Source organism: Rhopalosiphum padi, chromosome 2 (genome assembly GCF_020882245.1).
Source record: "Rhopalosiphum padi isolate XX-2018 chromosome 2, ASM2088224v1, whole genome shotgun sequence".
Taxonomy (NCBI): Eukaryota; Metazoa; Arthropoda; class Insecta; order Hemiptera; family Aphididae; genus Rhopalosiphum; species Rhopalosiphum padi.
Genome location: NC_083598.1, coordinates 47,007,901 through 47,146,894, shown reverse-complemented (window position 1 = coordinate 47,146,894; position 138,994 = coordinate 47,007,901). Strand labels below are relative to the sequence as shown.

Below are 138,994 nucleotides of genomic sequence, written 5' to 3'. Positions count from 1 at the left end.
TTTCAAAGTTTTTATTTATACTGGAACAATTGTTATTTGAAATAAACATTGGAATAACAAGTTACTAAGATCATTATTTAAAGCCTAGTTTATTTTTAAATGTCAAAAATATTTGTGTACAATTTGTTTTTTATTCCGTTAAAAACTCGAACAATATTTTTAAATCAAATCAGTTAAAATGTTAAAAAAAAATTATTTTATTTGCCTAATAAGCATTATTTATATTATAATATAATCATTAAACGTTATTAGGTGCATTATATTCTATGAAAAATAAACTTTAGATCTACGTAGAGCTATCGTGCAGAGCCGGTGCTAAAAAATATTGATGAGGGGGGGGGGGGGTATAAATATACGAATTTTCCGACTACATTTTAAAATCCAAAACGAGATCCGCATGTGCTGTCTCTGTTGACTGTCTTACAGACAAGTAACTTGAACTTGAAATTTTGCTTTCAGAACAATTCATTAATCAGAATAATCCATTTAATTATGTTATTTTAAAACTAAATTACATTTATATATTGCAGAATTTAAAGAGAAAATTATTATCTGGGCATATTGTAAAGTTTTATTGATAGTTTAATTTAGAAGAAAGTTAGAATTTTAAAATTATAATCTTTTTGTAGATTTTAAAATTAACATATAGCCCATATAGGTACCTAACTTGTTTCATACTTAAAATATCAATAAAACATACCGAAATGCCCTAGATCATAATTTTAACTTTAAATTGTACACTAATGATTAATTATATGTAGATTATTATCTGCCTATTGATCAATTTACTCTAATTTAAAAAAATAATAGAGTAAAATATATTCTAAACGCAAAATTTGATGTTACACCTTACACGTGTGTAAAACAAAGTCAACATGCCATTGTAACGACTGTAACGCTTTCTTAAGAAGATGTAATCGCAATATTTGTTTTCTCACTCAGACCCACCCGCAACATAGATAAATACTTTCAGCTAAAATTATTATGATTTGATTAGTCTTAGGGTTAAATCACTTATTACAAAAATTATAGAGGATAATATTTTTAAGGGAATGATATATCGGTTTTATACTTTTAACTTTTATATTTTATTGTTATTTGATATTGATTTTATATACCATGACTTTCAAAAAAAAAAATGTAAATTTTCAATAATGTTTAAATTGTTTGAGACAATATTTAGACAAATCGATATGTCATACCCTTAAAAATATTATTTTATATCATTTTCGTAAAGAGAGAAGATTAGGTAGTTACTAAAAAAAAAAAAAAAATGATTTTGTAGTTCTGCCCATTTGCGTTTTTCTTACCTATAGACAATGGACATATATATGTTGAGCATGGGCCAGAGAGAGGAAATAAACAACGCACTAGGTCACTATATTCATTACTAAGCAGTACACTGACATCCGATTGACAATTTATTTGATATTAACAAAGTAAAAAAATTAAATAAAAATTATGATACTAGGTATATTTTATATTTCTATAAATTTAATTATATTTATTTTCCTTTAATAGGTTTAGACAAATTCAAACTTTCTGTAGTTCGCGGTTGTACCTATGTGTAGATCACCAGCAGCATGGAAAAAATATAATATAATATACGTGGTACCATTGATTATAAATAGTTATAATAGTATTTATAATCAATGGCGATATCTATACACAAAATGAGTTGATGATGGTGTTATAAGTACCTATGTTGCTCAGACCAGCAGATAGTTATCTATAAAACAAGTATTAACTATCAAGTATCAAATCAAATATGTATTTATTATTTTTTATAAAAATACTTTTGATTATCTACCTATTTTGCTATATTTTAAGTTATTATGATCTATTATATTAAATATTATAATAAATAATATTTAAATATTCAAATATGTATAATCATAAAAAATAATAAAATCATAATTGCCGACTTGCCGTCTAAAATGAACTAGGTATCTTAAGTGGGGCCAGTGGTAGACGGTAGTGTAACACCCCCCCACGTCCCCCACTAAATCCGACCCCAGGTACAAGAAATCTAAAAAAAATTACAAATTAAAAATAAATCATATTAAATCTAATTTTCTTGAATTTTTGCAAACTTATCAATTATATGTTCATTTTTTACCTATTTGTTCTCTTTCTATGTATAAAGACGAACGATTAATAAATCGAAAATGACCTTTCACTTGTTGCTGATGAGATTAGGAGTGTATTTTATATTTTTATACTTATTTATTATAATTTTGTTATATTTAGTATTTACTATTGTGAAATTGACAATTGGAAAAAGTGTTATGGGCCGTGCGTTTTGTAAAATAAAAGTTTTAAAATTTTTTCATAGTAGGTAATTTATTGTTATCTACATATAGTTACTTTTTTTAGAAAAACATAAGACTAAATAGTAAATAGAAATGTTTCAATTATTTTATTTCAACGCTATATTTTTGATGAAAAAACATCTTCCAATTATTGCTTGTGCTAAAAAATATTTCTTCCAGTAAACATTTGTTCCAAAATAGTTTGGACAAAAGTTTATTGGAATAAATATCTTATGGAATTATAACTATTTTCCCGTTTGGAACCAATGATATTATGTATTCGTAAACTGTATTAGTATTTATAGTGTACCTACCTATCTAAACTGGCTATGTACTACAACTACCTATCTACTTATATATAATATATTAATATTACATTATTATTAATTATAATATATGTGTTAATTTATATATCTGGAACATGACAAAATACATTTTACCATGCTCTTAATTTTGAAACTTAAAAATCCCTTGTTCCATGACTTGGTGTGGAAGTAACACAAATAAATAGTCTACAGATTCGTATGCACTAAAAAGAATCAGTATTATATCCGCTATCGTTTATTGAAAATAAAAAATCATCAATATTCCTAGGCAAAAGGCATTAAAATTGGTGTTTATCACAATAAGGATGGAAAGAACAAGCATTGAGTGCTCATCCCTTAATAAATGTTATACAATTATGACGGTTTTCCATTCTTATTTTTTTTTTAATTTTTCGAGCTTTGCGCACTGACTTAAGTTTACCGTCCTCGTTTCATAACAGTCGACATATTGATAGTAATGATATTATATTATTTTGTCTATTAGTATCTTTATTATTTATGTCTACCTATAACTTAAATTATATACGATATAACCATATAAGTACCTAATATGATATAGGCATATATAGCATAAGTATCTATAAAAAAAATAATGGCTAATATGCTTAAATTCTAAGCATAGATGGGTCCAAGATCAACATTTAAGACAGTCCCAGTTCCCGATTATAACGTTATAAGTAGGTATAATTTGGTTAATCAACCGTTACACATTAATTAATGGGTAGTTCGTAGTTGGTAAGTTCTAAACCTGGCTTAAATATTATATTATATTATTTTCTGGTAATTGTTTCTAATACCTACTCTTTTGTGTTGACGACGAATGTTGAAAGTAAACACAAACGCCTAAATAGTTATTACATAAATATATTTTGTTTCGTTTGGTTTGGTTATATTTTGGTATAAGTAAATTAGTGAATAGTGGTTATAAGTTATAATATATAAACATTTTTCTAAAATTTAATTATAAAAAATAACTACATAAGTAATAATAATAATAATAATAATAATATTCAAGCCATTATATTTATTATTATAAAAATAATAGAATTAGGTATATTCTAGGGGCACGTTACTAAGCCCTAAGCCCTAAGGTAATAACTAATAGCCTAATAACTTAGACATAACTACATAAGTAGTGACTGGCGATGATCTTGGCATTATCAGCATTATCTACAATTTCAAATTTAGATTTCAGCGATATCAATTAATAATGTTTTAAAAACAAAGTACCTATTATAATATTCATAACAAAAACGATTAATCGATATATTTTTGATTCGAAATATGCAGTTACTAATAAATAAATAAATAATTATCCAAAAGTTTTAATTTGTGAGATCAATTATTCGTATTCCAGTATTTTAATTTTTATTATTTGTTTTGTTTGTCTTTCTTAACACTTGTCATTTGGGGTCAAGGATGTTGCCAAATTTGGTAAAAATTGTTGTTGTTGTCAATGTTTGGTTGATATGGAACGAATTTAAACCAATCAGATAAGGCCCTTGGTATTTGTCCTTGCTTGAAACCATGATAAGCGAGATTGTAAGAATACGTCATAAAATGAATAAAACTTTTAGTTGTTAGTTTTGTTTCTTAGAGTATCAATTTATTATTTGTTTCTTGTGAATTGTTATTATTTAATTTATTTATGGTCATAATTACTCAATGATCAGATATCAATTATATACTGTCAATTACTTTAGTAAGTAATATGCATTAATTGCTCATCTATTTAATTTTAAAAAAGAACATTTTATATGTCATGTTTCTTTACATTTAAAATTTAAACCAAAATTATTGTAATTAATATTGGTTTTTATTGCATTTAGAAATATAGCCCATAATTAATGAACTAATTTAAAATTGTAAATAATGGCTTATGTAAATGTTGCTGATTGGAAATCTGACCAAGTAGCTGATTGGCTTAAAGGTAAATTAAAACTTTACCTAATTACTTAAATAAATAATCAAAACAAATTTACAAATATTTTAAATATGTTACTTAATAGGTTTAGATAGTGTTATTATACCATATATCAAGTACTTCATTGATACAGATGTAAATGGACAAAAGTTATTAGATATGCAACCTAATGATTTGGATAAAATTGGTGTGCAAAAAATTGGACACCAAGAGTTAATACTAGAAGCAGTAGATCTTCTAAGGAATTTTGTAAGTTTTAGCAGATATACTAAAGCTAATTGCAACATTCAATCTAAATTGCTAATCATGTTATTTGTACTGTTTTTATAATCCCTACCCATTTTTATTGTCACTTATTTAAGTTGATACCACCAATTAATAACTTAAAATCTTTAAGAGAATCATTATAGTTTAACTTAAAATGATGATTTTGATCTATGATATTATAATAAAATAAAATTAGGTAAAGAAATTATATATGAATATATATATTTATTTTTATTATACTTCAATAACACAATTCTTTACAGGACAGGGGGACATCCAGAGTTTTATTTAAGGTGATGAGGGGTTAGTAATGATAATAATAAATATGTGTAAAATATTTGAGAAATAAAATAAGAGAACAAACAAAGTTATACGTATATAGGTGTTTCCAAAATTAAATTGTGTAATAAAAATATATGGGGCACTATTAAAATAAATTTGCTTATGATTGTGATTTGTATTGATCTGAAATTTTGATAGTTAACTACTAAGTAGAAGTAATGGTAGTAACTTGACTACATATTACAATTATATTTATTTTTAATTATATTAAAATGATCTATATTTTGTGGGGAAATGTTGATAAATTTTTCTAAGTCAGAAAATTGGTAATGGATATAATATAATATTTATGTATTATATTCATGGTAAACTAATATTAAAGTGACAATAACATAATAGACATAAATACGATATCATTAAAATTCAGAAAAGCATTCTTGTATAGAAACATATTGCAAACATTACATTGTAATACTACCTTTAGATTTCTTAGCCATTCCCGTCCTTCGTAAATATACCCTGATTCTTTAGTTTATCTTTTGTTTTAATGATTTCTAGCATTATGAACTGGATAAAGAAAATGTACAATTACTAGCATTAAGGTTGTCTTGCAGCGCTCATAGCTTATACAAAGACATAAAACAAAATTATTTAAATTCTACTCAAGTTCCAACTAAAATTCTTACAGATGTTGCTAACACAGTAGCTGCTCTAAAACCATTAGTTAATTGGTTAAACAGGTTTGATTTAATATATTATTAATTATTGTTATTGTTATTATTATTATTATTATTATTATTATTGTGATGAAAAAAGTTAACACATTATTTTAATTTTTAGACCTCCATTTTGTGGCCAACCACATTATATAAGTATGAAAAATAACTTACTTAAGTTGGCTCTTGAAATAGTAACTAGTGGTCAGCGTGATCGTTTTGCTGAGAATCCTGTTGAAAATATTTTTGAGATTGCCAAACAATTAGCTCAACATGCTGATCATGTTATTCAAGAAAGTCAAGATTCTCTAATTTTACAACCGGCTTCTTTGGATGTTGCTACACTTAAAAAAAGATCTGGAGAATCTCTGGTAATATATATAAAAACTTTATTATTATTAATTTTTAGGTTTTTTGCCAGTCTTTTTCTTTGTAAATAAAAATAATAAATTATAACTTAAAATAATAATAGCACTTATGTCAAAATAAGGTAACATTACTGCTTATTTAATTTTTCATTATTTTATTTGAGATCAATAATAGTACATATCAACCAGTAAATGGAAAAAAGAACTTAGTGAAATAGTGTAAAATAGTATATACATAGGTATATATCAAGAGAAAACAACATCCAAACTATATGATCATTTATTAATGAGATATTTTATTTTTAGTTTAGTTTACATGTATTAACAAAAATTTTATAAAGTAGTGGCCAAGTAGCTTTTTTTTAGTGTATTAAATGAAAATATTTAATAATTTTTTCCTAAAGTTTAAATAAAAACAAAAGACCTAAAGTTAAGAATATATGGAAATTTTAAAAGTAGTAAATCTGTTCCTTAGCCCTTTTTGTCTTCACTAGTTGATATTATCTTTCAAAATATCAAATATACCTTATGTATAAATTGAAGTTTTATGCTACTAATGTTTATTGTCCTTATTTATTTATTATTTCTTGTAAAACTTCTATATTACCTAATATCTAATAATAAAAACATTTTTATTCATTTTTTATCATATTGTGCTAAATATAATTAAAATAAAATATTTTCAGGGATTTTATATTGTACCATCATTTCACGGAGTTCATCAAGTTGGAGAAGTGAAATGTAATAGTGTGGCGCATCAATGTGGTAAAATTGAAGCTGGTGATGAAATAGTACAAGTAAATTATCAAACTGTGGTAAGAAATGATTAAAAATACAATAATATTAAAAATTTTGCTAATACCTCTTAAGGAAGACGTGAGCACCCCCATGTGTTGTCTTCGTCTTACATGCATACAACAGCAATTTTTCATTCAGTTGAACATAATATTATGTGTTGTTACATTTAATATTAGAGAGAACTTATCTATCATTTACATTTATTAAGCATTGATATTTTTCAATATTTTAATTTTCAAACAAGACATGAATATTCAAAATATTATAAATTGAAAATACTTATATCTAGCTAAAAAATTAAAATATTGAAAAATTCAAAACTACAACACTGATAATTTTCAAACCTTTAATTTTGATATGACATCTATTATATTGATTCTTAAAAAGCTAATAATACATAATGTTTTATACTGAATGCAAATTTGCTATAGTGTATGTATGTAAGACGTGACAACGTATGTGGGTGTAGCATCCTCTTAATAATGAATTATTATGATGTAGGTAAAAAAATAATATTAAAATCTTAATAGGTAATTTTTTTATTTAATTTAAAATTCAGCAATTCTTTTTTAATCATATTAATAATATTGATTTAATTCTATTTAAAATCAATTACTTGTTCTAATTGACTATTATATGATACAAGGTTATGTAATTTATGTATTATTAAGTATAAGATAATGATTTTTATCAGATTAAATTAAAAATAAATATTATTTACTATGTTTAAATAATACATAAATTATATTATCATGAGAGGGCATAACCTATCATTTATCAATATTTAAATACTAATTAATAACAAATTTAGTAGAAAAATAATATAAAAAAGATGTCAAAATCTTTTTATTTTAAATCTTTTTTTCTTATTATGTGATGCATTTGATAATAGATACAATTCCATCACATAATATGTTTGTTATACAATTTTTAACTCATTTTATGTTATTATTTATTGTAATATTTACTATATTACTACTTCTTATATAAACAATTTAAAATTAAATGTTTTAAGCATTTAACACTTCAATGTATACAACTGTTTCTAAATTTCAGGTTGGTTGGCAAGCTAGACAAGTAATGGCTCTGTTAGAAGAAGCTTCAACTGATATATTTTTGACTCTTAAAAAACGGCCACGTCATAGTAAAGTATTTGGACAAATTTATATGAAACCATATCGTCTACCCAGTAAAAAACTATTTAATTATCCACAAAGATACTTTGATCAACTTACTCCACCAAGGCCAAGTGACCTATTGACAATTCCTAATTTCAGTTTTCCTGTAAACAAGTAAGTTCATAATATTTATCAACTCAGTTAAATTTTAAAATAATCATCAGTACGAATTAAATCTTGAATTATAGTTTTTAAAATACCATTGTGTTCAACAAATTCTATAAATATATTAGAAAAATATTATTTTTATACTATATTTATTAAATTGTTAGTCATAATTATGAAATTTTCCAATGATATGGCTCATTTATTTACTATATTAATGGCTGTAAATATTTTTAATTATATTTATTATATGTATTTAGTGTATTTCCAACTGGACCCATTCAATATTTCTGTATAATACCATTTAATTGCAATACCATTATTTTGTACTGTTCTTATTCTAATTTATGTTTTCCTATAATTTTTAATATAAAACAATATTTGTGATGTCTAGAACAAATTTTCTTTTGTTAGTAAACTCTTTCTCGATTTTATTTCATATTTTTTATACATTGGTGTTATTTTAATATTATTTTAGCACTAATTAAATAAAATAATATAAAGTATTTAGGTAACATCAGTAATTAAATCAAAAGTTGAAAAAAATTGTTTTTATGAAAATTTAAATTTAACTCATACAATTAATGTTCTTATTTGTAATTAATTGAAAATTTTTAAATGTGTATATTTTAAAATATATTTCTTTTTGATAGATTTTGTTTAATAATTAAAATATTTTTAGACAAGATAAGAAGAAGGTACCAAAGATTCAAGAAAGTCAACTCTTAAGTGATCATTTGTTGAGTCCTCCACCAGTTATACATTTAGGTGGGCGTTCAATTTCTCCTGAAATTTTTTCACACAGTAATAGTAGTAGTGGTGATGAAAGTGAACTTGAAAGTGCCAACTGCTCCTCACCTACTTCTGTTAGACTATATCTTCCAAAGCCACATATCCCTGTTCAAAGAAGGGCAACAATAAGTGGGGCCAGTCCTATTGGAAAACATGCACCATTCAATTTTGATCAGGTATTTGTTGAAGAATATAATTTTTAGTATTAAAAAAAAACAAAACAAAAAATATTTATGTAATAGCTACAACAATAATAAAAAATACCTAATAAATAATCATATTTGACTATTATAAAATTTCAAACAATTTTAAAAATGACTTCCTCAACACGACTGATGTGCGTATTAAATGCACTTTATAGTTTGTTATTTTTTTGAACAGGTAACACTAGACGTGCCTAAATAAACCTATATGAAAGGTTAGTCAATTTGTCATGCCAGCTCAATTCATTCTAACATTCTTATTCTAATATTTATATAAAAATAACAATTTTATTTGTTAAGTTTTCAAAATACATTTTTAAATAGATACAAAAAAATATTATATATACTTATTAAGTTATTTATTTCTTACATTAATGTCAAAGTTTTTCTCCAAAGTTCAATGTGAGCTAATTATTCTGGTGAACATTCAAAAAGGCCTAATACATTAATCTAAAGTATTGGATTATTAATGTACATTTAAGAACGAGTAACAAGTGATATATGAATAAGTAAATACTTACAGGTAACAACAGCCTTCTACATCTTTCTATATTGGTTATTACTTGTATGTTTATTTTATAAAAAAATTTCTTATTGATCTATTATATTGAAAAATATGTTTAATTTTTTTTTTTTGTGTAAGTTGCATCAATATAACTAAGAATCAGTTTATTAAATTATTTATAATATTTAAAGTATTTTAAGTTTTGGCAGAGTGTGATGAAATGTATTTTAATAGTTTCTATAATATATATATTATATTCTTATGAAACTTTATCTAATATACAGTATCGGTTAAAGATATTTTAGTTGATCCAAAAGAAATACTAAGTCTATTAAGATATAAAAAATATTAAATATTACATTATAATTTATAATTATTAATTATTTTGTGTTTATAGAATATATATACAATTATGTAGAAAATCTTACATTTTTATTTGAAGCTTTAATTATTTATTATTTTCTTCTCATTAAACACTTGCTCTGCCAAAATAAAAAGTAATTTATATGAAGCCTTAATAATATAATACATTAATGTACTTAAATATAAAATATATTTAAATTTAAATCTTCAAGGATTTGTATGGTAAAATAATTAAGAAAACTATATTATTAATTTAATAAATTGAGCTTAGTTAATATTATTTTAAACACTTTGGGTTAACATTTGTTTTTCTATTTTATTATTTAATATTCTGTCTTTTAATTTTCTATAATTTATGTATTATTGTTATTAAATCTAAATTATAAACACTATTTGACTATTTGTAGGATAATATTCTTCTTAGTGTGAGTTGTGTCTGTGTGTGTATGTGTGTGAGAGAGTTCAGTAGAATGTTTTTAAGGGTCTTCCATAAACTATTAAATCAATTAAAACAATGTATTTACTTTGTGCATTTAAATTTTATTATAAATTTAAAAAAATTGGTTAATGTTAAATTGTTTATAGTTAATTTTTTAAAAAGTCATTACTAACTAATTTTTAAATTATCTCTTATACAATTAATAATTACCCTGCTAAATAATTTTGTATGCAGGTTTAATATTAAAGACATGGTTCAAGTGTTTGTGAACAATATCATATATTTATAAATGTTTATACAGATACTATGTTTGTAAGTTGTTATTTGTCAAAAATTATTTTTATTGTATGTTCAAGTCTTATAAATTTATACATATTTCACTTATATATTCTAATATTTTATTCACTAATATAGTATTGGTTAATTATATAAAAGTTATGTGTAACTAATATCTATGCAATCAATGGTTACAATTTTAAAGCTAGGAAGACCCTTAACAAAATACTTTCAACTTTTAATCAAATGGAAATACTATAAATATTATTGTTATGGTGTATACATACGATTGAGTGAATTTCATGATTCTATTTAATTTAGATCAAAACAAAAAGTAAATAATTTTAATCATTTTCTACTATTTTGATAAATGTAATTGATGTCCAGTGACTGATGGACTGATGAATATTATTTTGTGTTTCTAATTACAATTGATAGTTGTAAATAACTACAAAATTTATAATTATCTAAGCAGTTTAATTGTTAAATTGTATTTATTAAATTAAATTTAAATTTTAGATTTATATGGAATATATAGTTACTAATGAATAAATTGTATTAACAGTTCTCAATCGTATTCCACCTTTTTATTTGCATGGATTGAATTTTTCCCTATTTAAAATGATTTTTTTATACTAATATAAAAATACTTACTTTAAATATTAATATCTTTGAAATATTATTTTCAGTTTTGGAACGAATTGAAACAAGTTAACGAAGCACATAATAATAATAAAAATAATAGTGAAAAATCTAATAGTGAGATGCAACTTAGCAAACGTTCTAAACCAACAAAAGTTCATTGGACATCATTACCACCAAATGAAGAGAAAATTGAAAGTCAAAAGTTTGCTGATAAGAAACTCCTTGATACATCTATTAAAGATGATGGTTTAACTAGCTGTAATTTAATTTCTGTCAAAGAGCGAATTAATCAATTGAAAATTAATAACAGCCCAGAACATATTATTAACAAAAAACCTAAAATAATGCCAAAACCCTTTGTTTTGAAAGTTGCTAAACCAATTGATAATCCATTATTTACTAAAGTTCGTGGTAAACTAGACAAAAGTTATAGTACTCCATCTTATGACTTTTCTGCAGAATGTAATCTGCCTAACGATTTTGAATATTTTGATTCTGATTTGAGAATGTCAATTGAAGATGTAAAAAATTATGAGACTCATGAAGTCACTAATAACAGTGTTTTTAATGAAGAAAAATTCAAAAGACCTGATAAACCTATTTTAGTTTTCCCTAAACCACCCCCTCCTCGAAGTGATGAAAATGTTTCTTTAGCAACTATGACAGAATCGGTTGAAAATAGTTGTGTAAATAAATCAGTAAAACCGATTTTATATTTTCCAAAACCTCCACCGCCTAGAATTGAAGATGCAAATTTTTCAAAATTAAAAGATACTGATATAACTGATAATAAAGGATTTGAACTTGAAAATAGTAAAAGTATAGAACAATTTAGTAATAGAGTATCAGAATCTGGCAGTGGATTTTCATTTGATTCAAAACAAGAAGAACACTTAGAAAGTATGACAAACAGTTATTTAGAAAATCAAAATGAAAATTTCTTAGATTATGATAACATAACAACACATTTATCTCAAGATAGAATTCCAGAATCAATGGATTGTTCCAAATATTCCATAAATCATTGTAAAAATAAATCTTTCTTTAACAGTAAACATCAAGATCAATCAGATTTTGAAAAAAATTCATTTTCTGATTTATCTGATGCTTGCCCACCACTGTCATTAACTGATCTTAGCGGTAGTGATGATAATATATTTCGGGTAGATACCAAAGATAATATATCTTTACCATCTGAACGAACAGCCATCATACTTCATCAAGCTGTATTAAATACTCCAGCTACATTTCCCAGACAAAAAACTGAAATAAAAAAATCTCAGCCACCGGTACCACCTCCTAGACCATCCAAGCCTGCTGAACTGCCTAAAAGAACCAGCTATAGAGCTATGCTTGGTGCTAAAACTATTGGCAAAAAAGAAAATAAAGGACAAAAACAATTATTTCAACGAAATCCGTTAATAGCTAGTAATTTTAATTTTCTATACATTAAAATTATAGAAATAATTTATTACATTATTAATACATTGTTTGCTTTTCTTTTTTTAGAACGTCGAAATATAAGTGCTAAAGAATTAGGTACGTGTGAATATCAAGGATGGCTCTATCAAAGATCTAAAAAAATATCTCCTAGAATGCAATGGATTAAAGGATGGTTCATTATTAAAGGAACTACTTTTTATGGGTTTAATAATAAAGAAGTATAACAAATTTATTATTATACTATTTATTTAAATTAATTTTGATATACTTTTTAGTCATCTAAATCCCGACTTATGATCATATTATCTGGTTTTACGGTATCTGTTGCTGATGAAGTTAAGTCAAGAACTAATGCCTTTAAAGTATACCATATGGGAACCATGTTCTATTTTGCAGCTGAAACACCAGATGATTTATCCATGTGGTTGGATTGGTTTTCAACTGCTACCATCGCTGATGGACATAATTCAAGTAAATCCAATTAAATTCTTTTAAATGGTATTATTAATTTTAAACAATTAGCTAAAAGTATAGGTTCTTACTAAAAATGAAACATTTTATTTTTTAGTAATACACTAATGACACCTTTTATTTCCCATAAATCTATCTAAAACTTCGCAGGCTGATTAATGGATATGTGGATGCTCCCTCTATTTTTCTCTGATACACTTTAAAATTCTTTCTCACTCAAATAGGTTAGTCCTTCCTTTGTTGTTTCATTTAACAACATCAACTATGGTGGAAATAATTTATTTATTTTATCCATTTTATTATTTACTTACTTTAATGTTGTATTGTTCTATTGGGCTCCAAGGTTGTATAAATAAGTATAGTTATTTTTATATTGTTCTGTTTAAATTTAAAAATTTGATATAGTTAGTTATTAATATTGAAGTAGTAAAATTCTTAAAAAGAATTAGTCATATCAGTGTTTTCCACCAATTATTAAGACAAAAATTATTATTTAACAATGTTTTATAATACCTTCAGTTATATAATATTATTTATGATAATATTTTTAAACTTTTTTAAGACATTTTTTAATCTGTTTCATATGTGTTTGTTATATGTAATCAATTTCTAAAGTATTTTTAAATATAATTAGTATTTATCAATTAAATTTAATTAACAAATGTAAAATAATTATTACTTGATTACTGAAAAAAAAAATAAAAGACAAAAATAACAATTCTATATTCTGTTCAATTAAACTGTATTTGGCAGCTGACTTATGCAACAGGCGTATAGATGGGGGTGACAAACTGGTATTGCCTGACTGCTGCTTGAAAAAGACTCATTGTTACCAAGTATAGTTCTTAACTTGAATACAGTAAAGAAAAAACTAATTCTATTTCAATTTTTGCCACTATGTATAATTTTATAGCAAGAGTTACTAATTAATTACTGTACTATTTAAATACAGGCTCATTTTATTATATTTTAGGAGAAAATCGCTTTAATATTTCTAATACAATTTCCATAAAAATGTAATTTTTAGTAAATGTTTAGCAAAATATATGTTTTTTATGCTTTATTTTGTAAGTATATGTGGAACATATGGCTGAAATTGTAATTTAACATTGCTCATAATCCTAAAAAATAATAACATATTCAACATTTAATTGTCCATAATCTTTAGATATTGTGGCTGTTAGCGAGACTGATGGTGAAGAAGATGATAACTTAAATGAAAACCATGAATTGGTAGATACGTTTTCATCAAAACCAGGAACATCACATGATTCTTCTTTTACAAGTTCAGCTTTTAAGAATATTTCTACATTTCTTTCAAGTCACATGGGGTCACATTCGAATCATAATACAAGTTCTAATAAAAACAAAACGTAAGAATTACTATTACATATTTTATTATTTCTTTAATCTTAAATATTGCTTATATGTATTCAAATTAACAGTTTATTTTAACATATATTCCAGATTGTCATATTTAAGCTGTTTAAACTTAATTTTTATTAATAAGAAACTTCATTAACTATATTTATTACGCTTTCTATTATTTTAAACTAACATTTTAGTTTTTTAACTTTTCTGTAAAGCTGAAACATTGAGTTAAAAATATAGAAATATTTACTGCTAGCTGTAACTAAAAAATAAAATTTAAAACTCATCTAATATAAATATTTAATTTTAAGCATAGTATACTAAAATATTAATTATTAATATATGTTTCTTTAGGGATAAAAGCTTTCATTCATTAAAAAAACAACAAAAAAAGAATTTGACAAAAGAAGATCAAGCAAAAGGTAGCAGTTTAGACAGAAAGCATTGGAAATTTTTAGGAATGGGTATGATAGGGCGGGACTCAAATGAACCAGTTCCAACATCTCAATACCGTAGTTATCGAAGAGTACCTCCAACAGTTCCTAAGTGTGCAACAGATACATCTGTACTCCCTAGCTCTTATCACCAAAAGTAAATTTATTATTAAAAATAAAACAATATTTATCTTTTTCTTCAAAATAATATTATAATATGTTCTAATTATTTCTTTAGCTGATATAATACATATTATTTATCAATAGCCAATAAGTGAAATAATTTAAGGTATAATTACTAAACATGATAGTATATATTTTAACTCCATAAACAATAATTTTAATTTCTCAAGTATAAAAAAACATAAAAAGTTTAAAATAATTATAATGGTTTATCAAATTATTGGAATTCTATGATCAAAGAGAAAGTATTTTCTTTTGATTATTTTACAATTAATTATCATTTTCTAAATAATTTTATTTATTGCAAAATTGTTTTTATTATTTTAAACAAATAAAACAAACTGATGTATAATTGTTTTTTAGTATAGATACATTAAATAAAATATTTTATTTTAGCTCTGATATATATCCTATATCTCAAATTAACCATAATCGTCCAGCAGATATGGTTGATTATCGATTAGCTTCGATAACAAAACCTGATACTAACCAAAGGTACCATAGTTAAATTATTTAAAAAAAAAATTGTAACTTAATAAATCCAAATTTCAAAATTTTTAGAAGAGCAGATCCTACAAACAGTTCTGAAATAACATTAGAATCATTTATACAGTCCCGGCAAGATGAAAGGCGTATACAACACCTACATATGGGAATGCGTGTACCTCAGTACATAGCTCCACCACCACCACCACCACCAGGTTACAATAATAATATTATTATTATAAATATTAAACAAATTTTAATTAATCATTTGACAGGAACCAGAGATGATCAAAGTCAACAACTTTTGGATCAAGCCAGTTTCAGGTATGTCTCTTATAAATTGGATATACGTTTAGATAAAGATTATTTTTATATTCTCTTTTCCTTTATTATACAGTAATCATTATTAACTTATATTTCTAGCAATTAATAGAAAAATATAATTTATTAGTATTTACCTATAGATTATAGAACTGCATTTATACTTGCTTTTTAGAATTGCTGCTGAAAGTGAACCTCGATCAAGGCAACCAATCACTGCATTGACTAATGTTGAACACAATTACAATTTAAGTGTATTACCACCTTGTAAGTTATTTGTTTACCATGATAATATTTTGTTTATTTAAAATTTACCTTTAACCATTGTTAATATATTTGAATTTATGACAAAATAATATTATTACTAAATTATTTTAGATTCCGAGTGGAGCAATTAATGTATTGATTTTACTATGTGATTCTTTGTGTGTATGTGTGTGTGTGTGTGTGTGTGTGTGTGTATAGATAATAATTAATCAATTAAATGTTTCAATTTTCAATGTGTTAAGGATGATTTTGAATAGCAAATTGGATTTAAATGGACATTTTGGGAGATAAAAAGTGAAAAATTACCAGTACTTTTATATTAACTAGAAAAAAAAAACGCATATCCTATTTTTGACAAAATTAATTTTGTCATTTGATGTAACTTTAAAATAAATAACCGTAGATACTTAAAATTATTAAATAATTTTATTATCATTTTCTATTACAGTAAAAAAAATTGAGCTATTTGAAGACATGATAAATTTTCATTTTTTTTTTCAATAAAATATTATTCAATTATTCAATTATTTTAAATAGACAATTTAAGTTAAATTTGGATGAAATTACTTACTTATTTAATCAATAAATAACAATATTAATTATTATTTTGTTAAAATTTAAAAACAAAATTATTTTTTAAAAACTTTTAAGTATATTATGCATTTTGCTATATGCAATGTTATAAAAAATTATTTGAGGGTACTAATTTTTAAAATTGATTGTGCTAATCCACCCTAAGCGCCTCCTATTGTGCCTATAAGTTATTTAAATATTGATATTATATGGTAAAAATATACATTTGTATAATAATTATAAACTAATAATATAATATATGTAAAATGTACGTAAAGAATTATATCAATACTGTAATATTAAAATAAATTAAAAAAAATAAATGCTATGTATATCTAAAAAACAAAATTAAATATAGTTTGTGATATAAGCTTGTCAAATCGCCTTCGCTCAGAATTGTTTTTCATATAAAATTATAAATCATTAAATTCAAATTTAACACATCTATAATAGTGACCCATTAACACATAGGTTGCAGCAGAGTAGTACCCACTTGACTACCTTTTTTTTTTTTAATTTTTATATTTAATATTAAATTTTTACAACAACAAAAAACAATAATTAGTAATTATTTAATATAATAATACCTTCAAATTCACTTCTGAAATTTATACAACACAAGATAACTTATAAATAAACTTTTCTATCATTAAAACTATTCATTCAACAATTAAAAACATATTTATATATTATTAATTATTAATTAAGTATAAATAAGCTTTTAGTAAGGTAGCTATTAAATTATATAATAAACTAACTATTAAAATAATATTTAAGTTTTCAAATTAACTATTTTAAATAATATATTATAGACTATAGTATAGTGTAGTATACCTACTAGTATGCAATACCATTAAGATATATAATATTATTTTTATTACATAAGTAGATGGGTTCTGGGTAGTTAGGTTGGTAAATAATAAATAATGAATTTTATATTATTTACTACTATTATTATTTGTATTTATTTATTGATACTTATAGTGATTAACTTTAATAAACATTAAGTTGATATTATATTGGTAAAAAATAATTTAAATCATAATTAATGAACTAATTTATTACATTTTAAATATGATTGGTTTTAGACTAAATTAGAGTAAGTATTATGTAATTAAACTAGCTGTAATACATTTGCATATTCACACTATATTTTTTAAACATTTTGATATTAAAGTAGAAATAACAAAGTATAAAACATTTTGGTTTTTAACAATAATTTTAAATATTTAAATAATTGTAAGTAATTTTTGTATAAATAAAATTAGGTGTATTCAGTGACATGCCTAAGCGGGAGGGTGTGGTCAACACCCCCCCCCCCTCACTCAAAAAAAAATTTCTATTTGCCCCTGGGTGTATTTAATAAAATTATAATTTTTTTTTAAAGTTTTAATACAAGTGTGTCATTGTGGCAGATGTGTTACATCTTACATCTATATTGTAGTATTAAATTGCTAATTGTTGTATTAATAGCTGTGTAGATCTACTAAATATGTAACTATAGTTATTTTAATTCACCATTTGATCAACTCTTAAAGTCTGTAATTATTCCCTGTGCTGAGGGTAATTAGATCAAAAATGAAAAAAAGTAAATACCAACGTAATTAAATTTCTAATCTATAATTAATACCACTAAAACAATGGAGTGATTCTTTTATCCACAGGCTTACGTAAAAACGATATAAAATAAATTAAAGACCATTGTAAAACCAAAACTTTTTTTGTTTTCCTCATTATCTAGAATAAAAACATACACTTTAAATGTATATAATAATTATAATGTACTATAATAACACATATTTATTTTAATATTTAAATATATACCTATATTGTATATATTATAGTTATTAGTATAGAAGTTTTTAAAATAAGTTATCAATATTTAAGTATAGACGTATTAATAAATTAATAAATAATATTGTATTATATTTCCAGGGTTAACTGAGAGTTCAACTCAATCTAGTGATTTTAATGGAAATAGAAATTCTAAAACATTTCCACATCCTCGTGATAGTCCATTTATGCCTCAATTATCTGAATCACATGAACATCAATTATATTCCAATCGATATGTTAGTATTTTATTTAAATTTTATAATTTTTATTAAAAACAATAATATTTTAGTTTTTATTTAATTATAAATGAATAATAAACTTTATTAATTGATAATCAATGAATGCAGTGTCATTGTTACATATTTAAAATATCCACTTACAACTTACAAGTTATAACACCTTGATGAAATAAAAATTTAAAAAAAATTCAATGAACAATCATAATCTTGAAGTAGTAAATTAATTAGCTTAGCAAAAACTAAACACAAATTATTTAAAAAAATTCTAATTTTTAGACAACAAACAAATATCAGTTAAATAATATATATACTTATATTTATAAGTAATTCATTTTTATAATATATATATTTCTGAATCGGCTTAATACAGGGTAATTCTTTTATCATAAAACAATCATAATTCATGTTTTTGAAAACATTTTTTTCCATAGTTTCAAGTTGATAAAAAAATCACATTTTTATTAAAAAATTATATTTTTAAATATTTTTTATCCTTATAATTTTTTAAGTTTTTACTCTTATGAATGATAACAGTGTTAATTTTATATTCCAAAGCAGAATAATTTTCTGAGTATTTTGATACATAAAAATTGAATTTAGGGCGAGTAATTTATGAGTTATAAGTATTTAAAGTTTAGATGTGCAGAGTGAAGTGGTACGGAGTTACCCCGCAAAATGTTTGTCCACTACCCAGCTTGTCTAAACTTTAAATACATATTATAACTCATAAACTACTCGCCCTAAATTCGATTTTTATGTACCAAAATGCTGAGAAAATTTTTCGGCTTTGGAATATGATATTAAAACTCTAAGTTGTCATTCAAAAAAGTAAAAAACTTTAAAAAATATAATTTTTTAAAAAAACGTTTTTTTTTATAACTTGAAACTATGTAAAAAAAGTTTTCAAAAGCATGAAAACTTTTTGAAATAATGAGTGTTTTATGATATAAGAATCACCCTGTATAAAAATACACCTAATATATAACATTGTCACTGTACATATATTTAATTAAACTAAATAGTAATATCTTCTGTAAAAAATGTATAGCCTTTGGATCAAATCAGTGACACCGAATCATTAGAATATCCGCCTGTTTTTGAACCAGAAACTTATTCATTAACTGATGTTCATTCAAGAAGACGAGATCGTTCGAATAATAATATTGAAAATGAACCTGGAAACAGCAATAGTCACAGGTGATAAATGTATAGATTAATAAATACTATTATTTTGTATTTTATTCATTAGCTTAATTTATTAATTTGTGTCCTTAAATTTATACCTAGAAAAATTGTTTAAAGTCAAATGTGTATATCATACATAATATGTGTAACAGAATTTGTTTAATTTATGTAACGAAAATTACTCTTAATATAATATTTTTTCATACATCACACAAAAATCCTAACTAAATATAATAACTTGAAAAATGTGTGTTTTTATTAAAGTATTATATTAGTTTAACAATTGTTGTGATCTATTTATTTTTGTGAACTTTTATTTACTGTTGAAATATAATATTTTATAGTGGTTCTGACTGTTGATTTTCATTAAATATTTTATTGTTTATGATATGTTTTTATTCATTAGATAATATATATATATATTATAATTATTATATATTTTTTATATTAATGGTATACTTGAAAATTAAAATAGGACTAATAATATGAATAATCTTACTAACTTTATAATGTTAATTATTTAAATGTAATTGAATGTATTTATTTTTAGTCATAATCATAGGTGTGTGCAGACTTAAATTACTGGTCGAGAGGAAACATTTATGCCCTAATACTTAGAGAGTGCCCCTAAATTGTTTTTAATACTTTTCCTTATTGTACATTAGAAACTGTGAATATTTATAAATACATAGTACATAGAATCAAGTTTAATGTACATACAATAATAATGTGTTGTTTATGTTGGTATAAACATGTTTTTGAATTTATAAACTAAAATTTAAAATATTTTTAAATCATATGAAATAAATATAAATCATGTATAAAATAAGAATACATTACATAACATTTTAAAAAAAAAGTTTGGTTTAATATTAAAAATTAAATATGCATATTGTAATACATAATATGTGTACATATTATATTTATTATTGTCTTATTATATAATATTTATAATAAAGTAAAGATTATAAATTAATTCTCCTATTTTCCATCGCTTTGAATTCATCAACTCAAATTGTTTTTTACATACGTTAGTTTGTCATTTCTTATTAGCTTACTAGTTCATTACATTCAATTAATTAAAAATAATATAAAGTTGACTGGGTGAGAGTTATATTTGTGAATTTCAATAAGCTTTTCTCTCTCCTTATCTTAAGCATACTTAATATGATCTATGCTCCAGGGTCCTGGATTAAAAAACCCTTTTGTGCTACCATTAGTACATTTTTATAACTAAAAAGTAAAATCTATTTTGTGAATAGTTTTTTATAGGGTGTATTATGTTAATTTTATAGCACATTTTAAATAATGAACATTGTATTAAATGTATCAATTATTGCCTTAACCTTATTGTTATTTGAACAATTTGATTTATTATTTTTAAATTGGATATCACATTATCACAAGACAACTATTAAGTATTAAATAATGTGAAAATGTACTTTTCCTAATTTCTCAATCATAAAACTATTATTAATTTGATATTTTTTTCCGAAATTCGTATAAAGCGTACCTATTGTATTAGTTTAAAACTATTTAAATATATAATTATTAATTATACAATAGGTACCATAGAATACATTTATATATTCTACGACAATATACTATTAAATTTGACGATAACAATTTTCAAAGTTCAATATTAAATGATACAGTGACTGAAAAAAAAATCCAATATTTAACTTAAAAAATCGTAAATTTGAAGTTAATCACGGAAAGAACAAAGAAAATAGCCTATAGTACCATTAAATGTAGAAACTGGATAGTCACCCCAACTTAGAATCTTATCTTCGTAACTGCTCGCACTGTTTACCTTTTTTTTTTTTTATTAATTTGAAATGAAGGGCTGCTTGAATTACAACAAACATTCATTAGCGATTAATAATTATAATATTCCATTTTAATAATATCTATAATAACATATTAGCGGTTATACCTATGTTTGAAGGAGAAAAAAAACGAATTAAGCAACTTGTTTTCTTCAAAAATTATATTTTTCATATCAATTCTCAATAGTACAAACTACAAAGTGACAAAGTGTTATCGTACATTTAACCTTAATCGTAATTCATATGATATAGACGTAGTGTCTATAATATTATTAATATAATATATTAATATATTATTATAATTTTATATAATACACAAGGTGATTTATTCTATCGACTATCGACAATCGTAAATCAGTTCTATCAATATTGTAAATTTAACATAAATCTCGCTGGAAACATTCTTACCTGATTTTCGTTTATTTATTTATTTTTTTCAATTGATTAAGCTGTACACTATTTTATAATTCTCTGTACTAAACTATTTTAATTATTTTTGATTTTTATTAACTGTACTTTCGATAAATGTCTTCATATAATTATATTTTCTTGCTTTACTGCTTATATTTATTAACTACTGAAATTGGTAAATAGTTTTTGAATACCTATTGCATTTCCGCTGTAAGCAGTCTGTATGTACTTAAATCTTGACCGTTTTTTTTTTTTGGTTAGAATGTATCTATGAAAAAAAAATTATAGATATAATGCATTCAGTAGATTTTACGAGGAGAGTTTAGAGACCAACATGTCATATTCTCCGATAAGGCGATAAATATCGTACTTCATGAAAATAAATTTTAACAAAATGTCCCTCCAAATAAAGTACTCTATAGTCTATACTCTAACTCTATACTTCATACTTCTAAACTTCTATAGTATAATTGATAGTATGTAAATTCTGAAAAATTATTATTCAAGCGATAACCTTCGAAAAAATTTTAAGTGCATTGAATTATTAGAATAACTACCTATAACCTATGTTAAAGACAGAATCACTCGTATCAGTAGGTATCCTTATTGTAACAAAGGGTTCGGTTATTAGATTTTTCTTCATATTGTATACAGACCATTAGTCGTAATCTAGAAGGCTTAACCCCTAAGCTTCCTGAAAACCCCTCTCCAATATTTCTTAACATAATATATTATGTTACTACAATATTATTCACGACTTTACATGTTAATTGATATTTCTAGCTCCCTTCTCTCCTAGAATATGATACAGATAAAGTAATGTCTACATATATTATTATGTTAAGTATGGTTAAAAATTGTCATACATTTTTATTTTATTTTTATTTTTTTATTAGTTATATATTTTCAAAGATTCGTGCCATTTACATTTTATATTTTTTTTATGAAAATAAAATATGTTATATAATTTAAGAAATCGTAAGCTATAGTTTCTTTGCACCACAAACTTTGGTGCACTTAAAATAACTGCTTTAAATTCACAATTTTAGCACATTACCCATTATGAATAAGTCAATCTTTCGTATTATATTTATTTTTTTTTAATAAAAAATATAATTATGTTTATGTAATTATACTATTACATTTGATAATACCTATAATATTAGGTACCTAGCTTAAACGTTTATAAATAAATGAGAACTAATTGATCATCTTTATTTTCACTTTAGTTGTCTAAATTAAACTTCGCCGTTTAGGCTTCTCGTCACTCGTGTGGCATTATGTGTTATCACTTTTAAATAAGTACTTAATTTTTGTTTGTTTTATTGCAATTGTCGTAAAATAACATTTTGTGGCGATGTGATTTTAATGTTTTTATTGATTACCTAACTATAATTATTATTTTTGTTTTTTGGTTTTTGAAGAGGTTTTTCAAAATAAATAATAACCAAGAGGCTAGTGTATAAATAAACAAGTACCTATATCTACCTACTTTTAAATGGAAGTTGGAACCATTATAACTCATGTTAAGCAATGTGTCAATATATCTAAATGACACATAATAATAATATAATTCCTTGTAACTTACAATTAAGTTATACTAATACTCATACATTTAAATCAATTTTATTCACAAATAATGTATAATCAATAAACACACTATGTTTATAACTAAATATAGGTAATATTAATAAAGAAAAAACATTAGGTATCTACTGTTGTTCAGTTATTTAGTACATTTTAATTTATATTGGCATTTACTTTGCTTTATAATTATGATCGTAAATAATAAGTAAATAATAACAATAAAAATAATTACTAAACATAGTATACATAGGCGTGCGTAGACTTTACTTTCCGGTCGAGCCTGAAAGAATTAGTGCCCCAATACTTGAACAGTGCCCCTAATTTTTTTTTGACACATTAACATTAAACATACTAGGTATACATTCTAATTGTAATAATTTTAAATTTAAAACTGTTTAATATATATATATATATATCTATACAAATAGAATCAAATTGTATGTGCAATGTGTATACAACATCAATGTGCTAGACATAGGTACTTGTATATTTTTGAATTTAAAAATAAAATTACATATTAATTAATATATACCTAATGCATGTTTTTATATGTAACTATACATATAAACTTAGTAGGTAATATATAAATGTGTTATTATGTAATAATTGATAAATGCATTTCCTATTTCCTATAGGCTATAGGCCATTGTCTATACTATAGTTTATAGACTCTTAAGTACTTCTTTAGTCATACTAGGTATATATTTTGACATTTTGTGCACAGTCTTTTAGTCAGATAAATAAATCGATAAAAAATAAGTGGTAGTACACAAATATTTTTATTTTATTTCACTATTACGACAAATACAATTTTCATGATCTACACGAATATAGTGATAGAGTTAAATATAATATACACAAATTTGAAATTTTACTATGCCCCTAAAAAGATTCCGATCGAGCCGGGGCTCGTCCGGTGCGCACTCCTATGCTAGTATAGTATACTAATAATATGTCCATTGAAGCCTATAGATTATATTGATTTAGGATAAGTACCTTATGTAGTTATGTAATCGTTTCATAGCTCTTAATAGAGTATAAACAGCGTAATGAATATCTAGTCCTAGTGTACATAGTTTGTATGATACTGGAGACTAATGGAATAAAACCTGACCTATGTAATACAAAAAAATTTGTCTTAAAATATTTATAAATGCTTTAAAAAGGGTCAGTACCTAAAGACTATGAAAAAATAATTTTAAATATAATTTTTAACAATATATATGTATATATTAAAATTAAGTTGGTAGATATAACTAAACTTTTTTTATGAACAACATTATATTTTTAAAGTTTTTCTAAATAGGATTATTTAAATACGTTTCATAAAAAAATGTGTTATTTACATCTGACCACAACACCTCTCCTTTGTATATTGTATACACCACGGGTATTAGAAGGGGTATAAACATAGATAATATATACATATTTGCAGCGACGGTCCCAAGAATTTTTAATGGAGGGAATATATGTTATAAGTAAAGATCGGATTTAATTGCATTAAAAACACGTACAAATTTTATATTACTATTATATAATTATACCAAAAAATATATAATAAATTGCACTGTAAAAATGCCAAAGTCGTATAAAAAAAACTTGAAACTCTTAACTATAGTTAAATTAACTTAAAAAAAATAATAGATGAATGTATTACTTTTTTGAATTAAAATTGATAGTCAAATATATTTCCAAATTATGTTCATTTAATCTAAATTTTTTATCACTTAAAATATATTTGTACAAAAAAAAATTCGTTTTACTTTAGTTATTGGTACATGTTTAAAAAATGTAATAAATTAGGCGTTATATCTAAATAAACATCTGCTTTACCTTACATAACTTCATAGTAAGATTTAATAGTTTTATATCCTTTATTTTTTTTCAATTATATACTCGTATATAAATTTATCTTTAGTTTTTTTTCCATTTGGACCAGGAATATTTGTTAAAATATCTTCAATTCTTCTAAACATATTCATACTTTTAAGTAGCTCACTATTCGATTCTTCCAAGTTTGTAAGATTAATGGATAACTCAGATAAGTGTAATTTTATGAATGCTATAAATCACATTTGACTGCATTTTATACAAGTCGTTTCACCATTTCCACACTCTGACAACATCGTCTTTTAAACTTTTCATCACAATTAAATTTTTTTTTAAATTATTTGCATAAAAAAGTGCAGCATTTAATTATGCTCCTCACCTTTGGTTAGAGAGGTAAAGGTATATCCAGCATTTCTTCACTGTATTTATTTAGTTTCGATGGTACATATAGTTATTTATGTAACAATAAATTCAGTTAAGTTAAGTATTTTGTTCATTAAAACACATAGAATTTAAAAAAAATCCAAAAACGCGGAAATTGCAAAAAATTGCATTATGAAATTAAATAGGCAGAGGATGAGAGAACATAAAATATATATACCTCCATAGACTATATTATATTTAATCAGATTTAATTTATCTTAACTGCAAAAAAAGTTGCAATATCAATTAAATCCTGCAGTCTTTAATTATAAGTAATATTAGTAATAAGTAATAATACATTTAAATTAACTTATTGCAGTGATCTAAAGACACAAATAAGGGGCTTTATGGCTTATGGGTAACTGAAAGTCAGAAAAAAAGTCAATGGGGGTAATATATCATATTTATATATTATGTATAATGTATATATTATCTAAGAATAAAGGGTTGGCAGGTTTTTAAATCCTCAAACTGGGAGTTGGGACATGATCCTGAATGATGATTAACCTTCTTTAACGCTTATATGGAAAAATAGAAATAAGTATACTTATCCTTTTTATATTTAAATATTTATAAATTAATACGAAGATTTATTATTATTTATTGTGTTTTATATAGTTATTTAATATATTATTAAAATTTTTATATTTACAGTGTATTTATATTTCTTCTTGGCTTCTATTAATCGGGACAAACCATAGGCATGCATAGACCTGAATTTGAGGGGTGCCTACAATATTTTTGGGCTCTCTCTTAACAATACATGTACATATTAATCAGTGGTAAAAAATTAGGTACTAAAACTAAGTGGTATAAAATATATTCCCTTGGATTGTTGGATCTAATATTTATTTCTAAGATAATTGAATTTTTTATTTATTATTTGAACTTTTGTAGTCAATAACATCTATACCTGTTATAATCATAATAAGTTATTCCACGTAATTTAAAATAATTTACGTTTTATTATTTTTGTATATATATTTTAGCAAAAAATACATTATATTTTAGTAAAATCAGTTGAAATACAAGCCACCTATGCACTGGAACTTTTAGGACCCCAATTACAAAATTTCGGTGGGGTGCCCAGACACACCCGGCACCCCCTGTGCGCACGTCTATGAGACAAACTGAATGACCAGCCAGGACACGCAAACATGCCTTTATAGCAACGGTTCTCAAACTTTTTTTCGCGTACCACTTAAGTATATTATCAATCAGTCGCGCACCACTAATGATTAAAAATAGAACAATCCACATTTTACATATAGTTATATACATTTATTTTAAATTATAAGGTTGTAAAATACTGTAATATAAATTTTACTTATTTATTAATTCAGATTTATTAGTTTTTTAAACTAAGATTTCTGTGAGTAATGTATTTAGTAAACAATAATTGTAATTACTGTTATTAAGTATTGTAACTATTTCAATAACAAGTAAAAATATTTATTGTTTATTTTCCGTTCTACCACCATTCGTCCATTCGGCCTTCCGCGTACCACAGTTTGAGAACCGTTGCTTTATAACAAGCCAATCTATATAAACACCATAAATATTTGCTATTGCCAATTAAAAATTAATTTTAACGTTTTAAACTAAGTATAAATTAGTTACATTAATGTGAAAATAAATAATACTCATAACAATTATAAACAAAACAATTGCAAATAATGTAAATAATTGTCAAATGTATGGAAACAAGGTATACAATTGTTAAAACGTAAAGTTATTTTACGTTAACTTCCGACAAGGGTGGTATCCACAGACATTTGATTAAGGAGTGGGAGCAACAAAAATGCAATACTATACTCGTGTACAAGGTGATTCGTTTAATTGTTAAGACACATTATTTTATAAATTTTAATTATTTGAAAACAATTCTTATTATAATTAGATATCATTGCAAAAAAACAATTTTAACAAAAATAAAATTTTCCTTTGTAAATTTTTAAGGTTTTTAGTTTTTAGTTTTTTGAACGACAATTTATATTATTATTATTTCGTTATTATAGAGGGAAAAGCTCAATTTGAAAAAAAACAAAAAAATAAAAAATGTGAAGTATATATTATATTTCACATTCCGCAGCAAAATACTTTTCGAAGTACTTCGACACATTAAAATTGAATTTCGACAAGTATACAATACTTAGCTATAAGTATTTGAAGAATCTATGAGCTGAGTGAAGTGGGTTATAAACTATAACTAATTAGCTACTCGTTCTTAAATTCGATTTGTATGTAAGCTACTTACTACTAAAAATATTCTGCTTTGAAATGTGAAATATATGCTATTTTTAAAGTAATTGTTATATAATTCACATTTTGAATTTTCTTGTTTTATAAATGTATTGATGACATCATTGACATCAATATAAATTATGTAACTAAAATAGGTGGTCAAGCTACTCTATACTGTATGGTGGATAGTGTCGAGAGTGTTACTGTTTGGGTCGATTTAATTTTTACCAAAAACATTAGAATTGAAAATTACATTATGATGTATACATTATAAAACATTATTTTTATATACTATAAAATATAATTATATACACTTAAGAGTTCTTTATTCCTACAAATTATATTTTTGAGTTATTAAAATAATTAAAATTCCGTTATTCATAGTTAAAATATGAAATTTTGTCGAAATTTATGTATCTATATGTACCAATATACCTATAAGTATATTTTTAAAATTTTTGGTTTCAGAATGAACTACTTCTAAGGAACTTTGTATTAAATTTCCAAATTTAAATATTATAAATTATAAATTTCTAACCAAAAAATAATTTTTTGCGATTTTGATTAATTTTGTCAAAATTCTAACTTCAATACTTATATAAAAAAATTGTACCCATGCATTTTTAATTATTTTTGATTGTATAAACACTATAAACATTAGGTGAAAATTTAAACTTCAAATGCTTATAAAAAATTAATTTGACTTTTTTGTAGAAATTTATTTTTAATACAAAGTAGAAAAAATATAAAAAAAACCTTGTATTAAATTTTCAAATCTTAAAAATAAAAAAAAATAAATATATATGTGTATGATTTTCAAATTATAAAATAAATAGTATCTACGATTTTTTTTCAAGTTACCTACACCAAAAACACAATATAAATATTTATTATTATAATAATAATTAATAAAACAATAAAAAAAATAGTTGGATTTTAACATGCACCTATTTAAAAATATTCATATAAAAAATTAAAAAAAAAAAATTATATTTTTTGAAATTATTGTTTCTAACATAAACTAAATCGTAATTTACCTAACGAGAATATTGACATTTAAAATCAGCCTCTTGACTTAAATTAATGTTTTTACCATCTAAATTTTTTTTAAATTAAATTTAGAAATTGGCTTTTTTAGCCTAGAAATTTTTTATTTTCGTCATTAAAAAATAAAAAATGTATACTAAAAATGTAGCGCAAGTGCCTATGAATTTTATTTTAAAGATATTTTATAAAAATATGGATTAGAACAAAAGTGATTTCATTATTTCATTCGACAGATCTCCGTGGGACACTCTGTATAGGCGTCCCGAAGTTTATTTTCGGGACACCGGTACACTAAGTTAAAAACCAGTGACAGTCCCGGAAAACCGGGACGTATGGCAACCCTAAACGTAGGACATGAGTGGACATGACTACATGAGTATTGAGTGTTGTATAGAACGTACAAACACTCCGAACGTGGAAAGATATATAATTCAGAATAGGATAACTGATAAGATGTCAGATATTTTACAATGGGTTAAAAGAGAATCGAGCTTTAAATTAATTTGTAGGGGCTTTATTAAAAATTTATCTAGTGAATTGGTTAATCTTTATACCTTATAAACCATATCATTTTTCTTAATACTCTTTTAAGTTTTTCTTTATGCGATATCGTAACAGAGGTTCCATATAATTGATCCATATCCCACACTAAGGCGCAAAAAATAACTCCGAGACAGTTAATGTCGAAAGATTTGGTAAATCTAATTAAAAAAAACCAAGAGTTTTGATAACTTTAAGACACATTTTGTCGAATGGGTGGAAAATTGGAGATTGGATTAAAGTGTAACACCAAGGTCCCCGTTTATGATCATACACAGGTAGATTGTTTTTACTGATCAGATAATGAAATGCGATGAAACATAATAGTAAAATCAGTTAAGAAAATAGTCCGATACCGACGGTTTGGAGATACATGCCCCTACTTCTCCCCCCCCCCCCGCTGCATTATAAGATACCATTGCTGAATTGCTCACATATCACCCAAAGTATCTTCGTGGTAAATTAATATATTATTTTGATTTAAATTAGCTACATTTTTCAACAGAAAACTATAGATAAATTGTAATTGTTATTTTTTAATGAAAAAAGCGATTATATGTTTATATTTACCACATACATTTAGAGTGATACGATAATTTTGGGACATACCTTACAAGTTATAATATAATATTGTTGAATATCATAGTTATGCTCTAGACGTACTGACTACTGAGAAAGATGAAAGTTCAAAAGTTTTTGGAGAAAACAATCTGTTAGATAGCAGCACAGTTCAAAAGTCTGCCGATTTTAATGGTTAATATTGTACAACACCTTGAGTCCTGTTTATATTGATCAATGTACGGTGGGGGTTTGTGATGTCATTGTCATAATGACTATATAGTATTTAACATCGGTTATCAGCGGCTATATAGTAAACATGTAGTGGAATAGAATATTACAATTATTAAACGAACGTTATCGTTTTATATTAGCACACATACATATAAGTTTTGTAGAAGGTTCACTAGGCATTAGTTTCGGTCAGTGGACGGACGTCTTTCGTACTGGTTCACACCTAATAGGAAGAGCTCTATCGATATTTTATGTAAGTACCTACACATTTAGTTTCGACATGATCAAGATAGTAGATACTAAAAAATATCAATAACTTTCGTTAGGAATATCATACGACTCGTATTAAATAAAATAATAATAATCATGTAATCGTATTATTGACGTGATATTATCACGAGCGTACACTGCGCAAGATCACCATTGGGCACATTCGCACAGCTGCAAGGTTGTGCAAGGTGAACGAGTTTTGAGGTTATATAGGTCACAGACGACCGACAAGCGCGGTAATTTAATTTTTCTTATTAGTTTGTTATCCGGTACGTTATCCTTCGAACGGTCAACAGGTGTCAGGTGTGCATTTTGTTTTTATTTATTTTTTGAATTATCGAATAATTTTAATATTATTTATAATTTTTAACTTTTAATACTTTAAAATGTATTAAAAATTGTTGAACGTTCATTTACGTATTTAAATTGAAATATTTTTATTACGTGTAGGTATTTTATGTTATATGAATTAAATTTTTCATAGTTTGTTTTTTTGCTGCGATTTGTAAAAACTTTTTATTTTATATTTATTTTTCGTTAATGAAAGGGTATTGACCTATATACAGTATAAACAAATAGTCATAATACTTGGTTTATATTTTAACTTAAATTATTTGAACATAATATATAATGTACCTAGTTATAGGGTTTAGTTTAGTTTAATTTACATTACCTAACTTATTATTATAATTTTTACTATTGATATATATTATAGTCTATAGAAAGCAATAAAGCATGTATTATGATTGCGGAAAAATCATTTATTTACCAAATTTAAACCATTTATAAATTAATATGTACAATATTCTCAAAAAACATTACATTTCTAATTGTTATAGGTAATTTTATTATAAATATAAATTGGTTACTTAATTGTTTTTTTTAAATAATAATTGTTATAGGTTAATATTTTGATATTTTTCAATAGTTTGAATTAAACGTATACTTATTGAAAAAGTATTTAAATATAAAAATTAATTAAAGTAAAAGGCACTGAAATTTTTTGAGTACCCTATGTGGATTTTTATTTTATTCAACTTGTTTTTCGTTACTATAGATTATATAAAGATTTTTTTTAATTAAAATGTTTTATTAAGTAGTATTTATGTCAGAACTAATTAAAAACAGCTTTTCAAGGCCCTTTTTATACATTTTCCGATGAAAGGACAATTTATTTTAATAAAGTAGTTTTCTTTGATTTAAATTTTATATACATACCCAGTTTTATTTATATATATATATTTATATATTAATGTTAATTTATTTATGAAATTGTATAAGGTCATATCAACAGAATAATGTTGAACGAGAACGAAAACTGCTCTTGCTTGCCCTTTTCTAGAAATGCCCTTGAAAATATACTACGATTATTACTACGGTTATTAATAAATTATATAAATATATAGATAACAATATCTTTAAAATTATTTGTTACTATCAATACAGAGGCCTTATTAAAACTTAATTATGCATAGGTAAATAGAATAATTTAAAAACCATTTATAATTTTACATTTTTATTCAGCAATTTGTGATTAATTCTTTAATGAACTTCCTCTATACCTTGTGTGGTTCGTTAAACTTTAATTGCCGTGAAGCTGTTGAGGTATAATACATTAAAACCTATATGTTCATCACCATAGACACTAACTATTTGCTATTTACCTACTATTCATCTTTTGAACATAACTAACTTTTAAACATCAATAGATATAGATAATATTAATCATCATGAGTCGCCAGTTAGTAGTATAATATGATGTATTAAAAATAAATTTTTATTCTTAGCTTTAATAAATATATTTTTAATTATATATTATTTAATAATATTTATATTATATAATAATACAAATAGTATTTAGTTATTACTAATTTATAGTAATATACAATTTTTTGCAATTTTCTTTAATAATATAAATTGAAAAAATTGAGTCATTATTATAACAAAGTAATAAAAAAGTAATACGTAACTATAAATATGTTCATGTTCTGCTTCTAAAAAATTGAAATTATTTTGAGAAAAATAAAATGAACTCATAATTTTCATAATACGTACCTATGAAATTTTTTTACACAGATATACTAATAATACCAAAAGATTGTCCATTTTCAATTCGTGGTATTTTGTGCATGTATTGTTAAGTGCAATGTGTAATGATTGCTTACTCCCTAGTCCCTAATCGATTTCTGATAGCTGGTCTAAAATCTTAAAAATACCAAATGCCTAAAATCTGAATCATTTTATATTCTTGTCATTTCATTCGTAATTGAAATTTATTTACGTACTATTTTATGATTTATGTAAGTATGACATTAATATTTATTGGTCATGATTATTTTAGTGTATAGTATATAATTGTATATAGTGTATAGATAATTTATATTTCTAAGGATCCAAAATGATCCTGCGCTATCATCTCCAGTTTTCTACTTGTTCTAAAACCTCCAATCGAATTTATGTTAAAATTATTTTTTTATTAGTGTATACATACAATTATTTTTTAGTTTTACCTAAAAAGAGAGGTATCATAATATTGTTTAGTAAAAAAAAAGGAAAGGCGTGATGTGTTTTGTTATAATTTGTCTTGCAAATTTGTATGCAGGTATAGCTTGACAGATAAACTTCTGCGCAATAGCGACATGCTGTATTGATGTTTCCCAATTGTGACTTAGTGACTTAATATGCCCAGACCGCCGGACCTTATAGTCTTTACCGTCCACGTGATTCATAATTAGCGAGAGTAATTTTATAGGGATAATCGATAATCGAAATATTATAGGTTTTATAAGTTCTTGATTAGCATATTGTTTTGTTTCAGAAAATATCGATCCATTCAAACCCCATAAAATTCTAAATTAAAATGAATATATCTATTATAAATATATTTAATATATAATATTTGTTTGGAAAATTGCACTTATAAATTGAGTATTTCACATAAATAAATACCATAAATATTAAATATTATAAACAGTTTATTCTTTATAGGTATTTACAAAATGGGTAATTAATAAGTAATATTATACATGATTCAGGCTCAAAAATGTACTGGAATATATATGCTAAATGACCGTTATTATTATACAATAATTATACCTATTATAATTCGTATTGGTTTACATCATAGCTTATCTAAACAACCCCTGTCTGTACCTATCTCTAATAAATATGAAGTTAAAAAGTACAAATTTACTGATAAGAGACTTAAAGATTTGAGTGGTCGTGTATTTAAAAATACATTTTATATGTGTATTTATAATGTAGTACTTGCTTTAGATATGAATAATATATGTATATTATACATTATTATATACACTTAAATACTTTATGGGTATACCTGATACGAAATTTATGTTGTAGAAATTATGGGGATTTTAGGAGAATATTGAGATTTGCTTCATTTTTTGAACATAAATATCTATTGATACACTGATAAAATATTATATAATTATTAGTTATTACCTATTCAATAAAGTTTGAACAAAGTAGGCATATTATATTTGTTGTATTTTATTCTTAGCCATAGTTTAATGTATTGAAATTATATATATTTACGTAAAATATTTTAGAATTACTATTCAGTTATATAAAACATATAAGTACTATTCAACGTCAATAATTATATACCTAGAGAAAAAAAAGCTAGAAGTGTTAAAATAAATATTATTTTAGCAATAAATATAATATTGTTAAGATGGGCAACCCAATATTATTTAATTGTTAGTTGTTGATTATCTATAATCCATATGATTCAATTAAACGAAAACAATATTTATAGCAATTCACTTATACTATTTTACCTATATTTTAAGTTTTGAGATAACTAAAATTAATGGCTCTAATTTATAACCTTATACGTACTCAACTAATATCATTACTTAGGCCAGGAACTTAATGAATTAAAAAACACGAAAAAATACACGAAATAAATGCATAAAATGTTAAAAAAAATAGCTTAAAAAAATTACTTTAAAAATGTATTTAAAATGTTAAAAATATAAAAAATTAAATTACAAATAATTTATAGGCAAATAAATATGTTATGGAAAAAATTTCTGATCATTAAATGTGTTATATTGGAAAATTAAAATATGCATAATATTTTCAAATAAAAAAGATTAAATAATTAATGATTCAATACCAACAGTTTAGCTAACATTTATCTAGGTATCAAAAAAATATAATATATGTAAGATAGTTGGATTATTTTTAATGTTTATTTTCCTTTTAACTCTTAGCTCGAATACTTTTATTTCCCATAGTTGATACTTTTCAAGTTTAAACAATAAAAACCAACATTTATAAATGTTGGTATAACATATTTTCGAAATGATTCGAATGTTTTATTTTGTTTTCAGTAACCATCATTTATGATCATAAAAATATTAAAAATATGTGAAAATTTTAGATTCTTAATTTTACTTATAGAGATAGTATAAATTATTATATAATTATATAAATTTACAATACCTGGATGGCCATCATCAGAATCATGATAATAAATTTTTAAATTATGCTTAATATTTTAATTCTTTTAAAAATTGTTATAATTTATTTTAAGTAAAAAGTTACCCAATATTAATTTTTCATTACTATAAATTAAAAACTTAATATATTAATTAATATTGTTATGTATATTATTTATTTACTAAATTTAATTTATCACGTGATTGTGTGATTTGAGTCATTGATGTTTTACAATGTGACCTTGAACATATTTTTGAGTAGGCACAATACTAAGGCCGCGAACTATTCATGTATAATAATTTAACAAGCATACAATTTTTCATATATATTTTTTTTTAAATCAACATAATTATATTAAATAATGTGATATTAATTATCGTATTTTTACCATTATAATATAATACAGTTACTTAAATTCTTTGCTAATGAATTTAACAAAAATTTCAAATTGAAACGATTATTTAATTATTAATAACATACCTAATTAAATTATTTTTTAATATCAAGATGTAATATCTTTAAGTGGTAGTTTTACAAATACCTAATAAATCAATCAATATATATCATATGTATTATCCAATTTATATCTATCGTTGTATCGCATCATAACATATACTTTGTATTTTATACTTGAAATTTAAAATTATTTTTTAATAATTAATTTAATTAAATTATATGAATATATTGGCGAAAATCGTACAAACTTATATAACAGCAAAATAAAGCATAGACAATTTACTTTCAAACCGTTATTTTCATCAAAAATAAATTATCATAATTTCCAAATTTTCCCGTATAAATACCTACTTCTTTTTAGTTTTAGCCGTTTTAGAGCTATTGTTGATATCTAAAACCTTCTCCACAATGTGCTTAGAAGATTAAAAAAAACTGCATCAAAATCGGTGCAACCGTTTAAGCGTGAATGCATATTGCATAACACACATTGTCACATACATACATACAATATTATATAATAATAGAACGTCATGTAAAAATTATCAAATGCATAGATACCGTTAGTTTTTATTGTATTTAGTCGCATTGGATACAGATTCGTTTATTATGGTATATATTACTCATATAGTTATATGCTAATAAGTTCTGATGTACTTAAGATCTATGTAATTGTTATTTTGTACTTAACATAATATTATATCATATTTATTGAATTATCAATTTATAACTACTATTATTGATTCTATACTGACGTTTCAAATTCAATGCAAGTTTCATCATCAAAGTATTTATGTTGGTTGTTTCGATGTCATAAACTTATTTTTTTATAACTTACAAGTACTGACTACTGAGTAAAGATACTCACTATAATAACTATTTATTAATGTTATATATATACATAATATTACATATATTTATGTACTCTTACTTAGGTATTTGTAAAGCATGAGTACCTTTTATATTATTTTGTGTACAATTTTCCGAATAATATAACTATTATTGAACTTATTATTTTTTGATTATATTATAAATAATACTTTTTAAAACCATTATTTTGGTAATTTTTTTTACAAAAGAACATAATATAAAGGTTTTTTATTTGACTATTAAAAAAATAATACAATAAGTTTAAGAATATTTACTATCAAAACTAAAGTATAATTGTTTAAATGTTGATAAACTTTTTTGTATTTATTTATTTATTGTTATTGGTTTGTTTAGGTTTTTAAACATTTTTATTTAAATTTAAATTCTTGAATTTGCTTTTATTTTTAAAATACCTAGTAAAGAAATTAATATTTAATTACTTTTTATTACCTACTTTTTTGAAAATGTTTTTAATTGAACTGTACTTTAAAATGGCACCAATACAAATATTATTGTGGTATATTTGTTATGGCTTCGTTTTCAAATAAAAATAACTTTTTACAACCAATTGAATTTCATTATATTTTTCGCAAAAATAAAAACTGCAGTATAATATATAAAATATATATTACAGAAGTTACTTAGTAGGTTTCAGGAAATAAAGAGTTATTACTAAATTACATAATTTTAATTATTCTAGGAGTAATCAAAATATTTAAATGTAGGTTATATTTAAAATTATAAGTTTATAAGAATCAACATTTTTAAATTGAAATATCTGTAAATTCTATTTATTCTATTTATTTTAATAATATATCTCGGTAATTAAAATATACAAATTATTATATAGCTCAACAATTACAAATTATTGTTAAACATAATACAAAAAATAGAAAGATAAGCTAATTACAATGTTACATAAAGTGGTTATTATTGTCTATTGAATAATTTGAGTATTATATAAAGCACTTTAGAGAATGGAGTTAATAATAGATGTTTGATGGAAAAGGAATTTTAATAATGATTATTCAATGTCTGGATTTTATTTACCAACGCTATTAAAATTAAAACGATAAAACCTAATATAAGTATAAGTAACAGAATCATATAACAGATTGGCCCAATAAGGTGTATTATAGGGAGGCTACACACGAGTTGCGTCCCGTAATAAAAAAATTGATAAATTGGTACTTGAATTGCGTCCAGCTTTATCTATACGATTACACAAATTGTGTCCAGCTTTATCTAAACGACTGCATGAATTTCGTCCAGGTTTTAAGTGAAGTTGATTCAATATGTTTTGTGGATGGAACTTTTAAAAGTTGCTCAACATTTTTTACACAATTTTGTACAATCCATGGCTTGAAAAATAATAATTATTTACCACTGGAATTTTTTTTCCTAATAAAAATATAGATACTTATACTAAAACATATAAACATCATCATTATTAATCGGGTGTCTATCAGTTCAAATGTAAGGATGCAGGTTTCATTTAGGTCAAAGTTGGTGGAGGAAATTTAAACGGTTGGTTTGAGTCAAGAACACAAAAAAAAGGTTAAGTTTTCCATTCAAGTTTTTACTAGTTTTTTAATTTTTTAATTTTATATTTATAACTTTTTTGTTTTAATTTTTTATTTGAATTATTATATTACACTCCTATAATTTAAACCTACACATTTTCATTTTGCTTACTTCTAATTGCATAAAAACGACAAAAATCAATATTTTTAACCTACCGGTAGTCATAATTTTCTATTGACACTTGACAGTCCTAAGTCTGTGTAAAATGAAAGGAAAATAATGTTTTTACATTGGGACGCAATTCGTATTTCGTGTAGTCATTAAATATGGTTGTGACACAATTCGTGTAGTTATAAAACATCACCGGAACGCAATTCATGTGGAAAAAGGATTTCGGGACGAAATTAGTGTGCAGCAATTAGGGAAGTGGTTCGGAAATTTTTTGTTCAAATACGGGTATTGACGTGGGAAATATGTCACTAGTCTAGGAGGAACGATATAATTCGACAAAAAACCACAAAAATGTACACATTATTGTCTTGTTGTTAAAATTAAAAAGATACATGAGATATTCAAATTTAATATAACGCTCCTTATAAATTTCTCATAAGGTAGATAAAAAATCTCTTAAAATACATATGCTCAATTTTTTTTTTCTGGATATTTTAGTTTTATTTAACAAAGTCGAATATTAATTAAGCTAAAAATAACGATTTTAATTTAAAAACAGTACATTTTTGTTATTTCGTTGAATTTGTAGGTGAAAAGTATTTTAATTTTAGTACAAGGTTTTGAAATAAGTTATTACTATATAATATTTATAAGATGTACAATAAACGTTGACAATCTTAACTAATTAATTCGTTTTATTATCAACATTTTTAATACTTCTAAATTCTAATAAACATTATTTTATTGATTATAAAACAATTTTCTAGTACATTATACATGATTATAATTATATACATATATATATATATATATATATATTAATAGTGTTTTATTTAAATGGTAAATTGTTAAGTACCGTATTATTTCATTAAAAGAAAGTTAGATTAGAAAGTTCTAGTTTTGATATGTACTCTCTACGTAGATACTTGGATTGAGATTATTTGTTTAAATTATAATAAGGCTATCAAACAATCTTAACCTAAAGTTTAGGGTTGTCAAATAAAATGATTAAGTATTAACCTGGTTACGTGATTACTTGATATTTATTATTTATGATATTGAAACTTTGATTGCTTTGATGAGCTGCGTATAGATATCTATAAAGTATATTGAACTTTGAAAAATTGAACTCTGTCGGGATTATATTTATACAATGTTTGGTTTTTCATATATCTGTATGTGTGTTGGAGTGGGAAGTAGCATTATTTTTAATTGATTAATGCATATTTGTATATTATCACTTACTAAGGCATTCAAATCTGGCCCCTACAATAATAACCAATTAATTTTAATAAATCAATATATTTAAATAATTTAAACATGAACATTTCTCAATTTTGATTCTATGCTATAGACTTACAGTTAAGTGTTTACAGTATAAGCTCATAAACTAATTTAAATCAATGATTTAAATTTTATGCGCACAAATGTTTTTTAAATTAGTTTTACAACAGTATCGTCCTTGCGTCGTATACTCCTATATGAATATTATCGTTGTAACATTAATAGGTATTAGTATTTAGTTTTTAAAATTCTTAAACTAAGTTATACCAACTATAGTTATCGAAATACAAATACAACTTATTACGCCTATCTTAGTGCTTATATTTTTTTTATTTCAATAAAGTACGCAGTTCTGTAGTTCTGTTATGTATATTATGTTATATAAATTGACGATATAAAAGTTTAGAAATATATCTCTCTCGATATATGCAGCTACTAGCTAATCTGATGAAGATAAATAAATCTGGTGCTCTAGTCTATGGTCGACCTCAATCAAATTTTTAACCATCTATTGGTACCAAACGAATTATTGTATGTTGTATATAGCTGAATTGATGTTTATAGTCATTGCACGCTGTAAATATCTGAAAATATTGGAATATATCTGTTATTAGAAATATAACTTCAATCAAACCTGCAGATATAGTAAACACGATTAAAAGTTTATCCTAGGTCACTTCAGGAATTTCAGCTTTGAATTATTTAAAAAAAAAAACAATTCTGTTATATTATGACAATATACTTATCGTCCGTGTTTATTATATCACGTATAAGAAATATTGTAGAAACCACAAAAATAGCATCCTAAATAATTTTTTATACCTATATTGGATTTTATTAAAAAAATTGTGGAAAATAAATTATATTTACTTTGCGCTTACTTGAAGATAGCTTAATATGGCAGAATTTTGAGAGACTAAGTTCCTATAGGCTCCAATATAAATAATTGTACATTTAGAACACGGGTTTTAAATCGTTAAATCGTTAACTCAACTAATTTAACAAACTTAATTTATTTCTAATTAGAGCATCGAATTTTAACAAATATACTAAAAAAATATATAATTATTAATTAATTTAATTATCTTGATTTTTATTTAAATGTTTATATTCTTTATTGTAGATTATAGCAAAGTTCTAATTATACGGTCATAATGATAATTTCAAATGTAAGTGGTTCCGTTCGGAATCATGTTCGAAACCAGTTCATCGCTCTTTCCATATCACGAGCGAGGTATTCATCAAAAGTTGAATACAAACCAATAAGAAGTGTTCTTGTAGCTAATCGAGGTGATTATTAAAAAAAAATTAGTACAATTAAATTAGTATAAATACATGTTATATATGGACTTGGTTATCTTATAAACATAGGTGAAATTGCTATACGTGTATTCAGAGCATGTAATGAATTGGGTATAAAGTCTGTTGCTATATATTCAGAACAAGATAAAATGCATATGCATAGATTAAAGGCCGATGAATCATATCTAGTCGGAAAAGGAAAAGCTCCAGTAGAAGCATACCTTGACATACCTGAAATTATTAGAATAGCAAAAGTAATTAAACATACAAGTAACAAACTAACTATATACATATTTTTAAAACTTCATAAACAAATTATTATTTAAAATTTGTGTATATCAGTTTCAAAATTAAGAAATTACTATTTTAACTGTTTATTAAAATAATATATTTAAAAGGAAAACGATGTTGATGCTATTCATCCTGGTTATGGTTTTCTGTCTGAGCGATCTGATTTTGCGCAAGCAGTCATTGATGCTGGAATCCGATTCATTGGACCATCACCACATGTTGTACAACAAATGGGTGATAAAGTTGCTGCCAGACAAGCAGCTATTGATGCTGGTGTTCCAATTGTGGCTGGTACTCCTGGTCCAATTAGAACATCTGAAGAAGCTATTGAATTTTGTCTGAAACATGATTTACCAGTTATTTTCAAAGCCGCTTTTGGAGGTGGTGGCCGAGGTATGAGGGTGGTTCGGAAAATGGAAGTAAGTTATTAGATAAATATATATTTGATTCAATTAATAAAGTCCACAATTTTAGGAAGTAAAAGAAAGTTTTGAACGTGCTAGCTCAGAAGCAAAAGCAGCTTTTGGAGATGGTGCCATGTTCATCGAGAAATTTGTTGAAAGACCACGACATATTGAAGTTCAACTTTTGGGTGATCAAGCTGGAAATATTGTTCATTTATATGAAAGAGATTGTTCTGTACAACGTCGTCATCAAAAAGTTGTTGAGTTGGCACCTGCTCCTCATTTGGATCCAAAGGTAAAACTATTTTACTTAATTGTATTAATAAATAAAAGTATTTGTTAAATATCTAATAACATTTTATTTAACAGGTTAGAGATTTAATGACTGAACGTGCAGTAAAATTAGCTAAGCATGTAGGTTATTCAAATGCTGGTACTGTAGAATTTTTAACAGATGGTAAAGGCAATTTCTATTTTATTGAAGTTAATGCTAGACTTCAAGTGGAACATACTGTCACTGAAGAAATCACTGGGTAAAATAGAAATAAACTAGATGTCTTTTTATGTTTAAATTTTTTTTAGATAATATTCTATTCTTTGTTATTACAGTATTGATTTAGTGCAATCTCAAATTCGGATTGCGGAAGGTGTTACATTGCCTGAACTTGGATTAACACAAGACTCGATTAAGCCTCAAGGTTTTGCTATTCAATGTCGTGTTACCACTGAAGATCCAGCTAAAAATTTCCAACCTGATACTGGCCGTATTGAAGTAAATATTAACGTTTTTATAAAATACTACAGTTTTTTTTAAATGCTTCTAGTAATACTTATTAAATTAATTAAGGTATTTAGGAGTGGTGAAGGCATGGGTATCCGATTAGATGGCGCCTCTGCATTTGCTGGAGCAATAATCAGTCCATACTATGATTCATTACTCGTTAAAGTTATTGCTCATGCTGCTGATTTACAAGCATGTTGTGCTAAAATGGACCGTGCCTTACGTGAATTCAGAGTTCGAGGAGTAAAAGTAAATTGAACTTCTCATAGTTGTTTCTTCTTAGACTATATTCAACTAATATATTAGTTAAATGTGTTTTATTTATAATTTAGACCAATATTCCATTCCTGTTAAATGTGTTAACCAATGAAAAGTTTGTAAATGGATCAGTTGATACATATTTTATCGATGAAAACCCTCAACTGTTCACACTGGAACCATCTCAAAATAGAGCTCAAAAACTACTTAACTATTTGGGAGAAGTTTTAGTAAATGGTCCTCAGACTCCATTAGCAACCAGCTTAAAGCCCGCAAATGTACACCCTAATGTACCTGAATTCCCTGCAGGTATATTATATGTTTTTAAATATTTTATTTTAATAAATTGATTAGCTTTAAGTATCTTTACTACCTAGTACCTACTTCACCGTTATTATGCTCTAATTAATATAATATAAACTATAATTATGGTGTTGCATGTATATAATGTGTGTTTATAGTTTGTGAGTGGATATTTTTTTAAATTTTTAAGTGTCTGATAGATGATATAATTAATATCAAATACAATACCAATCATGTTTGCTTAGATTTCTTTAAAAATAATTTATAATTATAAATTTTTATACTAATTTTTTCTTGTACTTAATGAAAAATCAAAAAAGTTCAAATTACTAACTAAGTACATATAACGCAACAAAGAACTGATAAAGAATAAGAATGCTGCTAAGGATAATATTATTAAAAGTGCTTTGGCTGGTGCAACTATTTTCCTTAATTTAAAATGATTCATTTTTTCTGTTAGGTATTATATTTGTGTATGGTTTTATGCTCTCATATTTATTATTATTATCATCATATGTTATAATAAATATATTTTTCAACTATTATGAAATTATTCTATTTTAGTACAGTCTTATAAATAAGCTTTCTCAGTGCTATATAGATTAAATTAAATTCATTTTCTAGACTGTGTTTTTGATTTATTATTCTTCATTCTTATTTATTGATATTTGATATGTTTATATGTCTTTTAATTCAGTGTTTTTCTACTACAAAAAATCCTAAAGGCTTACCTATACTGAATTATACTATATTTACACTTAAGGTAAGATTAAACTTTTGTGAATGGTCAATAGTTATCCAAAAAGTTTTATACTCTATTTACAACTAATATATAATGCTAATAAATTTATATTTTTTAAAAAATATAAAGAAAGTATATGATTCATTTTGCAGCTTTTTGTGAATGTATATATTTTTTGTAAAATAATAACTGTTATTATTGTTGTAACATTTGAAAATTTTTACTATTGTCTTCTAAGAATATTACCTTGTTTACCCTTTAAAAATCATCCAAAAGTTTTTTATTAAGCTGTTATTATTCAATAATACATTGTTCAATTTGTTGCTTATTTTTTCTTGAATTCTTAATGCTATACTTATATTAGTAAAATCATTGGTTTTTTTTTTTAAATAAAATTACTCATAGAAATAATATGTTTTACAAAGTAATATATAGATGTCTGAACTAATTATACATTTTACAAAAAATCCAATTGTTTTAAAGGTAGAATGAGATGTTTCCTATACTCAAGGGGGCTAAATAAATTTGCTCATTGTTACAATAAAACAGGTTTCGTTTATTTAAGTATATAATTTAAACTAATATATAAATAGGTTATTCATTTATTACTTATATAACTTAAAATAATTAACCATTTTATGTGTGAACTATTTTTTTTAACAAGTCTATTTGTATTATAATTGTATGCACCTGTTTTACTCATTGTTTTCATATCATTTTGCATATTATGCTTGTCTAGATTACATTGCACATATATTAGGCAAAAATGATCCAGAAAATAATTCAGGTAATTCATGATTTTATATAATAAACTACTTAACTAATACCTAGTTAATATTTTAATTTAACATTATTGTGTATCCATAATTCTTAGCATATTTAACATTAACTCATAACCCATATATATTAACAAGAACTATCAATTAATAGGTATTATATTTTTATATTATTTTAGTTTATATTTTTATGCGACATATTTATCAAATGTTTTTAGCTAATATAAATTTTAAAATTTTAGAAATATGGTATAAAAACCAATATTATAATTGCTTTAAAATATATTTTAGGTTTAAATCCACCTCAAGGATTCAAACAAGTTCTCACAAAAGATGGACCACAAGCTTTTGCGAAAGCAGTTCGAGATCATAAGGGACTTTTGTTAATGGACACTACAATGAGAGATGCACATCAATCTCTTTTGGCCACTAGAGTTAGGTTAGCCAGAATCTACTTTTATCTCATTAATATTTTTAATATTAATAAATGTACATTTTAGATCTCATGATATTTTACGTATTGCTCCATGGGTGTCACAAAGTTTCCCTGGATTATATTCATTGGAAAATTGGGGAGGAGCTACATTTGATGTTGCGCTTAGATTTTTACATGAATGTCCATGGGAAAGATTAGCAGATATGAGATCAGCTATACCTAATATACCATTCCAGATGTTATTGCGTGGAGCAAATGCTGTTGGTTACACAAACTACCCTGATAATGTTGTTTTTAAGTATGATTTTTTTTATTATATATAGTACTTGATTTAACTAAAATATTTTTATTTTTAGGTTCTGTGATTTAGCTGTTCAAGCTGGTATGGATGTGTTCCGTGTATTTGACTCTCTAAATTACTTACCAAATATCATTCTTGGAATGGAAGCAGCCGCTAAAGCAGGAGGAGTTGTTGAAGCAGCTATTGCATATTCTGGAGATGTATCTGACCCTACTAAAACAAAATACACTTTGGATTATTATATAAATTTTGCTGATGAGTTAGTTAAAGCTGGTACTCATGTATTGTGTATTAAGGTAAGTTAATAATTATTAGAGATTAGTCAAACTTGAGTTAAAAAAAAAAAAATAATAAAAAAAATTATAAAATAAATCAATTTTCATATTCAAACTTAATTTTTTTTAAATTTCATAAAGCTCAATAGGTTGAATAGTTGAAAAACTCTCAACCCTCTGTTAGGTATTAAATAAATTGTAATTATAAATAATATTTTTATATTATATTAACCAGGATATGGCAGGACTTTTGAAACCTCGTGCTGCTACTATGCTCATTGGTGCTATTCGTTCTAAATATCCCAATTTACCTATCCACGTTCATACTCACGATACCAGTGGTGCTGGAGTTGCTTCTATGTTAGCTGCAGCAGAAGCTGGTGCTGATGTAGTTGATGTTGCTGTGGACTCAATGTCTGGTATGACTTCACAACCAAGCATGGGTGCTATTATTGCTTCATTGCAGGATACTGAATTAGATACAGGTAATAATAAATAAAGAATATATGTTAATTTAATAAACTAATACTTAAAAAATATTTCTTGATTCAGGTTTGAACCTAAAAGAGGTTTCTGAATATAGTGCTTATTGGGAGCAAGCAAGAACTCTATATGCACCATTTGAATGTACAACAACAATGAAATCAGGAAATGCTGATGTATATTTAAATGAAATTCCTGGAGGTCAATATACCAATCTTCAATTCCAGGCTTATTCACTAGGATTAGGAGACTTTTTTGAAGATGTGAAAAAAGCTTACAGAGAAGCTAATATTTTACTAGGTGATATTATTAAGGTAAAGTATAAGTTATAACACTTTATTATCTTTTGAAAAATATTCAAGTTTTAATTTTCAAAATAATAAATGTTTAGGTAACACCATCTTCTAAAGTTGTTGGAGATTTTGCTCAATTCATGGTACAAAACAAATTAACTGCTAAAGATGTATTAGAAAAGGCAGAAGAACTGAGTTTCCCCAAATCTGTCATTGAATTCTTACAAGGTGGTATTGGAGAACCATACCAAGGTTTTCCTGAACCACTGAGATCAAAAGTAAATTATAAAATTATTATAATAGATATTATTATATTTTTATAATAGAAGTGAAAAAAGCCATCCCTAGCATTTATAATAGTAAAATAACCTTCTTAAGAAAAAAAATATTTCACCTTAATGTTTTAATTTTAATTACTGTAGGCAGTCTAAAACCTAAGACCAGTACTACTGCCCATAATATGACTTAATTAAATATTATCGAAACACTCTTGTTTAATGAATTAACAATTTAAATAATCCTCATCCCTCATTACTGAATATTATAAATACAATTGTTATGCCTGTTTATATCATTAAATAAAAACATTTAATTTCACTTCTTCTAGTATTGCTATAAATTCAAAATATCTCATCTAAGATTGTATTGATTTTTGATCATTACCTATACCCTTATCAATTTCACTTTTTTTATGCTTTCTTTACCTAGAAAAAGTTACTTTTCCATTTTTTTAATAGAATAAATTTATCTGTTCTTAAAAATTTGTTATTGATTATTTCTCACTTCTCAATTTCTGTTTTATTCTTTATAATTTCCATCATTATAGTTGCTGGATTTTTCATGTAAATTAAGTAATAACTTACTTTTTTTATCTTTAAAATCTAATCTATACCTTTTACTTTTATTTCCCTAAATAAAATATTTGTATAATTTAAAAACTTGAAAAACTATTGTATTATTATAGGTTTTGAAAGATATGCCACGGGTTGTAGGACGGCCTGGATGCACTTTACCTCCTCTAGATTTTAACAAAGTTAAATCTGATTTACAAGAAAGATATCAAAAAGTTAGTGATTATGATGTTATGAGTTCAGCCCTTTATCCTACAGTCACTGATGAATTCCTGACATTCAAGGAAAAATATGGACCAGTAGATAAGCTTGATACTAGAATATTTTTGACCGGACCTAAAGTTGGAGAAAACTTTGAAGTTAGTATTTTAAATAGTTACATAATTAATTAAATGTATGAGTAAGCATTATTTTGATAATTTTAATGTTACGAGTTACAATTTTTTAGGTAACAATTGAAAAAGGTAAAACTTTAGCCTTCAAAACACTTGCGATTTCTGAAGAGCTAACTGCCAATGGTGAGATTGAAGTATTCTTTGAAATGAATGGTCAATTACGGTCTGTGTTCATACGAGACAATGAAGCTTCTAAAGTATTTAATTTAGTGAAATTAATTATCTGAAATATTATTATCACAATGTTTATTTGTTTTTTTGTAGGAGATGCATATACATCCAAAAGCTTCAAAATCTAATAAGGGACAGGTTGGGGCACCAATGCCTGGATCAGTAATGGATGTACGTGTGAAAGTAGGTGATAAAGTCGAAAAAGGTGCACCATTAGTTGTTCTATCTGCAATGAAAATGGAAATGGTTGTGCAATCGCCTATTGCTGGAACAATTAAACAAGTTGATATAAGTGTTGGAATGAAATTAGAAGGAGATGATTTATTGTTATCCATTGAACCATAATTTTGTTAAAAAATGAATTTATTAGGATTCTGTACCTTTATGTTTTTGATCCCCCCCCCTAAAAAAAAACAGATATAGTTTTAAGATTAATAAACTAGTCAGCGATTGTTAAAAATATATATTAAAACAAATTGGTGGTGATAATCCATTTGAACAAAAAATGTATATTTATGTAGACATTTGTTTCATGATTTTTTTTGTTTCTAATGTTTTAATGTTGTAATTGTCAAAATATTGTTGTTAATATTAATTTTTAGATATTATTTTACGAACTATTTATGAAAAAAAAACTATTTTTAAGTGTTATAATTTTTAAAATCTTATTTTTTTACGATCAAAATTTTTTCATAATATAAATTCAACTTATTAAAATCATAAAATAATCTTTTTAAAAGTCACCATTAAAAAAAGTTTAAAAATTTGAATTGTTTGAAATATTGATTTCATTATTTTATTATTATAAACTAAAAAACAATTTATGACTAAAATCTGAATTAAAATAACTATTATAAATATTAAATAAGTTTATTTATACATGTATTAAATAGAAAATAGTTTTATAAAAAAGTTATTAAATTTTGGTGTATATTAGTTTAAAACATATCCATTGATGTAATTATTATTAATTTCAAAGGTGCCAAAGTTAATAATAGCAATAGTATTATATGATACAATTAATACTGAAGATTATTGTTTAAGTTAAGTAAAACCAACAAACTACTAGAAGCAGCGTAACTGAATAAAAAACTGTGGGAAGGGGTGGAAAAATAATCGACTAACCTAATCAAAACTATAAGGGGGAGTGGTAATATATATTTTTCTTCTATGTAGGCACATCTAATTTGCCTATTATTAAGTACCACTTAGGCTTAAAAAACAAATTGTAGGAAACTGGTACCAATATTGTTAATAATATTATACAAAGATGGGCAAAGTAATCAAAAAAATTATAATTGAGTTAATTAAATTTATGTTTAGACTACTTAGCTGCAAATTAATATAGTTAACAAACAAAATTTTTAACTATATAATTGTAATGTTAATAAAAAAAAAAAAAATTAACAACTCAATTAAGTAAATTATTTGTTTTTTAAATTACCACTTAAGCCACATACTCACACATAAAAATAGTTATGGGCAACTTTCAATTTTTAAAATTACCAAATTATTAAATATTTTATACTATTACTTCTTTGTTTTCTAGCATACTAATTACAATGTTTAAGGAAATTATCAAAAAAAATAATGAATTTATTTTAACTACAGTAAGTTGTAAATACCAATATATAAACATGGTTTATTGAATCTTAATGTATAATATTTTAAATGAACTGAAAACCCCAAGTTATTACTATCATTTATTTAACTAGTTAAGTTAATTAGATAATTAACTAAACTAACTGAGTTAAAAAGTTAAAAATATTCAATTTTTTTACTTAGCTTTAATTTTTTAGCTAGTTAAAAACCACCATTAATATTAAGTACATAATATATTCAGTAAAAATAAAAAAGTTCAATAAAGTTTTGAAAAACGTAACTTGTACCTATAATATATCATCAACATATAATAAAATATGTGAATGTATTTTTTTTTGTGAAATAATTTGAGTAAAAATTATTTTCATTTTAAACATATAATGTATTTTTATGAATTGCATTTATTCTTTATTTTAAAGATTTGTGTTGTAGAAATATCTAGGGAGGCAAAATACCTTTACACTCCCTCCCACAAAAAAAAAAAAAAATTATGCAACCGCCTCATAGATTAATTAGTACTAATTACTGTATGCATAGGCGCCAAGTTTTAAAAAACCTAATGGGTGCCTTGGTAGTTGGTATCATAGGCATATATGTACTATTTGGGGGATGGGGTTTAGCCCCTGGTCAATATTATGTCCCCGTAAAATCCAATAATATTATATACCCTATAATAATTTCAATGGTTGTCTGAGCCCTCGGGCACCCATATACATGCCACCTATGACTGTATGCATTGTATACTAGTTATACTTCATGGATTAAACACCATACAAATAAATATGAAAAAAAGGTTAATATTTTTGTGGAAATCTATTGTACATGAAAAATTAATTAAAATTTAAAAAAAGAATAAAAATAATATTTATTATAATTTATAATATAAAAATTAATAACTTGATTTAGTAAGTGTAAATTAATCAAAATTTTGGGGAAAAATATAGATGGATAATATTTGCTTTTTGTTAATCTGACTGTTTTAAAATGTATTATTTTTATTATTCAGATATAAAATGTTATAAAGGACTAACCAATTATTTGAATTAAGTCAGAAAATTCAAATATTTATTGATATATTTTTTAACTATTAATTTAGAACTAAACACATTACTTCTTGAAGCAATGGATATAAACACTGGATAGTCAAAAATAGAGTATCTTGTGCCTTTTCTTTGAGTTAAATTTGAATTTAATAACAAGTTATTGCATATAATTACAAGAATAATTTTTCAGAACAAAGACACATGTAATCCTCTATTTCTAAAGATATCTTAAAATATTTTATATATTTGTAACTAACTTTCTATTAGTGTGTTAGATCCTTAGATTAAACTTGTCAAATACACGCTTTATATTATAGTTATTAACTTAAAAATCAATATAATAACCTAAACAAAAAGAAACTTTTAAATATTTATAAATAGTACAAATATGAAAAATTGTTCATTTATAAAATACTATTAAAAGTATTTGGTAAACCTTTCAAGTTTCTATAGTTATTCATTATCAAAAGGGAACAAAAAAACAAGATTGATTTCATCAAAAATATATTTATACACAGTTATTTAATAAATACATGTAACTAGGATTTTATATCAACACCATAAAAATTTATCAAGACATTTAATTTAAATTAAACACATATTAATTTATAACAATACATTTTACTCTTTTATTGTTTATTCAATAAGTATGAAACTACATTATTCTTAAATTATTTAATAACACTTTAACCAATTTATGCTACAGGCTTTTCTTGAATGTTTTTATCTAGTATTTTATCTAATTCACCTGACCTATGCAATTCCAGCATAATATCACAACCACCAATGAATTCTCCATCTATAAAAACTTGAGGAATTGTTGGCCAATTAGAGTATTCTTTTATTCCTACAAAATAAACATACAAATTAACGATAATTACATAAGTACAAACATACAAAAATAGAATTGTTTGATAAATGATCAAATTATGAGGACAGAATAATTGAATCTACCAAGTTAATAAGTATATGTTAATTAAAAACAAATATTATAAATATTTACCATTTCTAAGATTTTCATCAATCAGGACATCATGAGCTTCAAATTTAGCTTTGTGAATATTTAAAATATCGACAACTGCATTACTAAAGCCACATCTTGGAGCTTGTGGAACACCTTTCATGAAGACAACAATTTTGTTACCCTTCACTAACTTTCCTATATGCGATTGGATTGGATCATCAGATTTAGTACTTAGAAATTGTTTATAAGTAATAAGTGAGCCAATTCTTGTCGTTTTATTGATGTTTATAATTTGACGCAATATCGACGTCATGATTTAAGAGTTAAAAAAAGTGAAATATTTGATGTTCCGGTTGACTTAGAATGCTAAAAGAAAATAGTTAAAACTAATAAATCACGGTATTTTATTTTTTTTAGTTTTAAAAATTTAATATTTACCAAATTAAAAGGCAAAAAATGAAGTCTGAAAACACTCGTATAGTTGGTCTCTTAAATTATTGAATAAGATATATCTAGAATTCTGGATGGCGGATGCTGTATCTCTCGAAGTCTCGGATCTCGATTCCCAAAAAGTGATAAGATAAGCGTAAAAAGTTATATGTATGATAACTATGTTTTGGTTCATACCATGAACCACGGTCTTAGAAGATATCATTAATCGTGGTTCATACCATAGAATATATTTACATACCATGAAGTCATCGAGTGGTACATGGTTATATTGATTGTTTATCACTACTTATCAAACAAATCCATAGACATAGATTGCAATTACAAACATAACCTGGAAAAATATCTAAGAAAAACATTAACCTCGAACTACACATACCAGGGTTAATATAATTAATTGAAAAAAAATACAAAAAATATTATTTTATGGGATGTGCAATTTTTTTATGAGTATAAATTATAAATTCTACCTATAAATTATAACACAATTTAAATTTAATTTAAAAATTAACAAAAAAAGAAAAAAATTATTTGTGTTTATGGTGGGGAGAAAGTGTTCGCCATTTTTCCCTTCCATCCGACCCGTCGACCCCACACCGACACATTATTTAAGATTAATTTACATGTTAGCGGGACGTGTAGAGGCGGCATACGACCCCCTGAATCTCAATTGATAGACCAAAACCAAACCATTATCCATTCAGACGCTAAACAAAATTGGATATTTTGTCAACAAATCGTGTTAAATTCGAAATCCATACAAGGTTTTTCCGTCCACAATGGCAGACGGTGAACCATTAAGTATAGACAGCATAATCGCACGACTTTTAGAAGGTAAGATTGGCAAACAATTCGTACGAAGACACTAGAATTGACAATATTGTTACAATATAACCTGGTAGGTGAATAACTTTCATCAAATGTGTCAGCACATATTAGTTACCATCGGTTCAGTCAATATTTGTCCCCTTCCGTGAAAGTTTAGGAATAGACATAATTTGAACATCAAAATTATGTGAGTTAACGCTCGATTATAATTTAATCTGGTACCCACATTAAAACTATGCAAATTAACTATAATATTAATGTTACTTTTATCCCGCTGTATTTGATTCATATTTTTGAAATTGATCAATCTAACTTACAAATTCAAAGTTGTCTACAATAAAAACTCACAATTTTTGCTACTACGAAATCTATAAATCCTAGAGCCTCATATTTTAGATAATTTTTTAGTATCCTTTATGAGGTGTGTATTATTTTCAAAACTGTTTTTATTTTGTGGTAATTTAACTACATACACATTGTACCAAAGCTAATATTAAATAGCACTGTGGGAAATCATTTAGTATATAAGTTATAAAAAATATTCCACTAATTATTTACAATTGTTGATAAACATTGTGTCAATATAATTATGTGGGTTTTGCTGTGTGTCTTTTTTCTGCTTTGGTATTTTTAGCTTCCTATCAATTAATCCACTAAGTATTGTGGCATATCTTGATAACAATTTCACTTAAATTTTTTTACATAATTTAAACTATACTTTAACTGGCGTTGATGACTAAATCCCAATACCAATACCTTCTTTTTAATTAATAATTAATTTAGTAAAAATGTATACAGGTAAATGGTTCTTAAATAAGTTATGCTCCAAATTTTCATTTTAGAAATGAATAATAAATTCAACTTATACACCTGATACTCTAACAATTATCAAATAAGTACTGTATTAAATTAAAATGTATACATACCAGATATAAATTCCATTTGTTGTATTTATGACGAGAAATGTAGGTGTTAATCAGAAAACTAGTTACTACCTTAAAAAATATTAAATCCTAAAGAATTAATAAATATAATAATCAAATTAATTAACTTCATAATAATTCATGAGGTTAATACTCATACTATTAACCCTCCTTCCCCCATTCACATTACAACTTTTGGAAAGAAATCTCAAACCAGTTAAGCAAGCCTTTGATAACTGCATGTGTTTTGTAGAAAAGAGCTATAAAATTGTCCACTAAAATAAGAATATTTAAATTCAGTTTCCAATTGATGTGTGACTATGCTTGCAGATCAAATTAAATTAATTGCGTTCCATTGATTTGCGGTAGTTAAAAACGTTTTATTTTATTGTTTAAAATCAAGCTTTGTATCTACATTTTTTATACTTTCTAACTAAGTAGTTAAAGTTCTTAAATTTCAATCTAATTTGAATTTCCGCTTAAAATCACATTTGATCGTATCCCTCCATCATAATTTGTTAAGAAATATTTATAAGACAATATATCAGATATGCCAATTAGTAAACTAGTACACATTTATTGTTTAATTCATAAAATTTTGTATTACATCAAAGTACTTTATTTGTAGTAAGAGGATGTCGACCTGGTAAAACAGTACAAATGTCTGAAGCAGAAGTCCGAGGATTATGTTTGAAATCTAGAGAAATATTTTTACAACAACCAATTTTATTAGATTTAGAAGCACCTTTAAAAATATGTGGTAAATAATAATTTTATGTATATCTTGCAAGCACTTTATTTTTTATTTATATTTTGTTAATTAGGAGATATACATGGTCAGTATACTGACTTGTTACGTTTATTTGAATATGGAGGCTTTCCACCTGAAGCGAACTATTTATTTTTGGGAGATTATGTGGATCGTGGAAAACAGTCCTTGGAAACTATATGTCTTTTATTAGCATATAAAATAAAATATCCAGAAAACTTTTTTCTTTTACGAGGCAATCATGAATGTGCAAGCATAAACAGGATCTATGGATTTTATGATGAATGTAAAGTTATTTAAATTATAGTTAATTATTTTTATTATTTTTATTGAAAATTAAATTATTTATTATATATATAAATATATATAGGTAAAAGACGTTACAATATAAAATTGTGGAAAACATTTACTGATTGTTTTAATTGTTTACCTATCGCGGCTATCATTGATGAGAAAATATTTTGTTGTCATGGTGGACTTAGTCCTGATTTACAAGGAATGGAACAAATTAGACGTATTATGCGTCCAACTGATGTCCCAGATACTGGTAAATTTTCTATTATTTAGTTTAGAAATAGTGTGGGGTACTAAATAAGGCACCTTACCAAAATACACTCAGTTTAATATGATACATACTATGTATATAATTATTTCATTAATATAAAACTATACTCTGTTCCACTAAAGAACAACCTTGTCTATCAATTCTGTGTTAGATTTTGTTTTTGTATCAAAGTTCCCTGATATGAAACATATAGGATCAGATAGAGAAACTATAGTTTGGCCAACTACTAGAATGCAATTTTCAGTTTTATAAATAAATTAAAAATATTATTTTACAATTAGTTTGTTTATAGGTAATACAGCATCAGATAATAAATTTGAAAATTATGAGAACTAATTTTTATAGGTAATAATTGTATGTTTATATTTTATCATATTAAACTTAGTGTATATCCTCATAAGTATATTAGGCAAGAAATGTTAAGAATTTAATAATTCATAGGAGAGATTAACTAGAAACTAGAATCTTGAACAATTTTGTAATAACAAAGATAAAAAAAAAATGCCTATAAATAATATAGAATGTTAAAATGTAAATAAATTAAATTCTTATTTTAATAAAAATTATACTATTCTTTTGTTTTAGGTTTATTATGTGATTTATTATGGTCTGATCCTGACAAAGATGTAACTGGTTGGGGAGAAAATGATAGAGGTGTTTCTTTCACGTTTGGTACAGATGTTGTAGCAAAATTTTTAAATAGACATGATTTAGATCTCATTTGTAGAGCACATCAGGTAAATACAATTATACATTTTTAATGTTGGATGTTAATTGAAATGTTTTAATCTTTTCAAAATCTTGTATAATTATATTATAGGTTGTAGAAGATGGTTATGAATTTTTTGCCAAAAGGCAATTGGTTACATTGTTTTCTGCGCCAAATTATTGTGGGGAATTTGATAATGCAGGTGGAATGATGTCTGTTGATGCAACTCTAATGTGTTCATTCCAAGTAAATTTTTAACTATATAATTATATTAATATTTATTTGTAATCCATACTAAAATAGTTACCTTATAAAAGTAATATAATGTATCAATATTTTTATAAATAGTTAAAACAGAATACTATTTTATCATTCTTAAGATGATGTCATACCCTCATTTGTTGTCTCTGTCCTACAAATGTAAAAGATAGCAAATTTGCATTAAACAGAATCAATTTTATGCTTTTATTTAGCGTTAATATAAGTCAATTTACCTACTATCAAATATTAAGTTAATAATATCTAGGGCAGGGGTGGCCAAACTTTTTTTGGTCACAATCTACTAAAAATAAACTTCACCTTTGAGCATCGACTTCTTTAGAAAATTTATATAATATATACAAATTATACACTATACATGTTAAACTTATTGACAATTTGTTCACTATAACCTTAATTAATTTTCGTGCGCCTGGCCCTAAAAATAAATTCTAAGATGATCGACTTTGAAACTGTCCATGATCGACCATTTGCCGTCCCTGATCTAGGGCATCTCATAGGTTTTTATTTTAATGTGTGTTATAGTTGTATAAAATATCAAAACTTTAAAATCCTTGTAACTCTGTAAAAGTTGTAACTCACTTTAATGATATACTACCTATTTCTTAACTAATATTATCAGACCAGCAGTTCTCAAACTTTTTTTTTGCTTACCACAATATGAGTACCGCTGGATCAAATTACATTAAGTTAACTATAAGATTCTATGTTGTATGTTGCTGGACTGATTTATTATAAATTCAATTTATTAAGAGGACATCATACCCACCCACATGTGTTGTCTCTGTCTTACAAGTATGTAACCTAACAAATTTACGTTCAGCAGATCATATTTAGCTCCGTTAGTTTAAAAATAAGAGTGAATCGACCTATTATGAAACTTGACGGTAAAAACATTATCTGTGTTTGTATGTTGATTTTTAACAATTGTTCAATTTTTTAGCAAGTTATGGGTATATAATATAGTATAAATTAAAAATGCTCATAACTAACTTAAAAACTGAATAATCGTAAAAAAAGCTATGTACGAACAGAGATAATGTTCTTACCATCAAGTTTCATAATAGGTCGTTTCACTCTTATTTTTAACCTAACGGAGCTAAACTGAGCGTAAATTTGTTGTTACATACTTGTGAGATGGAGACAACTCAAATGGGGATGGGTAATGTTTTTTATGAAGTTTTAAAAATTTGTAGTTTATTTGTGACATTTAGTATAACATTTATATTAACAATTTTGAAGAATATTTATAAACTTAAATGAAAGTGTTAAAGTATGACAATATTCTAGCGCAATTTTCAAAACTGATGGTAAAATACTTATTTTTTTTTTTTGAAATTAATTTTTATTTAAAAATGATTAAATGTTTGATAGAATTTATGTATTTTTTGCATATTTTACCATTTTATATTGCATATAAATCCTAGTCTTGGTTATAATTACATCTTCTTTTTATAGAATGTGGTTTTTCTAATAAAATTAAAAATAAAAGTATTTCATATGATTAGTAAATTAATCCCACTTAATAAATTTTTATAAATACCAATGATTTTCAATAAAATTGACATTGTTTTTTAGCCATATGCATTATGCTTTATAATTTCTTTGCAATTTAGCAACAATAAACTAAAAAAAAAAATCTTTAAATATTCCATGGATAATCTCATTCATTCAATGTAATCTTTCCTTAAAAATTAATCAAATATAATGTGTATTTAGTGCATACAAAAGCTGAACATTTAACGTATACTTGAAATAATATGTTATGTTTTTATTATTTTAATATATTTATTGATATTGATATTTTTATTAATGTGTTTAGTATTTTAAGTGAGTGCACAAATCCTCCAACTATTAATATGTTTTTATTAATTCCTTTTGGGAGTATTCATCACCAGCAGGTGCTGTCTCTACAAGCAAATTTACATTTAAGAATTCTCAATTAGTTTTAGAATAATAATAACATTTTACCTATTATTAAACTTAAAGGTAAACTCATTTTCTATGTTATTAAGTTTTTTTTTTTTATTTCAATTTTGAAGCAAATTATAAGCATTTTTAAAAATTTGCTTCAAATTTTACTAAAATGAATAAAACACCCTGGGCGTCGCCCGTTAACGCACAAACGCGCAAATTATACATGGGGCAAAACCGCTCACAGATTTTAAAATACTGTCGCACACTTATATTTTGGATGATTATCGTCACTTATCGACAATTATCTATAACAACATTATTAAGCTTTATCTGTAAAAGATTGTATTCACAGTGTACAAATTGGTTTACATTTTAAACCAATATATATAGGTATCTACAATAACATTTATATTTAAATTATTACATTTGTATTACTATTATTACTAATACTACTACAAATTATGACTAAAAATTATTTTTAACTGTTTAATTCTATGTAACATTTTTTCAAATTTTTATATTTAATAAATTTATGTGGTATTGTACCATTTGTTGTATGCGGAATTAGGCTATACCTTTTTATAAATCTGTGCGGTATCGTACTATTTTTGTGTGCGGTATTGGGGTATACACTTTGTGTGGTATTGGGTCATGTTTGTGCGGTAAAGGAAAGCGCCGAACACCCTACAAAACACAGAATATGTTATCTTTAAGTTTAAAAATAGTTAAATTCACTTTATATTATATCTAAAAATATCGAATGAGAACTTCTGACTATACACAATTTTTTATGTTATATATTTGTAAAACAGAGACAACATAAACAGATAAGATATCCTCTTATACCATAATTGTTTTAATGTTACAATTGTAGTTTTACTAACTGATATTGGAATATTCAAAACTCTGTAAGATTTTATTATATTATTTTTTATATAACTAATGAATTATGATTCTATACTTAAAGATTTTGAAACCATCTGAAAAGAAAGCAAAGTATCAATATTCAGGATTAAACTCTGGAAGACCGGCTAGTAATACAACTGCTGTGAAAAAGAAATAGTGTATTTAAATTAATATTAATTATAAACAACAAAACAATGTTGTTCATAATCTAATAACTCTGTGCTTGAATAATTTTATTTTAAAAATCTGGACTTTCTATATAATAACAAATAATGTTATACATATATCTATGTGTGTGCGAGTGTATATGTATGTGTGTGTATAAAAAAATTATCTTTAACAATCATTAAATAATGGTTACTTGTGACCTAAATTATATAAAGTCCTAAGTATTGATTGATATTTTGATTTAAATTTTATGTACTTTGTATAATGTATATAGATAATAACCATTTTATTTAGTTAACAAATTTAATATATGTGTAGACATAGATTATAATTAAGGTGTGTAGCCTCGTTTGTGTTATTAAATATATATATATACATATATGCATATATATATATATATATATTAACATTATTGTTATTAATTATTCTTATTAAATATTGTCAATACTAATTTAAATGTAGAAAAAATTACCAATACTATATTATTTAAATAAATTAACTGTTTCTGTTTTTTTTTTTTTTTTATAAATTTGTGGTAAAATATTAACAATCAATTCATTTTTTTTTTGTCTTTTTATTATTAATTCAAATTTTATTTTCAAATATTACAGATCTCTTATTTTAACCATTCTTCAAATTGTACATATTAGTACATCTCAGAAAATAATAGCCTATAGTAAATTACTCAATTTGATACTATATTAAATATTGAAGAAAATGAGTTAATTTTTTACAATACTATTGACTAAATACACCTTAAAATGGTCATGTTTGTATATTGATTTAATACTCACTTTTTATATTAACATAATAGCTTTACAGCTTAGGAATTCAGATTTGGGGGTATTAAATTAAAAATTATACAATACCATAACAGTATATTCAGTATAATAATTCTAGAACTTAATTTGTAATAATTAAATTAAAATAGTTTTAAAAAACTAAGGCTTTTGAGTCACATTTTCTTATAGATCTGTTATGTTTAAAAATGATAAGAATAGAATGTTATGGTTAATATATATTTTTTCAGTGAATAGAATAACTATCATATTATAAGAGTAACTTTGCTATATTTTTTAAAATTTATGTTATGTTTAAATAAATAAATTTATTGCTCTACAATATTTAAATGAATATTTTATAAAACATTTACTATCAAAAAAATTGTATTTTTTACTTGTTTACTTGCATTCATTATATACTTAAAAATAATAAATGTGAAAGATTTCATTTTGATATATATAATAAAATAATTTATCTCTTATACAGAATTAGTCATAATAGTTATCTAAGGACTACCATATTAATTTTAAATTAAAAATATATACTAAATATTGTATAATATCTAATTTATATAAAATTAGTTTGTTCATTAGTCATGACTAATATTAATCATTATTAAAATACTAAATATTAAAATATGATCCATAAAAATTGTATAACTGTATAATTATTATATTTTATTATGAAGAAACATGGTGATTTTGTGAATCAGTCAGTATCTCTTAACATCTAATTATTTATATGTTAATATTAAAAACTTCATTTTAATTAATTATTCATACAATTTTGTGTTTCATAATATGTATGGGTAATCTTTTTAAAATTTAAAGTTCTTGCAATCCAAGCATATTAATGAAAATTGGACATTTTTAAAAAAATAGGCTTATACTTTTATTAAATATATAATATTATACAAAATATAAATATAATATTATTAATATAATTAAATAATCTCAATTTTAAGTAATTTTCATTGATATTGGCTGATTCAAGTTTTAAGAATCATTTTATAATTAGAATAGAAGTACAACATTAAAAATTGTCATTCAATAATTAATTATATTCTAGACGATAAATGTTTTGTTTATTTTGCACTTAAGCATTGTGTTTTACTCGCACAGAATCCCAAATTTTAAAACAAATTCTCACGTCAAAATGGTCTTACATTTTGATATGTTTATTTTTTTTTTGTAAATATTTTCACAATATTAATATAAATCACTTTTATTTTTATTTAAATAATTGTAATAATGTTTAACTTTGTTAGTGGTTGTTTTAAAAAGTATGACCAATAATAGTTTATATTTATTTAAAATGTATGTTTCATTGAACTACAAGGCTTATAAGCTATTGGTGTTATAAAATAATATAATATATTAGTAATGAATACTCAAATCTATGTAAACTCGAAACGCAATCTGGAAAATGCAGTTGAAAAATGTTTTTACAAATGACTATTTCATATATTATCTACCTATTTTCGACAGTTTTAAGAAGATATTAGGACAATTTTCATTTCCTTTTTTAGACCCACGTACAGCATAGATAAAACGTAGGTATTCACGCAAAATCATTTTTTAATGATTTCTAAGTAAAATAATTACCAGAATAATAGAAGATGATGATTTTGAAGGCTTGAAATATTTGTTTTATATTTAATTATTTGATTTCGAAAAAAAGATGGTTAATTTAAATATATATTAAATTATTTTAGACAAAAGACAATTATATTTATATAAATCGATATGTATCGAACAGTTAGAAATAGATATATTGTTCTCTGTAATTTTTATAATGGGTTATTTTACTCAGCTTAATCAAAAACATAAAAAAATGATTTGGCGTTAATATATTTTTTGTTAATGTTGCGATGTAGGCCCGTGAAAAAACAAACAGTGCGCTGATATTGACATATCATTTTATAATAATCACGTACATACAGAAAATTATATATGAAGAGTAAAAAGAAATAGCCAATAGACTACTTTGCACAAATATATTTTTATTTTTCATCTAGCACCGTACAGTTGATAAATTGCTTTTTTATTTATAATAATCTCAATTCTCAAGTGATGTGGTTTAATTAAAATTGAGGTACCTAGGTAAAGTAAAATAAAACATAATAAATTAAATTACCTTGATGTGAAGGTTTTGTGATATTGAGAGGTCAGTGCAAAGGAAGTGTATAAATATAATTATATAAGGAGATTTAAAATGGATAATAAACTGTAATAATACTATCTCCTTTAATTTTTGATTCTTAGTTATGATTATATAATAATTTGATGTTATAGGCAATTTGATATTTAGATAGGTATAGCTTTACCTTTATATTCCTATAATATAGTTACCTATACATAGTAGGGTTATTATAGATAATAGATACCTACCCACTTAACCTATTTATTAATATATTAATTTCAATGTGGTTGTAAGATTGTAGCATTGTACAATAAGTATCAAATAAGTTGACATATTTAATTAATAAAATGAAATACACCTACCTTCAACATGCGTATGAGGTTCAATGTTAATATAAGTTGTCGGTTTCTAAAACTGCACTATATATATATAATAGGAGGTACTAGGTAGATTTCCAAGCAATTCATTAATAATTAACTCATTTTTATAAAAACAATTAACGTTTTTAACAATATTTCATTTACATAATTTGTAAGTTTGTAAGTACTAACTACTAAGTAATAAAAAACAAATATTTTCTAAAAAATTTAATTTTTTATTTCATATTCTTAAGCAAAAAATTATTCAGAGTATTTCAAAATGTATAATGTATAAATAAAATTTTAATAAGTAGCGTATGACTAGTTTACGATAAATTTATGATTGATATAGTTACCTATTTAAACTTTAGATGAGTGTTCGAGTGGAGGGATAAAAATGTTTACCACTAAATTTTAGTCCGCTCCTCTGTCTATTTAAACTTTAAAATGTAAATGCCTTTAACTCATTGACTATTCGTACCAAAATTTGAATTATATACATATCGAAATACTCTGAATAATTTGCTGCTTAAGAATATGATATAAAAATAAATGTTATCCTATAAAAAGTAAAAAACATAACGATAAAAATAGTGAATTTTTTTAATTAATTAAAACATTTTCAAAAATATAAATAGCTCATTAAATAAAGAATGGATTCATGATAAAAAAAATTACACTGTATATTATATATGCGTATATCCATATGTCTAGACTTTTTAGAGCCTACAATTGATGAACTACAATTGTTTTTTTTTTGTTTTAAAAACTGTCATTTTATTAATTTTTTTTTTTGTTGGATTTCCAACTTGATACCTTGTTCTGACATAAATCCATAGACCTTATACTATATTACTATAGTATAAGGTCTATGCATAAATCGAAAGCAATATTACGTATCCTCTTGATTTCTGCGTAAATGCGTATTTTCTATGTTACACATGAGCCATAGAGAGAAAACATATAGGTAGTGCGTTGATATCCTCTTAAGTTGTTAATCTTGTAAGACTATGTCTTGTATAGGTATTTACACTATGTCTTAGACTTAAGTAATAAAACTATGTCTAAACCTCTATTAGCAGATTGCAGTCGCGGCTCGTGGTGTTCAAAGTAGGTGGTGTGCAATTATTTCAAAAGTTGATTAAACAACAAAAAAATAATCAGTTCAAAATATAAATGTAATTAGTAAAATATTTATTAGCATTTTTAATTTTTATTTGTGCGACCGCTTGACGAGTGTGCAGTAGGAGCTGCACACCAAAGTCACATATAATTGCCGATTCTAAACTCGATAACTAAACGTATTTTACACGGACGGGCGGTGTTCAGACTGAACTGCACAACAATTGATGTGTATTTGTTACATAACTCAATTAAATTTTAGGAGTATAATAATAATAAATTGTCGTTTTTGTTTTTAAAATTTAATTTTTTTTATATAATAAATACCTAAAGTTTAACAGATATTGTATTAAAATTAATAAATTAGTATACATTATTATTATACATTTTTACTATTATATCTATATTAATCTATGTGGTGTGTGCACACCTGCACACCTAGGCACGAGCCGCCACTGGCAGATTGCAGATACCATATAATATGCCCTTTTTTCTTATATATTGCAATTATTCAAAATCTGATTTTCCGAATTTTTAAATATATTTAAAACTACGTTTTAAAATTCTAGAATTTATTTTATATTATTTAAAGAGTGTCATGTGGAGATACAAACTTATGTTTTTCAAATGATAAAACCCTTTTTTCACAAATACATTATTTTACACATCATTTTTCTGAATATTTTGGCGCATTACCAAAGTTTGAATGAGTTATTTAACTTAGTGAACCAGTTAAGAACAATTTAAAGATAATATATAGGTAGATATAGATTATATGGTTTTGGAAAATTTAGGAATTATATGGATATTCGAACATTTTAGTAATTATTATTAATCTGTCAATATTCATAATTTATAAAAATGTACCCAGGTATAATAAATAATAAATCTTATTTACATTTCAAATATTTTTAAAAATCATTTTTAAGGATTATATTACCCTTGGTAAAAAATACTTTAATAACTGAAAAACTACTCGTTTGATTTTTTTAGTTTGTTACTCATAATTCTTTAAAAAATATCCCTTAAATAATTTATAGTAAAAAGCAGTTCTCATTATCTCATTTTAAAACAGAAATTTGTGACACTGTTTTAAATAAAACAAAAAATCTCAAGAATTTGAAAATATGGTCTTTAAGTATATTAACAATTCAAAAAAATAGAATTTGAATAAATTATTATTAAATTTAAAAATAGGGGTATGTATGCTTGATGAATCACTCTGTATACTGTCTATTTACTACCGTTTTTGTACACGGTAGCGACCAGTTTTCGTTGGGCGGCAGTCAGACAATATCCGTCTGTCAGCCCCACTACGTTCATATTTTGAAGGCTGCCTGCTGATAGTAATTGCCCGAATTGGCGCCCATGCGCACAACTCGGCCGTCGAGTATACTATGGTTCTTGACTTGTAAGTCATAACTATTATCTATCATGATAAGAGAAATATTCAACTCCTACAATTTTCTAGCCTTAAGTTATAGTTGGATAATTATAGTTACACGCCTATTTTAATATTATAGAATATAGATTATAAAATATAAAATATGTATATAATTAAACATAATAATATGTTGATAAGTCATGACGTTAACAAAGTCGATAAAATTAAATAGGTGCGCATGTACGCATGTCCATTTTCTCACAAATACCGCCTACCGGGTGTTTTCTTTTTTCTTGTTCTGTTCTTCGTTAATTTAAAGTATTCAATATTCAGTATTTACTAGTCAGTAGCGACTGATTTTTGCTATTTCAGTTCGTGGAATTTATTTATTTTAATGTAGGTGTTTTTATCGTTCTAAACAATTTTTGCCGTACTATTTGATCATTGATGTAAATTATTATTTATTTATTAGGCATCCGTTACTCAATTATCACTTAAACATTGATATTTGAAGTAAAGCAGCTCATATAATCACAAGAAAATAATTATCTGCTTTCTACGTGCTGTGTATATAAGTTTTAAAGGTTGTAATTTATCATCTTCTCTAGATTTTACCAAGTAAGTAAAATGAAAGAAAATTTAATGTTGTTGATAAGTTTCTCTCTCTACATATAATTATATATATATTATATGACTTATATCTAATACAGTTCTAGACTTCTAGTATGATGGACGATAGTTATAAAGTTATAAATACTAATATTATAGTTACTATTATAAAAACTGTAGTATGTATATTGTATAGTATTAGTTGTAGGAACAAAAATCCAGGGATAAAAAACAAACAACTTTTTTTATCTTTAAAAAATAATTATATTAAGTAATTATAAGCACGAACTAAGTATAACCGAAAACGTATATCTACACTGACTACACTACACCAACGCAAGATATTGAAATTTTAATTTTAAGTTCCCAACTTTTTTATTAATTAATAATTATTATAATAGGTATTATATTATTGTGATATGTAATTTACTTTCATGTATTTACTATTTAGCATAAAATAAATTATAAATGATAATGATAAATTGATAAATAATAATGTTTATGATATCACAGTATCACCAGACTATAATCTAAAATATTGTAAACTGTAACTAAAATTAAAATTAAAAAATAGATTTTTCTTTTTTTACAATCTGCTAAAACAATTATGTTTCAATGATAATAAATTAAGTAAATATATTTAATATTAAAATGATTAATACAATTAAAACTAACTTCATATGAACAAGCGAAAACAAAATACATAGATAATGATTAATAAAGTATGATCTGACCATTCTGTGCTGATTCAGTAGAATGCAATTAAACTAATTAAAGATCGCATATTTTATTTTATTTTGAAATAATTATAGGCTAGTCTGAAGTTAATATATTGATAATAGACAATTTATTGAAATCATATTGGAAACTGAAAGATATAAGTACTTTTACTATAACTTCAAAATTTTAAGCTGAAGAGATGAGTTGTTTCTAAAAGACAACTACATTTGCGTAGGCGTATTTAGTAAAAAAGTAAGATGTATTAATAACTTTTTGTTAAATTTTGTATAGATTTTCAAACTTAGGAATATAACTTTTGGTATGAGAAGCATTAAACTTAATTTGATATTATCTATACCGACTATACCTAGTACCTACTATTACAAAAAATACTTAATTAAAACTATGTATTTTAAATACAGTTTAATTTCAATAAAAATACGGTTGTAAATTGTAATTTTAATTAATAAATCAATAACTTTTTTAATTAAACAGTTTCATAAGTGTTTTCAAGTATGTAGATTGTACAATTTATTTAATTAATATAAATCCATTTTTCGTTCCAATCGCTGGTTGTTAGTTGTTTTTTTTTCTGTTTTCCCCGCATATAAAATTTACTTTTAAGAATTGTTTATCATTGACTCCTTTAATAAACGTGACACTCGAATTGCCTCCCAAATTTAGGTAGGTAACTTTTTTCATTCGAATTGTCTCCGACTTCCTAGTGTTTTTTGAAGGAAATTCGTCAATTCGAGTACATACCTAAAAGTCCTTAACGATATACTCGAATTGCCTCTTTAGTATTTCTAGATTAGTAATTAATATATCAATAGTACATGTAATATCGATTTCTGTAATGTTCAAATGTTGATAAATGGAATTTTTAACAAATGTTTATGTTATATAGTATTTTTATACATGATACAATTTTCAACTCTTTTAGAGGTATTTTAAAATTGTATTAATTAAATTGAAAATTTATTATAAAGTTAGTTCCTCATAAGTCATAAGTAATTCATATTGAAATCAAAAAATCTAAAAATATTTAAGTTTAATATTTTTTAAAAATATCTTAAGTTCAGATTTGGACGGAATTGCATATTTATATTATGCGACTACCTAACGATATTCATTATTTTGTAATAATTTTAAAACACTATTCGTAGAGGCATAGAACTTTTAGGTCTATAATTATATTTTATACATTCAATTATATTTTCAAATCCAATGTTAAATCAAAAAAAAAAATTAATTCAACCTAATATATTACGAAAAGGTATTTACTAAAATAAGTTATACTTCGATAGCAATATAAAAAAATATTACATGAAAGTATACAAGTATATAACTTATTTAGGTAATTTTAGCTTATAGACTATAAACACTGCAGTATTGTGGGTAGGAACTTCTCTGCTGTAGGTACATTAGGTGACAAATAGATAATTGTTATGAGTTTATGACGTAGTTATGAATGTGTTAAATTGTATTTCTATGATATATCATTGTATATAATAAGACAGACGATTTTGAGCGGAAACGATCTGTCAGCCTATATTGATCACTATAATAACTATAAGCAGTATATTTCATAATATGTTTTTTTAATATAATGATTAAAGTAATTTATTTTGTGCTATAGGTATATTACGGTAAATTGTTATATTTTTTTTCGAAAATATTGCATTTATTTATATCATTAGTAAACAGTAGGTATTCAATTATTATTATAATAATATATATTTATATCATAATACCATATTATATCAACTCTTGTCTCTTATAACTTAAAATGTAATAACTAAATACCGTAAAAGAGTGAAAATAGGTTCATGTATATATATATATATATAAAATAAATAAATTAATTAAAAATTTCATTGCGTATAATAAAATGTATAATAATATACATAACATTTTATAATTAAATAATTAAAATCATATAGGTATGTGGGTGAAGAAATCAAAAGAATATGAGTTATATTTAGTTTGAGGAAAAAAGCTACCCAGTAATGACACTCAATTTGATTTAGGTCTTGTATTTTTTTAAAAAAATTTTTTCTGGTTTAATGTAATAAATCTTTGTACCATTTACGTTTAAGTAACCTTGGAGGGCTACCTGGAATTCTGAAGGATGATAGGTTCTTGATGAGTGAGTTTGTGTGGGATATAAAGACGGTTATGAAATTGTCTGGTAAAGTGGTAATCAGTCAAAAAGTCCAAAAATACAAAATATTTTATACACATTATATTATTATATATATTTCTATTTTCTTATTTTAATTTATAATTATATAATTTATTATAACATATTAGAACAACGATATCAAAATTTATTTGTAACTAAATACATTTTATCAAACAATGAATTTTATTTTATTTATAAACACATCAATCTAAACTAATAGTATATCATATAATTATAATAAAAAAATATAAATTTGTCATTATTATATGTACCTTCCTAGTATCTAACATTCTAACTATACTACTATAGTAGACTTCCGTTATATTTTTGTTAGTTATACGAAAATATAATATGTGTACAGCATTTTTAAATTTTTAAAATAAATATTTATTAGGTATATACAATATTTTGTATTTTCGAACTTTTTGTCCGATTATATTTTAATTGAAACCGGACTTTTTGTGCAACTTTTTTAAAACGGACTTTTCGTCTGCGATTCGAAATTGTCTATAGAAACATTTAGCTTCGTGCCTTCGTCGTGAATTGTTTTTAAATTACAATCCATATGTAGAGTATATAGTTTGATTATAATATGTAGAGTGTACAGTTTGATATAATATGTGGAGAAGCATTTACCAATGAATTTCTAACTACAAAATAATTTTTACATTTTTGAGATTATGATGAATTTTATTAAAATTTTAGTTTTAAACGTTTATAAAAAAATTATTGTGAATATTTAATATTAATTAATTTTTGATAATTTTTAATCGAGGAATTAACTACTTATTACGAGGAGCTTTGTATTACATTTTTAAGCATTACTACCCAGGGAACATTTTTAATCGACATTTCTAGGAAAAAATAATGCTCATGCTTATTATCATCAGCTCAAAAAGACTCGAAATATTTTAAATATTTAATCTAATTCAAATATTCGGTGAAAATATCAAGTATTTACGATTATTAGTTTTCAAATTACCTACATAAAAAAATTGATTTTGTTCAAAATTGGATTTGCGTAATACTTTTCGTTTTTCCTTAATTTTTTTTTTTTGTTTTTTTCCAGATTATTTAAAAAAATTCATAGAATTTTTAATTTTTACCTGGTTCACATTATACCAACTAGATCCAATTTTTTATCCAAAATCATCCTCAAAAGTTGAAAATCAAAGCAACACATTATACATTTATCACTTAAAAAAAAAATTAAGTTGTTAAGTTTTGATGACCATCAGAAAGTATTCTCCTTCGCCTCTTAGATTTATAATGAACGCAAACCACTTTTTTCTCTTAGCAATGAGTGAGTGCTATTCGGTGATAGCCGATAGGTATATGAGACTAACTATATAACGATTAATGTTTTGTCGTATGTGTAGAACCGCAGAGACAGAGTTATCTGATCAATCGGGATATTAGTTATTATAGTTATTTGATATTTCTTATTTATAATTTGTTAGTGTATCTATAGTAGTTTAGTCTTAATAGAAGTTAGATTGTATTCGATTTCCATGATTCTATAATAGTATAATACTACAATAGTATTTAACAAATTGGCCGTTGTAATAAATTGACAGTAAATCACAAATTTAATTAAATAATTTTTTACCTAAAGGGTTATAAGGGTATAACTAGTATAAGCATTAAGCGGTAATCTTAGACAAATTGAAGAGAAGATGTGATGAAGTTCTAAATAGGGCGACAACATAACCTATTACCTAACCATACTTAACGAAACGAGACTAAGAAAAACTTCCTTAAAGAATATTTAGGCATTTATCATAGTTTATGTGGCTAAAATATTGATTTTAAATTTGATGATGTGGTATTGTAAAAAGTCTACATATTATTATAAGCTAATACAATTGATGCCCGGGCTTTGTTAAATCCCACGTTGTTACATTTCTTGTCATTATTTTAAATATTACTTTATTTATAACTAAAAGTTTTTGTGAAAGTTAGAACCATTGTTTCTCTATTCTCTATCCAATATCCATCATGTAGTACCTATATTATCTTCAAAGTTTAATATGTTTAATGAAAATTGGAATACCGTATTATCCGTATTCATAACAGATATATGTTTAATATCTGCAATGGCTGAGTTTAATTATAAAAATGGACAGAATACGTTTAAATTTTTTAATGTAGACATTACTAAAAGACATAGATATAGTTATTAAAATGTTGGTCATTTGGCTATTTTTTTAATAATCCATTATTATGTATATTTGAATGTGTAATGTGTATTATCTATTTTATATTGTATATCGTTTTGTTTAACAAATTTATAATATTTAATAATATAATATATCAGATTATCAGCTTAGAATTTATCAGTGATCTCGTATTCTCATAGAAAAAATAAAAATAAAAGAAGGAAATACTACGTTATAACTAAATTTAAGTGGCAGGGTAATAAACTTTCTAGCCTTCTAGGCGGTCGTCAATTTATTAAAAAATATAATTATATTAGTAGATAATTCATTAAACCCATTTAAAATAATCAGTTTAGCTGATATTTTGAGTAATATACACTTAGTGTGATTATTTTTTTCCGTGACTAAAATTACTGTACGAAGTCTGCATACATTTAATTGTTATATAATATATATTAAATTACATATAGGTACTATGTTTATTAGACACTTAATAAAATGTTTATTTCTTGAATTAAATGTACCTATGTTATTTAGACAATCATTTTTGAAGTATTATGGAATCTAATAAAAGAGTGCTTTCCATTCAGAGTCATGTTGTTAGTGGATACGTGGGTAATAAATGTGCTGTGTTTCCATTACAGGTAATAACTATTTTTTTCAATTTACATTTAGAGCATTAAAAATATTTATCGTATTTTCATCACAGATAATGGGATTTGAAGTGGATGCTATAAATTCTGTACAGTTGTCAAACCATACTGGATATAAAACTTATTATGGCCAAATATTGAACGAAAGTAATTTATGTAAGTTGTTTATTTATAATAGATACTAATATACTATACATTTTTGGATTTATTTATATTCATAAATTATATTTTATCATTTTTTAGCGGAATTAATAAATGGTCTTGTTGAAAATGAATTGCATAATTATTCACATCTATTAACTGGTTACATTAGATGTCCAATGTTCTTAAAGAAAGTTGCAGAAGTTTATAAAATATTGAAAGAGAAAAATCCAGATTTGATATATGGTATGTATTTTGTTTATAAATATTTTATTTTTATTGAAATTTAATGTATTCATGTAAAAATGATGATGCTATGCAGTGGCATAATTTAAAAAACATCTTTTCAATAGCCTTCCTTATCCAGACATAATATTGGATTTTCTTTGCATTCATTTTATTAAAATTATTTTATACATTTTTATAATCTCTATCATAAATATTGATCTTTTATTCTCTTTTTAATTATTCTAACAAAATTTCATGATATTTTTGTAAGTTGAAAATATCTTATTAAGTACCTTTTATTAATTATTATCTTTTTTCTTTAATTAAAGAAATCGTCAACTGTAAAGTGTAAATACAAATTTAAGAACAATTTATCAACTATATAGTATAATTATTAAGATATTTATATTTTAAAGTATGTGATCCTGTAATGGGTGACAATAAAAAAATGTATGTTCCAAAAGAAATATTAGATATCTATAAGAATGAAATAATACATTTGACAGATATCCTTACACCGAATGAATATGAATTAGAGTAAGTAAAATTATATTTATTAATAAATATTTTTTTATTGAACTTAATATATTTCGTGTTATTCTTTTTCTATTAGGTTATTAACTGGTATAAGTATAACAACTTCTAATGACATTAATAAAGCCTTAAATATATTGTATGATCACGGTTGTAAGACAGTTGTTGTGTCATCTTCCAACATATCTTCAAATTCTATTATGAAGTGTATTGGAAGAAACTTTTCTTGTAAGTTATTAAATATATATATAAAAGTTATTAGTATAAGATATATAAAAAATCTTTTTACATTCTTATCTGAACTAGGGAAATAATATTTTAATAGATACAGGCATAATTTGGGGGAAAAGCATTAAATTTGATTCAAGTAATCCAAAAGTTGCACAATGTCCTTCTATAAATTTGAAATTTTACAAGAATGAAAGTTGTGCTTATACATTTGTTTTGGTACATGTATATGACTCGTATAGATTAGTAAATTAGTCTTTTAAGTTATTGGTAGGTTTTTTATAAAGTAAAATTCGCAATTTACTATTATAATTTATAATATTTAGTTTAATATTAATAGGGTTGTTTTATATTTTTACAGAATTTCAGTTTATGATATTAAGTATATAACAATGTTAAGTATAACATAACATACCTTATATATTTTTCATAACTAATTTTTAATTTTTAATTATGAACATTATTAACTTTAAAAAATACATCATTATTAATAATAATTTTTATTTTGAATAAAGATTATGTATTAATAATTTAAATTTGCTTACCTATAGGCACTCCATTTGCTAAGAGAATGTGAATGCGTATAAACTAAAATACTTTATTAACCCCATTGAAATCACCCAAATCACACTCCTCGGCACTATAGTTGTATGCGCAAAAAAACCTCATTCTTTTGGTGAATGAAGTATAGGAATTTTGTACAATATTCTATATCTATATATATTATACATTATGGTGCAACATTTCTAATATTATAGTATATTTTTATTATATCAGATAAGGAATATGTAGAATTAGATATTCCTATCATTGACCAATCTTTTATTGGCACTGGAGATTTTTTTACTGCTTTGTTATTGATTTGGATGAACTTAACTAATAATGACTTGAAACATTCCATGGAAAGAACAATTGCAACTATTCAAGCAGTATTAAAACGTACAATAAAATGTAATTATAAATTTAAAAAATAGTTAAAGGGCCATTCTTACAAATTACAATGTCTGGTTAAGTGTCGGTTAAGACTAATCTTTTTAATTCTATCGGTTAACACATATGAAATTCTGCTGGTTAGCGTTATTAGACACTAATTGGACATTATAAGAATGGCCCTAAGCTTAATAATTTTATTAAAATGTAAATAATTGTTTTATTTATAATAGATACAAATGAAAATAGTTCAAAGAATCCAATAAGCAGTAAAGAATTAAAATTAATTCAAAGCTTGAGTGATATTCAAAACCCTGAAGTAACAATATTTGGTACTATAAAGAAAGTTGAATAATTGTATTGTATATGTTTGTTTATAAATCAAAATAGTTTATAAAAATAGTTAATTTTATTAATATTATAATATAATTTAAAGGACAATAAACTTCATAGCTCTAGTTATGTTTGAATTAATAATTAATAGTTTAAAACTCTATGTAGTTGATATTAAATAGTTTATAATTCTATAACATACAAAATAAATTAATGAGCTTAAAATAAAATATACCTATAAATAATATTAACTGCCTATTGTGAAAATTACCAAATAGTATTTACTATTTTATTATCATATAAATATATAAATATATTGAAAATATGTCTTCCATATACTGTGAATTGCGCAAGCTTCCATTCATTATAAATTGTATTTACCATTTTTTAACAAGTTAAATAATTGTATTTAAAATTACTTGACAAAGAATTTCACTGTCTTATTAATTAAAATAATTATATTATACATGTATTAATATTTTTTATTTTAGTAATATTAATTAAATTTTTTTTTTAAATACTGATACATAAATATTATTTATTTTATATAGTTAAATTGTACTTATATTAATTATATTAACAATAAGTAATGTTATTTCTACGTATACAAAATATATATTTTAAATATCACATGTAATTTTAGAATTTTGTGGGCTTGTGGCATAGCCTTATAAACTAAGTTAGATTGTGTTTTGTTATTTTTACGAGACGGTAATAATTGTAAATTAACTCTTACGAGTCTTATAGATATACTTTTATGTGTAATTAATAATTATATATTCAAATAAATATACATATAATATGTATACAATAATCATACAATCACTATACATATTTACATTGGCCTAGAACTAGGAGTATAAAATGTAAAAAATAAATGAGCTATGAAAGATCCTATATCTATGTCATCTGCCCATGTAAATATGGCACTGACTCGTACTGACTATACTATTATTATTTAATTAAATACTAACATGCTGTTTCAATGTATCATATATTCATACAGTAAGTTTAGATATTTATGTATTTTCATGAGTATTAAGATAAATAGAATGTTATCTATAATAAATTATGATACCTACACATATATCATTACATCTGATTATATGAATTTATATGAAACACCTGTTGTTATAACAACATTTTTTGATTTTGTCATAACACCTATATTATAAGAGTGTTAAGTAATTAACAATAACTGATATAAGTTTAAGACAACTAATGAACTAAACAATTAATTTTTCTGACGAAATATTTAGACAGGCGCCACAGGTCTAGTCTTTGATATACAAAACATGTTTACTCTTTTCAAGCTATTTTAGACATTTGAAATTTTTTCTATAAATGCTAATAAAAAAAATGTGCTCCGTAAAAAAACTTAATATATGATTCCTCACGTTTTTCTACATATAAAAAAGTTTGTTGAGAAATGACATTACATTTTTAAGAATCTTTGAATTTCAAATGTTACGACATTAGATAGACATTTATCTATTTATCTATTTATCTGTAAAATAACTATATTTCTCCTCAAACCACTTTTGATATTTTATTGTAATTTAAAAATGAATAATGATTAATTATAAATATTGAACTTTTCACAACATTTTTGTACGATCAAATTCTATACATGTATAAATATTTTGACTCTTTTTGAGTTATTTATAGATATTACATTTTTTTTTTTAGTTTTTTTTAAGTAAAATTTACTGTTACTGTAACATTTAATGTTAATCAAATTTTTTCTTTAGGATAGCGCTTAAAAATGTAATACAAAATTTCCTTTAAGTTTTTATTATAGGTATTAAAAAGTATTAAACATATACTTGTGCAATTTTTTTTCAATACACATTTGAAGTATATATTTTGACAAACTTTGTTAACTTTTCTATACTAAAAAAAATATAAAATATTCAATTTTTATAGCTTAGGTTTGAACAAATTTTAATACAAGGTCTTCAATAAAAAAAAATTAAAAAATATAATTGAATTTTTTTTTTATAGATATTCTAAGTTCAATTTTGGACAAAATTAGATATTTAAATGAAAAATAACGGTTTTAATAATTAATAGGATATTATAAACATTATTTGTAGGTTTATTAACGTATATTAATATATTTTATACATTATACATAATAGTAATTACTGACATTTTCAAATGCAATTTTCAACAAAAATTCGATAAACCAATTGTATTACTGATAGTGATTTTTTTTTTAAATTCAACATTATGTACTTTCTTAGTATACTTAAAAAACAAGATAATTAGTTTAATCCACAGGCAGGTGGCACGAGTGAATAGATTATGCAGCGACCACACTTCAGGTAAAGTTTCTAGTAAAAATAAATTACTTTAATTAGCTATAGCAGTTTACATAAAATTCAATTTTCTATCAAATCCACTCTCAAAGTTGAAAATGTAATTAGTTCTTCAACAACATTTTGTATATATTAATGTGTTTGTTAATGTATTTATGTATACAAAAAAAGTGTATTATAGTAAAACAATTTATTCATTCAGTATCTATACAAAAATATAGGCGAGTAGTGAGAATATATATAGATACAATGTAAAAAACGCAGTGGCCATTAGGTACAGTAGGTTTTGAATTGGTTACTGAAACGGATTTGAATTCAATGATACATCATGTGTAGGTATTCAAAAAACGATTTTGAACGGGGACGGTTTGCGGCGTAGGATAATTATATTTTATATTGCTAATAGAGAATAACTACTACGTAATTTTATATATCTATGATTAATAGTAATAATTTAACAAGTACTGACTACGTATTTACTATCTATATTCAATGACAAATTTAAATAGGTAGGTATGTCCACAACTCAGATAAATATAATACCACGTTTAAAGATATATTGCATAATACGCATGCGGTAGCAGCAATGATAGTGCGAGTAGTGTGACTGTCGCATAGACTATAGACTATAGTCACTCATCTTACTCTATGGACTGACACTGACGTAAGTATCTATTTCGCCAAATCTTTAATTAAGATCAACCATATCAAACGTTATATTGTTATAGTCGTTTAAAAACAAATGTAAAATTGAAGCAATGAGAAACGCCAAATGTTGACGTTACAGACTACAGTACTTGGTTACGAGGAAGGTGAATGTTCCAAACCAGTATTTAATAAGTCATGGCTGTATCCGAATCCTAGTGGATTAAGTTTAAGAGGACGTCACACTAAAACGAGAACGTAACCAATGGTCCAGAGATGGCGTTTTCAAAACTGAATATCTTAATCTAAGAATGTTCGTGTTTTTTACATTTTATGTTTAGACAATTAATTAAAATATTAATATCAATATAAAATTGAGTTCTATACTGCCCTCGAAAAACTTGCTCTCTACAAGTTTTAATTAAGGTTTTATTTCTCTAAAACCAGTCAATAAGCCATATTCTTGGAACGCATTAAAACGTTTTGGTGGCTTAGTGTCTGGTTATTTGTCGGTGTGGCCTTCTGTATAAGTATGTTCTATGGGCACCCAGGCCAGGCGCAAGGCTAAATGACGCCCCAGGCCGAAATGCCAACTGGCGCCTTTTTCATACTATAATCAAGGCTCGGGACTTAAAGCATTTGCTTATTTTTATGAATTGACTTAAAATGTAGCAGAATGTTATGGAAGTGTAGTCATGTTATAACACGTTCAATTATGAAATTTGATAGTGCCATTTTTTGCTTTTTTTAACGATTTCTTAAAAAGATGCTTATTTCCAGTTTTTCTTATTATTTTTGTTTTTTTTGCTAGATTTTCTACTTTTTATAGTTTTTTCAGAAAATCGCTCGGAAAATCTTTAAACAATAAGGCAAAATGTCTCGAAAGTGAAATTTAATTTTTTTATAATATAAAGATTTTTTTTTTTTTACTTTTTAGTTAGAAACTTTTCCTAATCATTTTTTTTCAATATTTTTTGAAATCTTTAGTTATTATATTATTTTTAGCACAGTTACAAATTAGGTCTAGTACCTATTTAATCATGCAAAAAAAAATTTTTTTATAATATTTTTGCTCAAATTTAAGATTTTTAAATGCTTATTTGAGTGCTTATAATGATGTTTTTAAGCGCTTTTTTATTGATTTTAAGTGCTATAAGTCCTGAGCCCTACCATGATCATAATACTCTGAAAAAAATGTTATTCATGAACAAAAATGCGGAAAAATGATATATTATGATTAACTTGTACATAATTTGTTGTATCACCTAATTGAAAAAAAAAACATATTATGACGAAATATAATGTTTGCATAATATAATATTATATTTATAGAGCAACATATTTTATTTTTATTTTATTTAATTTCATATACATATGAATACTGGGCCCCACTGAGATGACTCGTGTGGGGGCTCAGGAGTTCAAAAATATAATAATTACATATAAATTACAAGTATATAGTTAAAACGAAAATGTACAATAAGAAATAAGCGTATGAAGATTTAAGGTGTAGGTACCTATACAAATTGAGTTAGGTAACTTAAAATAGATTAAACCATTGAAAATAAGTACAGAAATATTATTATAAATTTAATTCGTAAGGAGAATCCAATAGCCACTATAGAATGTTCCTTTTAAATAAGTTTATTGGGGGGTTTGTTATATAAGATGGTATTTTATTGTATAGTTTGGTACCAGTTGTTTCAAAATGTCTGCTTGTTGTGGTTTTTTTTTACTTTTTTTTTTATGTAAAAATGGTTTTTTGCGTATCTAGTGTTGGTTCCGTGCGTTATTGGTTGCAATAAATTATGATTTTTTATGAATATAGCTGTTATTTTTAAATATATTTTTTTAATAGTAAGTACGTTTAATTCAATATATAAGCTTTTTGTTGGGTACATACCCAACAAATATTATATATTCGAATAAATATATAAATATACGTTATAATATACAATAAACATTTTACGTTAGTACGGTTATGCTTATATTGTTTTAATATATGGCTAAACAAAATGACTATAATAATAATTATCAATATTTCAATACAAAATTTTAGTTGGGTATTTTATATTTTAAAAAAAATATTACTGACAACAGTTTGAAAATTGTAAAAAGCAATTTCGCCCCCCCCCCCCCAGAAAATGGCGCCCTAGTCAATCGCCCGAGTCACCTTATCCTCACGCCGGCCCTTTGGGCACCATATGTATAGGTCTATGATGGGCACAAATTAGATACGTCGTCTTACCGTGATTTAAATCTATTTTCAATCATAGACCTTAAAGAGGATGTATAAGGTCAATGTTTTCAATGCTGTGTTATCAATTTATCATAATGAATTTGATAACCTAATAACAATGACCAGTACATATGATTAGATCATGACCACTGATTGCTGAGCACTGAACAGAACCTAGGTTGATTGTTCCATGTTCCACTTCCAATCGTAGCTCGACTGACACTGTTCAATCATAGTCATTAATGAGTAATGAGTAAACTACAAAAACAAAATACAAATGTATAAAATTTGTACATTTACAGTAATAGTAATTCATGTCTTATAAATTAATAAAACATCGAACTTCCTATTGTGATTAAAATAATAATTTTTATTGAACATTGATGAATGATGATTAATCAACACTCACTACTTTAACAATTCAATCAACATATTTCGTAAGTATTATACATTTATCACAATTATAATTTTTATACTTGATAAATTAGTGCAGTACTGTAGTTACACAAATTATAGTCTGTCATGAAACGGTTTACTTTTAAGTTATATGAATCGGTTTTCATTGTCATAATATTTAAGTTACAAATAATTGTGGACCTGAGTGCTGCTATTTTAAGAAGTTGATACATTTTAAGGCTCAGAACGATTTCTACTGAAGTTAAATTTTTAATTGTTTAGGTAATATTGTACACCACTAGTTTTCATTTCAGAATTAATTATTATTGCCTGTATACTGTATGTATATAACATACTAGTTACTATTAGGTTAAAATACATTATACTAATCAGCAACAAGTTAAATATTGTTTATATTGGCAGGTATAAACAATAATTCCTTATCTTTATGTTAAATAATATATATGTTTAAATATTGTGAACTATACAATGATTAGTTTGGGTAAACAAGTTTTGTACACATAGATAATATTATTACAGTCAAACCTCTAACAAACTTATGGTTCTTTGAAAATAATTCATTAAAAAGAAATAATATTTTTACTTAAAAAAACAATTTTTATTATACAAAATGTATGCAAATATGTTTGGATAATAAGTATTAATGAATTAACTAAAATAAAAAAAAATGAAATAATCTAAGGTTATAAAATGTAATGAGGTATGATAGCATATGATCTGTACTCTTGATGAGTGTTTATTTAATAAAAAATAATAGTTTTTATATTTGTTGAAGAAAAGTAATATAAAATTAATACATTGAATAAAAAAGTTTTTCGAATGAAAATTTCATAGTTTTATAAAATATTTTGTCATGTAGAGAGTTTCGTCAAATATAGGTTTGCCTGTGTATTAAAAACAGATAATATATTGGTAATATTTAATTGGGATTATTGGATATAAATAATATTGATTGTTTCTATTAGAAAATGTTGTTATTATTATTTTGTATATGTTTACTATTAACTTAAATAACTTACTAAGCTCATAGTTATATTCTCTTTTGTGTTGTATCCCTATTGTATTCCGATTGGTTTTTGTAATCAAACTAACCAGGATCGGCAGTATCTATCATGAGTTGGGCTGGGTTCTATTATTCGACACGACACGACATGACAGACGGCAAAGGTGTAAACTAAACTTTAGGATTAGATGTAAAGTGAATCTAATTTCTGTATTTTTACAGGTTTAATAAGGCATAAGGTTTAAATGCCATCTGTGATAATAATTGATTTGTATACATGTAATTTATTGTTAAGACTCATGTTAGTATAAGCCAAAGTAGATGGATGTGAAGGTTGAATTGTTTTTGTTTAGTGTTATTTAATCATGTTAACTTTTTATTCAAAGTGATATCAAGGTATTTTGTTGATTGGTATAGTGGAATTTGTTTGAGTGGAAAGCTTTTCTCTTTTTGAGAAAAAGTCTATCTGATCAGATTTTTCATCATTAATTTTAATTTTCCAGTTTTTAGCCCAAGACTCAATTTTTTGTTGGTAATTAAAAAATTTAATTTAACCATAAAAAAAATAATATTATAAATAACCTATTAAGAATATATTATAGCTACGTGTATAGGTATATTTTAATTTTAACTCATTAACTCTATTCTGTTTTCAATGTTTTAAATATTTAATATAAATTGATTTACACCATACTATTATTTTAACTCTTCTTGAAATACACATACTAATTAATAAAATACATTTTATCTGTTTTGATATATGTATACTTTGTACTAAGCTGTTTTGATTTTGTTATTTTCATAATGCGGTATTGATGTGTATAATTTTTTTGTTATCAATTATAACTTATAAGTTAGTATGACAAATATTTGTCTATTATTAACAATAAACTTTTATTGGAATGTTCTATACTAAAGTTTATATTTGTAAATTATTATTTATTATTTTTTTAGTTGAAACAATTTATAACAAATGGAACAGGAAAATGAAGCCAATCATCTTAGCAAAGACACACAAAAAAAGAATATATTAGTTTTAAATAACTATAATCACAATCAGGTAACTTTAAAATCAATTGATAATCAAGAAATGCAATTAAATATGACCAACAGTGATTTGAAAATTGATCCTTCTACATCTTCTTATGAACATGTTAATTCAAAATCAAACAATACATCTAACTCTGATATTGATAATATTAACCAGTTAAGAGAAGATTTTATGGTTGAATCGAGTCCATCAAAAGTTATAAAATGTGATAATTCATCAGAAATTAATTTTGGTGTGGAATCTGAAAAAAAATCTATTACAAACAAGATAACCAATTTAGAGAATAATCATGAACTTCTCAAAAATAAAAGTCCAATTCAATTTACAAAATTTAAACATACTAACTTTGACATTCTAAAATCAACTGAACATGCTATTAAGTATAAAAAGTCAATTGAAACAAATTTTCATTGCCTTATTTGTGATACTAAAATAAAATCATTAAAAGATTGGGAGTCACATGTTATAAGTACATTTCATATAGAAGAATGTTTGAACAAACATAATTATGTTTCATACGATTGTGGTGGTTGTAAAATATTTTTTTTTGGAAGTAAGGCACAGATTTTAAAACATTGTAAAGACATTCATAATGATATATCTGGACTACCATGTGTTTTTAGATGTATGAAAGAAGTATTTTATCATTGTATATTTGTAAGTCCAAATAATTGGAAATCTTGGTCGTTTTGTGGTCCTTGTAAAAGTTATTCATTTTTAAAACTCAAATGTTATTCTAGTAACCACATTTATAAAAAAACCATTCATTTTAAATGCAATTCATGTTTAATAGATTTTGTATGTAGTCAAGAAGTTTATAATAAACATTTAATGTCATGCGAACACATTATGTTGGAATATTTACAATCCAAAAAAGTTGGTGAAAATCTGGAAAATCAAACTATATGTTATTTAAAACTGCCTCCAATAATTTTAAATAAATTTTCTATTGATAATATAAAATCTACTTGTAATGATTGTAAGTTTCAAATGCACTCAAATGAAGAAGCAATAACTTTTCATCTAACTGAATGTATCAACAAATCTGATATAGGTGAAAAAAATAGATTAAACATCAAAACTTATTTTTGTGAAGTCTGCAATATAACTATGCCTGATTATACTCAATGGAAGTTTCATTTAATATTATCAAGCCATTTAATAAAGTGTTATGATATTAAAGATTTAGTTTCTTATACATGTGAACTTTGCTCACTACATTGTTATGGAGGTGTACATCATGTAACAGATCATCAAAATATTCATCCAAACAATTCTGAAAAAAATCTTTCCAGATTTATGGCTTTTAACTTCCAGCGTATTAACAACGATTTAAAAACAAAAGATTTTTATTATTGTGAAGAATGTGAAATATATGCTGAAGTCAATTCTAATTCAGATCATTGGAATAAAAGTCATAAAACTAAATTGAAACGTATAGTCTGTCAACCTTGCCGTACAGAATTCTTTTGTATTGAAGATAATGTGTTATTCAATAAACATATTTTATCAAGTGAACACATTATTTTAAAATCTGTGGCCTTTAAAAAGCTATTGCCAGAACTAAAAACACAACCATTAATCAATCAAAATCTAAAACCTTATGTTTCAAAAAATACATTAGATAAAAATAAAGTTCTATTCAATGTTAAACCATATTTACAATTTTTTCAAAATGTAAAAAATGAAAATAACACTATGTGTAAATCATGTGATAATCTAATCAATTTAAATCACAATGATCTCCTTAGTCACTTGTTAGTTTGTAATCATGGATTAGTAGAAAGTATCCCTCGATCAAATTTTAATTATTTTCAGTGTTTAGAGTGTGCATTTTGTTCCAATAACAAGGATACTTGGATAAAACATGCAACTACTACACATGCAAAATTTGATACTAATATTTGTTATTCTTATATTTGTAAAAGTTGTAACTCTTTAGTGTATGGAAAAATTAATGATATTGAATTACATTTAATTACTGAACACAAAACAACTTTTATAAACATGCCATTAGAATCAGTGTTAATGGCAAAACAATTGATGAAGAAAAATAATAATGTTAGTAAATCGTCTGATATAATGTGTTTTTGTGAGCCATGTAATATGATAATTAAGTTAAGTGAAAGTCCTTATCATTTTATAGCAGATAGTCATGCATCAGCAGCATCATCAGACATAGAATTATTTTACTGTAAAGATTGTAAAGTTGAATTCTACTCTTCAATTACAGTTTATGAATGTCATAAGTTAACCGCAGAACATATAATTATGAGCTCAGACTATAGAAAAACTGAAGTTAAAGTTCTTCTTAACCCTTCAAAACTTGATACTCATTTATTTACTTTTGTTACTGATCAACATTTGTACCATTCAACTTTAAACATTGGGTTTTTCTGTTTTCTTTGTGATTATTTGTGTTTAAAATTAGATGTATGGAAAATTCATATTAATAGTAAAAAGCATCTCAAAATTTCCAAAGATCTTTGCATAGACCACCGTTGTAAAGTTTGTAAAACACTTATGTTTGGAACACGGCATCACATGTTTGAACATTATAGCAATCGTTTTCATTCAATGTTGAGACAATTTAAATCTACTGAGGTTTTAAAACAAAAATATGAAACAAAACAGACAAGCAATATGGGAACAACTTTTGAGAATAATCCAACTGCAGTAGTTAATGAGAAACCAGGAGAATGTAGTACCACAGTTAATTTATTAACAGAAATGATGACTAAATTATCTTATCAATCAAATATTCATAAAGAAAGTACTTTATCAGAAGAGTCAACTACAAATAATACACATCCAATGACAGTAAATGAATTACCTCTCGAATTAAATTTTCATCAAGATAGTAGTGTACTAGATGAGCCTATTACAAAAATTAATGAAACTCAATTAATGAGAAAAACCATGGATGAATTTCCTACAGAATCAAATACTCAAAATTATAGTACTTTTTATAGATTGAAAATTAATATGTTAAATGAATATCTTAAACAAAATAAAGAGATAACATCACAAATGTGTTATTATTGTGTATCTTGTGATTTTATCACTACAGTACCAAATAATTGGGATAAACATAATTTAACCGATCATTCAAATGAGGCTGAATTGCGCCATAAGGTGTATTGTGATGTTTGCAATTTATATCAATTTGGGTTGTCTCATCATTTAGATGAACATTTTAAAACTATTGAACATAAAAATATGTTAGATTTTAAAAAATTATACAACTCAAATTATTCGAAAAAAAATAATAATAAAATTAAAAAAAAGAATGACCAAAATAGTAATTTGACTTCTGGCAATCCTTCAGATGTTACTCAAATTTCAAAAATAGACAAGCAACAAACAGATGGTAGTAAAATTGATCAAAAAGAAGGAAATAATCGTCCAATCATGATTGAAGTTAAAGGTAGTATAGTAGATTGTATAGTTTATAAATTATATTAACACATTTAAATGTTTTAGGTATAAAACCACAGTATAAAAAAAATAGCTGTGTTGAAATTAAGAAAATATTTTCTCATTATGGGCTTTTTGGAATTATTACTAAACATAGCTCTGTTATAATCATATTTCGTAAATTGTAAGTATACATTTTATCAAATAGGTAATGTTATCTATAGTTAATTTTTAATTTACTGTAATTTTTAACCAACATAAGTACTAAATAGTTTATGCCAAAACTGCTTGCCAAAATGTTCTGCATCTTTATTCACACATTAACTTACATATTTAGTATAACTTAAAAACATTTTAAATTTAGTACCTATCATTTTTTAGTATACAGTTTTAATATTCAAAATCATAAAAAAAGCTTTAAAAACAGCAGAGTTTTAGTAAAATATATTTTTAATAAATACCATAAGTAATTATCTTAGATTTTTAGTGATGAAATCAACATTTTTAGAAACATAATTAGTTTTTTTTATCAATTATAATTAAAGCACAGATTTCTATGCAGTTGCATATTTTTGGATTTTTGTCAGTAATCTTTATGAATTATAATAGTTTGAAGTTACTAGCTAAATTTGTTTTGCATATTTCTGCATATTTAATGATTATTGTATCTCTTTGTATATTTTTATGAAATTCAAAATGTATTTCATTGAATTAAATTCAAATTTAAAAAAAAAGGTATAAAATAACATTTTTTATCTAGCAGAAAAATTTAAAAATTTCTAGATATAATTTGAAGATGGTAATGTTGTTAATGAATTTTCAACTTTATGTGTTCATTAATTTGTAATTTTTAGTGATAGCAATAAAGAAATTACCTACCTATATTGAAAATATTAAAAGAAAAAATTTAAACTATTACTATTGTCTATTACTATTTAACTACTGTGGATTCTGCTTAATGTAGGCACGTTGGGACCAGCCCTGTTTACCCACATTAAGTGGTTGCCCATAAAAACCAAAATTAGTAGTTGAATTAATCATTTGTATTGGGAACAGACCATTTTGCCCACATTAGGCGGAATCCACTGTTGCTTCAAATATGTCTCAACCACTTTGATTGACAACAAATGATCATTTTCATCTGTATTTAAAATATGTTGACAGAAAACATAACAGCTTCACTGAAGAAAATTTAGAAATGCATATGTTTATTCATTTTAATAATAAATAAAATATAAACAAATATATTAATATTTAAATTTATAGTACCTTTTTTACAATATTTAAACATAAATACCAATATTAATATTTCTATTAATATTGTAAACATTTTTCATATAAATAATTAAAATTTTCTTGCTTATTTATCGTATTATTTTCCGCGTATTTGCATATTTGTTGTATATTTTTACAATTTTGATTGCATATTATAATACTTTTTACTTTTTTTAGTGCATAAAAATCTGTGCTCAATTTTTAATAAATGGTTATATGAAAAAAATAATTATTGATTTTATATCTGTCATATAATTAAACCAAGCTATATGTAAGAACCATTCAAAATGAACTGAGATTAATTGTTAATAATAGATTATTTTTTTGGTATTTTAAGATAAATTTGTCTCAATGTTTGTCAAATGATGAAGTTTTACTCCATAGTACTAAAAATATAAACACCATGACAACAAAATTAACTGATTTCAATTTTTACAAAAAAGTTTCTAACTAAAATTAAAATATCGTTAACAGTAATTTTTTTCGACTATTCTTAAATTAATGTTTTGTGATATTTACAGAGCTGCTATGAACAAGATGTTAAATGATAAAGAAATATTAGAAAAAAAATATGAATTTACTATTAATATTTTAATTGAAGGTAAGTCTTTATTGTAAAAAATAAAGTTTTCTTCTTGGCAAATACTGTATATTAAATATTTATTAAAAAATTTATTTTGCTTTTAAATTTGTAGTAATATTAAAAATATTTAAGAAAAAATGTAAATTTCCCAATATTCTAATTATTAATTTTCTTCATTAAACACAAATAAAAATCCAAACATTTTACTTAGAAATTCTACATGACAAAAATGTTAATGGATTTTTTTGGTTTATTGTTTTGATTTACCATGCTTTTGTTTAAAAATTGTATACAAATAGACATATTTATTGTTTATTCTATTTATTCATTATTTAAAGGAGCATAATATACTTAATACAATAATTTTCTTCTTAATATTGTTAATATTATAAATTATTTCTAATGAATATATTATGTAGTCATGTATGTAAGGTATCTTATTCTATTTTTAATTAATTATAGATGACAAATTTCCTGAGTTACATAAAACAACAATATCTGAGTTTGGAAATAAGACAATGCTGCTAAAAGCTATTAATACACAACTTGCGGCAATTAATCAAGAAATTTCCAATCCTGATATAATTGGTAGATTATTTTTGTTAGTAAATTCAATACATAGTTGTGCTGGCCAACATTTCAAAGGAAGTAAAACATATGCTTTTGGATCACGTATGTCAGGTCTTGCACTTAAAGATAGTGATGTGGATTTATACTTTGATATCGGTAATATTTTAATGTTATTTATTTAAAACAATATATATTTATATATATATATATGAATAATTAAAATATTAAATTATTAACTAGCAATAATAATAGTATTATTTTATAATTTTTTTAAGAAAAATAATAATTAAACTGTTAATTTATTATATATTAACAATAATCTATAGGTTCTATAGAGTATATTAATTTTCAAAGGGCTTTTGATTAAGTAAATCAATCATTATAATACCTTAAGTTAAAACATTTTGGATCTTGTGAAAATGCTTAAATTTGTTGTTTTTATATTTTAAATCGAAATCAAATGATTAAAATATTTTTTCAATCTTTTGATAAATATTCAGTTCTCTTTGGCGTTTAATTTCCATGTAATTCTTATTATGACTATTTACATTTTTATTGAATAAATTATTTACTTACTAAAAAGGTTTGAAAATTTAATAAAAGGTTGAAATTATGTTTTAAATTTGAATAACAATATTCAATATTTTGTTATTCAGTGAAAATTCCATATAACGAAGTCGAATAAGCAACAAATAAACTTTGTAATATGGAGAAATTTGTTAAATAAAATTACGTATTCATTAATAATAAAGCTCATAGTTCTTAAAAATATTTCGTTAAACAGAAAATTTTGTAAAATGGAAGTTTCACAGTATTTCAAAAACATTATTTGTGAATATTTAAAGGTTTTACGTTAATTCAGCCTACTATTTGTCTGTATATTATAAATTAATTTATTAGTAATATCATACAACATAAAATTCAATATACTTATTTATGTAGTCTCATCAGTGTTGGTTTGGCGTATAAAAGGCCTCACCTGCAATTTTCCCCTGGGGCCTCAAATTTTTTTACTTCATTTACTATGAACAAGGTCGTTCATAGGGTAGTGGAATAGTGTGTATCCTCTTTCTCACTCCGCTAGCCAAAATGTTAAAAATAAAATATATGACTATAATTGTATGATTGATGTGAATACTTTAATAGGCGATAGCGGGCTGTTTAAAGTAGATCATTAAACGCCGAGCTTATCTAAATCTAGTACGGAAATAGAATATTTTTAGTTAGGACTTGGACTGGGGCTCCTGAGGGTTAGGTTAGGTCTGTGGGCCCTAGTGATAAACACTCTCCCCCCTCCGATATTTGTGCCCTTGTCCATCATACGATTAATTGTATTGTAAATTTGATGTTTTGTTGACTATGCTTCATAGGGGTGAAGGTCCTGGCCACTGATAATAAACTAAAAAAAAAAAATTCGGGCCTCGCTTGCGGCATCACAAGGCCCACAACCCTCGCCAAGCTGACAATACTGAAGCTGATAGACTAACACCATTGAGAATTTATTTACAGTGATATATCAATGAATTAAACTTATTTCATTTTCATAGTGATTCACCACAAAACATACTATATAGCAGAGTGGTACTTAATTCCCTGCTTTTTGATTTATAAATTTCATAATTTTTTTTTTTTTATGTTATTGTTTAAAACTAGTACTATTTAATACTATTTCTATATTATTTTCAAAATATCCTGACCAAAATTATTTTTATTTTGTAAATATAAATAAATACTGTTATCAATTAATTTAATACTAAATTACATTTGTTGTAGATTTTTAAGTTAAAATAGCCTAATTTTTATTTTTTAATTCAATTTTATAGCTGATACTTTTGGTGGAGAATTAAGTAATGATCTGTATGCTCAAGAGGATTTAGTACGTTATTTTGGAAAAGTATTTCGGTCTCAAAATAATGAATTTAAAGATATACAACCAATAACTGGAGCACGTGTTCCTATAGTCAAATTTTTCCATGTTCCTTCTGGCCTATTTTGTGATTTATCTTTTAAAAGTGGCCTCAGTACACATAACACTAAACTCGTCAGGTAAATTATTTATAATTAACTATTAAATTAATTGATAAAATAACTCTATCAAATTGTATTCAACACTTCAGGTTGTACTTAGCGTTGGATGAACGTGTTCACTGGATTGTCTGTGCAGTTGTTAAACGTTGGGCATTACAAAATGATATGAAAAATCAAAGTATGTTTACTAGTTATGCTTTAGCCTGGTTGGTTCTTTTTTACTTGATGACTATTGAAGTAGTACCTCCATTAAAGTTACTCAGAGAACATGCAGATTATTCAAAAGATACATCTAAATCAGATGTTATGTTTATAGAAGGTACATCATTTTTTTTTCTAATTAGTATAAAATTATATACATTTGTATTAAAATTGTAACTAAATATTATGTAACTAACTTTAATTACTGGTGTTTATATATTCGTAATATATTACTAATAAGTTTACATTTTTTTTTCTTAGATTGGGATTGTACCTTCTGCTCTCTAGAAAAAGCAAAACAAATATGGAAAGTACCAGAAATTCCTTGTTGGGACTTATTATTAGGATTTTTTAAATTTTATTCAGACTCTAACAGACTTAAACAATTTGTTCTTTGCCCAGCTATTGGACAGGCTATACCTAAAGACAAATTTTTTGATATTCCAATGGTATTACCAGATATTTTAGGTTTTAACAAAAAAAAAAATGGTAGACCTACTGACTGGTGTATAAGATTAAGAGATAACTTTCATGGTGAAGGTCTTGCAGTACAAGATCCTTTTGATCTTTTCCACAATATAACAAAAGTTATAATACCTAGAAAGTTACAAAACTTCTCTTATTTATGTAATAAAACAATGGAAGTTATGAATAATGGAGTTCAACCTTATTATGCATAAATATGTAAGACAATTTTTTTTATTTGAATCGAAACAAATGTTTTAAAATGAGATTTAATTGAATAATTAAAACAAATACATTTAATTAATTAAATAAATATACATATTTAATAAAAATGACAACAATAAAATTAAAAAAGTAACATTAAAATGTTAAAGAAATTGTCAATTACTAATTTATAATTTTTTTCTATGTACTTTGTGTTTTAGTACATTTATTATTTTATTTCAGTAATTTTAACTTCAGTTATGAAATTAAGTGATTTATTATTTAATTATACCTCTTATATTTTTTACAGACAATTTTAATAAATTATTCATAACTTCAGTCTTAAATATTATTAAGTTGTAATTTTTAGTGTAAAAAATTATAAATATTTAAAAAAAGAAATTAGTAATTCACTTTTATTATATAATTATCCTTATATATGCCATTATATTTTGTTTTTATACAAGTGAATTTTTAATATTTTTATTTTTCTGTTTTGAATTTTTATATTCATTAATCATTATAAATCCATTATCTTAAGATATCTAATTATAATGACATTCAATTTGGTCGTAATGATAGTTATATTATTAAAAATATATTATATTTTATTATTGTTGGTCAATTTAAATGTACTATAAAGTTGCGTTTGACTTTTTGGGGATAATTTTCTGATTAAAAATAAATAATACAATTTGAACCCAATTTAGGGGAATGTAACATATTTGTTATACTAATCTAAAAATATCAATGATTTTTTAAAAATAATTGTTGATGGGGGGGCGAAAGCCAAGCTAAATTTAATAAGAACAGCGCAATTTTTAGTTGATAAAGAGTCTTAACATTGTAGACTTCTTTAAAAGACCTATTTTATTACATATATATTCTTATTGTATTTTAGAATAATTGTATAATATTATGTGTATTAATAAATTTATTTAAATATTAAATATAATATAATAATTTTATTTGGTCAGAATGTGAATTAACTTTATTTCTTATTAGTTTAAATAAATCTACCTAATATTAACTGTGGTAAATCATTATATTATGAAAAGTGCTGTACAAAATATACGGAATAGAATTTTTATTATATAAACAATTTTAGAAATAGTATTAGTGTTACACCCATTTCAGTATAAAACATAAAGAACATTCAATATATATATATATATTAAATGATGAAGTTTAAAAGTATAAAATTATTTTGAAAATGTCTACAGTTCCTATATGAATGAATTATTACAAAAATAAAAATTTGATTTTTTTTTTTAAATAAAATGTTATTACGTGAATACTTTTACTTTACTACTTACAGGTTTATTAATTTTTCTCAATTTTTAAGTTTTAAACCCTATTTTTATATGAGACACTAACCTCAAAGTTAAAAAATAGAAGTTTTTCTGTAATGTATTGGATTTTAATTGTATATCTAATCGTACATTGTCATCGAGTAAGTTACAATAATTATGAGCTTTTTTTTATCTACCTATAAACATTTAAACTACTTTTTCAAACATTTCATTGGCTATTCATAGAAAATGATAATTTAAGTTGTACCACAGAATAATAATATAGATATAAAGGTTATATTAGCATATAATATAGTAGAACAGAAATAGAGCGTACATTTTTAGCATTTATCGCTTAATAAGAAATTTGAGATTATTTTAAATATATACATAAATAATTGAACCATGATAATCAAGACCCTTGATAGTGTGGTTAATTCAGTAATTTAAACAAACAGCATGTTGGTAATTTTTTTGGAATTCCCAATTATAGTTTATTTCATTATTTTATGGACAATCTACTTTTTTACTATTATATAAATATTTAAATTCTGCACTTGATGGATATTTTTCAATTTGTTTAATGTTTTAGTCATTTGTTGGTACCTACTCTTTGAAATCCTCCAATACTATACTTGGTCTGACTTTGTTAGGATTATCGAGACTACTATATTATTTACTTTTAACAATAAATATTTTACTTTATCATATTATGTGAATATGTACATTAGTCTTATTTAAAATTATGTAAAATGTTTAAATCCATGCACATTATATATTTTTTATCATTGTTTGATCATTTGCAACTCATTCAATCGCCATATATTGTTGATAATTGATGCTATTTTTTTATGTTTCTATAATGAACATTTAAAAATTACAGTAAAATAACAAAAATTGTTATTTAGGATTTAAATTTCATTTTTTCAAAGTTCAAACTCCAAATATTGTACAAACTTAATGTGGATGAAAGGGTACATTGGAGACTATATTATATTTTTTTTAAATTTCATTAAGAAATAATTCATGAAAAGTCTTATAATATATTGAAGCATTTTTTTCTAAAAAATATAACCATACACACAAAAATAAAATACCGCTCTGGTCAATATTAAAAAGGAATCTAATAAATATGATAAGTAATAATTAATATCTATATTTATTCATTATCCTCTTGATTAAAAGTAACATGTTGAGCTAATCTTTTTTCTGCTTTTTTAATTAGCTTTTCACGACCTCGTGGTTTTTTAGTTTCTTTTTGTTTTGCACATTTAGTTTCTCTATCACGTAAAATTTTATCCCAATAAAGTTTTTCTTCTTCACCTATCACAAAAATCATATTAGTATTTATAATTAAAATAATACGTAAATATTAACCTTTTAATAATCTGGTTTGCGGCCATCGATTTTCCTCTGCTATTTTTATAGCAGTTTCTTGACAGTCGCATCTTACATAAGCTTCAGAATTGTGTACAACATCAACAAACTTGATTCTAGAATCAGTTTTTGCTTCAGCCTTAAAATAAATAAAAAAATAGATAAAAATTTTAGATGATCAAAAAAATGTAATGTGCTTAGCATTGAAAACTTTAAATCCTTTAAAAATAATAGGAGTTATTGGGAAATCACTAAACATACAAATGATCAATTATAATAAATATCGAAGCAAACACCAATGAATCATTTTTACTCTTTCTCAAAAAAAGAAAAGAAAAATATAGGTATGAGAAATATAAATTTGTACTAGTACATCTGAAAATAAATATTGTAACATAATATGTTTTGATATTTCAGTATTATATTGAGTAGCAGCAAAATTCAACTAATGGGATAAAAAATCACATAGACTCAATTCACATTAGAATCAAACACTTGTATCATCAAAAAACTATGTTAACTTATGCATAAACAAACAAGGTTAAATATATTTTCTATAATATAACATTATTCATTCAGCATTAAAAAATAACAACACTTCATTAACATTTACAATAACATTAAGTATAAAGCATGAAACTGTCTGGAAAATAAGTTATTACAACTTTACATTATATGGGAAATAAATTACAATTTTTCAAAATATAAGGATGATAGTTTTGATTTATTGAAAATTAATTATGGCAAAAAGTGGGCAAGAAGACTGTTACCTATTTCAATGTCTTTTTTTAATAAAAATAAATGTAAAATAAAATATTTGAAATTCAATAATTGAATATGTTTTAGGTTTCTAATGAAATAAATAATTTTTAAAATTACTAATTACCAATAGATATGCTATAATATAATTATTTAATTTTAAATTCAACATAGGATTAGGCAGATATTGTAAAATATCCTACATAGTGATCAGACTTTTATCAAACAACATTTTTTTATAATTTTTGAATAATATATATTTTTAATTTCATATTCTAAAACGGGATATTTTTTGGAGTATTATGATACGTAAAAATTGAAATATGGGAAAGTAGTTTATGAGAAAAGTATTTTAAGTTTAGGTGAGCGGAGTGGAGAATTAAGGGGATACCACATAAAATGTTTGTCTATTACTCTGCTTACTGCTTATCCAAACTTTAAATACTTATAAGTTAAACTCAATAACTACTAGCCCAAATTTTGAATTTTGTGTATCATAATATTCCAGAAAATATTTTGCTTCAAAATAGGAAATTAAAAATGTAAAGATTTATCATTTCAAAAATATAATTTTTTTTCAAAATGTTGAAATAATGAGTGTTGTTTGATAAAAGAATCATCTAGTATAATATATTATGAAAAATAAATAAATAAAAAATATCATACTTTAAATATTTTATCAGATTCAATTGGATTTGCAAATGCAATTTTCAATATTACACCAGGTTCATACTTAACACGTATATCATTATTTTTTGGTAATTCTACATCTACATTTTCAACATCTGTCTTTGCATCATTACTTTTTTCAGAATTTTCATGATAATGCATATTAAAATGTTCATTATATTTAGGATTAGGACGACGTAACTGAGCTTTTAATAAAGACATTTTTTGTCGTTGCATATTTAAAAATTGATTTCTAAGTTTTCTCCACTCTGTTCTAAAAAACAACAACAATAAATATTGTTTATATAAATATAAAATATGTTTAAAAATAAAAATAATATTTTACTTTGACATTATTCTTAGCACAGGTGAAGTTAAATTGGTATCTAATTTCACTTTTTTTCCTTTATTGCGTTTTCTTTTTTTTTTTATAATTGAATCAGTATTGTTTGGATCAATACTTATTTCTCTTTTATCATCATCACTTGTGATTGTTTCTGCTGGCTTTGAAATATTGGTATCAATATTTTCAATTAAAGCTCTTTGGTTATTTTCACTGTCGCTAATTTCAAAAGAAGAATTTTTTTGTTCGTCGTCCAAATCATTCTTTTTATTTTTGTCTTTCTTCTTCTTCTTTTTATTATTTTTAATTCCAGAACAGCTTACTTGTGGTGTTTCTTTCTTCATTTTCTTTTCAACACCTTCAATACTTATAGAATGTTTTCTTTTTTTCAATAAATTAACATTGTCAGTACTTTCATCTGTATCCTTTTTATCTTCATCTTCTTTGAAAGTAATTATACTTTGCAGTTCTTCTGGAAGGATTTTGGATACTTCATGCAATTTTTTGTATTCCTAACAAAATATATTTTTATATTGTTAATATCATTTCTAAATTCATATATTCATTTGGATAAAAGCAAGGCAATTACAATAAATATGCATTTCTATTAAATTTCTTACTACTTGTTTTAAGAATGTAGAATTTCTTATTTTTATGACATATATATACATTAAAATGGATATATAATAATATAGTTTACCACAGTGGTTTTAATACTTTGAGGTCATTGGATTAAGAATATGTTAAATATTTGTCTAGCAGAACTTAGTCTCTTTTTGCCTTTTATATGAGTATATTATCCATAGACTAGTTTCTGTATTTTTCCTGGTATTAACCGGGAACAGGCTTGAATTTCCTACAGTGATTTATTTATTATACAACACTCGTTATTTCAAAAATTTTGAAAATATTTTTTTTAAATAATCATACTTTTGATTGTTATAATTTTTTTAAGTTTTATTACTTTTAAAAATTTTATTTTATTTTGACTGGCAATCATGAAAAAAAATATTTTCAATAACTAAGTCATTAATCTATTTTAAAATAAAAAGTGTTATTTGATAAAATAATCATCTTGTATATATATATTTCAAACAAGAATAGATCAATTTGCATATCACTCGTACCCCAAATTTCTCTCATTAAGTGGTAAAAGGTATGTATGATTACTTAGTATAATTTTTTAGAATGGACTATAGATCAATAATTTAAAATTGAACACCTGTAGATTTCTGCCTATGCCTGGTTGGTGGATGGTGACTTTTTTTCCTAGACAGCTGCCAGTTTACAGAAAGATATCGTCAGTGGGTAGTTTTGAAATGATTTGTTCACTACTCAGTCACTTCATTCCCAATAAAGGTAGTAAATTTATTCTACCACTTTAAAATATGTATTTAATCTAAGACCATGTATATATATTTATATTATATTTTGGGTTAAATTTCACCTCTAAAACTTTGATAGCAGATTCTTCATTGTCAAATTCAATAAATGCAAATCTTTTAATTATTCCACTTTTAAATTTAGGCAATGAAATATAAGCTACACTTCCATATTTTTCAAACATTGATTTAATCCAATCGTGATCTGCTTTAGGCGGCAATTGTTCCTATAACATACAATAAAAAATATTTTTGTTAAAAAAATACAAAATATAATATTTTTTTTTTTGATTAACCTTTATAATACAATTTTTATATCAATTATAATTAAATAAAGAATATTTTGCAACATGTAATCGCGTGTAATCGCTCAAGACAGAGAAAAGTGGCGGGATATTGTAGTGACGGCTAAAACTCTTAGAGAGTAAAATGGCCAAAAGAAGAAGAAGAAGAAGAGATATTTTGCAACATAGTCATTACTTTGATGATTATGATATGATATAGCCTTACTATCAGAATAAACATAAATTATTAATGTGAAAGCATTTTTATTTTATAGAATGTATATAATTATTTAAATAATAATATGTATCATTACAAAGATATATTTATGAATAAAACTAACCACATATACTGTACAGCGTTCAATATCCTCTGGTTTTTTGTCTTCGATAGGCTTAATTCTATAAATTTTGGTTTTACAGTCGCTAACAGATAAAACATTAGAGCTTTCTAAAGCTTTAATTATATCTTCTGGATTTTGGGTTAAACTCTTTATTTTATTACAGTTCAAAAATGTGTTAATACTAATACCTATAAAAATAAAATGATTAATTTTAGTAATTATTTATATTAAATATAGAGGCATCAGCCAAACTATAATTTTAAGAATATTTTTTAGATATTCTATAAAACATCAACCTAATTAAATACTGAGTATCAATATATTAGGCTATATTCAGTAAAAGAACACTAACATTCTATGCATCATCACACAAAACCTAGCAATTCTGTTTGATCATGGAAGGGATTTGCACAGAGATGCACAAAAGAAATGTCTTCTGTAAGGTTAGGATAACATGTTTTCTTGCAAAACAGAGTATAAAACGTACACTATGCTTAAATATTTTTAGCTTGATATATTTTAATTTATGTACAGTACATATCCATCAACTTAAAGAAATCTAAAGAGGTTAACCAGAAAAAATGAATAATGAAATACTAAACACAACAACTTAAGTAATGATGAATAAAACAAAATTTAACAGAGAAAATAATTAATAAACATTACTACCATACTTAAAAATTCCATTATAAATTAAAAACATTTTGATTATATACTATACATATTTATTAATTTTAATGTGAGTACTTTATATTAAAACATTGATACTTAATACTGCCAAATTATTAGCTTATTCAATGGTTTCAAAAATCATAATACGCATTTTAGATTCTAAGCTGAGCGATGAATGTATTTATTTTACAGTGATAAGTATTTTTGTATGAGTATACAATAAGTGGATAATAAAATGCTTTAATTACTTTAATGTACAATGACATTTTTGATTTATTTTAAGATAATATCTATTTATATTATGAATCTATATTTGTTGATTTATAGTATTTACAGAAAAATAAAATAAAATTTTGATATGATATCAATATAGTTTATATATATATTTTTTAAATGGTACAAATACATATTATGATAATTAAATACTACATTATCCAAGAAAAAAAAATATATCATGAAATCTACTTAAGAGATATAAGCAGACAGAAAATTTTTGTTCAAAGTTGTTTTGCTCTATAAGTAACAATATATCATTGAATTGAAACTTAACACACCTATAATAGTGACTCACTCGACACTTAATTTACAGCAAAGTGGTACCCACCAGAGCCGTGTTTAATGGGTGGCAAGGGGGGCCAATTGCCCCGGAGCGGCAAATTTTTGAATTGTAATTTACTTAAGGGTGGCATATTTTAATTTGCCCCGGGGCGGCAACATAGCTTAACGTGGCAGGTACCCACTTGCCTGCTTCTTTTTTTTTGTAATTATATACACTATGTTATTACACAACAATACAACTTACATTGACTGGTTTGCATTAGATTTCCAAAATATCTATCTTTTCTTAAATTAGCATCACTTAGATAAAATTCCATTTGCTTTTTTAAATCGGTATAAAGTTGCTTTTTTCGTTTTCTAACACGATTTAATGAAGATTTTAGAATACTTTCTTCAACACTTTCAACACTTATATCACTAGAAGGTTCCATTCTAAAAAAATAATAATAAAAAAAAAATTATTTATAAATATTATATTAAAATAAAATCAAAAATTAATAACTAGCTAATCCTGCACAGAGTTATTTATTATAAATTAAATAATGTTAGTAGATTTACCATGTTTTAAATTTCAATAAATTTAAACTATATATTTAGGGTTTTGAATGGGGAGGGGTCGTGGGGATATACACTTATCTAGTGCCACTAATTTGGAGAGGGTTCTGCCCCTCACAAACTAAGTTGCCTTTTAAATTATAAAAACTTATTAAAATCCTATAAATACACAATATGTTATAACTCAATTTAATATAATTAATTTTTCATTGTCTTGACTACCACCTGATGCTGAAATTACAAAGTCTATTGTTATTCTAATTATATTACATTTTAAGTATTTTTAAACTGCAAAAATGATGTTTATTAAAGATTATTATTAAAGCATGGATATGAATCATGGTTATAAGATAGAAGTAGATTGGAATTATATTTACAGGTAAATAGGGTAAATAATATGGAGTAAAGAGTAATAATTATGCCAAAAATTAAGAAGATAAAAAAGGGTAAGACTAGATAGTTTTAATGAAATTGATGATTGTTTTTAATAAGTTAAAATAACAGTGGATAGTTGAAAGTATTTATCATGATATTAATGACATTTTTTTTATAAGTGAGTAAAATAATAGCCATAGTATAAGATGATATTAAATTTATATTTAAAAAATATGACATAACATATGATAATATATTATATAAAATAAAAAATTAAATTAAAACATGCATTGATGGAAATGGATATAATTGACAAAAGAAAAGAAGGATACATAAAGTATACATATATGTACACGAATGCTCATAATATCAAGCAATAAACAATATAATAAAAATTATAATCTACTTCCAAGATAGTCATATACATTTATAGATCTAAAATCTAAATGTAGTGTTCGATGTTTATAATTAAAAAACATTTAATGAAAATTATAAATTAGTATTCTTTTAATCACAATTCTTTACTTAGTCTTTAAAGTTTAAAAAAATATTGGTTAACCTACTCGTTTGAGACAGTAAGCACAATGGACTACGAAACGATTTATAAGAACATCAAGAACCCGTGAACGATGTCGTTGATTTCGAACACTTTCACACTGCAACCGCTATCGGAAGTCGGTGATTGACGTATATAAGCATTAAACAATATAAACCGGCAGCCGGGTATCAGACATTCAAACTATCAACAATCATCTATTATGGCGGGTTCAGCGGGATAATGGATGATATATCATTTTGATTTTTGTGGACTATTTATTGGTATTCGCAATTTTATCTTATACAATTATGCGAAATACCGTGGTTACGTTGTACATACTTACATCATGATTTTGATAATGTTTAGTTGTAATATTTACTTACGTCTTATAAGTTATAGGTAATATAGATCACTGTGCCAGGAGTTAAGACGTACCAACGTCCAAGATCCAACACTCATAGATTCACAATACACTAAACATAGTAGGCACTATAGAGCACGGCATAGATAACGAAGTAAGACATAAAGTAGTGAAGTACACTGACTGTGGACAGTGAACAGCACTACAGCAGCAATAGTTTTATCTATGGCCTGTGGGCGCCGAAAAAACGGACAAGTTTAAAGGTAACCAAATAGCGGGATACAAAATTCCTTTTCCCGTCACTGGCGTCACTAGACTTGATAAAAATCAGGGTTTACAGTAATTGATAACAGCCCAGCCAAAAATTTTTTTTAGAACGAAAATGTACTTGACGAAAGTTTGTTAGCCAAATTTGTCTGATTTGGTAAGTTTAACGTAACATCTATGGTCCTCATTAAGCGTCCGAACATTTTTCAAAAATTATCCATGAAAGACCAACCGAAATGACAGCCAACGTTTTTCTTTGGATGCTGTGAACATACACCATTTGCACTGACCTATTAAAGATAATATATAAACAAATATCAAAGGTGATTGTAATAATATGTAGTTAGTTAGGTGATTGCATAAGTACATTTTTACCTCGTGTATAAACAAATCCTTTCTGTTAAGGTGCAAATATGAGAGTAGTAGCATTAATCAGCGGCGGTAAGGATAGCTGTTATAACATGATGCAGTGTATAGCGGCAGGCCATGACATTGTTGCATTGGCAAACTTAAAACCACAGAGTAAAGGTATGTTGTGTTATTTGAGTCTTAAATAATTTGAAATACCAGTGACAAATGTTTTTTAATAATTGAAATAATTTGCAACAATGATAGATGAATTGGATAGTTACATGTATCAAAGTGTTGGTCACCAAGCAGTAGAATTATATGCAGAAGCAATGGGACTTCCATTGTTCAGACAACGAACAAACGGAGTTGCATTGCAACAAGAAAAAATTTATACTCATACTCCTGAAGATGAAGTTGAAGATTTGTTTGATCTCCTTGCTAATATTAAAGTATTTGTCTATTTTATAAGTATTAGATAATATTAAATGTTGGTATTTTTTTTAGTAAATTATTTTTAAATTTAGACACAAATTGAATTTGATGCTGTAGCTGTGGGTGCCATACTTTCTGATTATCAGCGTCTGCGTGTTGAAGATGTGTAAGTTAACTGATAAATAAAATATAACTTCAAAGAGTTGATAAATTGTAAAGAATATTTTATAATTTTAGGTGTTCAAGATTAGGTATTTGCTCATTGTCATATTTGTGGCGTCGTGATCAAAGAGAACTGCTACAGGAAATGATTGATTGCAATATTGAAGCAATTGTTATTAAAGTAGCAGCACTTGGATTAGATCCTACAAAACATTTGGGATTGCGAATTGATAAGCTAATGCCACATTTAGTTAAAATGGTAATGAGGAATATTTATTATTTCTATATATTTGTAATTAGATATATATATATGTGTGTGTGTATACATATATATATATATATATATTCATTTATTCATTTTTGCACGACTAACATGCTACTCCAATAACGGAGATTCTAGAAATGCATTTCATAAGACGATATTTTTTAGGGAATGTTAGTCTCTGTATGCCTAATTAGTGGCAATTTTTTAATTTCTTTACAATAAGTTTGATACACATTATGCAATAATTTATTTCTAGATTAGGTATAGTAATAGGAATTTAGTAGTTTGATTGTTAATAATTTATTAAGGATTACCTTTTTAATTTTAATTTTTTGGGAAAAAGAGGTTAATTAAATAACTTATTATATACTTTATATTTGGTGGTGACTTTTTTCTGTTACAATATTAATGTGGGATACGGGTAGGTGTTAATTATATTAATTTTTATTGAGTATAATACATATCTGACACAGTGGAGATGCAGTGGGGTTCTTCCCGTTTTCTCCTTGACTTTTGTGTTGGTTTCCAGAATGAAAAATATGGCTTAAATATATGTGGCGAAGGTGGAGAATACGAAACATTCACTCTAGACTGTCCTTTGTTCACCAAATCGGTGATCATGTAAGTATACAAATAAATCCACACACTCGATCACAAACATATTAAAATACATTTTTTTACCATGTATACCTATTCCAGTGATCAATGTTGTAATAGTGGACAACATTCTAGTTTTAGAAAACAACATAGAATTGTTTGATATTAGTTTTTACTTGAGAATTATTTTAATTTTAACATCTATAATTAGAAAAAAAATAGGTGGACTTCATATTACCTAGTTGAAAGCAGTTAAATTGTTTGTTACTTTTTATTATTATTTTTTTTTTTTATAAAGATACAATATCTTGATATATATCAATTATATCATTATATAATATTCTATATATATATTTACATATATAATACAATATGTTTATATATTAGTTCTTTATTCTAATATTATCATTATTTACAATACATTTTAAAATATTTAAGTAATTATAATTAAAAGATATTATTTATTATAGCTGCTTATTATTATACAATTTTTAATATAATTAAATATTATTACACAAACATGTTCCACACAAAATAATTAACCTAATATATATATAAATATATTATTATTTTATTAAGTTAATGAAATAATTTATATATTTTTTTAATCATAAATATTTTAAACAGATTATTTAATAAATGATACAAATGTCTCATTAGAAATATTACTTTGCTATTTTTCAGTGAAGAGTTTGAAACTGTGATGCATACCAATGATACTATTGCTCCTGTGGGATATATAAATTTTAAAAAATTTTGCTTATTAAAAAAACCGGTTGGTAAAATTATAAATTTAAGTTATGAATTGGTATTTTGATTAAAACATCTATAATTTTTAAATAATATGTAAAATATTTAATTCAATTTTTTTTTTCTTTAAGAATGTTGATGAGAATCAAAGTTTTCGTGAACGTATGGCGTGTTATCGTGTACGTAGTCCCTTAGCTCATTTAATGGACTTAGATGATTTAGAAATTGATCTTGGTACTGTTACTGATGGTGACAATTTTGATGATGATGCTTCAGAAAATAATAGTATCATTATTGATCAGACTGATGGTCAAGTATGTTTTGGAGAACTTATAGAGACAGATTCTGTATCTTGTATTGGTTATCCAAATGGATGGACTTGGATTAATTCATTGACTGGTTATTGGGTTGATGATAAATCCCCAGTTATAGTTGCTCTTGAGAAATTAAGAGGTAATTGTGTATACAACTTAATAATGTATGTAATATTTTGTATTTCTAATATCAATGATAACATAGGTATTTTATTTAAATTATAATGTTGAACTACCAGTATTTTAGCTATAAAAAAAGTTGATTAAAATAATTAATCATTATAGATCATTAAAATATTTAATTATTTTAAAGTTATTTGTTTTAATAAGAGTAGGTTAAGTATTTAACCATGCAAAATAATTTAATTGATTAAATAGAATAAACAATATTTTGAATTTGTAATAAAAAAAATACATATTGAATACATTGTGTATATTATATATCTACTACTATGTAATACTTATATTACAATTTGTTTTGACATTTATATTTAAAAAAACAAATACCCATAGAATTATAATTTAATCTCATTCATATTTCTTTTTTTTATAGATTTGTTGCAAGAAAGAAATTTAGAGTTAACTGACGTTGTTGCTGTTACTTTATATGTTCGTGACATGACTGAGTTTCTTAATATGAATGCACAATATGCTTCAATAATGTGTAGAATTAGTCCTCCGGTGAGAGTTTGTGTTGAAATACCTCTTTCAGAGTACACACCTATTCTTATAGATGTTGTTGCTTATAAACCACCATCCAAGTCATCCTCAAATTCAAATCTCCCATCAATGTCCAAACATACAATGCATGTACAAAGTATATCTCATTGGGCGCCTGCTAATATTGGACCATATAGTCAAGCTATTCGAGTAAGTTAATAACTTATCTTTTATAATTATTACAGGTGTTTGTCTTTTGTGTCATTTATTTATTTATAACTGCTGTATTTTTATTTTTATTATCCATTGACTACCTAGACTTATTAATTGTTGAATATGTTTAAAAGTTTAATATATATTATAATATTTACATTAAACTACAAAGGATTTATAACTCATTATTTTTTAATCTGGAATATTGTCTTTAATTATAAGTTGAATGATTTTAATTAATTCTTCTTATGTGTACTATTTTAAAGCTTATGGGGTATACTGATAATTCATGTACACCTAATCCTTCTTAAATTTTATCATTTTGTGTTTGGCTGTATGCTATATAACTTCAATAGATTTTGTATGATTGTGTATTGTGATGGTATATTGCTGTTTCGTGAAAATGTAGAGTACTGATCATATATTTTATTTATAATTTTAGGTTGGTGATATTATTTATGTTGCTGGACAGATTGCTCTAGTACCAGGTACTTTGAGTATTGTCGAGGGTGGAATCAGGCAACAATGTCGACTATCATTACGACACGTTAGCAGAATTATTAAAGCAGTTGACCCTAATATACAACTTAGAGATGTCGTTCAAGTAAACTTATATTTACATGCAATATATTTTTTGTTTTTATGTATTCAACTAAAATATTTATTTTTAGGGCATATGTTATGTAACTCATACCAAATATATTCATGCTGCTAGAACTGAATGGGAGAAAAGGACAAATAATGCTATTGTAGATTATATAGTAGTATCACGGCTACCAAAAAATGCTATAGTAGAATGGCATTTATGGGCACATAGACATAATGCTAGATTTGAATGTAAATAAATTTTATATAGCATTAGTTTGCTTATTATCAAATTATTTATTTTCTTTTTGTGAAAAAATTAATGTATTCTATTTTTATATTTTTTAGATGAAGAAACGGGCTGTTGTGTTGACAATTATAGGGTGTCAATACGCCGTCGTTGGAACTATGAAAATAATGTGGCTGCAATTGTTACATATATTTCATCTGGTATTTAATATATTGGAAAGAAGAATATAATATAATATAACAAAACATAACTTTATTTCAGGATCATGCACTTCTTTATCAGCTATAACTGATTCATTAGACACATCTACTGAGTCTATATCTGCCATTGGTCTAGAGGAGGCTTTCCGTTATTCTTTAAAACGACTTCTACGTGGTGAACCAACTTCGACACCAACTGATGCTATTTGCTCGTTAAGAATATTTTACAAGGTATCGCAAGATCAAAAACCTATATGTCGACAACTTATCAATGCTACATTGAATAATTTAAGAGTTGAATATCGAATAGTTGCTACTGTTATACCTGTATTACATTTGCATCACCCCAATACATTTGTATCAATTTGTGCGCTAAGGCATAATACCTGAGATTCATTATCATATAATAATTGATATAATCGCACACTAGAATAAGGAACAAAGACAATGCCAGCTGTTCCATTAATAGATAATAATAATCAGCTTCATATAAATATTTTGTAAACCTATGAATAGTAATGGCTGACAATTATTTAGATTAAATTCTTAACATTTACAGTCAATAATATTCAAGGTGAAAAAATTAAAATTATATAATTTGTTTAAATATCTCAGTTAAACAGTCCGTCCGGTTAAACTAAAAACAATTTCTTAGGTGTGCTTTATCCAAAATAATTTATTTGCTCAAATACAACTTGTTTAAAACAATTATTATTTATAATTATTTATTTGGTTTGCTATTCATAAATTAGTAGTACTTAAATATTTTAATTAAAAAAATTTGTGCTAAAACCGCCTAATTTTATTGATATACACATAATTTTTTATTTTTCTCTTATTAAAAAAAAAATTTCTGTTGATCTTGCAAAATTGTTATAAAAACTATACATTTAAACCTAAATTTGCCATTAAAGTTCTTTATTACATTATTATAGCATTATTTATTATTATTACTGTAATTATTTATTCTATACTAAGTATAATCTTATGTGAAAAAAAAAACACTACTAGTATCATTAATAATTGATAAAGATGCTACTACTAAAAGATAAAAAGAGTTAAAAAAAAAAACTAAAGGGTGTCAATGTAAACTATTTGTTTTCTCTCTCTGACTCGTTCATAATATAGCAAATTTGTATTCAGCAGAATCAACTTTGTGTTATTAGGTTTAAGATTATAATGAATTAACATCTTATTATTAAACTTCTACTTATAAAAAATAAGAAAATTATCTGTGTTTGTACTAAGTATTTTTAAAAATGGTTACATTTTACTTAAAAATTTTAATAATTAAAAAAAAAACTTAGTAACAGAGATGATGTACTTAACTCTAATTTTGCTAATAAGTTAATTTATTCTAATACTAGAACTAATAACACAATGTTGATTCTGCTTAGTGCACTTCAAATTTCGATCAATCCATGTCCATTTTACCTACTCAGATTTATCCAGGAGTGAAGCAAAGCTAACAATATATTTAATTTGAATTAAGATTACCAATACAGATTACAATATAGTTCTGTATTATTTATTTAATTATATAAATCAACAGGTAAACATCCTTTTTAGTAATTATAATTAAATATGACATATAATAATACAATTTAAATATTAAGGTAAAAATTAGAAATTTGGTTTTGGTAATGAAGAAGAGAGAACAATAAAAAAATTGCATGTAACAAGTGCGCGCAGATAAAGTGAAACTTCTTTCAGTCATGTAACTGATATTAGGTGTGTATTGGAATAAAATAAAAATAACAAACTTTACAATTTTATTTTCAATAGAACTGTATTTTATTTAATTTTATATATTATTATTAGTAATTTTTTATTATTTATTTGTAACTAATAAAATAATAATAATAATAACTGTGACGGCCCGACCATCGTCTTTTATTTTTGTACCCTTTGTAAAGAAGTTTCACTTCAAAAATAAAAAATAAAAAATATAATAGTATATTAATAATAAAATAACAAATAATAAGTAAATATATTTATTCATATTAGATTAATGATAATTAATTAATATGTAGTTATGATGTATACTGAATTTTATTTTTAAATCAATTTAATGTAAGATGGAGGATACAGATTTTAAATTGGTTAACAATTTTAATTATTGATCTGGATTTTAATATTATATTAATCTAATTGAAATGTATTAAAGTACATTTTATTTTTTACTTATATTAAAGACATTACTTTATTTATTACTTCACAGCTTTCTGAAGTTATAAATATCTAAATGAATACTTGCTGCTCTATAGAATTATTGAAAATAGTCAATAAATCAAGTAGTTCTATGAATTGTATACTCTTTACGAGTACATTAATATCATATGTCACAGTGTGGACTGTGTAATAATTTTACAAATTATAATTGATTTTTTATTTAACATAGAAGAAAATTTAAAATATATTGTTTAAAAATATAACAAATGGAAATGGAATAATCAAATAATGTATATTACTAAAAATTGTGTAGCAAATAATTTAAAATATAAAAACAATATATTTTAATTTTAATATAGGCTGTGATTTCAATTACATTTGTTCAAAAACATGATTTTGAAACTATTAATACAGCTTGTTCAGTTAAATCTATTACTCTGATTTAGATTTTAATCTGTAAAATGGGTTTGGCAGCTTAATATATAATATGTTTCTAATTATTGTGGATCAAACAGAGAAATCAGATAGTGCTCTAACATCATCTTAAGTATAATATTACATTGACACATTCCATCAACTGTCCAGGTTTCATTGGACAATATTTGGTATTGATAGTTACATAAAAGTTGTTGAAACGATATACTTGATCAATTAATGAATAATGGTCACTGGTGTTCTTCCTGATGATTATGATAAACACAAATCAAAGAACAGCCAAAATACTTAAAAAATATGTCAGATGTAGGAACGTACTTAGTTTAAATTACTTACCCATTTGATTATTTATGTAATTAGCAAGTATATAAATTGGGAAACCAGCTTAATATTGATATTTCTGTACTTATTTAGGAAAATAAGTAATTAATAATTAATTTGCCTGCTATATGATTGATGTTAATTTTCTTTAGTTACCCGATATAAGCCAATAACATTTTAATTTCTAATATATAATACTAAACATTATATTATGATAATATTATTATATATATATAAATAATTCTAAGTTATGTATAATTTGTATCAATTATAAAAACATTTTCAGAAATTAACTGTAAACTATAATTACTAAAGTACTATTTATTACTCTAGTAACTTTCCAATTAGAATAAAATTGTTGTTTTGATGAAAAAACATAATTATAAGTCTTCCAGTAACTAATCAAATATTAAATTGAATATATTTTTTAGTTACTAGTGTATTTTAATAATCTACTATAGTTTTGAATGTTTTGGTCTACAACACTTTTTTGATAATTATTAATTTATCAGCAACCACTAACTAAAAAAATTACGTTATTAGGTAAACTTCCTCATAATTAAATTATAAGAAAAGTTTATCAAAGAATCATTCATCATTGCAATAATAAATTAAAAGCATACACAACTAGTTTGATTTATCCATAAAACTATAAATCACAATGAAAATTGTATATTTGTATATACCCACAAAATAGGATACATACTTACCACATAGAATATTGTTTATAAGATTATAACTAGGGCTAGGATTTGTATGTAAATACATATTTTTATTAAAACATGATAAATTAAGTATTGCAAATGATAAATTCATTTCACGTGATTTGTAATAAAATAAGATATATTTTATTTTACATATTTTTACATATTTCGTCTTAAATACATATTTTAACATTATTTGTAAAATTTTTGGATTTTTTTTTTTACATATTTCGTAAATTTTGACAATTTGGGTGGTTTAGTAGTATTATACATTTAGACTTCAATAATTAGAGTACTCGTAAAAATTGTAAGTGAATAATGCATACAGGAAATAAGTACCATATGAAAGTATTAGTTAAACTTGATTACAGTTTATATTTTTTGTTTCTGTTTGATAACTATACATTAATGATCTTAGATTGTACATTTGTACTTCTTAATATTTAACAATTATTAGACAAAATATATTTAGCAATTTTCAACAGAGTCAGTACTTGCGTTTGCGTGGTCGTGACAATATCATTGTATTTTATATTTTTTAAACTAATTTGATTAGAAATTAAAAACGATCAATTGTATATATATATATTATTCAAAAATTATTTAGAATTAAATTTTAATTTTACACGTTAACATAATTTTACATTTTTTTTATTTTATACTACATATTTTGGCCATTTTAATTACATATTTATGTATATATTTTTGGTTTTTTATTACATTCAAATCCCAGCCCTAATTATAACATATAATAATTAAAAATGTGTTATAATATGTGAATCAATATGGTGATTCATCTTTGAACAAAATTCAGTTGAAATAAGAATGGTAGAGACTATATAGAGATCTATGCATGCATCAAATGACTCAATATTCAAAAATGAGTAATTTATTATTATTACTTTTATGTATGTTATAACATTTTTTAATGTGACAACTATTTTTTTTTATAAATTCATACTTTAAAGTTGATATAACTGTTACATTTTACAGATAAAATAGAATTCCAATTCCAATATTAATTTAAAATAATGGTAAATACAAATAATACTAAAATATTATATAACATGTTTTGAAAAAGGTTTGAAATTGCCTTTTTTTTTAAAAGTATAACAAAATTTGAGATTAAAATATTGAAAAAAGGGAGTTTAATGCAGGCTGTAAAATATTTCTTTCAATTAATAAAAAATATATATATATTAATAAAATTTGATTGATTCTTCAGGACAGGCTCATTATTTTTATAATGCATTTTTTGGGGTAAAATGACATCTAAGGCGAGCGCCTTGATAATAAAATGTTATAATATAATATACTGAAAATAATATATTTATTTATCATTCAAATTGCTTAAGTATAATATTAAAATAAACAATTGAATTGGAAAAGTAGCAGAAAAATAAAAAAATATTCATTTTGATGTATGAATATAATATCATGTATATAATATTTAACAACATACATAAACAACATACATACTTATTTGTTGGTAAAATATTTTTTTACATTTAGTAGAAATATTAAATATATTGTTGATGATGACTGGTTTATGATAAAATAACTAAATTTTAAGTATGTAGTAAAATATATTTTAGGTGCCTACTAAGAAGACCAGTAAACTTTTTCATTAACATAAAATATACAATAAAATAACTACTAATTAGGAATTATTACTTATAGGAATTCATTACAAATAATAAAAAATTTAAAAAATAACAGATTTAAAAATATCTAATAGTATCATTAATATTTTTGTTTTATATAAAAAAAAAATGAAGTAGTAGGAATCATGTATAGAATTAGAAAATTATTAAACACTACCGAGGAAATGGAAGTGATTAAGAAGTTGTTCATACAACAATATGATAACAATATAATGATGAATATAACTAAATGAATAATAATAAAATATAATCATATTTGGCTCATAGTCTTCCAAATATTACATTTATATCACAAAATTCAATGTTTAATAATTATTTTTAATTCAATATAAATATAAGTATATACTCTGTGCATCGATCTAAAAAATCAACTTTTTGAATTTATAACGAGACAAAAAATATGTGCGTTCACGTTTGCATTCTGGATTATTTATCTTTTTTCTTAATCAAAACAATCGGTGTTCTTGACCTGATTGTTGCACGTGCGCCAACTAAAGAAGTTGGACCAATTTGTACTGTTTGATTGGACGGCAGTGCCCGCAATAGCAAAATCTGAGTTTTGATAGCTGATTTAATGACTAAATAGTTGTTGTAAGTTGAACACGCAAGATTTTCCGCAATTTCTGTCAACGATTCATATTCATTTGGTACCATGCAACTACATGAAGATTCAAAGAAACTAAACAATGGAAACCAAATTCGCGTTCGACAAGAATCAACGTTGTTGCTCAATGCTTGATTGTTAGCTAATGTATGGTAGTATAGAAATAATCTTGACGTAATGTAAAAGGCGATGAATACATCAATGGAGTAATGTTCATGACCCGAAAGTATAAAAAATATACCGAACATATTTAAGAGCCAACTGAACGTATGTAACAAATATATGTCACGTGGAGTGTCTGTAAAAAAATAATATTTAGTATAGAAAAACACTATAATAAATAGTTAAAAAATAAATATTTACATTCAGTTATGAAAAAGTTTAACATGGTTAATGCCACCGTATGACCACTGAACATATAGTCGCCACAAGTACGAACTCCTTGTATCGACATGCCAGCTCCTCTCCATATCACATATGCTTGTTGCATTTTGTACACCATTTCACCCAAAAAATTTCCATCTATAATATGAAGTAATATTGATAAAATAAATTTATAAAAAAACCTTTTTCAGGTTAGAGAAAGAATTATTGAAATGAATGCTACAACCTACAGTATTGTTTTTAAAGTCCTTTAAAGAAAAAATATGGCAATTGATTATAATTATATACCATCTAGATACGCTGGTTTCTTCCGTGGTGTGCATTCTAGATGTGTCCCCGGCACGGACAAGGAAGTTATAATCATTGTGATGCACCGTAACAGGAAGACTGTACCCGAAAGAGCGAAAAACCGCCTCAGCAATATGAAACGATGCTTGTGGAAGACCAATACGGCGAGCCATACGAAACACAACACGGTGCCTGTCAGTTCACACATATGAAATGCCCAAGGGATGTAAGGCACGTTGTCCAGGAAAATGTCGGGCAACGGGGGATATTTCTTCATATCAGGCACGCGATCATGGACGATCACCATGACGAACGCCGTAATCCACGTTACAGTGAACAGGTAGCCCATCGCAATAAGAGCTTTCCATATCTGTAGAAACAAACGAATTAAACAAAACTATGAGAATAATGCGTATAAAGTAAAAGGTTGAACAAGCACTGCGCATAACAATTTATATTATTGTATATAAAGGTGGCAAGTGTGCAGTGACACCAAAACTTGCGTTTAATATTAGGATTGGTTGGGGGGGTTCTGAACGGCTGTGGTTTGCCGCTACATAAAAATTATAAGAATGGATGGTATTATGCTGAATAATTAGGTATGTACTATTTTGCTAAGACTAGAGAGATCAGAAATATATTATATAATATTAGAATATGATAATTCATTTTATTTAAGAGTTTACGTTTGAACTATAATTACTAACTACTATATGACCAACGTACAATGTACACGTCTTGTTCTATTGTTCTGTGATACATGTGGACATATATATTATATACGTTATATTTCGTTAATCGTTATCGATGCGTAATTGTGATTGTGTGATGTATAAGTATAATAGATATGTTATGGTATTATTATAGGAAGCTTTATTATATAATTAAAAATAACTAATAATAGTTATATTTTCTTAAGGCATCAAATTATAATTTATTTATTTGTTAAGAAATATTATCAAATTATTCAAGTCTTAACTGGAATTTTCAATTTTGATACAACCTAAAATCCAATACACTACGAATAAAGACAACAGATAGTAATTATACCAACGGTTAAAATGCTAAATTCATTGATACAAATAACATTTTAAATCTAGTACTTAAAGTCTAAATAAAAAATAAAAAACGAGAGTAGATTTAAATCTATGGTCATGAAGTTATAATAACTGATAAAATAAATTAAAAATAGTGAAAATATTTAGAACATTAATTGAAAATAACTTAAAATCGTTTCTTAGAATTTACAAATCAAAATTGTAATTTTGGAAAAATTTCCCATTTTTTATAAAATATAAACAATTGTGTATCTACCAATAAAAATACAAAACAATTTTATTTTATTATTAACATGGCATGAATACAATATTATACTTTTAAGTAACTATATATATAGTATATTATTTTAATATTACTACGACTATGAAAATATAGGAAATTTAAATATTTATAAATGTGTATTTCGTAACTCATTCAAAAATCACAAATATCCAATCAATCAAGCACTAATGCACGAGTCTGTAATCACCAGTCACTGAAATTTAAATCATTAATTAATATAAATATAAAAATGTACGTTAAAATACATTTAAAAAATATGATCAATAACGTTAAAAACACAAAAATTTAACTCTTAAACTCTGTTAAGTAAAAATTGTATATGCATTAAATGATTAAATATTTAATATTTTTAATTACTTGCCACTCGTACATTATTCTTTGATAAAAAATATGCATTCGAGAAGCTTAATTTATTGAAGAAGACACTTTTCTAATCGTCTAGTTTTTATGATTTATTGGTTTTTTTTTATTAAAAATTAATAGTATATGCTATATTATATTATATTATAAAATAGGAAATAGATTTATTTTATAGATTTCTCTGCAAATTTCTCTTCAAACTGCATGGCGAAGAGAGTGTGTAAGAGTTTGATTAAACAAGTAGTACATCAAATATCAATAATATAAATACTATATAAACTTCTATATGTTAGCTTATAAAATCTAAGAATTAAGTAATACAGTTCGATAGTTATTTAGTAATTAATATTCTAATAAATCTAATAACAATTCTACAAAAGTCGGTTTACCATGGTTCATGACAATTTTTAAAATTCAGAAATTTAACATAAATAAATACACTAATATACATATATAATAACATATAATATATCATAAAATGATGAGATTCTGTACTTAAGAGGATGTTATACCCGCATGTGTTATCTCTGTCTTATACGAACGTAAGACATAGCAAATTTGCGTTCAGCAGATTCAATTTTATGTTAGCTTTAATATTAGGGTCAATCTACCTATTATTAAACTTAAAGGTTTATAATATTGTCTAGGGCATTTCATAAGCTTTTATTGATATCTTAATTTTTAAGTGAGTTAACTTACCATCGATATCACAATGTTATAAATTAATAATCTATCCCCCATTCCCCCTAAATACGCCACTGGAATGAATAGTTGAAACAACTAAAAATTGGTTGATCTAACCTAAATTTTTGTTTATATCACAATACATTTTACCATAATAAATAGCTGTGACAACTAAAAATTGGTTAATCCAACCAAATAATTATTATTAAAATTACAATATAGTCAACTATAATTATTGAGCGACATCAACTAATTATATGGTTGTCACATATATAACTAGAATTTAAAGTAGAACTAACTTTAAAAATGGTCAATCTATCTAAAAAAATTTTTCCGTGCATCAGACTTAATTTGGCAATTTTGATATTCCGGTGACATGCCAATAAAGACAACCCATTTAGTTTATTCTTACCCATGCGTGGGTTAACCATCATTCGCCAATGGGTATTATAATTTTAGTAGGTACCTTTATTTGTACACAATATATAGTGTATATAGTATACATGTAATTTATGCAGCTGATATAGCTGCATTTAGAATTAAAAACATGACATTTCTATTTTCTTAGAGTTGGGGATTCGAGACTTTGAGAAGCTATCATAGTATCAATATAAATTATTATCTGAGCGGAGCAATAAATGAATTGGTTTTATACGATAAGTTTTTTATTTTTATTTATTTTTGCGTCGGTCAAAACGTTTTGGAGCAATATTTGCTATGCTATTATATTATAATTGCTTTAATTATTAATGTTGAGGGTGGTTTTTATTATAAAATTGGATAAAATTATTACTTTGGTAAAGTTCTACATAAATTGTTCTTAGTTCTTACTGTAATTAGAAAATTTCAAAAATACAAAATAATATGATCACATTAAAAATACAATTATTTTTAACACCAAACATTTGATAAAGTAATACAAATTTTCTTGGAATTTTTTTTTTATCGGAATTTAAAAAAAAAAGAGTAGCGTAAAGTCATATAGGTAAACTATATACAGGGGTGGCCAACTTTTTTTGGTCACGATCTACTAAAAATTTACTTCACCTTTGAGGATCTACTTTCCATAGAAAATTTTTTTATTATTTAATATGTATATTATAAACATACAACAAGTATTATAAACTAAATTTTAACATGATCTATTTTGAAATCGTCCGCGGTTGAATGATTTATAATCAGGCGATATTTGTTATTTTAATATATTAATTATTCATTGTAGAAACTCGAAACATTTATTTGTTACCCAAATAATAAATTTTTATGAATAATAATATTTTTAAAATATTTAAATACTAATTCTAAGTTTTTTTTTTTATAGATATTTGACATTTTTTTTTTTAGCTTTATCTTTCTAAAAATGTTGATAAAAATTCCAAAGTTTGGTCAAAAATTTTGAAAATCTAAAACAAGATTCCTCATAAGTTGTAACAGTTAAAATAAAAAAAAATTCAATACATAATATTTTTTTAAAAATCTACACAATCCCACTACATTCGTTGAGCTCGTATAATATTGAACCACTTGTACTTGAAAAATATACAGAACAAGTTAATTGTATTTCATAAATAACTTATACATGGTCAACTATTAAATAGTAATTTAAGAGGACCGTAACACATGCATACAACATGATATTTATTCAGTACTGAACGTATCATATTATTGTGATAGTTAGAAAAACAGGTGTCCTTAAGTGTTTGTAAAATAAATACTACCGTCCGATTAATAATAAAAGTTATAAACAAGAGTTATTAATTATGATCTTAGTCATAATATCATATATCAATATTTACAGGTGTTTATTTATATTAATCCTTTTGGTAGAAGTATATCGTTATATGATATTTTATAGTTGTATCACAATACAATATTATATAGGTACGTTTTGAAATCTGATAATAAAATAAAATAATCATCATTAAGTGAAAATTAAATATACTTCATTATCGTATTATTATAACACGTATCCAAACAGCGAGAAAAACATGTGCTATAAACTGCATAAAACAACCGGTTAAATTCCGTAGTTTACTACAGGCGAGTTCAAAAAACTTCAACATTCTAAATAGTTAATAATAACGGTATCTTATTAGTCATACGAGCCTTAATTCTAGTTTCATCGAAAAAACTGTGTGGCTCATTTTTTTGTTGGTTTTTTCAACTATGTATTAAAAAAATAAGCACCTACTATAGAATATTTGACCCTCTTATGAACTATAATAGATTTTCCACCAGAAACTAACTTCATAGTTGAAATTGAAGTAAATTTTATTATTCGGAATACGATAACACACACGTCACACATCACACAAAATAATAAAAAAAACACACACATCATAGTAAAATCAATACATATTACAAATTGAATTTAGATATTAGTTAAATTGCTTAATAATAATAATAATTTATTTATTTTGAAATTTTGAAATTATATAAAAATTATATATAATATAACATTTTGACGGACATAATAGTGCAGTAAATATCGACGAATAGACAATAGCGGAGTATGATAAATGGTAATAATGAATAATTATGTATTTCTCAACTTACCAAACTTATTTGACATCAGAAAACTATTATAATTTCAAATAAATTATTTGTAGAAGTAGAATAAACAGATTATGGGAGGAGGGGGTGTATATATTTAAAAAATATGAAGACAATTTTAATTTTAAAACAAAAAAGGTTTTTATTTTTAATAATATTTTAATATGTTCTTACTTCTTATATAACTGAGAATCAAATTGATCTTGAATAAGTTGAATATAATATAATAAACTATGTTCTTTTTATAAAAACTAAGCTAATTATTAATTAACTAACTAAAAATTTTACCTATCTAGTTATTTTTTTTTTTTTAGTTAAAAACCAATTGATTTTGTTAAAACTTGGTTTTGCGTAAAAAATAGTCGGTTTTTCTTAGTTAATTGTTTTTTCCCTGTTATTTTGAATAAGAAAATTGGGAATGCTAACCTTTACAAAGTATAATCTAGACCCAATTTACTATTAGAAACCACCTCAGAGCAAAATATCGAATATTTTTTTTCAATTACTTATCATGTAGTATACATTCACAAAAAAAACCAACATAATTGTAAATAATTTAAAATTATTTGATAGGATTAACCGATGAGTAAAAATAAAAATCCGAAATACTAGCATTGTGTTTTGTAAGTTTTACCTATGTGAGTACTTTTACCGTAACATATATTTATTTATACTTTACACGCTTGCACTCAAGGTTAACTGTAACACACATGTAATTTTCATTATCACTTATTACGTCATAATATATTATTAGTTGAGTAAAAATGATGAGGATTTATCAGATTAATAATTATTACGGAATATTCAGAAGTTCAAACTTGTCATATTTAAATATAATTAAAAAACTGAAGTAATTATATAAATATACTATTATTTTTTGTCAAGTATATTTAAGAAAAATATGTTGGTTATAGAGTATGTGGGATAACAAAAGGCTTGTGTACCTATGTCATGATGTACATTGTGCATTTAATAATAGATAAGTCGAATTATTTGTCTATTCAAATTTCAAAATCAATCCAAATGATTACCTACCAAATATGCTTTGTATTTTAATCGGTGTACATAGTTGGGTAATGTATATACAATCAGTAATCACATATAAATCAATAACTATTTGGTAAAGGTCAAACCATAATATTGTCATACTAATATATATGTAGAAGATAAATATTATTGTTTTATTATACTAAACGACTTCAAAACTAAAAAAAAATAGTTTAAAAGTTTTTATAAACATACGAGTAATAAACCTAATACATGTTTGAAATTGTATGAATATAGTAATAATATGATGCATATAAAAACTATAAAAACAAGTTAGTATATTTAATAGAATTACGTCATGTTTTTTATCTTTATAGGGATAGGTATTAACAATTGTTATCATAATTTGGGAAATAGCTTGTAATTAATATTTATTAGAATAAATAAAAACAGCATGTGTTAAAATAAAATGTTAAATGATATTGATATGATAACTTTTCGTTTATCAGCGCACATAATTTTTAATCTATTATAGTATTATAACAGTGGCATGGCAAGCATATTTTAAACCATTAAACCCTAAGTAAAGTATGACCCGCTACCTCTTACCAGTGGCGTATTTACAACTTTTTTTTTTGAGGGGGGGGGGGGTTAACGCTACTGCCACATAATGTATATTTTAAAACTGTATGCTAATTTAGAAAATTTTCAAAAATGTTATATAATTATTAATTGATTATATAGATTGTATAATTAATTGTACATTCATCCATGATCTACACACATTTTAATTTTTAAAACCCAAGATACATTTCTAGGGCTTGGCAATTGCATTAGGCAAACGTCGTTTAAAAAACGTCACTGATCTAAAATACATTCAGATGGTTAACAGAGAATTTAAGTAGGTAGTCTACCTTCGGATATATATATACTTTATTGGTAATATAATTTTAAAAAATCTGCAGCATCTTGGCAGCGTAAAATGTAATTTTGAACACACTTATGAACTAAACAAATATTATATACATTATATTGATTTATTTCTATGATATAATTTATATTATTGGTATTATATTATATAATAATTTATTTATACAACTATATCTAGGTAGGTTGACATATATTATGTACAATGTATAATTATATAGTTATACAGAGCGAATCAGAGAAACAGAAAAAATTGAAATAACTCTCACAACAAACGTCTAAAAAGATTATTTTAAATATTTATTATGGAAAACATAAAGCGCATAATATGCCGTTCAAGGTTCAAAACACTAAAATCTCAAGTTTTGAAAATAGTATAAGTAAGATGGTGTCCGTATGTCCATTCCTATTTGTAAGCATTCCTGGAATTGTGCATTGAGGTTTTGCATAACCCTCTATATTTATACAGTCTAAATATTTCCATGGGAATCAAAAAAAATTCTTCTTTGATTCTTATCTTCAACTGGAGAAATGTTTTTGGGTAAGTACTGTACAGTGTACACCACTTTGTTTTCAAGATAGTCCCAAAAGAAAAAATCACACGCAAATCATATACAAAACTTCAACGTACGATATCAGGAATGTATACAGAGAAACGGATACCATCTTTCTGACATTATTTTCCAAACATAAGATTTAGTGTTTTGAACTTTGAAAGCATATTATGTACTTTATGTTTTGGACAATAAATATTGAAAATAATCTTTTTAGACGTTTGTGAAAATTATTTCAAATTATACCGTTTCTCTGGTTCGCCCCGTATAAATTGCTAATTAATTTTGTTTTTGGTTAATTAAACATTTTTATTTATCTACAAGAAAATGTATCTTTGATGATAGATGTGGATCAATTGAAAGAAGAGAGATACAAAATAAAAGTTCTTGTATTTGTTTTAGTTATTGTAGGAGGATTTTTTTCGCAAAATAGATTTTTTTATTTTGTTGTAGTCTATATACCTAAATGCTTAAAATTTTCATGAAATTTCTATATTACCATTGTATATGCATGATATAGTTTTCTAAGATTTTGATTTTTTTTTTTAGTTTTATTTCGATAACGTCAATAAATACGTTTTGTTTACCATAAAAATATAAAAATTTGAGAAGTAGTTTGATAATTTATTTTGTGAACGTTTGAAATTTAAAAAACGGTTTTAGTTTTAGATTTTGTACGATGAATGAACTAACTTTACAATGATAATTCTTTACTAATTTTTGTATTTTTTTTTCTACGTCTAACATCTACTCATTACTCTTAGGAGTAGTAAAAATGTATACATTTATAACTCGGTATTAATTCTGTTAGAATTTTAGAAAAATGGATCTAATTGGTAGGTACTAATTTGAGAGGTTAAAAGTAAAAAATTCCAACTAATTTTCAACATGACTATAAATAACAAAAAATATATTAGGTTATTTTGTTACAACTCCGAAATGAATAACTGTAGGGTTTTTAAAATGTTCAATAACTATTATTTATATTGATAATTTTTTTTGATTTCGGTTTGATGACATTTTTAAGTTGAGTAAAAAATTTTATAATTTAACAAAAGTTTTTTCAAAAGCTGTTTATTTACTAATAAAAATAATATCATAAATACATAGTAATAATAATTTATAATACACATTTAAAGTTCAAATTTTTACGAAATTTATCAAAATTATCAATTATATTATTTTGTTATATAAAATATTCATATGATTTTTAAATATTCATATCTTGGATTTGAAAATTTAAGAGTACGTTATACCCGCATGTGTTGTCTCTATCTTTGTTCAGCAGAACACATTTTGTGATGTTAGCTTTAATATACCTATTATCAAATTTAAAGGTAAGAATAATATCAATAAAAGCATATGACATTTTCTAGATAATATTCTTACCTTTAAATTTTATAATAGGTAAATTTACTCTAATATTAAAGCTAACATCACAATATGTGTTCTGCTGAACGCAAATTTGCTATGATCTACATCAGTAAGACAGAGACAACTCACATGGGTATAACGTCATCTTAATACAAGATTATAAATAAGTGTTTAATAAAAGAATAACAGAAAAATATTGACAGCATTTCCACAAATATTTTTTATGAGCGTTTGACAAAACTGAATACTTAATAATCATGGCATTCATGCACCATAAAAATAACAATATTCTTATAATATAGTTATACTTCAAAAAAGAATAACTTGAAACTAATTGTTTATCATTGCATTTTCTGCACATTTTATGAATATAATAATATTTTTCATTTATAGCCATTTAACATTTTCAATTTATTTTTCTTTAAATATCGATAAAAAAAATTTCGCTCAGTCAAAAACCTTGAAAAATTAATACAAGGTTTCTTATAAGTTAGTATTATAGCTGAAATTATTTAAGATACAAATAACAAATACATCATTTTTTTTATAAGCATTCATACTGCAATTAAAATATCTAAAAAAAATATACATAAATATCTTCTTTTTTTTTTTATAGATATTTTAAGTTCAAATTTGGATGAAATAAGAAATTTAAACAAAGAATAATGTTTTAGTTATTTTTTTTTGTAATTCTATCTAAATTAAAAAACTAAATAGACTAATTAATTTTGCAATATTTTTTAAATTTAAAATAATATAAATTTTTAATATTATAAAATTAAGTGTCTATAATGACCATAGATATCACTGATGACTTATAATAATAATAATAATAATAAGAAGAAGAAAATGTTACCTCAGGTTTTAATCGTCTATCTTCTTCAAATTCTGAACTATGGGAAGACGTGGCAGTTACATCAGATCCATGATTCATATGTATATCATCATAAAAATTGAATGGCTGTAAATGAATAAAACACATTTTATGTAATAAATAACAAATTAGTGGTCTATTGATCTAATCATCTTCTATATATTAAAAATGTTGAGCAAGCTATACATTTTTATAACAAAAATTTATATTTTAATGCTAATTTTATGGATAAACAATTTGAAAATTAATATTTGAAGTAGGTAGTCGAAAAACAAAATTCACAGCACGTGTTTAGATTTAAAAATCAATCACTGATAGTTCTTTAAGTAATTTATAGTATAGTTTAAAATTAAAATTAAATTAAAATTACGAGTATTAAGCTAGGTTTTAACTGGATCATAATACACTTAGAGCTTAAACATTTAAATACCAAACACTATTTGAATTTGAAATTGGTACTAGCTTTAATGATTATTCATTAATAACATACTTAAAACATAGAATATAAAAATGTAGTTATTGTATTTAACTTGTTTATTCGGTACAAAAATAAAATATTGTACGCTTGATAACTTATTATAAAGATGTCATATAATTTTTTTAGATTCTGAACGGAGTGATGAATGTATTGATTTTACAATGATGTGTGTTTATTTTATTTTTTATTTTTGTGTCTGTCATCACTTTTTGGAGTAGTAATAATGCTTCGATTTTTGACTTCGGCCCCTCTTTGAAAAGGAAAATTCATTTAGTTGGTACTCTTTGAGGGGTCAAAAGTAAAAAATTTCCAATAGTTTTCAAAATCGTCGGGAAAAACCCTGAAAAAATTACGGAAAAACAGGAATTTTTACGCATAACCACTTTTTGACAAAATCGATTTTTTGATTTTGTTGTAACTCAAAAACGAATCATTGTAAATACTTGAAATTTTCACCAAATGTTTATATTAGCGTTATATATTTACGATTAAATTTTCAAAATATTTAGAATTTTTTTAAGCTACTTATAGACAATTGAAATTTTTGACTTTTTTAAATTTTTTTTCTTAAAATGCCGATAAAAAAAATTTGGCAATCCAAAAAATCTTTAAAATTTAATACAAGGTTTATTATAAGTTGAACTTATCGTAGTAAAAAAAAATCAAAAATCGTTAGTCACAATTTTTGTTTATAAGCATTTAAAGTTCAAATATTTACGAAATATATTAAAGTCGCAAAAATTTGCAAGGAATTTGAAAATTCATAAAATTTTTGTGACTTATACTTAAGGTTCAAAAATCCAATACAAGGTTATCCATAAGTTTTCCTTTAAGTAATTGTAAAAAAAAATTCTAGCGTCGATAAAGAAAAAAATTTATGAGCTTAAGAAATTTAATTTTTTACGAAATCGCGTAAAATAACAATATATTACAATTTAAATATAAGTAATAATATGATATATCCTGCTAATTACCATTTACTGACAAATCATCTCCGTTCAGAATCATTTTTCGTATACAACAATATCAGTCGTTGCATTCAAATTTGACACATCCATTATAGTGTCCTACTCTCCATCACTACTATACAGCAGAGCGATACCCACTTGCCCACTTTTTTTATATTATTGTTCGAAAATATTTCCAACAAGTACTTATTATCCAATTTAACGATCCGACTATATTAATATATTGTTTTAGAGATTTGATCGCGTGTATTTCTGTTTTTTTTTTTATATTGTACATTGAACCAATATTTAATCATTTGTAGAATTACAGTATAAACTGCATTGGAAAATGTATTTTTATCAAGGGTGTTACACAACTTTTTATTTATTTATTATAATATTATGTCATATTAATTATACTTAATGATAGTTTGTAAAATATTGGTAATTCATTATATATTTTAATATCTTTTAATATATTTTACTATTTTAAATTACATTTAAATCGTAGTCCTGGTCATAACACTTATAGTATCCATAAACCAATTGTAAATACCAATGATAAATTCATATTTTTAGGTTCTTTGCTGATAAAAATAAATCTTTTAAGTAAAAATCAAAGTACTTTAATTTAAGTGAGATAGAAAAAATTAAGTTATTTTTAACAATGGATTGCAAAATTAGGCTATGTTGTTTAGGTCAACATGATATCATATTACAAAGTTATTTATTCATGTTTTAGACTTTTTTTTTTTATGAAACCTAAGAGGAACATATGTATGTTTAACACAAACTGTGAAATGGATATACAAGAGAAAGACAACACAAGATTGGAAATAGGTATTGAAATACAATACAGACAATAAAGCACAACTTAGCACAAAAACAGAAAGCAAAAATGTATAATAAGAAGAGAAAATATGATCTAATATAAAAGATAATGGAAAGAATTAATTTTTAATTTTTAATCAATAGAAAAACTTGTCTATGATTGTAAAACCAGACATAACTCACCTTTTTCAGAATGTTTAATCGTGAATACCAATTAAATTTTATTAATATAGAGTACTGCTATTATTTAGTAGTTTAATACAAATAAATAATCCCATTAACAACCATGTTTATCTATACTAATATAAATAATAATTAATAATAAAAGTATGAACTAACACCAAAAGTTCATTTTAAGATTAGCTGTTTTAACTCTTATTAACTAAAATAAGTCGACAGACATATTTTTATTTGATTAGTAAACATTACTATAATAATATTAAAATACTATATGGTAATTATAATATTTTACTATTGTTTTTAAAATATACATACTACACTGCAATACATTTTTCAAATTTCTCAAAAATAAATAATTTTAAACCCAGTATTCCAACCTGCACTTAACAAGTGGTCAAACATACTCAGGTAATTTAAAATTAGTTATTGTTAGTTATATTATAATAGTACTTATTACCTATAATGTATGTAGTATACAATAAGTGAATCAATTTAGATTAATGTCAAACTAATTTTATAAATATTCAAGGTCACAAATATTAAACTATTTATCTACTAGAGAAATTAAAAAAATATTTTAACTCGCTCCCGTTTATATAAAAATAAATTACATAATTTATAGAAATTATTTTAAATATATCATATATAATTAGTTATTATTTAAATCGACATGATTATTCCAAATCATTATTATATTAACTATTTTAGTTTCCCGGAAAAAAATCGATACAGATAATAATACAACTAAAAAGTATACTTTACTTTTAGTAGTATTTTGCATTAAATGTTCAGGAAAAACCAATCAAACATTTTTTAATTTTGACTTATAGAAACAAAAACCGAAAAAAAAATTAATCATTTATAAAAAATAATAGTAGAAACATTTATTAAAAATTTCAAATATCTACAGTCATTTGTTTTTGAGTTAATTTTGTCAAATACTGTTTTAGCGTAAAACTTTCCATATTTTATTAATTTTCATTCGATTTGTTCAGTTATTTTGAAAAGTACTGGGAATTTTTACTTGTATACTGTGATCCACCAAAAGTACCAACTATATATGTAAATCCAATGTGTTATACCAAAAACTAAAAACACTTCAAAAGTTGATAACAAAGAATTACTCTACTAGAAAAAGTAAAATTGACGTATTCGTTATAAAACTCAACATAATTTTTTTGTAATGAAAAATAATAATGAGGAAAAACCGTGATTTTTTTTTTTTTGTGGAATTCAACAATTGTAGATGCTTAAAATTTTCAAAATATTAACGCTTTCTGAGCAAATATACAGGACAGACCTTTTCCAATTTTTTTATTTTTGTTTCAAAAAATTTGAATAAAAAAAGTTTCAGTCAATTAGTTGGTTAAAAACTCTTGAATATTTAATATAAGATTTTTCAAAAGATTTTCATATACAAAATAAAAATACAGGAAATATAGTCACAGTTCTTTTTAGAGGTAGTATAAGTTAGAACTTTGATGAAATTCATCAAAACCATAACAATTTGAAAATTATTTTATAGTTAAAAATGTATAAAATATATATAGCTTAAGGATTGGACATTTAATAAGAGTTCTTTAAAAGTAGTTTATACTACGAGATGAATGAATAAAATCTAAACATTATATACAAACAACTTTTTTTTTACAAATTCAAATTTCAACAAAATTAGATATTTGACGAAGAATAAAAATTTTACAAATTTAAAAATATTATTTGAATATTTAAATCTTTTAACGTGTATTATTATATATAAAACACAGAATGATATTTATTTTTCAAATATAATACTTTCAGAAAAAATGTATTCAACCTACTATATAATATTAAAATAGATTACTATGAAAACAATATAAATAAATCATAAAATATTATGTATAGGCTGATAGTTTGTCTTTGGTCAGAATCGTAATTTTGTATGTAATAATTTATCCATTAACATCTATTATAGTGACCTACTCAATAATGAGGTACATTCAACATGTGCAACTGTACAGCAGAACAGTTACCTACTTCCCCCTTTTTTTGTTTTGTTTACATTGTGAATTGTGATAAATGATAATATCATATTATGTACCTAAACATAAATATATTAATATACTTAAATTATATATAATTTAATGTAAAAATGTTCATGGCATTTAAGTTGGTACCCTTAACATCATCTTTTCCCTTCTCAGAATAAACCACATGAATCAATTATACATATATATATATATATATATACATAATAAATCTATCATAATACTGATTCAATAGTAACTAAGAAGTTAATTAAATAGACTATGGACTATAAAAACCTTAATGAAATGATCATTAAAATTAATTATGATTCCTATAAATGTTTATTGATTTATAATTATATCAGGGGTGACCAACTTATGGCTCATGTCTTATTTATAAAATCAAAATGTACTTATTATTGTTATGAACTTAAATTTTTTTGGTACACATTTATAAAAAATTATCAAATTATTTAAAATGTATTTATAAGCATTTTGGCTCTAGATTGTTCAAGTCATATATCTCTGTTATATAATATCATAAATACAATTTAGGCCAATTATTATCTTGTTTTTTTTTTTAATTAGTGAAGATGAATTTAAAAAGATCATTTATCAGCAATTTAATATTTTGGTTAACACAATTGCATCCCATAACTCAAACCATGATTACCATCCTTGTATGGAAAATTTTTCTTACATAATACATAGGTAACACATAAATAATATTAATTTTTAATTATTTAAATATTCTGATTAATTAAAATTCAGTAAAAAACAATTAATTAAGAATAAATACACCAATAAAGAAAATAAATAGGTTGTTTATAACTTATAATAATTAGACTATTATTATTTAGCATATATACTTTCTAACTATAGGTTTTGAAGATATTGTAAATAGTTTGAACAAAGTAGGACATAAATTACATTAAAATATACATCTTATAGAAAAAAATATCAAAAATTATAGTGATAATTCATTACTGTTAGATTATGAACAAAGTGATGTATTGATTGTACAACAATGTGTTTTTAAGTGTGCCATCACGTCTCAGAACAAAAAAAAAAAAATGCTTCAAGTTTCAATATTGAGGATAATTTCAGGTAGCAAATTGGATCTAATTAATTTGTATTAGGATGTTAACTGAATTAAAAAACTGTTTTACAACAACCTGATAATTAGTAATAATTGCTACTTAGGTAATAATTAGATATTTTTAGGAATTTAAGAATTTTACTTAAATTATATAAAATTACAATATGAGAATAACTAAAAATAAATAATGTTTTTTAGAATTTAATAATAAAATAAAAATAATAATGAATACAAAGCACTTACATCTGGTCGAAATTGAGTTCCATAAACATGTGCACCGCATACAGGTTTTGTAAGTAGCGATATAGGATCAAATCCAAGTTGTAAAAGGGTCTGTCGATTTTCTACTTTTAACTGACGAATATCCAACATTAATCTTTTTATATCCCCTAAGACCTAAATTTTGAATGAAAATACACTCATTAAGTACATATTAAGTAATTTTCAACAATGAAATGTGAGACAAAGAAATCATACATTAATACTTATAGGTGGACTTTTTAAGTCAGCTTCATTGATAAGTAATAGAGCACGGCCATCAATGCAATGATCTTCTGTAAGTATTCGAGAATATTTACTATGACCCTTTTTCTCCAACCAATTGGACACTTCTCGTGGATTCCAATTAACTACAGGTTCCATTATCACTTTTTTTAAAAAGTACTATTGATAGACAAACTATGTGAATATTTAATAAAAAAAATTAATTTTAAACTCATGGCGCGTAATAATGTCAATTTTTAATGCACTTCAAAAGTTAGAGAAATGTAAGTATAAACGATTGAGGACAATGAAGTCTTACAGTACATCTAATCAAATCCGAAGAACGACGACTACGTCAATACGTAGTTAAGACTAGACAGTAATGCTCCTACCGAGCGACTAGTAAGTAGCGAGTGTTGACTAATAACTAAAACTGCAACAATGCATATTAAGCCACTGCGACTACTGCCAGTAAACTGTGTACTAATACTATTCGGCGAATAGTATTCGCATCTCGCATACTTTATTCAATGAAAGATGTGATTTGTGATACCCAAACTGATTATTATAAAATGATTACTGATAGCCGTGATAGCGCTATAATGATAAAGAAAAACAATGCTCGCACATCATATACACATAAAATTGTTATAACCACGATTTAAGATATTTACTATTTAGTATATCTTAGTCCGTGGTTATAACTAATAACACTTATTTCTTTTTTTTAATCATTTAACAAATTACCATAGACGTATAATATACATCTATGCAAAGTACAAGACTTTTGAAAATAGAAATAAAACAAATATTTTATTTTAGCAAATTGTAGTTGACATTAAAATTTCAAGTACTACCTAAACATTTTATAATTATTTTTCTAATGTGGTTTAACTGTTCTATGAAATTTCCTTAGATCATAATATAGTATATACTATATTATATACACCGGAAATTGTGATGTTAGACCAAAGAATATAATCACGAACATAATAATTATTAATTATATTATTAAACATATTATTTAAATAAAAACAATGTTTATATGAATTGTGTTAAACCACAATTTAGAAAAAATTACATTAAATTATGAATTGTTAAAAAAATTTTCAAATTTTGAATAACTGAAGTTCTTCTGTTGGTCACATTGTCAGGTACCGCCATTTTCCCGCGTTTATGGGCGCTATCTTTTGTGAATTGTGACATTGTGGTCTTCGTCTACCGATTATCGAGCAGCCTTCTTTAGTATTAAATCAATTAAACCATTAAATAATAAAATTTATAATATTCTTTTCTCTTAAATCCGCGTTGTTTTGTCGGTGTTCTCAATTATATTTTTATAATATTATTTACTTTTCTCTAACTTAATTACCTAATAAATAACCATGTTTGAAGCAAGACTTTTGAAAAGCGGCCAGCTCAAAAAGATTTTAGAAGCCATTAAGGAACTTTTAAAAGAAGCAACATTTGATTGTTCCGATTCTGGGATTCAACTTCAGGCCATGGATGACGCTCATGTTAGCTTAGTATCCATGTATTTAAAAAGTACTGGTTTTGATAAGTTTCGCTGCGATCGGAACTTGTCAATGGGTATTAATCTAGAAAGGTATAAATAAGCACATTATTACCGACTTATAGTATGTCGTCATGTAGTTAATAATTATTATATTTATTAATTTATTATAAACATATACTATTTTAGCATGGTGAAAATTATGAAATGCTGCTCTAATGATGACATTATGACTATTAAAGCACAAGATAATGCAGATACTCTCACTATTATGTTTGAGACATCAAACCAGGAGAAAATGTCGGACTATGAAATGAAACTCATGAATTTAGATCAAGAACATCTTGGTATACCTGTATGTTGAAACTTAAAACATTTATATTCTTACATTTGGTAGATTATATTTATGTATTTTCAATTCAAATCTGATATAGGAAATCCCCAAATCAAAATTATAGTTATACCATACTATATTAATATATATTTTATTTTTGTTATATATAGATATTATGAACACAACATTTAACTCCAATATCATTTTCATATATTAATTTAATTAATTTTTTTTTTTATTAAATATTGTCTAAGTACAGCTAAAATTTACATACAAACAATATTATTATATCTATATAAAAATAACTATATTACATTACGCAATTTGATAGAAAAGAGTATATTATGATGTGTCAGTATTTGGAAAGTTCACTGATAAAATAAAGCTTCCATTTGGCAATTATTTAATTATATATTAAAAAATTAATTGCCATTTACAAAATAAAGACAAATAATTTCTATTTTTAATACTTCAGGAATAGAAACCAAACACATAAAAACAATTTTCTAGCAAAATTTTTCAAATAATTTAAACTTGAAACAAAAATAATTAATATCTAAATATCAAACTTTGTCCTTTACTAAATTTTTAGTTTAGTTAAAGTAGTTCAGAAAAAAATTTAAAAATACTTAATGAATGATCATATTATCAATGACATAAATATATACTACAACAAAGACATTTCTAGAATATCATCAACATAGAGAAATAACTTAGCTTCCAAAATGTTATGCATACTTTTGCCTATATTATTTAATATTTCATTAATCCTTATACTACCACTATTTTGACACAAAATTTGCAAATATTACAATATTAATCTAAAAAATAATCACATACTTGCATAAAATTAATGTTTAGTTATAGGCGTTATAAATAGATACATTTTTATTTTAATGTTTTGTGACATCAATTTTTATTTAATTATAACATGGTACCACATTTTCTTAATTTCAGAAATTGAATCAAGTATTAATTTCAAGTCATTTGCAAATCACAAAAATTTTTAACTAGATTTATTGAACTTAAAAATTAAAACAGTCTTATAATAATGAACCCTAAAGCATATGCTCTTTCTAATTGATAATATTATAATAATTAATAATAAATATTTTTCATCCTCATTATGATGACCCATATCAATTTTTAAATTCTTTTTCATTTGTTATATTTTTAAAATTTTAAATAAAGCATACTTACTGTTGTAAGGTGGTCAATGGGTTTTAAGTTTTTAGAATAATAGACTTTAAATATTTAAATGATGAATATTCATGTTTTTATTTTAAGGAAACAAATTATTCTTGCGTAATTAAGATGCCTTCAACCGAATTTGCAAGAATTTGTAGAGATTTGAGTCAGTTTGGAGAATCTGTTATTATTGCTTGTACCAAAGATGGTGTTAAATTTTCTACATCGGGTGACATAGGATCAGGTAAGCTATTAGAATAAATATTATTAATTTTTCAATGAAGTTATTAATAGTTTTTATTTTAATTTAAATAGCTAATGTCAAACTTTCTCAAAGCGCTTCAATTGATAAAGAAGAAGAAGGAGTTTCCATTGAAATGCAACAAGCTGTATGTTTAACATTTGCTTGTCGTTACCTGAATTTGTTTTGTAAAGCAGCTCCTTTATCTCCACAAGTACTATATTATATTTTGCTGAAAAGTTATTTTAGTATTTAACTAATTTTTATTTTCGTTTTTAGGTTATTTTATCGATGTCTGGTGATGTTCCATTAGTAGTAGAATACCAAATTGAAGATTTGGGTTTTATCCGGTATTATTTAGCTCCTAAAATTGAAGAAGATGATTAATTTTAGTTATTTATCTTAAATAGATCATAAGGACAAACTTTTTTTTTAGTATTTTAACAAAATTCTTATTTGTATACATGAAAACAATCAGTTTTAATATTAATATTTTCATTTATTTCTATTAAATATTTACAACATTATAAGATCATAAAAAATAAAGTACTGAAAGTAATATAATGTATAGTAATTAATAATTATTATTGAATTACTGAGCATATAATAAAAGTACATTTTTAATATTACAATTTCACATTATTATAGGGATTTGGGATAAATATAATAAATATTTACTATAAGTAGAAAATCTTTGAAAAATAATGTAAAATGGAATGAGATCCTAATCGTTTTTACATCACTATATACATTTTATTAGGATTTTACACAATATTATCATATAATTCAATGTATGCAGGAAGACAATGATCTTTTTATCATTGTTGAAAAATAAATTTTAATTCTTAACATCTGCTTATTTTGTACTAGTATCAAAACTATGATATACTTTAGTAAAAGTTAAATAAATAAAAAAAAATGCTGGAAAGATAAAAAGCGTTGCACTAAAACAAAATTAACATTATTTCATATAAAATGGTATGCTTTTTTATAACACTCAATGTGTTGAAAATTGTCTTATAAGTTATTGGAAGTAAAATTTTAAAGGAGCTCATTATCGAAATACATGACGTATAAGCTTGTCAATAAAAATTTAAAGAATTTAAGGAAAGTAAATTAAGTTGGAAAGTTTCCATGTTAATTAATTCAATTATGCATTTAGCAATTGATTTATTATTCATGAACTCTAAAAATAAGTTAGACCAAAAAGTAAAAATGTAATCTAAATTTTTAAACAATTATGTTAAATTTAATATTTTTTATGTTGTTGGGGGTACTTCATCTTGGGCATTACAATATTCGACCATGGCATTAGGACTTATAACTGTATCGTGCAATGTTCTCATGTGTCTTAGTAGATTACTTTTTACATTAAAACCTTTATTGCAGACACCACACTGGTACGGCCGTTCACCTGTGTGTGTCCGACTATGTATCAACATGCTCGCATGCGAAGGAAATGTCTTAGTACAAGTTGGACACACTTTTCGGCCATTCATTATTCTTGGCCGCGGTCGTTTGGCTGAAGGTAATATTCCTGATCCACCACTTGCTAAACTATTTGTAATGGCCAGCTGTTCTTCCGTATGTGCACTTTGAATATGTCGCACCCAATCTCCGGGTGTCTGGTACTCTTGTTGGCATAGTTCACAACGTAAGGGGGGTAATTCACCTCCGTCGTCTTCGTCCTATTTAGTAATTAAAAGAAAAGAAGAATCATTGTTAGGACGTTATTAAAATATTTACAAAATGATTTACTAACAATATAGATTGTAAATTCATAAAATATATATAATACACGTACTGTGGTTTTTCTCCTTTTTCTTTTTGGTAAATCGGTAATTGAGCCTAATTCATGAGTTTGTATGTGCCTAACCCAAAGAGCTGGTGTTCGAAATGTTTCTTGACACATGTCACATGTCAATGGAGCATAATAATCAGAATCAGCTTCCTCGTCATCATCGTCGTAATTGGAATACAGTTCCTGAAAATAGTGTAGGTTAATATTTAACTTGTAATACAACATTAAAATATACCTATTTTTTTCTTTTCTACCCACGCGCAACATAGCAAATTTTATGTTTTTAGCCTTAATATTAGAGTAAATTGACAATGGCTATTATTAAACTCAAAGTTAAGAACATTAATTTTGTATATTATACAGCTACTAGCTAGCTTTTTAATAATGTTTCAACTTTTCTTCAATAGAGGTAATTATAATAATATAATTATTGTATATTTATTTTTAGTTTAAGGGGATTGGAAGCGGTGATTTTCTGTCTTTGTCTTACACACGTGTAACATAGAAAAAATAGCCATACGTGCCTGACAAAAATTAAAGTACTTCTAGTTGTTCGATTTAAAATATGTAAAGATGATTGAATTGGTATACAAGTTTACTTTGCATCGGTCGAAGCATATTATTATATATTATTAATATATTTAACAATAAAAATTGACAAATTTATAAAATTTAAAATATTTATTTTAAATAATAAAACAATCGAAAAAGTGCTTCGACCGATGCAAAATAAACTTGTATACCAAGTAAAACATCTTTACATATTTTAAATCGAATAACTAGAAGTACCAATTTTTGTCAGGCGTATAGAGCTATGTTCCACGTGTGTTAGACAAAGACAGAAAGTCACCGCTTCCAATCTCCTTAACAAGATTTTACGAATTAATCATAATTTGAATACAAATTTAAATATCATAAAGAAAACCTACGTACAAAATATCAATAATATATTATGTTCGTAACTTTAAAATTGATAATAAGTCAATTCACTTTACGAAAATTTTTATAAGTTTGTGGTACCTACTCAATAAAGCCTTTATTTAAGGACCATGTAAAAACTTAATAATTTAGACTACTCTGAGAACATATTACTTTAAATGATACTTAAAAGTGCTTGGTAAACTTTTTTTAAATCTCTTACCGGTTGAATGGTCATTTCAGTTCGATCACTGTCGTTCCATTCCAACGGTTCTTCCTTAACGGTTATCTCTAGCTGTAGTGCGTTGTGCATGGGGTCTTCGTTTTCCGAATTTTCTTTCTTCACCTCACCATCATCGTTGTCTTTGTCTTTTTCGTTTTCCTTGTTTTCATTGCCATCAGACAACACTGATAGTGGCATATCGCCTTTGGACTTCTGCTTTGACTTGTCGTCCTTGTTATTGTCGGGTGTCTGCTGTCTGGGCACCACGCCCACTGTGTTCTCGTTGCTTCGGCACAGCCCTCTCACCCTCAACACTTCGCCAGCCTTTAGCACCCGGTCCAACTGACTGTTGGTGACCGTTGCTTCGCCGCTGTACATGTATTGGAGCAATATGCACAGCGTACGATAACTGATATCGGCCGGAAGTACTATAACCAAATTATTGGACAGGCAGCTCTGGAACACTTGGTTCAGGTACGCGCTGCAGGCCGACAACACGAAACGATGCGCTGACACATTGCGGCCATCGGTCGTACTCAGCGTCACGTCGGTAAACGCCGTGGTGCCGTGTAACGTTGCTATAGTCGAATGTAAATGAGCACCGTGACTATGCCATTTCAATTGATAGTTTTCAGCATTTGCCATGTTGGACATAATGCTGGTAGTAATCTGCAACAAAAAAACTTTGAATTTATTTATAGCCTTGTTGCAGGTAGGTAGTTTTTTAATTTTATTAATTTAATTTATAGGTATACAGTATAGTCAGTATTCACTATACATTGAACCATAGGCGTAACTATAGACCAATATTTTTGGGGTTGCACAAAAATTGAGCTCATAGACCATATGGCACATTTTATATAATAACAATAATTTCAAATGTATAGGTATATTTTATTAATTTATGTACTTGTACTTTATTTTAATATCGGAAATACTTAAATTATTTCAACACAATTTTTCTTAAAAGTACCTAAATTATATTTTTATTAAATTTGTTTACTTTTCAAATTATTTATTATATTCCTTTTGTTATTTAATATAATTTCGTTCATATAAATATAATCATATAGACCGAATGATAATATAACTGTATGACTACTATACGAGTACATGACAAATAAGTAATAACAGCATATTATTTTAGTCGTGTTTATAGGAGATGAAATAGAATCAATTTTGTTTTCTTTAAATATTGTATAGATAAAAATTAATATCTGGTACAAAATATATAAACAACACATGTATGTATAGTAGGTATACCTAACTGTCGTATACTCATGTATATACATATAGTTGTGGGTACCTAGTACTACCTACCATTTACCGAGGTGGCAAGGTACCATTACCATACTATACTTAATGCATAATTTATTAGAAGGAGGATTAGAAACTCCCAATCCACACTCTTCCTTTACTCCTTTCGTGAATTGTACAAAAACAATTTTTTAAATACCTATACGTTTACTTATAATATTTAATGTTACGTGCATCATATCTACAAACATCAAAATATTGATACATAGTGAGTAGTGACAATATTTTCATTTATTAAGGTGAATAACAATATCTCTACTTATATTTATATAAACCAAAATATTAATTTTGATAAATGATTATAACGGTTTCTAATAGGCTATTAGTAATAACTCTATTATTAGAACTTATGAGTAGACGAGTAGTAATAAGTTCATAAAAATTATACAATATTACTCTGTGTTACCTTTTTAGATTCAACTTTGTCTAGGTCTTATAGTAATGATTTAGTGTTAAATTATTTCTATTTTACATTTGAGCGTGACAATAAATGTATTGATTTTGCAATGATGTATGAACTATCTAAGTGTACTATACGTCTATACGTTGTTTTTTTTTTGTCTAAAGACTATTTTTTAGTAAGAAAAATACTTTAACTTAATAAATCTTCTTTTTTTTATATTATCGAAATGGGTATTTACTATTTAGTTGCACATTGAATTTAGCTAGTTTTTAACTTGGGGTAAAATTAATTCCTAGTACTTTTTAAAATAATTAGGAAAAACTGAAAAAAATTATAATTTAGACGAAATCGATTTTGTTTTTTGTTGTGATTTAAAAATGAATAATCGTAGATACACTATTTTTACTAAACATTTGTATTAGTATTTTCTAAACATGAAAAATTCTCAAAATATGTTGGCTTCTTTTGAGGTTATATAATAGATGTTGTTAGTTAATATTGATTAATCGAATAATATATTATACAAAATAAATTATAGTAAGTTCCAAAAAAATCAAATATAATCAAATTAAAAAAACAATAATTTAACTTATGCTATCTATAGATATTATAATATTAAGTTATTACTTATTAGGTAATACCATAGTAGTATTTACTAAATTACAAGTTCGTATTATTTTCAGGGGCAAGTGCCTGCGTCTGGCCTCAACCTTCAATATGGGGCGCCCATGAATATATTTTAGTATTATACTAATATAATATCATAAAATATATATGACGTGTAACCTGGAACTGGGGCATAATTTTAGATTGTGAGTGGAGCGATGATTGGTCTTACAATAATATATAATATATTATTATACGTGTTAATTTTTTTCCTGTTTCTACATTCTATAATTACTTTTTGGAGCAGTATAAATATTTTATCTTAAATTTTAAGAATGGTTTCTGATACAAAATTGACTTTAACTTACTTTAAGAGGGTGTGGGGGATGGAGGTTAAAAGTAAAATAAATAGCAAAACCTCCAGTTTTTGCAGATAAAATCGATTTTGTTTTTTTTTATTGAACCCAATTCAAAGATAAATAGATAAATAACTAATATTTTCACTAAATATTTATAATAGTATTTTCTAACCTTAAATAATTTCTGCTCTTTTTGTGCTATTTATAAACATTATGCAATTTTAAACTTATATAATGGTCTTGTTTTTGATTAATGTATATGCAATAAATGTTAATATTTTTGTTTGTAAGTAATAATTCATGGAATTTTAATACAAGGTTTTTCATAAGTTCTTACAGACATTAAAAAATATCGAAAATACGACACAAATAATTTTTAACTGTATTTGAATTTTAATATATTCACAACATATATCAAAATCGTGAAAATATAAAAAAAAATTTGTAGTTAATTAAAAAAAAAAACATTTTTTTTAGTGTGAAGTTTATAATGAATTTCATCAAAATTGCAAAAATTACCGAATTATTTCGTAGTTTATTCATAACTATTTTAATATTCATACCTAAGATTTGAAAATTTATTTCAAGATTCTTTATAAATTTTTCAACCTAAACTAAAAAGTATTACTAGAGAACTCTCTTTGATTTTTTTATGAGCGTTTAAAATTCAAATTTTTACGACATTGCATATTCACCAATTCACCAACTATTTCTCCTATTTTTGTTTTTTTTTTTGTTTTAATTTAAAAATGAATAACTGTAAATACTTGAAATTTTAGGTAAAATAAAATATTTTCTTAATTTATAACATTTTGGATCTATAGTCAACTGTGTATGCTAAAATTAAACTAGGGAGTTTTTAACATCCCAATCGCTTTCTTATATAATTGCGGCAAAAGGCAGATAACTATAATACTTAATATATTATATAATAATTATTTTATTATATATGTATATGTATATTTTTTTTTGGTATTCAATGGGAGAGGCCTTATTACAAATATTAACCCATAACATATTTACGTTGTGTTTGTTGTAAATAAGAGGTTACAGGTAGTACAATTCTAAGTTTAAAATAAAATAATATATATTTAAGTTACGGAAAAATATAATAATGTAAAGCTCACGTGCTGGGGTAGTTTTTCGCATGATTATCAATTCCTGCACTACACCGTATAGACAACTGAATATACGAAAATTAGTGCCATACGGATTTACGCGTGGGTGGGGTTCGATCCCACATCGAGCTATCACGTTTATTCTTATATAATAATAATAATAATAAAATTAAACATTTAGTGATTAAATAGAAACACATTGTATACAACTATTAGGTACTGAGCAATGATATACCCAATAGCTAGGTACCATAGTATTACAAGAATATATACAGGATAATCCTCCAAACATTTTTTACTGTAAATTATTAACAAGAATAAATATGTGCTTAAAAATATGATAAATTAGAATTTGAATAAATTCATTATTTAGAGGGAAAACGCAGGAGGGGGGGATGATCAATGAGCATGTTTGGTGAACCGTTTGCAGTATTATTTATTATAACGCATCACAGGCGAAGTTGGTATATGTAATATACTATAATATAATATACACGATGTAAGTCCACTACAGAAGCTTGAAATAAAAATAATTACTCGTTATTATTTAGATAGCCGGTATATTATAATATATCCGCGGCGACAACCGGTTTATTAACGAACTTTTTGTCGCGGCATTCCTATTATCATCGGCTAGAAATATAAAATTAACGTAATATAATTTATATCATAATAGTATTGTACCTATTATTGTTAGTCACGATTCGTAAGCCGTAATTAGTACCATTTTATAGCCAGGTGGTGGCTGTTGGCGGTGGCGGTGGCGGTGGTGGTGGTGGTGGTGGCGGTGGTGGTTGCGGTGACGTGCGACTACTATATATATGAATAAGTTTTATACGTGCCAATTACGCGGTACACTCGCGACTACGATAGATCTCTCGGCGTTTTGTTCATATAATTTTTTTTTTTTTTACCTGCGATCGCTAACCTTTCGTCCGGCAACGGATCCACAACGCCAACTTCTGCGCTGCAGCCGATGGCGCGCGGCTACGACAAGTCCGGCAGCTGCTAGCGGCGGCGGCGATGCGTGTACGACGGCTGCTGCACGGGACGGACGGGCGACGGACTGGTCGGCGCGGCGAAAATAAGCGGTCGGCGAGGCAGGAGCATGTACACGCGCTATACGCACACTGCACGGGGGCGGCTTGTATGGGAAACGCGCGCGGCTTCGGCGACGGTTGAGCGCAGAGAAAAAAATCGATAAACAATACTGATTATTGATTTTGGCACCGCCGATGACGCGGCGGCCGCCACTGTTCCGTAGTCGCAGTAGTCGTAGCACACTATATATACCGAGCACGCGCCGCCGCCGCCGCCACCACGTTATACATCCGAACGCCTCTCTTCGCCCCATCAGCTCAAGTACTGAACAGGGCGGTGGCGGCCTCCGCGACCGTGGGGGGAGAGCTTATTGCCGAAAAACCCAACCTCCTTGGCAAGTCGACGGAAAGCACTGTACGACAACCGCCGTGACGCTGCAGATCATATTACCCGCTATGTATTATATTATTATAATAAAATGTATACATTTATATTTTATTTTATTTATATGATAATAATATGATATGTATTTATTCCTTTATATACTAATATAATATAATTATATGGCAAATAGTATAATTTTTAAAATATAATTTGATTTACCGGCTTGAGTTGTACCTATGTACGTATACATCATGTGATCTGTATAGGTACAGACGTTTGAGAAACTCGATTTTATACTAATTTATGACGACATCCCTTATTTTAACAGGAAATTATATTATTATTTATAAAATTATAACCAATTCATATAGATACAAAAAAAAAAAACACGAAAGATGTATAAACAGTGTAAAAAAATAAGTTTTATATTTTTTTTTTTTTTAGGTATCGTTTAGTTTTTTAGGAATGTGGTGTACATTATACTGCCGTGCTAAGCAAAAACTCCATTTTTGTTTCTATAGGTAAAATGAGTGGTTTTACACCGATTTTTGATGTACAAATAGCGTATTTCCTATTAAAACC

General features: G+C 24.7%; 11 protein-coding genes and 1 long non-coding RNA gene across 20 annotated transcripts; 8 read left to right on the top strand and 4 right to left on the bottom strand.

Moving 5' to 3' along the window:
- The first annotated feature begins 4,183 nt into the window (after nt 1-4,183).
- Nucleotides 4,184-20,693, top strand: LOC132920327 (uncharacterized). The gene is made up of 19 exons (XM_060982620.1): nt 4,184-4,340; nt 4,468-4,568; nt 4,648-4,811; nt 5,670-5,851; nt 5,952-6,198; nt 6,882-7,010; nt 8,050-8,285; nt 8,959-9,244; nt 11,544-12,927; nt 13,009-13,160; nt 13,218-13,413; nt 14,582-14,786; nt 15,139-15,375; nt 15,798-15,896; nt 15,963-16,102; nt 16,163-16,211; nt 16,384-16,475; nt 18,984-19,120; nt 20,172-20,693. The coding sequence occupies exons 2-19, from the start codon at nt 4,511-4,513 to the stop codon at nt 20,322-20,324; spliced, it is 4,146 nt and encodes a 1,381-aa protein (XP_060838603.1). The 5' UTR covers nt 4,184-4,340; nt 4,468-4,510; the 3' UTR covers nt 20,325-20,693.
- Nucleotides 20,694-31,078: 10,385 nt separating this feature from the next.
- On the top strand, nt 31,079-48,766 carry LOC132921855 (pyruvate carboxylase, mitochondrial). Of its 4 annotated transcripts, none has more exons than XM_060985083.1 (19): nt 31,079-31,264; nt 41,174-41,340; nt 41,422-41,606; nt 41,751-42,062; nt 42,118-42,342; nt 42,417-42,580; nt 42,657-42,819; nt 42,895-43,077; nt 43,161-43,395; nt 44,871-44,918; nt 45,199-45,346; nt 45,408-45,641; nt 45,700-45,940; nt 46,155-46,404; nt 46,472-46,716; nt 46,794-46,973; nt 47,660-47,905; nt 47,995-48,138; nt 48,206-48,766. In XM_060985083.1, the coding sequence occupies exons 2-19, from the start codon at nt 41,205-41,207 to the stop codon at nt 48,455-48,457; spliced, it is 3,591 nt and encodes a 1,196-aa protein (XP_060841066.1). In that variant the 5' UTR covers nt 31,079-31,264; nt 41,174-41,204; the 3' UTR covers nt 48,458-48,766. The 4 variants fall into 4 exon arrangements, with proteins under 4 accessions (XP_060841066.1, XP_060841069.1, XP_060841067.1 ...); XM_060985084.1 differs by lacking the exon at nt 31,079-31,264 and adding an exon at nt 31,439-31,584; XM_060985085.1 differs by lacking the exon at nt 31,079-31,264 and adding an exon at nt 31,703-31,727.
- Nucleotides 48,767-51,244: 2,478 nt separating this feature from the next.
- LOC132921857 (uncharacterized monothiol glutaredoxin ycf64-like) lies at nt 51,245-52,284 on the bottom strand. The gene is made up of 3 exons (XM_060985088.1): nt 52,160-52,284; nt 51,761-52,087; nt 51,245-51,604 (listed from the first exon to the last, which is right to left on the bottom strand). Exons 2-3 carry the CDS (start codon nt 52,032-52,034, stop codon nt 51,453-51,455), a joined length of 426 nt encoding a protein of 141 aa, XP_060841071.1. The 5' UTR covers nt 52,035-52,087; nt 52,160-52,284; the 3' UTR covers nt 51,245-51,452.
- A 308-nt stretch (nt 52,285-52,592) lies between these two features.
- LOC132921856 (serine/threonine-protein phosphatase PP1-beta catalytic subunit) lies at nt 52,593-61,413 on the top strand. The gene is made up of 7 exons (XM_060985087.1): nt 52,593-53,005; nt 54,551-54,682; nt 54,747-54,977; nt 55,062-55,238; nt 55,842-55,993; nt 56,077-56,211; nt 59,129-61,413. The coding sequence occupies exons 1-7, from the start codon at nt 52,951-52,953 to the stop codon at nt 59,222-59,224; spliced, it is 978 nt and encodes a 325-aa protein (XP_060841070.1). The 5' UTR covers nt 52,593-52,950; the 3' UTR covers nt 59,225-61,413.
- A 3,847-nt stretch (nt 61,414-65,260) lies between these two features.
- LOC132922328 (pyridoxal kinase-like) lies at nt 65,261-74,832 on the top strand. 2 transcript variants are annotated; one of them, XM_060985795.1, is made up of 9 exons: nt 65,261-65,421; nt 65,498-65,643; nt 71,236-71,342; nt 71,408-71,507; nt 71,595-71,738; nt 72,137-72,257; nt 72,334-72,482; nt 73,260-73,433; nt 73,646-74,832. In XM_060985795.1, exons 3-9 carry the CDS (start codon nt 71,256-71,258, stop codon nt 73,765-73,767), a joined length of 897 nt encoding a protein of 298 aa, XP_060841778.1. In that variant the 5' UTR covers nt 65,261-65,421; nt 65,498-65,643; nt 71,236-71,255; the 3' UTR covers nt 73,768-74,832. The 2 variants fall into 2 exon arrangements, with proteins under 2 accessions (XP_060841778.1, XP_060841779.1); XM_060985796.1 differs by having other exon boundaries at nt 65,273-65,643.
- Nucleotides 74,833-75,866: 1,034 nt separating this feature from the next.
- On the top strand, nt 75,867-77,085 carry LOC132920928 (uncharacterized). Its single transcript, XR_009660803.1, has 2 exons — nt 75,867-76,730; nt 76,795-77,085. It is a non-coding gene; the product is annotated as an uncharacterized LOC132920928 (long non-coding RNA).
- Nucleotides 77,086-79,144: 2,059 nt separating this feature from the next.
- Nucleotides 79,145-91,143, top strand: LOC132922160 (uncharacterized). 2 transcript variants are annotated; one of them, XM_060985516.1, is made up of 8 exons: nt 79,145-79,387; nt 81,325-84,848; nt 84,905-85,022; nt 86,635-86,714; nt 87,159-87,422; nt 89,090-89,312; nt 89,384-89,613; nt 89,757-91,143. In XM_060985516.1, exons 2-8 carry the CDS (start codon nt 81,344-81,346, stop codon nt 90,173-90,175), a joined length of 4,839 nt encoding a protein of 1,612 aa, XP_060841499.1. In that variant the 5' UTR covers nt 79,145-79,387; nt 81,325-81,343; the 3' UTR covers nt 90,176-91,143. The 2 variants fall into 2 exon arrangements, with proteins under 2 accessions (XP_060841499.1, XP_060841500.1); XM_060985517.1 differs by lacking the exon at nt 79,145-79,387 and adding an exon at nt 79,467-79,628.
- A 1,444-nt stretch (nt 91,144-92,587) lies between these two features.
- Nucleotides 92,588-99,831, bottom strand: LOC132922163 (la-related protein 7). 2 transcript variants are annotated; one of them, XM_060985519.1, is made up of 8 exons: nt 99,693-99,831; nt 98,086-98,273; nt 96,612-96,799; nt 96,052-96,213; nt 94,608-95,116; nt 94,259-94,535; nt 92,834-92,972; nt 92,588-92,779 (listed from the first exon to the last, which is right to left on the bottom strand). In XM_060985519.1, exons 2-8 carry the CDS (start codon nt 98,270-98,272, stop codon nt 92,616-92,618), a joined length of 1,626 nt encoding a protein of 541 aa, XP_060841502.1. In that variant the 5' UTR covers nt 98,273; nt 99,693-99,831; the 3' UTR covers nt 92,588-92,615. The 2 variants fall into 2 exon arrangements, with proteins under 2 accessions (XP_060841502.1, XP_060841503.1); XM_060985520.1 differs by lacking the exon at nt 99,693-99,831 and adding an exon at nt 99,335-99,605.
- On the top strand, nt 99,794-105,645 carry LOC132922162 (uncharacterized). Its single transcript, XM_060985518.1, has 14 exons — nt 99,794-99,933; nt 100,046-100,260; nt 100,343-100,465; nt 100,553-100,737; nt 100,813-100,886; nt 100,958-101,141; nt 101,677-101,768; nt 102,429-102,519; nt 102,626-102,947; nt 103,362-103,678; nt 104,124-104,285; nt 104,353-104,518; nt 104,615-104,716; nt 104,778-105,645. Exons 3-14 carry the CDS (start codon nt 100,351-100,353, stop codon nt 105,104-105,106), a joined length of 2,139 nt encoding a protein of 712 aa, XP_060841501.1. The 5' UTR covers nt 99,794-99,933; nt 100,046-100,260; nt 100,343-100,350; the 3' UTR covers nt 105,107-105,645.
- A 4,011-nt stretch (nt 105,646-109,656) lies between these two features.
- Nucleotides 109,657-127,506, bottom strand: LOC132921106 (sphingomyelin synthase-related protein 1-like). Its single transcript, XM_060983942.1, has 6 exons — nt 126,961-127,506; nt 126,727-126,879; nt 120,925-121,029; nt 111,289-111,658; nt 110,980-111,138; nt 109,657-110,914 (listed from the first exon to the last, which is right to left on the bottom strand). The coding sequence occupies exons 1-6, from the start codon at nt 127,123-127,125 to the stop codon at nt 110,439-110,441; spliced, it is 1,428 nt and encodes a 475-aa protein (XP_060839925.1). The 5' UTR covers nt 127,126-127,506; the 3' UTR covers nt 109,657-110,438.
- Nucleotides 127,507-128,169: 663 nt separating this feature from the next.
- LOC132920658 (proliferating cell nuclear antigen) lies at nt 128,170-130,868 on the top strand. The gene is made up of 5 exons (XM_060983215.1): nt 128,170-128,572; nt 128,669-128,834; nt 130,101-130,245; nt 130,317-130,456; nt 130,522-130,868. The coding sequence occupies exons 1-5, from the start codon at nt 128,352-128,354 to the stop codon at nt 130,627-130,629; spliced, it is 780 nt and encodes a 259-aa protein (XP_060839198.1). The 5' UTR covers nt 128,170-128,351; the 3' UTR covers nt 130,630-130,868.
- LOC132920657 (zinc finger protein 774) lies at nt 130,721-138,389 on the bottom strand. Of its 3 annotated transcripts, none has more exons than XM_060983211.1 (4): nt 137,916-138,389; nt 133,185-133,853; nt 132,047-132,226; nt 130,721-131,930 (listed from the first exon to the last, which is right to left on the bottom strand). In XM_060983211.1, exons 1-4 carry the CDS (start codon nt 138,339-138,341, stop codon nt 131,502-131,504), a joined length of 1,704 nt encoding a protein of 567 aa, XP_060839194.1. In that variant the 5' UTR covers nt 138,342-138,389; the 3' UTR covers nt 130,721-131,501. The 3 variants fall into 3 exon arrangements, with proteins under 3 accessions (XP_060839194.1, XP_060839195.1, XP_060839196.1); XM_060983212.1 differs by having other exon boundaries at nt 137,902-138,059; XM_060983213.1 differs by lacking the exon at nt 137,916-138,389 and adding an exon at nt 137,672-137,890.
- Nucleotides 138,390-138,994: the final 605 nt, after the last annotated feature.

Bases quoted from the DNA above. Each gene is read 5' to 3' on its own strand.
- LOC132920657 (XM_060983211.1), bottom strand. From the start codon at position 138,341: ATGGGGCGAAGAGAGGCGTTCGGATGTATAACGTGGTGGCGGCGGCGG. The intron at 132,227-133,184 runs GTAAGAGATTTA...CACTATTTTCAG, and splicing joins CTGAAATGACCATTCAACCG to GAACTGTATTCCAATTACGA. The intron at 131,931-132,046 runs GTACGTGTATTA...ATTACTAAATAG, and splicing joins GAAAAAGGAGAAAAACCACA to GACGAAGACGACGGAGGTGA.
- LOC132922162 (XM_060985518.1), top strand. From the start codon at position 100,351: ATGAGAGTAGTAGCATTAATCAGCGGCGGTAAGGATAGCTGTTATAAC. The intron at 100,466-100,552 runs GTATGTTGTGTT...CAACAATGATAG, and splicing joins CTTAAAACCACAGAGTAAAG to ATGAATTGGATAGTTACATG. The intron at 100,738-100,812 runs GTATTTGTCTAT...TTTTAAATTTAG, and splicing joins ATCTCCTTGCTAATATTAAA to ACACAAATTGAATTTGATGC.
- LOC132921106 (XM_060983942.1), bottom strand. From the start codon at position 127,125: ATGGAACCTGTAGTTAATTGGAATCCACGAGAAGTGTCCAATTGGTTG. The intron at 121,030-126,726 runs GTAAGTGCTTTG...ATTCATTTACAG, and splicing joins GAACTCAATTTCGACCAGAT to CCATTCAATTTTTATGATGA. The intron at 110,915-110,979 runs GTAAATATTTAT...ATTTTTTTACAG, and splicing joins AAACTTTTTCATAACTGAAT to ACACTCCACGTGACATATAT.
- LOC132921855 (XM_060985083.1), top strand. From the start codon at position 41,205: ATGATAATTTCAAATGTAAGTGGTTCCGTTCGGAATCATGTTCGAAAC. The intron at 42,581-42,656 runs GTAAAATAGAAA...TTGTTATTACAG, and splicing joins GTCACTGAAGAAATCACTGG to TATTGATTTAGTGCAATCTC. The intron at 43,078-43,160 runs GTAAATTGAACT...TTTATAATTTAG, and splicing joins TCAGAGTTCGAGGAGTAAAA to ACCAATATTCCATTCCTGTT.
- LOC132922163 (XM_060985519.1), bottom strand. From the start codon at position 98,272: ATGGAACCTTCTAGTGATATAAGTGTTGAAAGTGTTGAAGAAAGTATT. The intron at 94,536-94,607 runs GTAAAATATTAT...GTTGTTTTTTAG, and splicing joins GTGCTAAGAATAATGTCAAA to AACAGAGTGGAGAAAACTTA. The intron at 92,973-94,258 runs GTATGATATTTT...ATTTATTTTAAG, and splicing joins AATCTGATAAAATATTTAAA to GCTGAAGCAAAAACTGATTC.
- LOC132922328 (XM_060985795.1), top strand. From the start codon at position 71,256: ATGGAATCTAATAAAAGAGTGCTTTCCATTCAGAGTCATGTTGTTAGT. The intron at 71,739-72,136 runs GTATGTATTTTG...TATATTTTAAAG, and splicing joins AAATCCAGATTTGATATATG to TATGTGATCCTGTAATGGGT. The intron at 72,483-73,259 runs GTAAGTTATTAA...TTATTATATCAG, and splicing joins TATTGGAAGAAACTTTTCTT to ATAAGGAATATGTAGAATTA.
- LOC132920658 (XM_060983215.1), top strand. From the start codon at position 128,352: ATGTTTGAAGCAAGACTTTTGAAAAGCGGCCAGCTCAAAAAGATTTTA. The intron at 128,573-128,668 runs GTATAAATAAGC...ATACTATTTTAG, and splicing joins ATGGGTATTAATCTAGAAAG to CATGGTGAAAATTATGAAAT. The intron at 130,246-130,316 runs GTAAGCTATTAG...TAATTTAAATAG, and splicing joins ATCGGGTGACATAGGATCAG to CTAATGTCAAACTTTCTCAA.
- LOC132921857 (XM_060985088.1), bottom strand. From the start codon at position 52,034: ATGACGTCGATATTGCGTCAAATTATAAACATCAATAAAACGACAAGA. The intron at 51,605-51,760 runs GTAAATATTTAT...TTTATTTTGTAG, and splicing joins TGATGAAAATCTTAGAAATG to GAATAAAAGAATACTCTAAT.
- LOC132920327 (XM_060982620.1), top strand. From the start codon at position 4,511: ATGGCTTATGTAAATGTTGCTGATTGGAAATCTGACCAAGTAGCTGAT. The intron at 6,199-6,881 runs GTAATATATATA...AAATATTTTCAG, and splicing joins AAAGATCTGGAGAATCTCTG to GGATTTTATATTGTACCATC. The intron at 9,245-11,543 runs GTATTTGTTGAA...TATTATTTTCAG, and splicing joins CACCATTCAATTTTGATCAG to TTTTGGAACGAATTGAAACA.
- LOC132922160 (XM_060985516.1), top strand. From the start codon at position 81,344: ATGGAACAGGAAAATGAAGCCAATCATCTTAGCAAAGACACACAAAAA. The intron at 85,023-86,634 runs GTAAGTATACAT...TGATATTTACAG, and splicing joins ATAATCATATTTCGTAAATT to AGCTGCTATGAACAAGATGT. The intron at 89,614-89,756 runs GTACATCATTTT...TTTTTTTCTTAG, and splicing joins AGATGTTATGTTTATAGAAG to ATTGGGATTGTACCTTCTGC.
- LOC132921856 (XM_060985087.1), top strand. From the start codon at position 52,951: ATGGCAGACGGTGAACCATTAAGTATAGACAGCATAATCGCACGACTT. The intron at 54,683-54,746 runs GTAAATAATAAT...TTTGTTAATTAG, and splicing joins AGCACCTTTAAAAATATGTG to GAGATATACATGGTCAGTAT. The intron at 56,212-59,128 runs GTAAATTTTTAA...CTATACTTAAAG, and splicing joins CTCTAATGTGTTCATTCCAA to ATTTTGAAACCATCTGAAAA.